Source organism: Rattus rattus, chromosome 4 (assembly GCF_011064425.1).
Source record: "Rattus rattus isolate New Zealand chromosome 4, Rrattus_CSIRO_v1, whole genome shotgun sequence".
NCBI lineage: Eukaryota > Metazoa > Chordata > Mammalia > Rodentia > Muridae > Rattus > Rattus rattus.
Window position 1 is genome coordinate 17,086,597 of NC_046157.1, and position 126,868 is coordinate 17,213,464.

The 126,868-nt window shown below is 41.9% G+C and overlaps 3 protein-coding genes across 3 annotated transcripts; all 3 read left to right on the forward strand.

Annotated features, from left to right (window-relative positions):
* The first annotated feature begins 4,155 nt into the window (after window positions 1-4,155).
* On the forward strand, window positions 4,156-6,762 carry Smco1 (single-pass membrane protein with coiled-coil domains 1). Its single transcript, XM_032899262.1, has 3 exons — window positions 4,156-4,205; window positions 5,773-5,922; window positions 6,318-6,762. Exons 1-3 carry the CDS (start codon window positions 4,156-4,158, stop codon window positions 6,760-6,762), a joined length of 645 nt encoding a protein of 214 aa, XP_032755153.1.
* Window positions 6,763-10,147: 3,385 nt separating this feature from the next.
* On the forward strand, window positions 10,148-29,331 carry Rnf168 (ring finger protein 168). Its single transcript, XM_032900107.1, has 6 exons — window positions 10,148-11,064; window positions 14,479-14,555; window positions 17,783-17,962; window positions 21,141-21,262; window positions 23,356-23,434; window positions 27,356-29,331. Exons 1-6 carry the CDS (start codon window positions 10,758-10,760, stop codon window positions 28,289-28,291), a joined length of 1,701 nt encoding a protein of 566 aa, XP_032755998.1. The 5' UTR covers window positions 10,148-10,757; the 3' UTR covers window positions 28,292-29,331.
* A 25,841-nt stretch (window positions 29,332-55,172) lies between these two features.
* Window positions 55,173-115,893, forward strand: Ubxn7 (UBX domain protein 7). Its single transcript, XM_032900108.1, has 11 exons — window positions 55,173-55,305; window positions 78,809-78,956; window positions 86,008-86,075; window positions 91,594-91,659; window positions 93,622-93,734; window positions 96,823-96,969; window positions 98,757-98,847; window positions 99,451-99,578; window positions 109,141-109,534; window positions 109,646-109,725; window positions 112,592-115,893. The coding sequence occupies exons 1-11, from the start codon at window positions 55,230-55,232 to the stop codon at window positions 112,751-112,753; spliced, it is 1,473 nt and encodes a 490-aa protein (XP_032755999.1). The 5' UTR covers window positions 55,173-55,229; the 3' UTR covers window positions 112,754-115,893.
* The last annotated feature ends 10,975 nt before the right edge of the window (window positions 115,894-126,868 follow it).

Genomic DNA, 126,868 nt, shown 5'->3' on the forward strand with positions numbered 1-126,868 from the left:
GATCTCCGGGCCGACACGTACCCCACGCAGGAGACAGAGGTGTCGACCCCGAAACTTAAAAGTCAGGGGTTTATATAGGGAAAGCTAGGGGGTTTGGCGCGGTTACACACAATTGGCTAATTTTTGGAGCGGCTATAAGTGATTGGCTCATTCAAACAGACAACACAGCAGAAGAGTACGTGCTGACTGGGGCGTACAGGATTTTAGAAGCTGGGGGCATATCAGGGTTTGAAAGACATCTGGTTAAAGTGTGACTCCGAGTAAGCTGGGGGAGGTGCCCTTCTGTATCTTAGTGGCCCGTCAGTCTTGGCTGTAGGGCGGGCCCCGCCCTCTCTGGATTTTGAAACTTATTCTTTTAATTTTATATTTTAAACCTTAAATCTGTATAATTTTCTTTTCACTGGCAGCATCTCCAATCTCCTCTGAAGAAGATGATGAGCATAAAAGAAACTCCACCTGGAACTTGCTTCAGATGTGGTAAAGCTGGGCACTGGCCTTTACCTCAACTGCTGACAGCATGCTCTCCAATCTGTGGATAAGCAGGACACTGGGAGGTCAATTGCCCAACTTTGTCTAGAAAAAGTAGAACAGTCCTCTTCACAAAAAAAGTCTGTCAGATCCTCTGTGCCTGGTGGCCATCCCCACCATCACAGAGGAGCCTTGGGTGACTGTCCAGGTAGCCAGTAAGTCTCTGTCATTTTTGCAGATGTGGAAGCTGTTTACTATGTACTTTCTGTTTAGTCCAGTAAGACAGCTGGAAAATACTGTTACTAGCTATTAAAACAGTGTGTCCCTGTGTTCTGAATTGTTAATGGGAGCCAAGGGCGCCCTGCTAGTAGGATGTTGTAAATGTAGCTCCCTCACCTGACATTTGGTAAGGTCATGTAGCCCCCAATGCAAAGAGAAAGGGTGTGGCTTTTTTCCATAATAAAGAACTGGCAGCCAGAGCCGAGAAAGGATGAACCAGCTGAATGTCCAGGCCTGTCTTTGGATGAGAAGGAAGGATGGGCAGTAGAAAAGTTTTACAGAGAAGAAGACTGGAACAGAAGGGAGAAGCAGCGGAGAAAACATGGAGGCGGATGTTAAGATTCCTCTCTGCACATTTACAGGTTGTTATGAATGTTCTTAATGGATGGATGTGTACAGGGCTTTTTATGTATAGATGAACAAATTATATCTTATCAATTGGATTGGAGGTTATTGTGTTGTGTGTTCTTTCATGTGGCGAGTTTAAGAGAGTGTGTGGTGGCTAGACATGCTAGCCTGCCACGAAATTGGTATATATCTGTTTGGCATGGCGGCAGCCTGCCTCGGGAACTAGATGGGTAGAGAGATTGTTACCAGGCTCAGAGGGAAGCCTTTGGCAGTGTGAGATGGGATGGAGCAATGTGGGTGAGACACTGACTGAGACGATATCTTGGGGCACTGCAGTGCCAGACCTAGTGAGGGTAAAAAGACTTTATATATATATAATTTTACAGCAACAGGTCTGTAAATTTCTTTGTTAGGTTTGTATGTGGTTTGGGTATCAGAGTACTCTAGCCTTGTAAAATTAATTGGGCAATGTCCCTTTTGTTTTTATTTTGTGCAATAATTTGAGGAGTATTGGCATTACATCTTTGAAAGCATGGTAGAACTCTGTGCTAAAACTTTGGTAAGTGGGGTTGGGGATTTAGCTCAGTGGTAGAGCACTTGCCTACAAGCACAAGGCTCTGGGTTGGTCCCCAGCTCAAAAAAAAAAAAAAAAAAAAAAAACGAAAGGAAAAAAAAAAAAACTTCAGTAAGTAGTATTGAGAAAATTACTCATTTCTGTTAGATTTTCCAATTTGGTGAAGTACAGATTTTTTTAAAGCTTGTCCTTATGATTCTCTAGATTTCCTTGGTGTCTGTCACTGTTGTTCCCCTTTTCATTTCTTGTTAATTTGGGTTTCTCCTCTCTGCCTTTTAGTTAATATGAATAAGAGTTTGTCAACTCTATTGATTTTCTCAAAGAACCAACTCTTTTTTAATTCTTTGCATTGTTTTGTTTGTCTTTTATTGATTTCAGCCCCAAGTTTGATTATTTCTTGGAGACTACTCCTTTTGGATGTGATTTCTTTTTGTTCAAGAACTTTCAGAGGGGTTGGGGATTTAGCTCAGTGGTAGAGCGCTTGTCTAGCAAGCGCAAGGCCCTGGGTTTGGTCCCCAGCTCCGGAAAAAAAAAACAAAAAACTTTCAGGTATGCTGTTAAGTTGCTCATATGAGGTCTCTTTACTTTTTTTTTTTTTTCGGGGCTGGGGATCGAACCCAGGACCTTGCGCTTCCTAGGCAAGCACTCTACCACTGAGCCAAATCCCCAACCCCCTTTTTTTTTTTTAATGTAGGCACTTTGTGCTATGAACTTGACTCTTAGAATCACCTTCTTTGTGTCCCATAAGTTTGGGTATGTTGTATATTCATTTTCATTCATTTCTAGAAAGTCTTTAATTTCTTTATTATGTCTCGATCCATTTTTCATTCATTAGTGGAGTTGTTCAGTTCCTGTGAGTTTGCAAGCTTTTTGTTGTTTCTGTTGTAGTTGATGTCTGGTTTTAATCTGTGGTGGTCTGATAAGATGCAGGGACTTATTTAATTTACTTGTATTTGTTGAGACTTGCTTTGTGCCCAAATATGTGGTGAGTTTTAGAGAAAGTTCCATCTGGTACAGAGAAGCAGCTCTATTCTTTTGTGTTTGGGTAAAATATCTTACACCAGAAGAGGGCATCAGATCTCTTTACAGATGGTTGTGAGCCACCATGTGGTTGCTGGGAATTGAACTCAGGACCTCTGGAAGAGCAGTCGGGTGCTCTTAACCGCTGAGCCATCTCTCCAGCCCCGACAGTGTTTCTTTTATGAACTTGGTTGCCCTGTGTTTGGTACATAGATGTTAAGAAGTCCTCTTGGATTTTTCCTTTGATGAGTATGTAGTGTCCTTCCTTCCCTCTTCTGATTAACTTTGGTTCGAAGTCTATTTCATCAGGCTTTTAAATGGCTACTTTAGTTTGTTTCTTAGGTTCTGCCTCAGTCACTGTTCAGGGCTGGGAAGAGACACCAGGCCAAAGGCAACTCTTATAAAAGAAAGCATTTAACTGGGGGCTTGCTGATAGTATCAGAGGTTTAGTCCATTATAATCGTGGTGGGATGCATGGCAGCAGGCATGGCAGGCATGCGGTGGGAGACACTGCTGAGAGCAATATCCTGATGGGCAGAGGGAGACACACTGGACTTGGTATGGGCTTTTGAAATCTCAAAGCCAATCCCCAGTGATAAACTTCCTCCAACAGGAGGATGGTTCACAGGTAAGTATTGTTACTTGGGCATAGTGGTCCATACCTTCAATCCCTGTACTAGGGAAGCAGAAGTAAGCAGGCAGATCTCTGAGTTCCAGGCCAGCTTGGTCTAAAGAGGGTTCCAATATAACCAAGGAAAACCCTGGGTTTTGTTTTGTTTTGTTTTGTTTTAAAGTGTCAGGGGATGGCAGCACATACTAGGGAGGCAGAAGCAGGTGGATCTCTGAGTTCAAGGGCAGCCTGATCTACAGAGCGAATTCCAGGACAGCCTGGGCTACAGAGATACCCTGTTTTGGGAAAACAAAAGCACTTGTTGCTCTTCCAGAGGACCCAGGTTGGATTCCCAGCCCTCACATTAAAGCTCACAATTACCTGTAACTCCGGTTCTCTTCTGGCACATGCTGCACACACTTATGTGCACACAGAACACTCACTCATACAGCGAATAAAAATTTTAAAATGAAAGCAGCATCTCTATCAAGTCTAACTGTAGAGTAACATATACATTGTGTGGCCTATATACCTTTTGCGGTATAAACAGAGTTGTTTCTGTGTGGTTGTGTGTTGCTCTATAATGGCACGGTCTGTTTAAAAAGGCAAATGTCACAGTGCACTGCAGGACACCTCTGTTCACACCGTCGGTTCTTTGAAACTGTATCTGGAAGCTATTAAAAGCTTCGTGCACTGGGTGACCTTCCAGGCAGTATTTAGACGGGATACCCCCCCCCTCCCCTTGCCACTGCCTGTTGCTGAGTGGAAAACAGCAGAAGATCTGGGATCTCAACCTCCACAGAGTATTCATCGGGCTGTTTCCTTTCCTTTGTTTCCTTTCCTTTTCCTAAAGAAGATGAACCATGAAACCACAACCCTGATATCCTTGAAGGAAGCAATGAAAAGGTGGCTCAGGGCTCCAGGGAGGGAACCAGCCCGGGTCTGCTGTTCTCAGAAGATGGGGACTGCAGAAGAAGAATAGGAATAAGCAGAGAGCAGCAGACACACTAACTAGAACCCTGTTTGCTGAAGTGCTCTGAGACGGGCAGGTTCAAAAGCTGAGACAGGAAAAACAAGCTGGGGCTTGGGGGTGAGCTCAGAAGTAGAATGCTTGTGTAGTTGAAAGGTCCTGGTTTGGGGTTGGGGATTTAGCTCAGTGGTAGAGCGCTTGACTAGCAAGCGCAAGGCCCTGGGTTCAGGCCCCAGCTCCGAAAAAAAAAAATTAAAAAAAAAAAAAAAAAAAAAAAGGTCCTGGTTTTTAAATCCCTGTACTCTACATGTGCATGTGTACGTGCACGCTCGCTCTCTCTCACTCTCTCTCTCTCTCTCTCTCTCTCTCTCTCTCTCTCTCTCTCACACACACACACACACACACACACACACACACACACACACATAGAATAAAGAAGAAAGTCTGCTTTGAGATGCTATAACTCTTGTTCAGTTTATGCTAGATTTACAAAAATAAAGGTGGCTTTTCCCCTCAAGGAGTTCATGGTCTTTAAGAATGGTGGAATTTGTTTTAAATACAGTTTAGAACAAGTGACCTTATACTGTGATGTTCCAAAAGGACTAGAGGAGCACAATGGAGGGATTGGTTTATTCTGCCTAAGAAACTCGGCTCTTTAGAAAGGGGCACTTTAGCTGGACTAAGCATCCCAGTGAGTTTATGAGGAAATAAATACGGGGAGGAATTTTAAAGTGAAAAAACCACGTTTTGGCTTCAAATGAGACTGAAGTTAAAGATTTGCAACTAGAACATGTGAGAAGACTCAGGAGGACACGCTTCTTGCAGAAGAGATCTGGTTTGGCCTAAAGTCAGATTGCAAAAAAGATTCATTTTTAGCCGAGTTAAATGATCACAATATTACTTTAGAGAAGTGTGGGGAGGGTGATTGGCGACTGGAGCAAGGGTCCAGTGAGACTACTGTAGTCCTAGGGCCAGGTAAAAGATGGCGGACTTATTTCGGATGGAAGCAGGAGATGGGTGAGATAAAGATCAGTTGGAGGGGTGTTGAGATTATTCTGAGATTTCTAGTTCAAACAACTGAATAAACTGTGAAGCTTTTAAATGGGCCAGGGTAGGAAACGTCACACTCAGAGTTATATTTTAAATTTAGGAATTCTTTTTAAGATGGGCAGAAACGGCCCTTGATCTCCGATCTAGAATTCACACTTTATGAAAAGTAAACTAAAACAAAAGAAGTGTGTGTGGTAGGAGCAGGCCCAGGGAGGGCAAGCACTTCCCAGAGACAGGGTTTAAGAAGGCAATGGAGAACTGGACACACTTCAGAGGTGAATCTCTTGTCCGGAAGGTATGAGGTCCTAGGTTCAATCTCCAGCACCACCATTAACACACACACACACACACACACACACACACACACACACACACACACACACACACACACACACTTATCACGGGGAGTCCTAGGCCGCTTGACCTGAACTTTGTTTTTTTTTAACCCTGTAGAGTAGACAACAAGCTCCAAGCTCTAGACACACAGTTCAAAGAACTAGACACCATCAAGGATAATCTGACACTTCGATTTGAACACCACAGCAAGACTTTGGCAAGCCAAGCAGCCCAAGACGAGATATGGACAGCAGCTCTGGCCCTGGGGTGAGCAATGGTTGAAAAATCCTGGCTTTTGGGGCTTTGTGAAAGCTTTTAGCGGGCCATTCCAAACCTGAGGTTGACACACTCCCCAAAGGTGTCGGTTGTGCTTGGTTCCTCCGTTCAGAAGACATTAATCCGGGCACCTGTTCATATGCCAGGCACCGCAGTACACCTTGTGGGTCTCTTACCTGCTGGTCTTACTGACAGGAAATGAGTAAAGGAGTTCCCTCTCCACGCAAAGCTCATCCCATGGGTGGCTGAGAACGAGGCTACGCAGTTTGGTGTAGGTCAGACTTCTGAAATACACGGCTGGTTTTTCTAGAGGGTTTACATTGAGCCAACCTAATCAGACACAGCTTTTGTTTATCCATTTAAGGAGTTTTGAACATTTGTTATAGGTTCACCTCAATGGAACTGAATATTTTATACAGCTATGTCATCGAGGTCCTCATTTGCTTGCACACTCGAATGCTTCAGAAGCTTCCAGACCTGGTGAGAAGTCTTCCGACTTTAGCCTCTGTTCTTAGAAGAAAGACCAAGAACAAGCACATTAGAATTGTGTGGGAGTCCGTCCTGGAGGAGTATGGGCTGCGAGAGAGAGACGTCACAGCACTCTGTACCTTCTTTGTTGTACATGGAAACAAAGGAGAACACTATACCGCTAATGTAAGACGGATGTACATCAAAGATGTGTCCTTCATGATCACCAACATGGTAACGAACCAGGCTCTACAGGAGGGTCTGCTTAGAGCTGTTCAGATCATCGAGAAGGGGAAAGCAGCAAAGACCCCTGAAACCTCAAGGGCTCCGCTGAAAGAGTTGATGCCCCCAGTTAAAGACTAACCTGTTACCTCTGACCCAGCAGTTCCCCTTTTAGTCATTTGTATTGTAAAAACAAAAAAATGCATACTTTAATTTTTTTATTTATATGAGTACACTATAGCTGCTGTCAGACACACCAGAAGAGGGCATTGGATCCCATTACAGTTGGTTGTGAGCCATCATGTGGTTGCTGGGAATTGAACTCAGGACCCCTGGAAGAGCATCTCTCCAACCCTACTTTAATTTTTATAGGCTTATTTTATAGCAAAAGTGGAAGGAACGTTAAATAAATTATGACAAATTGATACAATGAACAGTGTGTGTGTAACCATGTTTTAAAACTAAGCAAACTCTTTATAATGAAATAGAGTTTGGGGTGTAGCTCAGAGTACTTTTTTTTTTTTTTTTTTTTTTGTATTTATGAGGTCCTGGGTTCAATCCCTGATACCACCAAATACATAATAAAAGAAATTTATATGGAATCATTACTCAGATTTGGTGTTTTGTTTAAATATTTATAATGTTATATACAAAAGGGGGCAAAACCAATGTGTGTGTGTGTGTGTGTGTGTGTGTGTGTGTGTGTGTAATTTTTTGTTTCAGGACATAGTTTCTGTGTCCTGGAACTCATTATGTAGATGTGACTGGCTTCAAACTTGGAGATCACCTGTGCTGGGACTAAAGGTGTGCGTCATGCCCGCCCAGCTTATCTATAACAAGGATATTTTTTTTTTTCGGAGCTGAGGACCGAACCCAGGACCTTGTGCTTGCTAGGCAAGCGCTCTACCACTGAGCTAAATCCCCAACCCCAATAAGGATATTTTTAAAAGATTTTAAAGTGTATAAGTTTAGATATATCCACTTCTGCAGTGATACTTAAGTGATACGGTTTTAGGGAGGGGAAATTACGAATCTAAGACTCAAAGGGAAAGAAATTCTTTTCACCGGATAGTGGAACTTCTCCTCTAGGCCTGACATGACATGATTGCCTCGAATCAGAGAAGCTGTGATCAGCCACGGAGCAGGGTCATGGGATCAGGCCTACCGTCGCTTCCTCATTGATGGGAAGAGGAAATGTTACTTTCCCCCTGAGATTGCAACCCCAGACATCAGCTGTAAATAATCTTGCTCCAGCCGTACCTGATCCTGGGGGGATGCTGGACTCTACAGAAGGTGGACAGTTGATTGTGGTTTGGAACGGGATGATGCAGTTTTTGGGGGTCATCCCCACACTGAGGTGGGGATTTTAGATGGTTTGCCTTTGAGTCATCCGTGCTACTGAAGTAATCCCACACTCACGTTTCTGTAAGACCAGTGAGCTCACTGGTTCACCAAGCTGGACTTGGATGGAATCTCTTCTTTGGTCTGTCTTTGCCCTGTCTGGGGGAAACAAACATCTCTTTACATTTCCCTAGGAAGAGTCAGACTGCTTGCTCATTTTGAATGTTGAATGTCTTTTAAAGGGCAATTAATCAATTGAAAGCTTAACATATAGAGGTGGAGAGATGACTCCGGGATTGAGAGCAAGTAGTGTTTTTCCAGAGGACCAGAGTTCCATTCCCCGCACCTATGTCAGTGTCTCAGAGGCACAGCTCCAGGTCTTGCTAATTTCTGTCAAGCTCGTGGGACTTAAGTCTTTAGAAAGGAAGGCTGAAGACCTCAGAGGACTGTGCCATAGAAAGAAATGTAAATGTCAAGTTGTCACAGGTCTGAGGATTCTCTGGCCAAGCATTCAACTTTCTGGTGAGATCAGCCTTCTTACAGATTTACAAGGGAGTGAAACTAGAGTCTGTTATACTGGGAACTCACAATTACCCAAATTGAACTCTGTCTTAGAGTTTTACTGCTATGAACAGACACCATGACCAAATTAACTCTTATAAGGACAGCATTTAATTAGGGCTGGCTTACAGGTTCAGAGGTTCAGTCCATTATCATCAAGGTGGGAACTTGGCAGCATCCAGGCAGGCATGGTGCAGGAGGAGCTGAGAGTTCTACATCTTCATCTGAAGGCTCCTAGGAGGAGACTGGCTTCCAGGCAGCTAGGATGAAGGTGAGTAGGTGACACACCTACTCCAACAGGGTCACACCTTCTAATAGTGCCACTTCCTGGGCCAAGCATATACAAACCACAACGACTCCAACTCCAGATCCTACTGCTTCTGCCTCTGCCTTTGCTACCTAAATGCTGCGATTACAAGACACATGTGACCATGCCTAGTTCAGAGTTTCTTTCTGTCTTGTCTTTCTTTTTTCTTTTTCTTTTTGAAAGAGTTTCTTTAAATAGTACTAAACTCACTGTATAGTATAGACCAGGCCAACCTCTTACTCACAGAGATCCTCCTTCCTCTGCCTGCAATGTGCTGGCGTTAAAGGTGTGCACCAAGCCATAGGTACTTTTCTAATGTTAAGTAAAGTTAGGCAATTGATGAGAATCCATTGACTGACTGGCTGAGCGATTGCGGAAGGGTCTCAGATAGCCCGGGCTGGCCTGGAACCAGTTATGTAGCAAAGGCTGGTTTATAATAATCCTTTAGTGGCTACTTTCCCAAATGCTGAGATTACAGAAATGTATCTCTTTGTTGAGCTCTTCAGACTCAACATACCAAACCCAATAGGCATTTACTCATGTTAAAGTTTGGGGTATAGGACCAAAGCTAAACACCCCCAAAACCAGGAGGGAAGCAATAACAGCCAATCTCTAAACTGCTGAGCTTTAGCCAGTACCATAAAGATATTATCACGCCGACTTTAACCTTTAACAAGTACTCTTTTTTTTAAAGATTTATTTATTATATATAAGTACACTGTAGCTATCTTCAGACACACCAGAAGAGGACATTAGATCTCATTACAGATGGTTGTGAGCCACCATATGGTTGCTGGGATTTGAACTCAGGACCTCTGGAAGAACAGTAGGTGACCTTAACCATTGAGCCATTTCTCCAAAATTTCTCCAAAGCCCTCCCCCAACCCCCACCCTCCAAGATTCTTTGAAGCCTCCAGTGTAACTTTTTGTTGCTGTTTTCCTTGAACGTCACATGTCCAAGCCAATATTTGCTTGTCATAAAGCACATTCTATAAAATGCTAGTGTTGCAAATAAATGCTAACAAAAATCCTTACGGTAAATTTGTTGCAATTTCTTCTTTTAGCACTAAGAACTTTAGAAAGCTTGGTTGGGAGAAAAACAGAAGGGTAGCCCGAAAAATACTGAAAGAATAATTACAAAAATTATTGTTTGTATCTTGGTTTAGAGAGTTACTTTTTAGCCAGCGAATAACAAAATTTCTACAACCTACAGTGGCTGAACTACCAAAGACGGGAGGAGTTGCTACTGGCAGGCCAAGCGCAAGTGCACAGCAGCTCCCGGAAGTCCCGCCCAAATGGGCGGTTCCTTGGAGGAAGACGGTTTTGGCGGGAGTTGTGACATTTGTAGCGCCTGTGTACCTACTCAGGCCGCGCCTAATAGATCGACTGGCTAGACAGCGAGTCTGAGCCGCTGGGTCTCGGGACCCAGGGGAACCTCGAGGCGGCCAGAAGCTGGAGCGTGGGCACTGGAGGGCTGCCTCCACTGCAACTGCGACACGGGAAGTCCAGCGGCGGCCCGAGCCCGGTTTCCGGGTGATCTTGGAGCGGCGGTCTCCGGGCTTCCGGCGCTGGCCGGCTCGGCGGCCTCGCGCAAAGAGGCGGGTCCTCCACCAGGTAAGAAGGGGACCTGGATGTGACCTTCTGTGGCGCGGGGAGCTAGAACCCCCTCTCGGCCCCGAGGCCTCCGCGCTCCCGGAGGAACGTTCTTTCATCCCTTGCTGGACGCAGGGCATAACTGTTTACCTGACATCACAGCTCCTGTTCACCTCGGGCCTGTGGAAACTCAGGCCGTCTGGATTTCAGTACGCCGCTGTATGTGAGAATAAACGCCAGAAGGCTCGCTGATTTTCTTCGTACTTTATGTGCTTAGCCGAAAGACGACTTTTGTTCCTTTCCGCTGTTGACGTTGGGTAGGCCACATTAGCATATGAAGATGGCTGCACCTAAAAACTCCATCCCTTCCTTAGCGGAATGTCAGTGCGGGATCTGCATGGAAATCCTCGTAGAGCCTGTAACCCTACCTTGCAACCACACGCTCTGTAACCCATGCTTCCAATCGACTGTTGAAAAGGCCAATTTATGCTGTCCCTTCTGTCGCCGCCGGGTCTCTTCGTGGACTCGGTACCATACCCGAAGAAATTCTCTGGTCAATACAGACCTGTGGGAGATTATTCAAAAGCACTATGCAAAGGAATGCAAGCTTAGAATCTCTGGACAAGAATCAAAGGAAATCGGTAAGTAAGATTAAACATGTTTATTGGGTAAAAAGATCCAAAATCTTTTAGAAAGGGAACCATTTTTGTTTCTCGAGACAGGGTTCCTCAGTGTAGCCCTAGCTAGCCTCGAACTCAGAAATCTACCTATGTCTACCTCCTGCGTGCTGGGATTAAATGTGCTCGACCCCACCGCACTGCTAGAACCATCATCTTTTCTTTTTTTTCTTTCTTTCTTTTTTTTCGGAGCTGGGGACCGAACCCAGGGCCTTGCGCTTGCTAGGCAAGCACTCTACCACTGACCTAAATCCCCCCCACACCTTTTTTTTAATATTATTTATTTAATGTGTATGAGTATACCGTAGCTGTGAGCCACCGTGTGGTTGCTGGGAATTGAACTCAGGACCTCTGGAAGAGCAGTCAGTGCTCTTAACCACTGAGCCACCTCTCCAGCCCGAATCATCATTTTCTAATTAAAAAAAGAAAAGAAAAGAAAAAGAAGGCTAAGTAGTCTGAATCGTGAGGATTTGTGGTTTTGTAGGCCCTGCCCACACAGACGTTAAAGTCAAGGACAGACTTTATCACATGTAATAATGGTCAACTTGTGTTCATCTACTGTGAATTAAGGGCTTTTTTTTTTTTTTTTTTGTAACTTTTTTAGACATGTTTTGAGACAAGGTTTTATTACTATGTAGCTTGGGCTAGCCTTAGCCTCACACATAGTGGAGTTGTAGCTACTCGAGAACACACCTGCGCTTTATTCTGTAGTATTAGTGAGGATTGGCAACCTTTTCTGTAAAGGGCAGAATAGTATTTTGTGGACTGTATAGTCTACTGAGGACCGTGATATCTGCCACCGTAGACAGTACATTAATTTACATTGCCCTTTGTAATTGAAGGCAGAGCCTGTGCTTCCATAAAACTATGAAAAGGAAATGTAAGGGCAGATGTGGCCTGCCAATGAACCATGACTAAATAGCCCCCATCTTAGAATATCACTATTACCTTCCTAAGAATAACTATCTGTGGAGGTAGCAGAATTAAGTAACTGCAGATACTCATGAAGGAAGAACTTGAGATCTCTTTTAAGTATGTATTTAATTGAGTATGTGAGTGTATGTGCACCATGTGCATGCAGTGCAGAAGAGGCACGAGATCCCTAGAACTGAGGGGCAGACCGTTATAGGCTGCTATGGGAGTACTAGGAACCAACCAAACCTGCTTACCCTGAAAGAAGAGTAGGCATCCTTAACCACTGAGCCAACTCTCAGAAAATTCTTACCCTTAAAAGAAGTTCAAGGGTTGGGGATTTAGCTCAGTGGGCCCTGGGTTCGGTCCCCAGCTCCGAAAAAAAGAAAAGAAAAAAAAGAAGAAGTTCAATTGATAAATAAGATATCAAGAGGTCAAAAGAGCCTACAAAGTGGAAGAAAATATTTGTTAAGAAAATAATGCCTAAATAGAAGCAAGAGGATCACTAAATTCTAGGCCTGGCAGGGATAAGTTGTGAGACCCTCTTAAAAATAACTGACCAGGAAAAAAACCCACTTAAAAAAGCTCAGCAGGCATCTACATCAAGAGTTTAGCCAGGACTACACAATAAGATCCTGTCTCAAAAAAAGATTCCTGGGGGCTGGAGAAATGGCTCATTGGTTAAGAGCACTGACTGCTCTTCCAGAGGTCTTGAGTTCAATTCCCAGCAACCACATGGTGGCTCACAACCATCTGTAATACCCTATTCTGGTGTGTCTGGTGTACTCATATCCATTAAATAATATTTTTAAAAAATTGTAGTGTGGGATGAAGGCTTTGTTCAAGCTGTCATTACTTAGGAAAGCATTAAATCCACTGATAAGTTCATCCCAACTGGGCTGATAGGCGAGGTCTGTCTGGAGGAAACACTGGTCACTGAAAATGCCTTTGACAGGTATACGTTGTTCTGGTTCCTCTCTGTGTTTCTTTGCTTCTTGACTGCAGTTGAAGTGGGCAACTCTGCTCTACCAAGGCTTTTCACAATTGTATTTCTGCCTTGCATAAAACCATAAATGCAAATTTCCGAATGAGCCAAACTAAACCTTTCCCCTCTGGTGTTATTTATGTGAGGTGTTTTGTCATAGCAGTAGTGGCTAACAGGAAGAAAATTGACAGTCTAAATTGAAGAGATAAAGAGATGCAGGCCAGCCTATCCTGAACTCACAACAATCTGTCTGCTTCGTCCTCAAGCTAGGACTAGAAGCGAGTGCTACATGCCTGGCTCCGCCTCATGACTCTAAACTATTTCTTGGTACTGTTGAACTTTAAAATCTTCATTAAATTTCTAAATTGTAGGCCTGGGATACAGTTCAGTGGCAGAGTGCCTCGGATTCAGTCACACATACACACACATTAGCCTTTAAGATGGAGAGCCAGCCCTGGCGGTGGTGGTGCACACTTTTAATCGTAGCACTCAGGAGGAGCATCAGTTTCCTAAAGCCAAAATGACAGAGTACCACAAAGTATATGACCAAAAAAAAAAAAAAATGAAAATTTCATACTAGTTTTGGAGGCTAGAAATCAAACTAAGGTCAGGGCCTCTGACATTCCGCACTGCTTTGTAGCTTTTTGATCTCTTTTGTGTGATGGCGTTTTGCTTCATGTATGGTTGTATGCTATGTACATGCCTGGTGCCTGCCAAGGCTGGAAGAGGATATCCGCTCTCTTGGAGCTGGAGATAGAGGTGGTCGTGAGCCACCGTGTGGATGCTGAGAAACAAACTCAGGTCCTTTGCAAGAGCAGCCAGTGCTCTAACCACTGAACCCTCTCTCCAGTCCCGACCCCTTCTCTGCATGTCTTGATACCATCTCCCATTTGTGCGTGTTTGTCTTTATGTCCAAATTTGTCCCATAGTTAAAGATTACTAGTCATAATTACAAGATTCGCCTCAATGACCATAGTTAATTTGATTACCTCTAAATGATCCTGTCTCCAAATAAAGCCCTATTCTGAAGCACCAGAGGTTAGAATCTGAACACAGCTCAACAGGATAATCTAAGGATTCCTCTCAGAAAAACTTCAAAGCATTAGAGAAATGGGAAATTCGAAGACCCAGCTGGGCATGGTGGTTTGTGGCTTATATACTTCTAATTACAACAGAGGAATCTGAGGCAGGAGGATCACAAGTTGGAAGCTAGACGTTGTCTCAATTTTTAAAAATTAATTTATTCACACTTCATTAATCTCTTAGGACGCCTTTTCGTTTGTTTTCTTAAGTACTCTCTTGGTGGGTTTTTATGGCCCAGTGCATGCTAGATATGACCTCTACTATTGACCTTCACCACTAGCTTGACCTTTTGCTGTGTGGGGGTGTGTAGGGGGTGTATGGGGGGGTGTAGTTTTAGTGGGAGGCCTAAGTCATAAAGTTCTGTGTTGCCCTAATGCTGTTTTTTTCCATGAAAACAGTTGATGAGTACCAGCCAGTTCGTCTACTCAGTAAACCTGGGGAGTTGAGACGAGAATATGAAGAGGAGATAAGCAAGGTAGGTATGAAATAATAGTTCAGTTTTTCATTCTTTTATTTTGTTCAAAATGCCTTTTCAATCTCATAAATCCTAGATTTACATAAAAGCACATGTTTATATAACTATCATGTACTGAGAGGTTAGTTATTTTAATATACTTTATAGCTGCAACACCCTCTCCCCCTCCCCATTAAAAAGTGTTTGGTTGTGTTAGGACATGGCTTCACAGAGATTGTGTATGAGTTTTGCCCGCATGTATGTCTGTGCGTTACTTGTGTGATTAGTGTCTTTAGAGGCCAGAAGAGGAGGGCATAGGATTCCCAGGAGCTATAGTTACACCAAGCCACCATGTGGATCCTGGGAATCAAATCTAGACCCTCTGGAAGAGCAGGCAACTGGTGCTCTTCTTTGTTTATTTTTTAAAAAGACTTATTTATTATATATATGTGAGTACACTGTCATTCTCTTCAGACACACCAGAAGAGGGTGTTAGATCTCATTACAGATGTAATGTTGTGAGCCACCATGTGGTTGCTGGGATTTGAACTCAGGACCTCTGGAAGAGCAGTCAGCCCTCTCTAGCGTGCAGTTGGAGGTCTTAACTAATGAGCCATCTTTCTGGCCCAAGGTCTCTTTTTAAATATTCAACTAGTTTTTATTACTCGTATATAATTAATGGTGGGTGCTTTTTATTTTCAGATAGGGGCTTGCCGTGTGGGAGTGGCTGCTTTAACTGTATATAGTTAGTATACATATAGTTAGTATATATACTGTATATAGTTAGTGATCCTAAACGTTGAAGTATAAGTACTTCTTTGATTTCCCTAGGGTTTTCACCTTTAAAAAGGGTGATAAAGAAGTGGTAGATTGTGGGTTTGGTGAGGAAGGAATCCATCCGGGGGGACAGGAGTGCAGAGTGGGGAAAGGTTTAGCTTACAGTGAAGCTGTTGGACTTCACTAGGTACTATGGTGAAGGGCACTCACTGTGTTTGAGATGGGATCCTGCGCTACATCCCAGGCTGCGCTAGAACCCACTGTATGGAACCTACCTACACTGCCCTCACGCTGGTGGTCCTCTTGCCAGAAGCCTCCTCAGTGCTGCTGTTATAGGTGAATAGCTGCATGCCAATTAGTAAGTTTGCACTGTGGAGGAAGCAGGAAAGCAGAGAAGAAAGAGGAGCTTGTCCAGGGCTGAAGCCCTCATGGTCCAGTGTAAGGGAGCTGGGTGCTGAGGAGTGGCCATGGTAGACATTTTCTGCACAAGTGAAATAATTGATTCCTGTGTCTCAGAAGTTCCTATAGAAGTTTGAAGTTAGGGACTTTATGACAAACTGAGAAACAACAGGCAAAATGCTAGAAATTAAATACACCAGTTCGGGTTAGTACTTCTGAGACAGCATGCTGTTGTTAAAGCAAGCCTAGTGCTTTTTGTTAAAGGCCAGTTTCCTGAATTTGTTTCAAAGGAGTATCAGTAGGGGTTGCTTTTCTAACTGGAACTCTGTGTTGTGCAGCAAAATTTGAAACTGGGCCATGTATTAAGCTCAGCATCAGTATACTACAGAGGAGCTGCGACATCACAAAAGAAAGGGTTTGTCTTTTTTTTTGCCAGCAGGTGGGGGAGGGGAACTTCACAGGCTAAGGCTGGTCTAGCAAATAAAAGAACTGTTGACTTCCACGAAGCACAGTTGTATATTATTCATGGAGGCATCATCTAACTCATGGGTGAATGAAACATGGTGCGCTTCGGTCAAAAACTGCCACAGAATGAAGCAGAGTTCTCGAGTAAACTCTTGAGGAAAAGAAATGGGCCTTACTGAATCTTCACAACCACTGGGAGTCTGGTGTAGTAAGTATCCGTGTGGAACTGCCGCAGCAGCTGCTTCCTAAACGTTAATAGAATGGAAACATTGTACGCACCCAATAGAACTTCCAAAAAGAAGACCTGTTTGGGGCTGGAGAGATGGCTCAGCGGTTAAGAGCACTGACTGCTCTTCCAGAGGTCCTGAGTTCAATTCCCAGCAACCACAAGGTGCCTCACAACCATCTGAAATGAGATCTGAGAGCAACAATGTACTAATAAATTACAAACAAACAAACAAAAAACAACTTAAAGTCCAAAAAAAAAAAAAAGACCTGTTTGATTAGGGAGGGGGAGAGGTTGGAGATAGGGCTTTAAGATCTAACCCAGGTTAGCCTTGTCTGACAGGTTAGCAGCTGTCTGCCTGATTCAGTCTCTCAAGTGCGAAGTTTACAGGTGTGTATTACCACGCCCAGTTAAAGTCAAGTGTTTGGTTCTTGCTTTCTTATTGTGTGTGTACATTCAGTCTCATGGAACTTCAGCTCATCAATTCAGCTGGACAGGCTAACCTGTGACCACTTGGGATTTAGAGAATGGGGACACACCTCCTCTGTAGTTCTGGGGATCCAGACTCAGTTCCCAGTTCCTCAAGCTTGGATAGCATGCACTCTACCACACCGAGCCATCTCCCCAGCCACCTAAAGTCAAGGTTCTGTTTGTTGGTGATAAAGATAGTGTGTGTGCAGAGAGAGTTCCTGTCGTGTATAGTTAGTTCTCCACCTATTCCTTTTAGGCAAAATGTCTCCTGAACCTGGGACCTGCTGTTGCTGCTGCTTTCTCAATCTGGAAAGCCAACAAGCTTCAATGACCCTCCTGTTTCCACACATAAACAAGCAATATTTAAAAACAAACAACATGCCAGCATAGTGGTGCATGTCTTTAGTCCCCATACACTGGAAGCGGAGGCAGGTGGATCTTTTTGAGTTCCAGGACACCCAGGACTACATAGAGAAGAGACCCTGTCTTTAAAAAAAAAAAAACAAAAGTAGCAGCTAAGTCTAGGGTATTCCTGCCCCACTCCACCCCAGAAGTCTTTCTCTTTTCCTTAATAAATCTGTCTGCTCTGCTAAAAAGCAGCAGCAACTAGGTTGGTCTTAGGCAGCAGGTGGCTTTCTGTGAGCTGAGGAAAACACTTGCGTGTCTGCTACTGTGGTGGAAACCGGTAAGGACTGAGGGCAAGCGGTTTGAGTCTTCGACCAAAGCTCTGTTGGGCTGACCGGGGTGTTTTTCCTGAGGGTAGGATTTTGAACTGGCCGTACAGAAGTTTGTCCATGGAGACTTGCATTTCATTGGAGATACCTTCTTAGTGGTTTTCACTTGAATTTCCTGTTAAAATTATTGTGAAATACGAGTATTTTAGAAAAGGGTATCCTTGATTGTGTTTAAGGTGGAGGCTGAGCGACAAGCCAGCAAGGAAGAGGAGAACAAAGCCAGTGAGGAGTACATACAGAGACTGCTGGCCGAGGAGGAGGAGGAGGAGAAAAGGCGGACGGAGAGAAGACGAAGTGAGATGGAGGAGCAGCTGAGGGGCGATGAGGAGCTGGCGAGGAGGCTGAGCACCAGCATCGTAAGTCGGACCACGCGCTCCCACCTCCGGTGCCTGAAGAAGGCCCGCACAATTAGGAGTTTTTTAGGATATCTTTGTTGTTCTAAAGGAAAAGAGTTTTGTTTGTTTTAATTTGTGAGTATGTACCACATGTGTTTGTGTTCCCAGGGCCAGAGGGGCATCAGATGCTCCTGAATCATAGGCAGTTGTGAGCACCTGACATGGTTGCTAGGAACGAGTCTTCTGGAAGGGCAGTGAGGAATTTAAACCTGAGCCAGCTCTCCAACGCCAAGATAATAGAAATAATAACAACAGACTTCTCGTGTTTTGTTTGTTTGTTGTGGTCTGTTTGTCTGTTGTTTTGAGACAGGATCAGTCTGTAGTCCTGTGCAATCTAGGAACTCCCTGTGTAGATCTCACAGAGGTCCACTTGCCTCTGCCTCCCTCTTGAGTGCTAGTATTAAAGGTGTGTACACCACTCCCAGCTCAAAAAACTTTCTATGAATGCAACATTTCTGTATATTGTTGCATATTTACTGTGATCGGGTACATATTAATCAGGGTCAGGGTTATGGATTAAATCCCAGGATAGGCAAATAAGTTATACCCTCAGCCAGATCCTGTTTTATTTTAACATTTATTAGTGTGTAGGCACCACATAAGTGGCAGTCAGGGGACAGATTGCAGGAGTTGGTTCTCTCTCCTCATGTGTGGGTTCTGGGGTCAAACTCGGGTCTCCGGGAGTGCTGGCAAGTGTGTTTACCTCTTGAGCTGGCTCACTGCTCCTCCAAGCCTAGTCCTTAAATAATATATTCTTATCTTACTATTTAGTTACTGCTTATAAAGAAAAATGAAAGGCAAGGTGGTAAAACATGCTAAACCCTCAGGGTTTTAGGACCCAGTGGCTTAGATTTAAGAGGTGGAAGAGAAAGCTGTAGCACATGCTAGAGCAGTGAGCTGCAGACCTAGGTTTCTTTTTAAATAATATATGTGCAGGGAGCAGCTATGACGATGTTTAACTCCTCCCTACTTTGAAAAACACACCTGAGAATATATTTTATAAAAGTGAAGTATACCTCGAATTTTTTTACGACTCTTACCATTTATAATGTACTTTAGCTTTATGATCTTATCCCTCTTTTGTTGTATAGCCTTCTGTCAGTTTGAGTTAAAATTTAGAAAGATGCACCATCAGGAAATTAGATTGACCAGCTATGGGTTAATCCTAGCACTTTGGGAGGCTGAGGTAAAAGGATCACTGCAATTTCAAGGTCAGTGTGAGCTACTTAGCTAAAACCCTGTCTACAACAATCATAGAAACCAGAGAGTGGTGGGGGAAGAGAGGCAAGGAAGGAGAGAGGGATGGTCAGATGTGATAGTATGATGAGAAGGAGACACTGAGGATGATGATGGGTTGAGACACACTGAGGATGGTGAGTGGGTTGAGAAGGAGACACTGAGGATGATGAGTGGGTTGAGAAGAAGACACTGAAGAAGGGAATTTGGAGCCACTTGTACCTGCTAATTCTAGTTTTCACATGAGGTAGAGTAGATTTATTGAAGTTTTAGGATTATTGTTGGTTTATTGTAAAATTTTAGAGATAGGTAAACAATTAATGACTTATTTCTGTGTAATAACTTTTGCTCTAGATATATTCTTGGCTCTTTAAATAATATTTTCCACAACAGAGTAAGGTAGCTACAATTGCATGAGACTGTCAGGCTGACGAAGTGGCTCAGTGGTAAAGAGTGCTGCTTACACTCAAAGAACCCCAGTTTGATTTCCAGTACCCACATGTCAGTTTACAGCCGTCTCTAACTCTGGTTCCAGGGTATCCAACATCTTCTTCTGAACTCCCCAGCTATTCGGCATGCATATGGTGCAGACGTGAGCTGGTAAAATACCCATACACATAAGTAAATCTTTTTTAAAAAAAACAAAACAAAGCCATGAGATTATCAGCTAGAAGATTAATTAGTATCTTCATTTCTTTGAAAGAGTATTTTTGTGTGTGTGTTGTATTTTTATGTATATTATATGTGTGTGTATAAGGTACAGTTTACATATGTTACATATGTAACATGTCTAGATATATAGTAATAAATGCATTTAATTTAGCAAACTTGAATAGGCTTAATTTTGTTTATAGAGGTATACCTCTATATTTCAGTTAATTTTGTGATCTATCATACATACAAAACTCTAAAGATGATCAAATCTTCCATAAAGTGGCATAGCTTTGCATATAACCTAAACATGTCCTCCTGTATAATTATTTTCACTACATTTATGTGTTTGGCGAGTATGTATGCATGTGCACATGCGCTTACACGAGTAGACAACTTGTGAGAGTTGGTTCTCTGTTTCTATCTTCTTGATCTTAAGGTGGAACTCAGGCTGCCAGACTTAGTAATGAGCACCTCTAACTGATGAACCATCTTGCCTTCCATGGACTTTAAGTCGTTACTTATGATCATGTAAATGCTATATGGATGCCTGTTGCAAAATAAAGTCTTGGGAATGAAAATGATGTATATAGATACTTGGTGGTCTTTAAATAACTTTACAGAATCTAAGTTAGGGACTAGAGTGATGGCTCAGTGGTTAAGAGTATTGATTGTTCTTCCAGAGGACCTAAGGTACAATTTCCAGAACCCACATGTCAGCTTACAACTGTCTCTAACTCTAGTTCCAGGGGATCTGACACCTTCACACACACATACAAGCAGGCAGAAGACCAATGTACATAAAATAAAAACAAATTATTTGTCTTAGTTGGTGTTTTACTGCTGTGAAGAGATACCGTGACCAAGGTAACTCTTATAAGGACATTTAATTGGGGCTGGCTTATCGGTTCAGAGGTTCAGTCCATTATCATTGAGGCAGGAGCATGGCAGCATCCAGGCAGGCATGGTGCAGAAGCAGCTGAGAGTTCTACATCTTGTTCCAAAGGTAAACAGGAAAAGACAGGTTTCTAGGTAGCTAGAAGGAGGGTCTGAAAGCCAGTGACACACTTCCTCCCATGAGGCCACACCTTCAAAGAGTGCCACTCCCTGGGCCAAGCACATTCAAACTACCACATTATTTTTAATTTTTTTAAATTAAAAAGAATTTTGAGTTAATACAATTCAAAAATTTCTATTTTTCATCAAGTTCTCCTTAATAAAATGTCTTTGTATGTGTTTCTTGTTACTGAAGAACAGTAACTACGAGAGAAATATCTTGGCATCTCCTTTGAGTTCCAGAAAATCAGATCCAGTCACAAACAAGTCACAGAAGAAAAATACGAACAAACAAAAAAACTTTGGAGATATTCAAAGGTAAGTGAATATGACTGTCATTTATCCACTGATCGTCTATGTATGTAAGCCTTTGGGTGTGTTCATATTGACTACCAAGTCTTTAAGGTTTGTTAAGGAGCTTTGGTTTTGTCTTTTAAAGACTTACTTATTTACTTACTTTTATGTGTTTTAAGAGTTTTGCCTGCATGTATATGTATGGAATGTGTGTCTGGTGCCCTCAGATGCCAAAAGACAGCACTGGAATCCCTAGTACTAGAGTTATGGGTGTCTATGAGGCCGTGTAGGCACTGGGAACTGACCCGGCTCTGTATCAGGCATGGCAGCAAGCACCTACACCTGCTGGTCATCCTGCCAAAAAGCTGTTTCAATGGAAAGCTGAGCCAGTCAGTGAGTGGCGCACACCTTTAATCCCAGTACTCAGGAGGCAGAGGCAGGCAGAACTTTGTGAGTTGAAGGCCAACCTGGACTACAGAGCTGGGTCTAGGATTGTTCTAGTTCTGTGTAGCCTACAAACTAAACAAATTAAGAGCTGGAGAGATGGTTTAGTGGATAAGAGCACTTCTTGCTCTTTCAAAGAACCCAGGTTTAATTCTTGGATTTAAATCAGGTGTGGTGGCTCCTAAACCACTCAAGGAATACCATGCACTTTTCTGGCCTCTACAGACCATGAACACATATAGCATACAAACATACATAAAGTAAAAATTAAATGAATCTTTAAAATGTGGGCTGGATCTGGGCATAGTGGGGCATATACATGTGCACACCTTTAATCCAAGCATTTGGGAGGCAGAGGGAGGTGGATCTCTGGGTTCCAGGACAGCCAGGGCTACATAGAGAATCCAAGTCTTGAAAAAACAAAACAAAAGCTTCTGTTTTGTTTTTTTTTTGTTGTTGGCTCTGTTTGGTTTGGTTTTGCAGCCTTGGCTGTTCTGGAATTCACTCTGTCGATCAGGCTAGCTTTGAACTTATAGAAGTCCACCTGCCTCTGCCTCTCAAGTGCACTACCACTGCCCAGCTAAAGTCAATCAATCTCTTTTTCTTTTCTTTTTTTCGGAGCTGGGGACCGAACCCAGTGCCTTGCGCTTGCTAGGCAAGCGCTCTACCACTGGGCTAAATCCCAACCCTTTTTTTTTTTTTTTTTTTTTGAGGCTAGCCTGGTCTACAAAGCTAGTTCCAAGACAGCCAGTGCTGTTACACAGAGAAACTGTCTGATATAAAAAAAAAAAAAAAAAATGAAAAAAAAGAAACTTTTAAAGTAACAATGAGGACTGACAAGGTAGCTCCATGGTAATCTGTGTTAGTTCCCTAGAGCCCGAGAAAAAGAGGGGACAAAGAACTCCACAAAGTTGTCTTTGGCACACACACACACACACACACACACACACACACACACACACACTGTCACACTGTCACATGCACACACATATACACACACACACACACACACACACACGCACACACTGTGGCAGTCATGTGCTAATAAACATCAAACCCCTTATACACACACACAGTAATAAGTAGTAAGAGATGAGATGAATTAAAGCCATTTTCTCACGCTTTTATTGTAAGAAAAAATAATAGCCAAAAATTCTGGCAAGACATAATACCCTCCTCTTAAAATAATGATTTATTATTATTGTTGTTGTTATTTTGTTATTTTTTGATATAGAATTTCTCTGTGTAACCCTGGCTGTCCTGTATATTTTTGTGAATTTCGAGAAACTTTATGGTCTTCCACTGTTTGATCCTATCAGCCTTTTAAGCCTTTTTCAATAATTATGAGATATTTAATATGACCTTGTCTTTCTTTTTGTTTTTACACTAAAATACAGTACTGAACCCTTCCTCCATCCCTTGCTGTGTTATGCTGCAGGAAGCTTGGGCCTCCAGTGTGCTAGCCAGGCAGTCTCAATGTCCTGGAATACTCAGAGTTCAAATTTTATCTTACAGTTAACCTGAGACCTGGAGATGCTTCAGTAAGATAGCCAGCAAACATAACCTTTAGGCATAAGTGGTTCATCAGCCTTTTACCATATCGAATTTTTTCAAAACATTAAAGTTTTACTAAACTTTAAACATTTTTCTTTTTGTTTTGTTTTTATTTAAAGATATTTGTCACCTAAGTCGAAGCCTGGGACAACATGGGCATGTAAAACTGAGCATGGAGAAGACATGTACAAGTCTAAGGTAGGTGTGTCGGTGCTGGGGGGGTGGGGGCATTGACTCCTGCTGTGCAATACTGAGCCCGGTGCTATCTTGGCTCACTCTCCTCTAATGGACCCAGGCTGATAGACCCTTCCGTCTTTGTTATCAGAGGGGCTCTGTCCTGGCTACCAGTGGATGCCGCCAGTAAATACACAAACACGTGAGCTTTCTGTATCTTAGTAAAACTTTCTCTTTTCTTTTAAGACTTTATTGATTTAGTTTTAAAGAGATTTTGAATTTTTTCTTTCGAAAGAGACATGGTTTCTCTGTTGCTCTTGCTGCCCTGGAACTGGCCTTGCTGCCTTTGTCTCCTAAGGGCTGGAGTTAAATGCTCTGATTTGTTTTTATGTACATTGGTATTTCCCCTGTGTTTATGTATGTGTGAGGGTGTTGGATCCCTGGAACTGGAGTAAGAGACCTTTGTGAGCTGCCATGTCCTTTGGAAGAACAGCCAGTGCTTTTAGCTGCTGAACCATCTCCTTTTCCTACATGTGTGTTTGTACAACACATGTGGATGCCTGGGGTCCAAGAAGGTCATAAGAGGACATCACCTTAGTACTGGAGTTAAGGTTTTGAGCTGCCATGTGGGTGCTAGGAATCAAACCTGAGTCTTGCAAGAGCAGCAACAGGTACTCTTTTTTTTTTTTTTTTTTTTTTTTTTTTGGTTTTTTTTTGAGCTGGGGACCGAACCAGGGTCTTGCGCTTCCTAGGCAAGCGCTCTACCACTGAGCTAAATCCCCAACCCCAGCAACAGGTACTCTTAAGCCCGAAACTTTCTCTTCAAACATAGGCATTGGCCAGATTTGCCCTATGGGTCATGGTTTCTTTTTTATTTTGGTTGGGTTTTTTTGTTCTGGATGGGGTTTCTCTGTGTGTTCCTTTGGCTGTCCTGGAACTCACTCTGTGGACCAGGCTGGCCTCAAATCTGTAAAGATCTAACTGTCTCTGCCTCCTGATCACTGGGATAGAGGTGTGTACCACCACTGTTCAGCTAGGCCATAATATTTTTTTAAGGATTTATTTTTTATAGATATAAAATATATATATATATAAAAGCTGTCTTCAGACACACCAGAAGACAGCATCAGATCCCATTACAGATGCTTGTGAGCCACCATGTGGATGCTAGGAATTGAACTCAGGACCTCTGGAAGAACAGTTGGTGCTCTTAACCACTGGACCATCTCTGTACCCCCCTCCTTTTTTAAATAATTTTTACTTATAGGCCATAACTTTTCATCTCTGACTAACATTAAAATGTACACAACTGAGTAGGTTACGTGTGGCTCCTGTTTACCTGGACTTTCAAAGGCAAAGTAGTGCATTTTAGGAGGGCAGGCTGTTAGCATGTGTTAAGGAGGAGCCCTCACAGCTGAAGCTGTAAGCAGTGACCTAAGACACCAAGCATGGGTGTGGTGTCACTCAAACCCCGTCAGTGTCTTTGGGGCAGAGTGGTGTGGGCCTATAATCCTTTCACACAGGAGCTGTGGCCAGAGGATTATGACTTGAACTATATAGCAAGTTCCATGCTGGTCTACACTACATGGTAAGACTGTTTCAAAAATAAAGTCAATCAGAATCATTTCAAGCTTTGGCTTGTGAGTATTTTGCCTGTTAAGTGTGCATGTCTGTGTGCTGGTGCTGTGGAGACCAGAAGAAGGCCACAGTTCCCCTTGGAAGTGTAGCTACATGACAGTAGGTCCTCTGATGTGAAGCCTCTTTTCTTAGCCTCTGTCTCATCTCTTCAACCCTGCAAATTAAGTTCTTTATCCTAAGGGTTAGGTAAAAGAAAAGGTGTATTTTTTTTAAAGATTTAATTTGTTTTATGTATATGAGTACACTGTTGCTGTCTTCAGACACACCAGAAGAGGGCATCAGATCCCATTACAGATGGTTGTGAGCCACCATGTGGTTGCTGGGGATTGAACTCAGGACCTCTGGAAGAACAGTCAGAGCTCTTAACCGCTGAGCCATCCCTACAGCCTGAAAGGGTGTATTTTTGCTAATCTCTCATTAGTGTTTCTTTTATTGTTGAATGTAGACAACCCACCCCCACCTCCCCAAGTTACTAGTAATAGTACTTGTGACTCTGTCATTGAGAGAAAACACAGGTATTGTCTAGGAATGGTAGATACTCAGGGCTTGGGAGAGCCTGAGAAACAAAATGGGGCTGGAAGTGTAAATCAGTAATACATACAGTCAGTACATAGAAGAGCTTTGATCCTGAGCACCAAGGGAAGAAGGGAGAGGAAGGGAAACATATTTACTACAAATTTCTCTCTTCTTTAATATACAGATGATTTTATTTGCTACTGTATCTTTTATTTATCAATAAAAACCTTTTATGGGTTAAGAAATTAAACAAAAGGGGCTGGTGAGATAGTTCAGCAGTTAAGAGTAGTGGTTGTTCTTCCAAAGGTCCAGAGTTCAATTCCCAGCAACCACATGGTGGCTCACAACCATTTGTAACGGGTTCCGATGCCCTCTTCTGGCCTACGGATGTATATGCATCAGAGTGCTCATACTTTAGATAAATTTTTTAAAAAAAAGAAAAGAAATTAAACAAACAAAACAACAACAACAAAAAGCCAGGATCTCACATAGCCTAGACTGGCTTTCAACTTGGGTCTGTAGCCAAGGAGGGCCTTGAACTACTGACCTTTTCACTTTCACTTTCTGCATGCTGGAGTTCTGGGTGTATACCACCATGTCTGGTTTTATGTGGTGCTAGGGTTTGAATCCAGGATTTCTTACATGGTAGGCAAGGATTTTGCAATTGAGCTACATCACCAACTCTTCTTACACACTTACTTTTGGGTTTAGTTAGTTTGTTTTTGTTTTTTGTTTTTTGTTTTTTTTTTTTTTTCGGGCTGGGGGACGAACCCAGGGCCTTTTTTTACCACTGAATAAATCCCCAACCCCAGTTAGTTTGTTTTTGAGGCAGGGTCTTAATCAGTTGTCTGGGAACTCATTATGTAGAACAGATTGGTCTTGAAATCACAGAGATTCACCTGTTGGCCTCCCAAATGCTGTAATTAAAGGCATGCCCCACCACTCCCAACTCACATGTTTGTTTTTTAAATAATAACCTTGTTACCATTCCCCTCGTAAGGACATGTATTGCAGGTTTTTTTTCTGGGTATCAGAAGTAGAGCACTAACCTAGCTTGTGGCAAGGGTCCTAGTTTGATACCCATCAACACTAGAAACAGCAAAGCTTGAAGCACGGTGCCATATGCCTGTAGTCCTGTCCTTGGAAGGCTAAGGTGACAGGATCTCTTACCCAAGAGAGTCAGATCAGTTTGATAAGTTACCAGACCCTATCTCAAAAGAGTCGGTTCCTCTGAAGAGGTTTTTGTAGACACTTCATTAAAATACCAAAGAAAGGCTAGAGAGATGGCTTGGTTTTTAAAATCACTCACTGCTCTTCCAGAAGACCTAGTATGGTTTTCAGCATTTATATCAACTGTCACTCCAGCTCCAGGGACTCTGGGGACATTTGCACTTGTGTTCATACATCTCCCCCGCCGCACACTCTTGTACACATAGTTAAAAATAAAATCTTTAAAATGTCGGAGAAGGGGCTGGAGAGATGGCTCAGCGGTTAAGAGCACTGCTGCTCTTCCAGAGGTCCTGAGTTCAATTCCCAGCAACCACATGGTGGCTCACAACCATGTGTAATGAGATCTGATGCCCTCTTCTGGTGCATCTGAAGAGAGTGACAGTGTACTCACATCCATTAATCTAAAAAAGAAAGAAAGAGAAGAAAAGGTAAGGCGACAATGGTGATGAGAATCCATGATTAGTAATATGTGATTGTGTCCAGTGACCATTCATATAAGATACTGGTGTAGCTGGCTTATATGTCTTCCCTTTATATACTCAGGAATTTTGTTTTCTACAGGAAACAGACAGTAGTGACACGAAGAGCCCTGTGTTGCAAGACACAGACGTTGAAGAAAGCATGCCAACACTTTCTCCTCAGACCTGCCCAGAAACTCAAGGGCAAGGTCCGGAGCCTTTGACAGAGATGCCTATGCCATGGCTATGTGCAAGGAACGCTGAACAGTGCCTTGAGGGAAAAGCTGAAGCAGTGTCAACCAATCCTGATGATTCATGTATTGTAAGTGATGGTGGACCTAGAGCCATAGTGTCTAACTCTAAGGAAGCTGCAGTTAAGCCTTTTAGCAAGATAGAAAACGAAGAGTACTCTGTGTCAGGTGTGACCCAGTTAACTGGGGGCAACGGAGTTCCAACAGAGAGCAGAGTGTATGACTTACTAGTCGGAAAAGAGATTTCCGAAAGAGAAAACCAGGAATCTGTGTTTGAAGAAGTCATGGATCCATGCTTTTCTGCAAAAAGAAGGAAAATATTCATCACATCCTCCTCAGATCAAGAAGAAACAGAAGTGAATTTTACACAAAAACTGATAGATTTGGAACATATGCTTTTCGAGAGACATAAGCAAGAAGAACAGGACAGGTTGTTAGCATTACAACTTCAAAAAGAGGCAGATAAAGAAAAAAGGGTGCCAAACCGGCAGAAAGGATCCCCAGATCAGTACCAGCTGCGTACATCTTCACACCCAGACGGGTTGCTGAATGGACAGAGGAAGAATGTCAAAGATAGGAACTCCCCAAAGCAAACTGCAGATCGTTCAAAATCTCAGAGGAGCAGGAAAGGTGAATATTGGGAGAACTTCGAAAGCACATGGAAGGGTTCAGTTAATGGAACGAAGATGCCAACTCCTAGGAAAGATAGTTGTAATGTATCTAAACGTGCCTGTCCTCTACAGCACAGAAGTGCACAGAAAAGCATTCTTCAAATGTTTCAGAGGTAACCAAGCAAAGCACGGGGAGAGAGTTCTACAGTCCAGTAAAGCTATATTATAGCAAAGCTAGCTCTTCTCCTCTAAAATCCTGAGATGTGTCATTAGTTTCTGCTCAGCAAACACACTTCTTCTCTTTAAGCTGTGATTACAAAGGAAGAACTTACGAATGTGTTTCTGCAAAAGTCAGTGATGAGGAAACGTCCTTGAGAATTGTTTCCCTTGTCAGCAGCTGCTGTGTTCTAAGTGTGATACTTCTACAGGTGTAAAACTCCTCGGTCAGGACATCTTCAGGGCCACTCCCTTTTCCAAACTTATTTTTATTTTTAATGAATGGGTAAGGAGTCCACACAGGGATCTTCCGTAACACCAATAAGTCCCCATCCTAGTTTTAACTGTAAGCATTTTAGCATTTCCTTTGGTGGAAAGTGGATTGGTGTCAACAGCAGCTAGTTACAAAGCTGCTAGATTGTTAATGCAAGGGCTTTACAGTGGGCTGGGCTGAGTGCTGGAATGGGAGTGAGGGGAATCCCTGAACTGAATGGGTGATCAGAAACCGGGTCCAGCATGGGCACCAGATTTCCTGTGGCAGAACATTCTCCTTCGTTCCTTTGTTAAATGGCAGAAAATATTTGGAGTTTACAGCTTTTCACGCCATGGCATCTTGGTGTGAAAGGGCAAATTGCTATAGTTTTACTTATCTCTTCTAGAAAAGAAATAAATTATTGAAGGAAAATTATACTGTGCTCTGCTGGCATTATACTGAACACCCGGCATTACCGTCTTTATCGTACTGGCTCAGACTCATGCCTGTTTGTGCACACAGGGACGTGGTGTGTGGGGCTTGTCATGGATTGTCCTGGGTGTGTGGGGCTTGTCTTGGATTGTCCTGGGGTCCAGACTGAAGTCACCTCGTGAAGCTGGGCCTCTGCTGTCCACCTTCTGTTAAAACAGCTCAGCAGGCTGTAGTCTCAGTAGGATTTCTCTGGTGTCTTGGCTTCACTTATGTCCTGCAAACATAATAAACCGTCCTAATGCACTGTTTGCCTTTATCCACACTTTTGTCATTTGAATTTCTTCTTACAAGTTTTGAGACTTTTTTTTATGTTTATCTTGGCAGAATTTTTCTCTAAAATCAATTTAACTTGATGCTTTAAGGAGACAGTGTTGGAACTTCAAATTAGAAATTATCACATTGAGTCTTCGTGGAATAGTTCATAACCAAAAAGGGAATAAGAAAAACATTCTAGTATGATATAGTGGGAATTTATATATTCACCACTAGTTTGTCCATGGGAGTCATCCTGATTGAAGTTGTTTTCAGGTTTTTCGTTTCTCTGTTAGCCTTTCTGTTATTCTTATTGTTGGTGCCTTTGTGTTAGAAAACATTAGATTTTTTAAAATTGGTCATTAGTGAACTGCTTTTTCCTCATTTTTGTTGGAAAAATATTTAATATCTCAGTATTAAAGCTGTGCAGCTTTGAAAAATAAAAGACGCCTAACATGGTGGCACGGCCTAATTAATCCCAGTACTTCAGAGACAGGGAGATCTCTGTGAGTTCTTTTTAAAAAAAAAAATTAAAAGAATGGTTAATAAAAATTGACTCTCATGTTTATTTTACTACACTTTAATTAAAAAATGGCTACAAACCAGGCATGGTTATACACGTCAACCCTATCAAGGAAGGCTAAGGCAGATTTCGGTGGCCAAGCTGGGCTGCATATTAGACCCTGTTTATGGTGTTAGAGGGCACAGCCTCACACATGCTCTGTAAGCATTCTCTCTGAGCTGCATTCCCAGTCCAAGTGAGGGAAACGGTCTCAAAAACCAAAACAAAATCAGCTGCATAGAGATCAGACTTGTGTTAAAACAAAATTCCATAAAACTTGACATAGTTGCTAGGCACCGTGCCATATGCCGTTTATCTCCAGCAGCAGGCAGGTCTCCGAGGTAGAAGGCAGCCTGCCCGGTCTCCACAGTGAGACCCAGCCTGCCTGGTCTCCACAGTGAGACCCTGTCTTCTCATTCATTTATCGTGAGGGCTGGCAGCTGTGCTCAGGTGTTGGAAGAGCTGGTCCTTCCAACATGGAGGTTGTGGGGTTGTGGTGGAAGCCATCTGCTGTCCCTACAAGGCATTTTTAATGAGTTTTAAGCGGTAGGGTTAAGAGAGGGAAAGGCACACAAGAGTTTTTCAAAGAGTCATCTCTTTAATACTTGGGAATTCTGAATCATGCTAAAAATATCTAGTCAAAGTAGCCTTAAATGTTAAAATATTTTATTGTGTTCATAAAGCGCAGTCTGTACTACTACACGTGACTTTTTGGTCTTGTTTGGCCTTTTAAATTTTTTTTAGGGTATGTTATACATAATGGGTATTAAATTATGTCATTTTCATACATGTATGTAGTGTAGTTTGGTCTTACTCATACGTCCCAGCGCCCCTCTTAACTGTACAGCACAATCTGGCCCTGAACTTGCTTCTGCCTTTTCAGCATTTGTGTAACAGCATCAGCCACAACCAGGTAGTTCTTAGAATTTTAAATTAGAATTTTTCAGTATGGAAAAAATAGAGCATTGAATTTCTTTTGGATTATTTTGCTTTTATTTTATCATTTGAAATAAAATTTAGGCTTTCCAGGAAGGATTGTGGCAGACCTACAGTCATGCTGTAAACAAAGGGAAAAACTGGATTGAAAACAATGCAAGGCAGTGGTGGTACAGGCCTTTAATCCCAGAACTCAGAGGCAGCTGGAGGCCAGCCATACATAGTCCCAGGCCAGCACTACACAGAAACCCTGTCTTGGGAGGGGATAAAAAGAGACTAGAGATAGAGCACAATGGTTGAGTACTTGCCTGACAGTCCCAAGGTCTTACCTTCCATACTTATTATTAACCCACAGGGTTAGGGTTGGGACACCTGTTTCACAACTTAGACTGGGCAGGAAGATCAGGAGTTCTAACAGGAGGTGGAAGGCAGCCTGAGAGTTAGAGCTTCTCTGCCCTGGGTTCTCCTTAGGCCAGCGTCTCAAATACAAACTGAACAACCACCCTGTGGTTATATAGACAGACGGTAACAACTGCTGAAGAGAGAAGAACTTGGTGGAACTACCTGCAAGTCCTACAGGAAGTTCCTTGATGCAGCTTAGTAAGCCCATTCCGGAGTGAGCCTTTAAGTGAGAGTCAACAGCCGCCTTGAATCACCGTGTGCCTATAAGCAACCTCTCCTTACCCGTGCTCCTGAAGGTAGCCTCAAAAACCACTGGTTCACAAAACAAAAACCATTAAGAAAGCACAACCCAAAACTGGGTCTACACGAAAACACAAAGTTTTGATATAGCTGGATGTGGTAGCCCACACATTTAATTCCAGCATTCTGGAAGTAGAGGCAAGTCGATCTTGTAGAGTTCGAGCCATCCTTGTCTCTATAGAGGTTCTAAGCCAGCCAGGACTGGAGACAGTGCTATATAATGAGATCTTGGTTTTTGTTTTGTTTTTTAAAAGCAGGAGCTGGAGAGATGGGTCATCAATTAAGAACACCGGCTGCTCTTCAGAGGACCTGGATTTAATTTTCAGCACTTGAATGGCAGCTCACAACTGTAACACTTCTGGCCTTCCTGGGCACAGAAATACATGCGAGCAAAACACACTTGTAAAAGAAGCAAAAATAAAACCACAGCGAGTATCCAATCTCCTGGCTAACCAGGTGATGTTGGAGCCAAGGAGGTTGTTACAGCTCTAATTGATAGCGTCCAGAATGCTGGGATTATATGTGTGTGCTACCACACTTAGCTGTATTAAAATTTTGTGTTTCGTAGACCCAGTTTTAGGTTGTGCTTTGTTAATGGTTTTCATTTTCACACGTATTGAAGATCTGAGGGGAGAGGTATCCTGGCTGTTGGAGCCAAGGAGTAGCATGAAGTCACACCCCACAACAAACCTCACACAAGATACTTTATTGGGAGAGACACAAGAGGGTGGATGCCCATGCTTGGGCAAAAGGCAGCAGGGAATTAAGAAGACAGGCTTACATAGCTTAGTTTGTCGGTCTCTACACACAGAGAGGGAGAGGAGAGGGGAGTGGAGGGGGGGGGAAGAGGAGAGAAGAGTTGAGTTTTCCTGGGTGGCTATTGGTGGAATTTCAAGTCCTTAGCTTTTGGGATGCCCAGGGATTGATTTTTTTTTTTTTTCTTTTTTGAGCTCAATGATTGGTGGGTTTTCAAAACCAGGAAGTGAGCTTGGATTTTATACCCTATAGGAGAACACTGAAACTAACAGTAATTGAGGAAGTAATGTATTGCTTTCCTAAGCTATCAGGAGCTCGGTGTAGGAGAGGATGGACCCTGAAGACCTCTGAGGAGGAAATACTTCCACTGTTGCTTGTATCTTTGAGATAGTCCCATTAGTCCGCTGGAAGGCGTTGAAGGCTGGAGTCAGACTGGTGCTACTGTAACTGTAAGAAAGCTCAGAGCACACCACAGCTCACAACTGTTAACTCCAATGCCCAGTTCCAGGGAATCCACCACCCTCTGGTCTCTACAGGCTGTACACACACAGGGCACATACATACATGCAGGCAAAACACACACACACACGCACACACACACACACAGTATAAATAACATAAAACCTTTTTCTTTGGGTGGAAAGCAAAATAGGGTCTCATGTAGCCCAGGCTGGCCTGGGACTTGCTATGTAGCTGAAGATGACCTCAAACTATTGATTCTCCTATCAAATGTTGGGATTACAGCCGTGTGCGACCACACCTGGATGAATTTAATCCAGCAGCCATTTACTCCTATCCCCACTCAATTTTTTAATTTATTATTTTTGTTCTTCAAGACAGGGTTTCTCTGTGCAGCCCTGTCTGTCCTGATACTCTGTAGACCAGGCTGGTCTGGAACTCCAAGATCCATCTGCCTCTACCTCTCTTGTGCTGGAATTAAAGGCGTGTGCACCATACCCAGCTCAAAATCCTTTTCTTTATAGCAAAGGAGTCTGAGAATTTTTTTTTTTTTCCCGGAGAAAAATTTTTTTTTTTTAATCTTTATTTATTTATTATATTTATCTGAGTAACACTGTAGCGGTCTTCAGACACACCAGAAGAGGGCATTACAGATGGCTCCGTGGTTGCTGGGAATTGAACTCAGGACCTCGGGAAGAGCAGTCAGTGCTCTTAACCGCTGAGCCATCTCTCCAGCCTCTGAGAGTTGTTTTAAATCAGCAACTTAGAATTCCATCTTTGAGCTGAAAAAAAAGAAAAAGGAAAATGTCATAGATGTTAAGGGAACTGGAAACCTATTTCTACTTAGAAACAGTCTCCTGTATCCCAGGATGTTCTTGAACTCTAGGTCTCCGGTAGTTTAGGACGATCTTGAACTTCTGACCCTCCTGTAAAGCCCGACCAACTCCTTTTTGTTGTTGTCATTGTTTTTTAAAGAAACTCCCTTTTTATGAGACCAGGGGGCTAAACCCCAATTCTAGGAAGAAAATCAGAGCCCTCTTGAGCAAACATCCTATGGCAACTCCCACCCCCACCCCCCAGTCAGGCTACAATAGCAGGGTCAAGGTACATATAGATAATCTAAGACATCCTGCAGATAGAGAATAGATAACTTAGCCATCCTGTTTGTCAGGTGGTAATGCAGGTTTTAAAATTATTAACTTGCTGACCCATATGGAAATTCCCCAAGCCTGCTGTAACTACAATAAATACCCTGCACCCTTTGACTCAGGACTTTCACTCTGACCTATGGTAACAGGGACAGTGAGAGACCTTACTCGGGAGCTCGAAAGATCCTTATGTGTTTACATCGGAATTGGCTTTGGAGTGCCTGTAACTTGGGCATAACACTCCGATTCTATGGACTGAGCACAGGGCTTTGTACAAATGCAAGTACACTATCGATGAGCAACATTCTCAGCCCAGATACCTAGAAATACCTAAACCCTTGGGAGGCAGAGGCAGGCTGATCTCTGCATTTGAGCATATCTTGGCCTATACAGTTCAAGTCCCCCAAGAAACTCCTTTTCCCAAAGCCTGGCATTTAGACAAAAGTCAGCATTCCCTCAGTGGCTTGAAGATAGTTTCTACTTGCTAGAAGGAGTCATGCTGTCTGGCAAAAGGAACCTATGGCTGTTCCAAGAACATCTGACTGTGGTGATATTAGCATGTTAGCCTGTAGGCTCCTTCCGTCCCAAGTCACAGCCCCCACCCCCACCCCGCTCAGCTCTCGGGCTCCCTTTCCTCCTGGTACCCATTTCTATATAACCCCTACCTCCAACCCTGTTGCTCCTTCCTGCCTTCCCAAGGGACAGCCTTGGTGGATTGAAATGAACTTTTTCACCCATGGGGCAGCTGTTTTGGTTCCGTTTCATTCCGTTTGTTTTTTGAGACAGGGTCTCGTGTGACCACCTTGCTATGTTGTTCCTATAACCCCATCTATTTGCCTTCCAAATCTCCCACTTGAAACCCCCCCGGGGGGTTGGGATTTAGCTCAGTGGTTACCCCTGAGGCATAAGGCCCTGGTTGGTTCCCAGCTCTGAAAAAAAAAAAAAAAAAAAAAAAAAGAACCCTGGAGAGATGGCTCAGTGGTTAGAGCCCCCAATGCTCTTCCAGAGGTCCTGAGTTCAATCATGGTGGCTCAATCTGTAAAAAGAGATCATCTTTTCTTGAACCCTGCTATATAAAGAAAATCATCCCTGTGAACCCTCATCTTTACAAATTTTTTAAAAAAGTTTACAAATTTTTAAAAAAAAAAATTCTAAAATTGCTTCCTTGAATTAATTTGGCCATGATGATTTGGGTCTGCAGTCTTCCTCTTGGAATCTTTGGGATTAACGCAGGGTGAGAAGTGGTGGGAGGAGTCTCAGGTATCGAGTGAGACTTGTTCTGGGTTTTCTTGGGACCCGACACAAACAAGCAAACAAATCCTGTGTTCTGCTAGCCCAATAAGATGGGGTGATAATGTGTGGGGAAATGAGGCTCATCCACATATTTCCAGGAGAGAGAAAACTTCAGTATGGATCAGTTAAGGACAGGTATGTTAGTACACTCCTTTAACCCCAGCTAGGGAGGCAGAGGTCGGCATATTTCTATGAGTTTTGGGCCAGCCTGGTCTACATGAGTGAGAACTTGTCTCAAAAGCAAATAGAGCTGGAGAGATGAGATGGCTCAACTGTTAAGAGTACTTGTTCTTGGGCTGGAGAGATGGCTCAGCAGTTAAGAACATTGACTGTTCTTCCCGAGGTCCTGAGTTCAATTCCCAGCAACCACATGGCTCACAACCATTTGTGATGGGATCTGGTGCCCTCTTCTGGTGCGTCTGAAGAGACTGACAGTGTATTTATATACATTAAATCAATAAACAAATCTTTAAAAAAAAAAAGAGTACTTGTTCTTGCAGTTCACAGTTTCAGTTCACAGCACCCAAAGGGAGGCTCACAGCCATCCACAAATCTTCCATGGCTATCAAGCACACATGATGCACACACATACAGGAAGACAAAGTAATCGTACATAATTTTTTTTAAATCTTAAAAAAATATATATAACCAAAACACACACAAAGGATCAACTGGAGAAAAGAGAGAACCTGAAGGATCCATAAAGGCCTGGGTGTTCATGGTGACCGTGACTAAAGTTGTTGTTCCAAAGAATGAGGGCTGTGCCCACTCCATGCCCAGGCTGTCACCTAAAGCTACTGACAATCTCACTGGGTCCTTACAAGTCCCTCAAACCTGTGCAGTTCCTTACCCAGGAGGGTGCCACGAATTCCCCCTTCAAAATTGCCTCCTTATAAAATTAAGCCCTTAGACATAAGCATTAAATTCCCTGTGTTCTTTAAGATGAAGGCATTCCTCACAGATTCTTAAGAAAGCGGCGCTCTGAAACAATACTTTCTTGTTTTATTTGATGGTTGACGTAAATGCATACAATTTAGTCCAGGAATTAACAGTAGAATCTAAACCCACAAAATTTCAGTAGGAAAAACACGTGAGGACTGGAGAGATGGTTCAGTGGTTAAGAACACTGACTGCGGGGTTGGGGATTTAGCTCAGTGGTAGAGCACTTGCCTAGCAAGCGCAAGGCCCTGGGTTCAGTCCCCAGCTCCGAAAAAAAAAAGAAAAAAAACAAAACAAAACAAAAAAAAAAACCCAAAAAAACAAAAACACTGACTGTTCTTCCAGAGGTGCTGAGTTCAATTCACATCAATCACATGATGGCTCATGACCATTGGTAATGAGATCTGAAGCTCTCTTCTGGTGTGTCTGAAAACAGTGACAGTGTACTCGCATATATAAAATAAATTTAAAAAAAAAAAATCTTAAGAAAAAATAAAAACCCCACAACTCCCTAGGAGGGCCTTCTCTCTTCCAGCCCTTGCTTCCATTCAGACTGGTTTCTGCCTCCCCTCTCCACGTGGCAGATGCCCCAAGGGAAAGATAGACCCGAGGACTCTCAGTCCACAGGCGCCCAGAGAGGAGACCGGCAACCACAACATTTGTTCCAGACCGTGCTGTTTCGCCCGTGGGCCACCATTTTGGACTCTGTTCTGCTTGCCCTGAGCTGCATGCCAGCGGTGCCCAGACACCACCAGTGGAGAGGCAGTTTGCAAGACGACACTGGTGGTCTCTCTCTTCGCAACCCTGAACTTCTTTCTAAGACTTGGCACTCACCGTCCTGTTCACAGACGCAGGCATGGACTAGGATGCTTAGCAATAGTGGTACATATACAGTTCTGATATCTATTTTATTATTGGAGAGGGAGCACTCGTGCTATGGCAGACATGTCGAGATCACAGGACAACCCTGTGAGGTCCGTTCTTTCTTTCCATCTTTATGTGTGTTCTAGGAACCTAACGCAGGTAAATTGGCCTGTCAGGCTTTCTCAGCCAGAGCCTTTACCCGCAGGTTCCCACAGAGGTACTTCCTGTTTTGTTTGTTGAGCCGGGCTCTCGCTGTGTAATTCTAGTTGGCCAGGAGCTCCCTGTGTAGACCAGACAAGCCTCAGACTCAAGCGCTCCACTTCCTTCTGCTTCCAAGTGCTAGCACTGAAGGTGCGAGCGCCATGTCCTGTTCTGTATTTTTTTTTTTTTTTTTTTTTTTTTTTAAAGCTGGGGGTGGAACCCAGGGCCTTGGAGATGACTCAGCAGTCTAAGAGCACTGCCTGCCAGCTAGAGGACTAGGGTTTGATTCCCCCCTGTACAGGTGACATCATTTATTTTCTTGGTCTCGGGCACAAGACAGAGGCACACATGCAGGTTGAAACAAGTGCCTGCTCAGCATGAACTAAAGGGTTTTTTTGCTGTCTTTTTTCTGTTTTTTTCTGGTGTCTGGGACAACCAGGGCCTTGGCACCATGCAGCGCCTACCACTGAGCTAAACCCCAACATGAAATAAAAATGTTTTAAATTACTTTTTGATGGGCTGGAGAGATGGCTCAGCGGTTAAGAGCACTGACTGCTCTTCCAGAGGTCCTGAGTTCAATTCCTAGCAACCACATGGTGGCTCACAACCATCTGGGATCCAATGTCCTCTTCTGGTGTGTATGATGACAGCTACAGTGTACTCATATAAAAATAAATAAATATTTAAATTATTTTTTGAGATTAAAATGACATAGAATTACACCATTTGCCTCTTCCCTTCCAGCCCTGTAAATTATCCCAAATTCAAATTCATGGTCTCTTTTCTCATTGTTGTTACACGCATGCGCACGCATACACACACACACACACACACACACACACACACACACCACACACACACCACACAGAGTGAGAACCAAAGTTAAATGCTGCAGGCCATTACTATTTATGGGAGATAACAGCCACACGTTTCCATCCCTAAACAACTGATGTGCTTAATCACATGGAGGTGAAAGGTGCTCAGGACGTGTGCTTGCCCTTGATTGGATTCCTAAGTACAGCTGCTCAGCCTAGCTCGTGTTACTTGTGTGTGTTTCCGGGGCTGACCTTTTGGTATCAGATAACCTAACTGATATGCTCTTCCCTGAGGAGACTTTGTTCTCTGCATTCCTCCGTGGCCTGTGGTTCTTTGTAAAAGACAGACCTCCTGGGCGTAAATATTTTAAATTCTTTTAGTGACTAACCTGGACAGTGTTGGTCCAGGTCTTTAATCCCAGCACTTGAGAGGCAAGAGGCAGGCTGATCTCTGTGAGTTCAAGTCCAGCCTGGTCTGAAAAGTGAGTTCCAGAGCAGCCAGGGTTACAGAGAAAAAAAGTCTCGAAAAACCAAGAACCCAAAATAAAACAATGGTGGTGACTTACGCATTAACTGTCCTTTGCTTTTGTGCCTTAATTTCGTGGCTGTGGGTTGTGCTTTTCTGTAGGACCTTGCACGTGGTTATTAAACAAAGGGTTTATTGCAAAGTCTTTGGGCCGAGAGTCTTTGAGATGGCCCAGTGGGTAAAGGCACTTGCTGCCAAACCCGATGACCTGAATTTGACCTCTGGGACCCACACGATGGAAGGAGAGAGCGAGCTCCGCTCCTGAAAGTGGTCCTCTGACCTCCACACCTCCACACTTACACACAAGACACTCACACAAAGTCAATCAATTAATTTTAAAACAGCAATGGGGCTGGGGTGCTTTCTCGTCAGTGCTGGGGATGAAGCCAGGTCCTTATGCATGCCAGCTATCACTCAGCTCTCACTCTGCAGCACGGAACTGGTTTTCCTTCCGACATTCTGGGCTATTTATGTTCATTTTTCTCTTTCAGTCCTTTCGGTTGGGATGTTCATCTTTTTCTTCTCAATTTCCAGAGAAGTCTTTATACACTGGGAAAAAAATCGACTTTTTTTTCTGTAGTAAGTTACAAAAAAAAAAAATTTCCCCAGGAGAGTAAGACTCTCTACGTTCTCAGGAAAAGATTGATTTTTCAGTCTATATCCATGGTAACAAGTAATACCAGGACAGGGTATGAACCTAACTAATCCATCAATGACATCTGGGTTTATAGACTACACCTCTGGAAGCTGAAGGAAAATGAGGACACGACCGCCCCAAGGTGGGGTTGAGGAGGATTTTATGGTAGGTATGACAGAGTACAGCCACAGGCATCAGGAAGTGTCCAGACTGAAGCCGGCCAGGAAATGAGAGAGGGAGACAAGAGATGAGGGCACGAGAGAGCTCAAGGAGGAAGCATCAAGGTTAGAAGTTCTGGGAGGAGCCAGGTCCTGCGGAGCCTAGAGTTCCCAGTACTTTGATATGCTAATACATACCACAGTCTCCCGTCTGTCCTGGGTTTCTTTGGGTCCTGACAGAAAACCAATCCCTAACAGTTTCTTGCCTTTGGTGTTTCTTTGCCAGTATTCCGAGGCTGACTGCAACCCACTCCTACTTCACAGTCAGACAGACAGTACCATCTTATTGAACTGCCTATCACCAGTTTGCTTTGTACCGAGTGACGTCCAATCACAATCGTTATTATGTCTATCTTTTGCATAAGTGGTAAATTCAGATTTAGGGTCTTAATTTTGGCATTTTTTGGTCTCTCGTTTTTACACCAGTTTTTTCATTTCACCTTGCAGAGTGTTTGTATGTGTATAAGGCTGATTTTTAAAAATCCATGCGATTGATTCCTTTAATGTGATGCCCGCCTTTAATTCCAGCACCCAGAAGGCAGAGGCGGATCTCTTGAGTTCTAGGCGAGCCCCGACTTCATAGGGAATTCAAATCCAGCCAGGGCTATCTACTGAGATCCTGTCACAAACAAACAACAAAAATACTACAACAACAACAACAACCAAAAACCCTTTGAATTTGAATTATCATCTATCTAGAGTGTTTTGATTGCGTATACACATGCCTGGTGCCTGACGAGCCAGAGTAGGTCTCAGATCCCCTGGAGCTGGAGTTACAGATGATTGTGAGCTGCTGTGTGGGTGCCGTACCAGAACCTGGGACCTCTGGAAGAAGACGAAGTGATCTTAACCTCTGACCCATATAGCTCCAGACACCAGCCTTCGGGGTTTTATTGTTCCAGTTTTGTTGGGAACTGGGAGAAACTGAGGGCAGTCTGCTAGGTCAGAGTTTGAGATAAGCTTACTACATAGTTCAAACTGCTATTAAGAAATGGTCGTCTGGGCTGGAGAGATGGTTCAGTGGTTAGGAGCAGTGGCTGCACTTCCAGAGGTCCTGAGTTCAGTTCCCAGCAACCACAGGGTGGCTCACAACCATCTGTAATGTGTTCCAATGCCTTCTTCTGGTGTGTCTGAAGATAGTGACAGTGTACTCACATATGTAAAATAAATAAATAAATCTTTAAAAAAAAAAAAAGAAAGAAATGGTCGTCTGGTGTCCTGGTTGCTTGTTTTTGGTTTTTTGTTGTTGTTATTGTTGTTGTTGTTGTTTGTTTGTTTGTTTTTTCTACTTGGCACAAGCTAGAGTTACCTAAGAAGAGAGAACCACAATTGAGAAAATGTCCCCTAGGTTTGGCTTGTGGGACATTTACTTAGTGACTGATGTGGGAGGGCCCAGCCCTGTGTGGACAATGCTACCCTTAGGCAGGTGGTCCTAGATGGTATAAGAAAGCCTGTTGAGGGGCTGGAGAGATGGCTCAGTAGTTAAGAGCACTGACTGCTCTTCCAGAGGTCCTGAGCTCGATTCCCAGCCATCACAACCATGTGTAATGAGATCTGATGCCCTCTTCTGGTGTGTCTGAAGACAGCTACAGTGTACTTATATACAATAAATAAACAAATAAATAATTAAATTAGGCTGAGCAAGCACGAGGACCAAGCCAGTAAACAGAGTTCCTCTATGGCTTTTGCTTCACTTCCTGTCTCCAGGTTCCTGCCTGGACTTACCTAGATAATGGACTACAAGCTGTGAGATTAAATGAACCCTTCCCTCCACAAGTTGCTTCTGCTCTTGGTGTTTTATCGCAGCAATAGAAACCCAAACTAACCGAGCCTCTGGATCTGTGGGGAGAAGCTGGGCTCTGAAGAGCAAAGCTTCGCAGTTGTTATCAGCCCCAGGGCCTGAGAGAGGAATTAGCACCTTTAGATCTGATAGGATGGTTATGCCTATGGGATAGCACTTGGGAGACTGAGAACAGGGGATTGCAAGCCTGAGGCCAGTCTGGGTGATAACCATCTAAAGAAGCCAGCACACCGCCCAGCCTCATGGTGCAGGCCACTCTTTGGAAATCTACTTGGAAGGCTTAGGCAGAAGGAGCACAGAGTCCAAGGCCTCCTTGGGTGACAGAATGAGTTCAAGGCCAGTCCGGTCAAGTTAGTTTTGAAACCCTGTTTCAAAAGTAAAAGAAGGGCTACGAACACTTTTTTATTAGTATCTGTACAGCACTGAATTCCAAATCCACCTATATATAAATATGTAATCTTTAGTGGGCCAGCAAGGTGGCTCAGTGGGAAAAGGAGCTTGCCACCAAGCTTGACAGCCTGAGCATGATCTCATTCCCATGCACCACACGGCAGCAGGAGAGAACTGACTTGTCTCTAACCTCCAAATGTATGCTGTGGCACACATACATTTGCCCCTACACATAAACAAACAAACATAAAAACATTAAGGATAGGGGGATGGACCTTTGTGAGTTCAAGGCTAGCCTGGTCTACATAGAAAGTCCCAGGTCATCCAGGGCTACATAGTGAGACCCTAATCCCTTAATTAAAAATAATCTTTAGAATAAGGCAGAGGTATTTCTTATTAACATAGCAGTTTCCCTTAATCACAGGAAATATATTACAAGTCACCCATAGATGTTTAAAACTACAGATGCCTACTATTCAACCCTATACAGACTATATATTTTTCCTATACACACATAATTATAAAACTTAATACTGCTGACTTCCTGACAAGAAGGCAGAAGCATTGTCTGCTATGATGGTGCCTGGATGTGATGGTGTTGTCAATGGCTGGATGTCAGACTACTGCTGAATGCACGTGTGGTGGTTTGAATATGCTTGGCCCAGGGAGAGGCACTGTTAGGAGGTGTGGCCTTGTTGGTAGATTTTCAGAGGGCTTCCTCCTAGCTGCCCAAGGATACCAGTCTCTTCCCGGCTGCCTTCAGACAGAGATGTAGAACTCTTGGCTCCTTCTCCAGCACTGTGTCTGCTTGGATGTTGCCATGCTTCCTGCCATGGACTGGATCTCTGAAACTGTAAGCCAGCCCTAATTAAATGTTCCTTATAAGAGTTGCCTTGGTCATGGTGCCTGTTCATAGCAATGGAAACCCTACGACAGTAGGAAAGTACAGGTAAGCTGAGACTGCTGTGGGTTCTGCAAAAATGAACCATTCCTAAGTCAACAAAGACCCACAATTTTGTTGTTGTTGTTGTTGTTGTTGTTGTTGTTGTTGTTTTCTTTCTTCTGAGGCATGTTGACCAGGCTACTCTCAAAAGCCTGAGCTGCTGCCTCAGCCTCCCAAGTAGCTGGGACTGCAGGCATGCACCAGAACCTGCAGACATGAGCCAGGAACCCAGAGAGTCCCAAAAGATCCTGTTGGTTGGTTTCAGTTTCACCTCTGTGGTAAACAACTAAGGCCCTGAAATATGTCTGTTTTAAGAAGGAAGATGACCAATTACACGACTCTTTGTTTTAGATATATAGAGCTGTCAAAGGACTCCGAAAGGAACATATTAGTTACCCATTGCCATGTAGCAAGTTACACCAAGACACTGTGATGTAGCTGGGCCTGATATGAGTCATAAGCTGCACCAGAGACCCCAGGATGTTAGTGATATCAAGAGTGTGAAACATCTGTTTAGGAAAACCACAGGCAATGAGTGGAGACAGTGCTGGTGGCTGTTTAGGCCGCGAGAGCAGTGCTGACAAAGACCATTAGCGCTCACATCATGACTCTTGAGCTAAAGGGTTGATGTGCAGTCTGCTGGGCTCAGACTTGCTTTGGTCCAGTTCTGACTTCCTACTCTTCCACCCATTTTTGGAATGGTAATGTTTTTTCACACTGTAACTTTGTATATTGTGGTTGTGTGGACCTTTTTTTTTCCTTCCTCTTTTCTCCCCTACCTTTCTCCTCTCTCTCTCTCTCTCTCTCTCTCTCTCTCTCTCTCTCTCTCTCTGCTGGCCTATGCAGACAAGGCTAGCCTTGAACCCAAGGGCACTCTTCCTACAGCTCCCCTCCCACTGCTGGATTACAGATGTGTGTCACCTGAAACTTTCATCTTGGTATTTCAGGGGCTCTGGGCTAAGACTTTGCCTTGAGTCTCAGAAGAGTCTTTGAAGTTAAGACTTTTGGACTATGCTGAGGCTTCTGGATCTGATAGACTAAATGCATTTTACACTTTGTTTTATTTTATTTTATTTTATTTTTCGGAGCTGGGGACCGAACCCAGGGCCTTGCGCTTGCTAGGCAAGCGCTCTACCACTGAGCTAAATCCCCAACCCTGCATTTTACACTTTGAAATGGTGTGGTGATTTGAATAAGTATGCCCCCCATAGTCTTATGTTTTTTAAAGATTTATTTATTTTATTTATATGAGTACACTGTAGCTGTTTTCAGACACACCAGGAGAAGGCATCAGATCTCATTACAGATGGTTGTGAGCCACCATGTGGGTGCTGGGAATTGAACTCAGGAACTATGGAAGAGCAGCCAGTCTTCTGAGCCATCTCTCCAGCCCCAGTCTTATATGTTTTAATGCTTGCTTCCCAGTTAGTGGACTTATTTGGAAGGATTAAGAGGTGTGGCCTTGCTAGAGGAGGTATGTGTGGGTGGGGGTAGACTTTGAGGTCTCAAAATCCCATGACATGCCCAGTGTCTCTTTCTTTGCCTGCTGCTTTAAGGTCAGGATGTAAAGCTCTCAGCTTCTGCTCCAGTGCCACACCTGCTCGCTTCCTGCCATGATCATGGACTGACCCTCTAAACTAAGCAAGACCTCAATTAAATCCTTTGTACGAGTTGCCTAGGTCATGGTGTTTCTTTATGGCAATAGAACAGTGGCTAAGCCATGAACCTTTGGGGACTAGGGGAGCAGAGACAGACTAAGTCCTTTGAGACTGCGAGACAAACAATCCCCTTTTTAAGCTCTCAGATGTTTAGGTCACAGCACTGTAGAAGGGACTGACACACTCACCTTTATCCAGGTCTCAGGAGTAATTTGCATTGTAGTTATGTCCTCTAACACAATCACTGTTGATGATGTTAGGAAGGTAGGTTCTTACTCTGTAGCCCTGGCTGGTGATGAGGCTGGCTTTGAAATCACAGATCTGGGCCTGAGAGGTGGCTCAGAGGTTAAGAGCACTGACTGCTCTTCCAGAGGTCCTGAGTTCAAATCCCACCAGCCACATGGTGGCTCACAACCATCTGTATGTAATGGGATCTGATGCCCTCTTCTGGTGTGTCTGAAATAAATAGATAAGTGAAGTCATAGATCGATCTATACACTTCTGAATGGTAGGTGTGAGCTACCAAGTTAGGCAAGTACTTTTGTTTCTTTTAAAGACAAAGGTGCCACTAGATACCCTTTGCTGGCCTGGAACCAGACAGTATTAGACCACATTGTCCTGATGTACTCCTTTAATCTCTTGTCCTCTACATGCCAAGTGTCACCATCCTCCATGACTTCCAGCTCTTCTCTGGAAATGCTTAGGGAACCAGATCCTACTAGGTTATAAGTCCCGTGACAGGGGACAGATGATGGTTTTCAGGGAAGAGGCCGACAAACACATCTCCAGGGCATTTAGAGGAAGCCGGTGGTTACTCAGAGACAGTCTTTAGACACTCCTGTGTCTGTGTGCAGGTGTACACATGTTTAAGTCCTCAGGGGGAAATTAGTTACAAGTTCAGAATCTCCCTCAGGGGTTCTGGTTCCTGAGGAGATCCAAGTATGAAAACAACTATCGAATCGAGTGGCCCGCAGCCAACCTGCTCCCTTCCAGAGTCTGTGTATGCTAAGCTGTGCTGGCTCCATGGCCCAAGCTCAACAAACGTTTCCTGTTGTGACCTTAGACACAAGTAAGCCCCTAATTCAGAATCTACCCAGAAGAGATACTGACGTCATCAGTACCCTCACCTCTAAAAGCTGTAGTACTTAGGGTACCCACCCCTACCCCCCCCCCGTAAGGAAACTTGTTAGAACAAGAAACAGCCAGTTCTGGCAGAAGTGCGTGGGGTCTCATCTGTCCCCAGAGTCCCATGAAGCAATTCTATCTCCTCAGCTCCTCTGCTCTCTCCTTGGCCTTCTAGGGCTGCCAGCTGGCTTAGGAAAGGGGACATTGAACTCCGTTTATAAGGACCTTATAATAAATATCCCATTGTCATCTGTGAGAACAAATATGGTAAACATTTATTACATTTTACGGTGGTTTGCATGGGAATGGTCCCCACAGTCTCATTTGGTCCCCACTTGGTGTAACTGTTCGGGAAGTATTAGGAGGTGTGACCTTGAGCGATGGATGTCACTGGGGGTAGGCTTTCAGGTTTCAAATGCCCAAACCATTGCCAGCTGGCTCTCTCTGCCTGGTGGTTCCCTCTCAAGATCTAAGCTCTCAGCTACTGCTCCAGCACCATGCGTGCCTGCCTGCCTGCCATGCTCCCCATGATGATGGTCATCAACTCACCCTCTGAAACTGTAAGCCTCTGATAATCTCTTTATGAGTTACTTTGGTCATGGTGTCTCATCATGGCAACAGAAAAGTAACGAAGACACTTTATTTTGTGTGTGTGTGTGTGTGTGTGTGTGTGTGTGTGTGTGTATATACTCACACATATCACACCAGGTGTCTGGTGGTCAGGAGACTTGTGGGAATTCATTCTCTCCTTCTCCCATGTCTTAGAGTTTTACTGCTGTGAGCAGACACCTTGACCAAAGCAATTCTTATAAAGGACAACATTTAATCGAGGCTGGCTTACAGGTTCAGAGGTTCAGTCCATTATCATCAAGGCAGGAGCTTGGCAGCCTCCAGGCAGGCACGGTGCTGGAGGAGCTGTGAGTTCTATATCTTCATCTGAGTAGATGAAGATATAGTAGATGAGTAGCCATGAGTAGACTGGCTTCCAGACAGCTAGGATGAGGGCGTTAAGCCTATGCCCACAGTGACACATCTATTCCAACAAGGCTACACCTCCTAATAGTGCCATTCCCTGGGCCAAGCATATACAAACCATCGCATCCCATATAGGTCCTGGGGATCAAACTGTGCTGTCAGGTTTGACAGCAATTACTGCTACCCATCCTGTTATCTTGCTAGCCTGAGAATAAAATATTTTAGTGGTAAAACTGATAATAATAGATGATTATTCACCAACTTAATAGAGTCATAGTTTCATAACGACATCCTGGCCTGGAGGTAGTAAGTTTAAATTGAATTATAGAAAGGTAAAGTTATTAGTATATGACTTTGCAGAATAAGTTATACTTAATTTGAACTCACCTGTCTTAGGTTTCTGTTGCTGCTATGAAAAACATCATATCCAAAAAGTTTACACATCCACGTTGCTGTCCATCATTGAAGGAAGTCAGGAGAGGAACTGGAGGCAGGAGCTGATGCAGAGGCCATGGAGGGGTGCAGCTTAATGGCTTGTACCACAAGGATTGCTTAGTCTGCTTTCTTACAGAAGCCAGGTCCACCATCCCAGGGACAGACTCACCCACATTGAGCTGGGCCCTTCCCCATTAATAACTGGTTAAAAGTTGGATGGTGCTGGTACACACCTTTAATCCCAGCATTTGGGAGGCAGAGGCAAGCAGATCTCTGTGAGTTCGTGGCCAGCCAGATCTACAGAGATAGTTCTAGGACAGCCGAGGCTATTCAGAGAAACCCTGTCTTGAAAAACAATAACAACAACAACAATAAAACTAATTAAGGAAATACCTTATAGTGGATCTTACAGAGGCATTTCTCAACTGAGGTTTCCTTCTTTCAGATAATTGCAGTTTGTGAGTCAAGTTGACATAAGACGAGCCAAGATATCCCCTTTCCCCCTTTGCAGGCGTGAAGCCCTTAGCTTGCCCATGCTTTGCCCTCTTCTTAAGCGCCCCTGTTTTCTGCCTTCTTTTTTTTTTTTTTTTTTTTTTCTTTTTTTCGGAGCTGGGGACCGAACCCAGGGCCTTGTGCTTGCTAGGCAAGCGCTCTACCACTGAGCCAAATCCCCAACCCCTGTTTTCTGCCTTCTTAAAAACATATCAAGCACAAACACAATATGAACCAGTAATTCTTCATCTCACTGTTTTCTTTCAGAGCAATAAGACTTGTGTTCGTACAGACACTTGTGACGTTCTAGTAGATTTAATTGTAATTTTTTGTTGTTGTTGTTGTTGTTGTTTTTTTTTTTTTTTTTTTTCCGGAGCTGAGGACCGAACCCAGGGCCTTGAGCTTGCTAGGCAAGTGCTCTACCACTGAGCTAAATCCCCAACCCTTGTAATTCTTTTTTAAAAGTATTTATCCATCTATTTATTTATTTTATGTAAGTGAGTACACTGTCCCTGTCTTCAGACACACCAGAAGAGGGCATCAGATCCCATTACAGATGGTGGTGAGCCACCATGTGGTTGCTGGGCATTGAACTCAGGACCTCTGGAAGAGCAGTCAGTGCTCTTAACTGCTGAGCCATCTCTCCTGCCCCAACTGTAATTCTTGAAATGATGATGATATTTATTTTGGGCTAGAAGAACACTGTAATGTACAAATGGCACAGTAAACTGCAGGTGTATTCAAAAAGGGTGAGGCAAGGAGAATTTTGGTTTTAAACAAGGGTCTTGGTATATAATTGCAGATTGACTGGAACTAGAAGTCCTCCTGCCTTAACTTCCTGGAATTTCACCTCACCTCCCCCTAATCCCCCAGCTGAGTACCGAACCCAGGGCCTTGAGCTTGCTAGGCAAGCGCTCTACCACTGAGCTAAATCCCCAACCCCTGGAATTTCACTTTTGCCACCACGCTTCCAACAAAGGGAAAATATAAATGTGAATTGCAAAGGATTACCTAAACTATCTTGAGACTGACATCGTTGGCTGCCAGTGTCTATAGCTTCTACTGAAGCTAGTGAGGGTTCAGTCAGGGATTAGACAGGTACTGAGCAACCGTCGAAAGGGATGATGGCCTCTGTGCAAAGCTGAGCTCCCAGAAGTCTTCTGTGAACAGCTCTTGCTAGCCAGCCAGTGTGAGTGGGATTTCCACCCTCATAACCTCTCACCTTTGTTTGTTCTTCAGGAGGACTTGACAAGAATGACTCTATTTTAATTCTGACAACTTTCACAATACAATACCATGTTAAATATTTTCACATGGCTTTGTTTTGAGACAGGGTTTCTCAGGTAGCCCTGGCTGTCCTGGAACTCACTCTGTAGACCAGGCTGGCCTGGAACTCAGAGATCTGCCTGCCTCTGCCCTGTAAGTGCTGGGATAAAAAGTGTGCATCACCACTCTGCCTGGCCCAACCTTTACTTGTATTTTTCATGTGTCTAAGTGTTTTTTCGCCTCTACCCATTTCTGTATACCACCTGTAGGCAGTGTCTAATGAGGCCAGGCATTGGTGTCATAGACCGCCGTGAGCTGGCTGCTACATGGATGCTGGGAATTGAACCTGGGTCCTCTAGAAAAGCAAAGAGTGCTTTTTTTTTTTTTGGTTCTTTTTTTCGGAGCTGGGGACCGAACCCAGGGCCTTGCGCTTCCTAGGCAAGCGCTCTACCACTGAGCTAAATCCCCAACCCCGCAAGGAGTGCTCTTAACCATGCCATATTAACTTTTAACTTTCCTGTGGAGAGGTAGAAGTTTCCAGTGATTGCTTTCATGGTATTAAGGAACCTGAGAAACCGTTGCTCAGAAGGATTCTACGTAAAAGGAGAAGCAGAATAAAGAGAGGTGGAGGAGCATTTCCTCATGTTCAGAGGGAAGTTTTATGAATGGAGGAGACTCTGTTTGTTGCCCAGTTAACACCAATCCCTCCTCCTCCTCTCTCCTTTTCAAACCCCACAGTATGGTGCTTTAAAGCACTTCCTCCACAAAGCCATATGCTATACTAACTGGTTATGTTTCCCTTCCACCCGCGGCATAGGGACTGGTTTAATAAAAGAACTGTAACTCAATTCAAACCAATGAATTCAAGCCTCCGAAGCCTTCTAGGAAACGGTCCCTTCCGTAGCAGGAGAGATGGTGCTTCTTCCTCTGCCTGATGTACCTCAGTGTGGTGTTTGAAAATGCTGTAGCTCCCTTGCCATTAGTCAGGGACAACACTCACACAGCAAAGGGAGTGTCTGAAGAGCCTGAGAGAAGTGCTGAAGCCCTGCAGCCCTGTCCAGACCCCGCCCCCCCTTCCTGTGGTTCCTGCCAGCAGAACTGCCTTTTCCTGATACAACACACAATACCCTAAACTGCCCCGAGTGCCCTAACTGAATGTTTACTCCACCTTTGTTTTTTGTTTGTTTTGTTTTGAGACAGGGTTATTCTGTGTAGCGCTTTTTTCTTTAATGACAATGCCAGGATCTAATTAAAGTCACAAGAGCCTTGTGAATGCTTCCGGGCCTTCTCGTAGACTATCAAAGGACTAAACCCAGGTTGGTAGGCTTGGCCACATTCCTTTATAATGAGCCATCCCTCTACTCACACCCCATCCACCCCTACCCCTAAGCCCTCAGCCCCAAGCCCCCACCCCCTAACCCCCCAGGCACATATAACAGAAATCATTTCTGTTTCTCATTTCTGGACTTTTTACTTTTGCTGTATTCTATCCCCCAATCTTGTCAGCTTTTTTCAGTCTGAGTTCAAAGCCCACTTCTGTTTTCTTTTTCCCTTCTTCACTTCCTGCTTTGTCCTTTTTCTTTTGAGACAGTCTTCACTATGTAGCCTTGGCTGGCCTGGAACTCTGCAGACCAGGCTGACCTTATAGTCACAGAGACCTGCCTGCCTCTGCCAGATTTTAAAGAGATTTTTTTTTCTTTCTCTCTTCCTTCCTTCTTTATTTTCTGCTCTTCCTGTCTCCTCATTCCCTCTAATTTTTTATTTATTTATTTATTTATTTATTTATTTATTTATTTTTGAGGCCGGGTTTCCCTGTTTAGTCCTGGCTGTCCTGGAATTTGTTCTGTAGACCAGGCAGGCCTCAAACTCAGAGATCCCCCTCCCCTCCCCACCAGGTGCTCATGTGTGCCTATGTGTGTATGCAGGCACTCATGTATATGGACATCAGAGGACAACTTAATTTTTTTTTTACTTATTTTATGCGCATGACTGTTTTGTCTGCATGTACATATGCATGGGTGCTGTGGAGATCAGAAAGTAGTGGATCCCCTAGAACTAGAATTACCATGTAGTGACCCACTACGTGAGTCCTGGGGACCGAACCCCGTGTTGGAGGCTAACTTTGGGAGTTGATTATCTCTCACTTTATTGTGTCTTGGGCTCTCTCTAATTTCTGCTGTGCTATCATCTCAGACTTCAGAGTCTGTCGTTTTCTCTCTCTGCTTCCTATCCTGCTGTAGGAATGCTGACTACAGGTGTGTGAATCTGGCTTGAATTTTTTTTTTTTTTCTTTTCTATTTTTCAGAGCTGGGGACCGAACCCAGGGCCTTGCGCTTGCTAGGCAAGCGCTCTACCATTGAGCTAAATCCCCAACCCCGAATTTTTTTTTTTTTACATTTAACTCTTCGTGTATGTTTGAGAGCCAGTGCATTCATGAGTGTGGGCACACATGTGTGCCTGCATGAGTACGTAGCATGTAGGTGGAAGTCAAGAGACAATATGTGGAGCTGGGTGGTGGTAGCACACTGGAGAGGCAGAAGCAGGCGGATCTCTGAGTTCGAGACCAGTCTGATCTACAGAGTGAGTTCCAATACAGCCAAGGCTACATAGAGAAGACCTGTCACAAACAAAGCAATGAACCAGAGGTGGGGAGTGGGGGGAGGAGACAGAGATATTTGTGGGAGCTGGTTCTCTCTTTCTGTCATGTGGGCATGGGTTCTGGGGATTTAACTCAGGTCGTTATGCTTGGCAGCAAGTGCCTTTATCATCTGAGCCACCTCACTGAACCCCACACAGTGGCTTGGTTCTCTCATCCCACTGTGGGGACTGGGGATTGAACTCAGATCATCAGGCTTGTAGAGCAAGTACTTTTACCTGTGCACCGTCTTGCTGGCCCTTCTCTTGTTTATGTTCTGAGTAAAACAGTAAAACAGTCTTTTGCTTACATTCTTTAAATGTAACTAACAATAACTGCGTGATGTGGATGGCTGGGTTTTGGTGGAGTTTAGGATTTTGGGTTCAGAACCTTCAATGAGGCTGTGGCCTCATTTGCTGTCTTGTTTGGTGTGGGTACCAAGGCAATGCTAACTTCATAGAATGCTAACACCATTATAATGAGATGTGTTTTGTCTTTGTCTGGAAGACTCTCTATAAACTTGGCATGTCTGTTTCTTTTAGGATTTCTTCAATTTACTTTACATGTATAAGTGATTTCCTTGCATGTATGTCTTTACACCAGATGTATATCTGGTGGAGGTCAGAAGAGGTTATCATCTCCCTTATAACTGGGGATTGTGATTGGGAGCTGTCTATCTTCCATACCTGTTTCTTAATTTTAGGGGTCTTTTTATTTTACTGTCAGTCACAAGTCTACTTACAGTTGAGTCAGTTTTGGTAAACTATTTTTTTTTCTTCAGGAAACTTTTGTATCTATAAATTTGTATCTTTGTATTTTATAATCCATTGGCATAAAATTGTTTAAAATATTACTTGTAAGTATCCTTTTTTTTACATACATTGCTGTATTTTTTCTACTTTTTTCTCAACCAAAGTAAAGATATTAAAAAAAACTTATAGAAACTTAGGACTTTATAATTTTGAAATAAAAAAGGAGTTTGGACACAGGTACCTTGCAGGGATGACAATACTGTCCTCAGAAGACATGAGTTGAAAATCTCAGTGCCTGGCATGGGGTACCATTCTACCAGTTATCAGAGATGCCTCATTACTGTTAGCTGCCCACTATAACTAGACAGGAAGAATCTATAGCATGGCTGGTAAGACTGCTCCACAGTTAAGAGCACTAACTGCTTTTGCAGAGAACCTGAATTCAGTTCTCAGTACCCACACTGAACAGTTCACAACTGCCTGTAACTCTAATTCCGGGGCATCTGACACTTTCTTTTGGCCTCTGCACACAACGTACTCATGGGAACAGACCCACACTAGCATACACACATTAAAATTTTTTTCTTGGGGTTGGGGATTTAGCTCAGTGGTAGAGCACTTGCCTAGGAAGCGCAAGGCCCTGGGTTCGGTCCCCAGCTCCGAAAAAAAGAACCAAAAAAAAAAAATTTTTTTTTCTTTTCTTTTTTTTTTTTTAATTTTTTTCTTTTAAAAGATTGTATTGCTTAAGACAAAACACACTTTGTTTTCAGGACACAGAAAACAAGCTGGAACTTACCTGAAAAGTTTTTCCCTGATGGCTTTCATAGGGTGGAAAGGTGCTATGTAAGCCACAGGTGTAGGGAGGGTGGGTACAGGACCCACACACGGTTAGTGGGTGCTCAGTCAGGGTTTGAATTCCTTCACAAAACATAATGATCCAGAAGCAAGTTGTGGAGGAAAGGGTTTATTCAGCTTACACTTCCACATTGTTGTTCATCACCAAAGGAAGTCAGGACAGGAACTCACATAGGGCAGAAAGCAGGTGCTGATGCAGAGGCCATGGAGAGATGTTGCTTACTGGTTTGCTTCCCCTGGCTTGCTCAGCTTGCTTTCTTATAGAACCCAAGACCACCAGTCCAGGGATGGCATCACCCACAGTGGGCTGGGCCCTCCCATCCTTGATCACTAATTGAGAAAATACTTTACAGCTTGATTTCATGGAGGCATTTCCTCAGGGGAGGCTCCTTTCTCTGCGATAACTCCAGCTTGTGTCAAGTTGACACACAAAACCAGCCAGTACAGTGGTATTCCAGCAAGGAACCCTGAGTCCTATAAAACCAATCTCCCAGGCATTACTGGTATGAAGGTCATGGGGGAAACCACTTGATTTCTGATTACAGTCTTGCTCCATGGGAGGGAATGTGTGCCTGGTACTGTAAACTTGGACAAAAACTTAGGAAGTCATAGGGCTTAGTGTGGAATCGACTACTGTTGTTTTACTAAACGAACAAATTTCCTTTCTTTTCCCTCCAGACAGGGTTTCTCTGGGTAGCCGTGGCTGTCCCGGAACTCTCTGTGAAGAGCAGGCTGACTTCAAACTCATAGAGATCCATCTGCTCCTGACTCCTGAGTGCCACAGCCCAGCTTGAACATATTTTCCAACTACCTTCTAAATATTATGTTTACATGCATTGATAAGTTTGTTCTCACCCTTGGCCAGCGGAATTCTTATTCTGGAGTGGTCGATGCAAAAACTTGAAACCAGTGGAGTGCTGAAAGTGACTATTGAGGCTCAGCCCTAACTGGGACATTTATGTCAGCCTCATCAAGGCTCAGGGACAATCGAGGAGAGAGCAGAGAACATAAGAGTCGGAGGATGGAAGGGGAGCTGTCTCTAGGACATAGCAAGGCTGCTACACTCAGGAACTCACTGCAGCTACGGTTACCCACACAAGATCAAGCCAATAAGAGCAGTTCAAGAGGTAGCATTAACTGGACTCAATGGATTTAGGGGGAGGGCATGTGAAAGTGGGAGGGGACATGTAAGAGAGTGTCCAGGGGAAAAGGAGTAAGGAGTTGGAGGTGGATATGATCAAGATACCTGGTAAACATATATGAAACCATTGAAGCATAAATAAAAGCTATCTTAAATAACTGAAAACAGTGGGTTTCTATTGCTGTGATGAAACACCTGGATCAAAAAGCGAGTTGGGGAAGAAAGGGTTTATTTGGTGAATACTTCTACGTTGCTGTTAACCACTGAAAGAAGACGGATCCTGGAGATGATGTAGAGGCCATGGAGGGGGACTGTTAAGTGGTTTGCTTCACATGGTGTGTTCAGCCTGCTTTCTTATAGAACCCAGGACCACCAGCCCAGGGATGGCACCACCCAAAGGCTGGGCCCACCTTTACTGATCACTCATTGAGAAAATACAGCTGGATCTCCACTGAGACTTCTTTTTCTCTGAGGACTCTAGCTTGTGCCAAGTTGACACACACAACCAGCTAGTACAATAAGTATTTAGAATTGTGCAAGCTACATACTATTACTTTATTTAAAAATAAAGTATAAAAACCAAGCTAAATGTCCCTTTCATCATGTTCTTTCTTTTTTAGTTGTAACTATTATCAATGATTTCAGGACCACTTTCTTTTCTTTTCTTTTCTTTTCTTTTTTTTTTCTTTTTTTTCGGAGCTTGGGAACCGAACCCAGGGCTTTGGGCTCGCTAGGCAACACTCTACCGCTGAGCTAAATCCCCAACCCCTCAGGACCACTTTCTAGTGTTTCTCTTTATTTTATTTACTATATCTATATATATATATCTTTGTTTAAAAAAAACCCAAAATACCTGAAGAAAGTAAGATTGACCCTGGGGGAAGATATACTGAGACATTTGTTGAAGAAAAACAGAGTGAACAATCATTTACTAAAGTCTACTATAGATTGGTTCATGTTTTACTAAGCTATTAACTTACACTTTAGAATTTAAGAAACACACTAATGTCACATAAAACCAAACCAAATACCTATTTTATGTGAAACCCTGAGCGTTTCATGAAGGGCTTGGTATTTCAGTTCTGAAGATTCTTTTGGGTACTGAGAGTCAATGCAGTATTTAGGAGGATATCTTCGGAATTCAGAGAAGGCACCAAATGTTTTAAAGAATAGCTACCAGATAGCAGTAGACTTCAAACCACAGCCCCGCGCGCGGCGGCTCGCGGGAAGTACGCCTGCGCAAAACCTGCACAGAAAGGGAGGGGGCGGAGCTGCGGGCCTGCCAGTGCGCCTGCGCGCAGCACGCAACGGCGTGGGGGGAGGGAGCCCCGTGTGTGTGTCTGTGTTGTTGTTCCGCGGCGGCGGCGGCGGCGGTAAGATGGCTGCCCACGGGGGCTCCGCGGCGGCGTCGTCGGCGCTGAAGGGGTTAATTCAGCAGTTCACCGCCATCACCGGTAAGAGACGCGGTTACGGGAAGGTGAAGAGTGGGGTACGGGGAGGCTGTCGGGGCTGCCCCGGGCTTCACCTCACCTTCCTGCATTCCTCCCTCGGGCTCTCCCCTCAGCTCCTGCCCTCTCCTGAGGAACAGACGACGACGGCGTCCGGGGTCTGCGGTTCAGGCGGGAGGCAGGCTTCTCCTACCCCCACTCGCTAGTGCCCCCGAGTCCCTCATTCGGTCTCTCTCTCATTCCCAGACAGGCCCCCACGCCCCCAGCCAGTCCAGAGCAGGGGATGGGCCGAGCCCGTGGTGCCCAGGGCCGGGGACCTGCGGGCCGGAGGAGTAGGGGGCCGCACCCGGGCCACCGCCCTCTTCCTCCTTCATCACCTTCTCTTGCTATCGTGCCCCCCGCCGACAAGGCGGTGCAGTGCGTCCCCTCATGCCATCCTCTCTTCCCGGCCAGGTCATCGTCCCTCCGCCCCTGGCCTACTCTTCCCCTCGCTGGGCCCCCCGGAACCTTGGCGGTGGCCCTGGCGTGTGAGGGCCGTCTTGCTTTAACGGTGAGGCCGGTGGGTTCTGCCGCGCCTTTACACATCCCGGGGGACTTGCCGCCCGGAACAAGGGGTGCGGAGGGGTACCTTAGGGACGGAGGGTTTCAGATAAGAATGAGGGGGATCCCTGAGCTTAATGGGGGGAAGGCCTAGAGTAATCCTGGGTGGCCTTTCCCACCTCCTCATGATAAAATCAAACATCGAGACGATGGCGCCCGAGCCTTTGCTGATAAAATAGAGGTGGTGGCAGAAACTTCTTGCACAGAAATCTGTTTGTAGGTGTCAGTATCCGTGAAACGTTAGGCCTAGGTTTCTGTCCCTTCGGTCCCCGGCAAAGGGCAAACGCAGGTTCTCTTACCACCGGGAAGAAAGGCTCTAAGCCATTCTGTGAATGCGCTATGTCTTGTTTCTCTCTGATGGTGCTGAACTTTTTTTGCATGAGTTATTAGAGGGCGGAGCAAATGATGAAGTTCTCTGTGGAGTGATTTGAGAGAACAGTACTCCATGTGCCTGAGTGTGATTTTGCTGTTCTAGTTTGTCATTTTGAAAAGAGGTCAGAAAGTTAGTTCCCGCTCTCAACAGGGCTATCCTTTCTTTGATAATAATTTGTTAGATGTGGAGAATATTTCCAGTTTGTGTTCTTGAGTCTGATGTGTAAGATCATTAAGACATGGTAGTTTAACCAATGCATGCTATTTGCAGTTTTATAATTGAAGCTAGTTTTATTTTTTGCTCTGCAACGATAATTAGATGGCTGATGCATTGTTTTCTGCCTTGTCACATAAAATATATCAAAGCTGGTAAAACAAGATTTGTAATAAAACTGAGGTGAAAAGTAAGATATATTTCATATCATTTTAATCTCACAACTAATTTTCACATTATATATTATTAATTTCGAGTAATCTCAATAATAATAAAAATTCCAGCAAACAGAGAATTGTTAAGCTTTGTGGTGGATTTCCCAGTGCCATACCAAACCAACATTATGGGAAGAAATTAGGCTTGCATTAAAAAAAGAAAAATGTAGTGAGTCACACAAATATTAATCTTTCTTTGGATTTCATAAAGATAGTTTAAGGTCTCACTATTTAAGGAATTTTGTGCAAGTTACTATCGCTTTATTTTCATCTGTGAATTGCTATCATATAGAAATTCAATTGTTTTAACCTCACATTTCTTATGCAACATCTTCAAAATATATATGCAGAACCCAAAATGCCCTGAAATAAATTTAATACCAATTTGTTTGCCAGTTTAGTTCATACAGTTTGTTTCTGGCCTAGACCTCTGTGTTGCTGGATCAGCTTGAAGACCCCTGTAGATAGTGATTTCTGCAAATGTTCAGAAGGAAAAAATCCTTCACAGTGATTTGTGGGGTAGGGTTTGACTTTATAGTTCAAGCTGGTTTCAAACTGAATTCTCTTGCCTTATCTGCTGCATTTATAGGTACTAACTGCAATACCTGGCTCCTTAAACAATTGTTTGTTTTTTCATTTATTTATTTAGTGCTGGGGATTAAAATCAAGGCCTTGAATATGTTAAGCATCCACTGTGCCACTGAGCTGTACTCAAAGCCCCCCATAAGTTGCAAGTATTTTGGGGGGAAATGATTAGTGAGTGAATGAATGCTGAATATCATTCTGCTTCTGAGCTACACTGTCAACCAGGCTATAAATTAAATCTCCCTCTCTGCCTGCCTCCCTCCCTCCCTCCCTCCCTTCCTTCCTTCTTTCCTTCCTTTTGAGACATGGTCTCACTATGTGACTCTTGTCCTAAAACTCATTTTGTAGATCAGACTGGCCTTGAACAGAAAGATCTGCATGCTTTTGCCTCTGTTTCCCCAGTGTTGGAGTTAAAGGTATAATGCATACCACTGCCTGGCTAAGCTCTGAGTTTCTATTGATAAGTATTAGGACTCTTTAGAAGATTGTGATGACCTATTTGAAACTTGATTAAACCTGATATGGTGGTATCTAATTAGTTCTTCTTAGGTTGAGTTGAGAAATCTTTGATGGTTTTTGTTTTGTTTTTGAGACAGGGTCTCTCTGAGAAGTCCTAGCTATCCTGGAACTCACTATGTAGACCAGGATGGCATCAAACTCACAGAGATCCTCTTGTCTCTTCCAAGTGCTGGGATCAAAGATGTGTGCTACCATGTCCAACTTCGGGAAGATATTTTAATCCCTGTATGACATAGTGAGACCCTTAAGAAAAAAGAAGGCAGGGCTGGAGAGATGGCTCAGCAGTTAAGAGCACCCTACTGCTCTTCCAGAGGTCCTGAGTTCAATTCCCAGCAACCACATGGTGGCTTTCAACCATCTGTAATGGGATCTGATGCCCTCTTCTGGTGTGTCTGGAGACAGTGACAGTGTACTCATAAATAAATCTTAAAAAAAAAAAAAGTCTAAAAGAAATAGTCGGGTTGGGGATTTAGCTCAGTGGTAAGGCCCTGGGTTCGGTCCCCAGCTCTGAAAAAAAAAAAAGAAATAGTCATCTAGGTCATTAATCCCAGTACACAAAGATACCCATTCTCTAAAAACAAAAAACAGAAAATCAGTTAAAAGATGTATGACACTAACTAGTGGCCGAAACTAATTCTTCACTATTACCACAGCAGTATTGTCTCATCTGTTTTATATATTCCTTCTCATTTGTGTATCCAGACTGTCCTCCTACCTCTTCTCCCAAGTCCGGGACAAATATTTTATATACTTGTCTCTGTATGAATGGTATACATGATAAAGAATTCAAACAACATCACTTATGATTACATCTTAAATAGTTGGTGGTCTTTGATGTGAGCTCATGAAGAGCTTACCTTTGATATATCTAAGTCTAGGTAAAAACAACTAGGGTGAGGGCCATTGGCTCAACAGATAAAGATACCTGCTGACCTTTCCATTCTCCAAAATGAATGAGAGGAGCTGTCCTCTGTGTATACCTCAGTATGTACACACACACACGCACGCACGCACAGAGTGATTAAAAACATTAACAAAAGAGAGAAGTAAGAAAATGAGTCCTACTAAATACTGTTTTTTGCTTTGAGACATGGTCTTGCACAGGGTAGGCTATTCTTGAATTCACTATATAGTGGGGTGGGGGTGGGGTTAGCTTGAACTAACTGCTGGTCTCCCTGTTTTTACTTCCCAGGATTATGGTTGTCTTACTACCACATACAATTTATAACATGATGGCACTTGAGCCCTGTGCTTTGTACCTGCTAGGCAAGCACTACCAATTGAGTTACATCCTTTATTCTTCATATTTTATAATTACATCACATTTAACTATTTGTACTCAGGGCTGGAGAAATGGCTCAGTGGTTAAGAAGACTGGTTTCTTTTCCAGAGGACAGGTTTCAATCTCAGCATACACATGGCAGCTTACAACTGTCTGCCATGAGGGCATCTGACACCCTCATGTATACAGGCAAAACACCAATGTACATAAAATAAAAATAATTTTTTAAAAATCTTTTAAAAAGTAGACATACCAGTTTTTCAACTACTATCTAGGCCCAACCCTAGCTTCAGAGATCAGGCATAATTCTCAAAACATTAAAAAAAAAAATGTAGTATTGGATCAATTCTGGGAGAGCAAGTTTTTTTAAAAACTGTTTTGCCTTGACATTATTCCATAAAAAACAACCTTGGGCTAGTGTCTAGTTACACATATACAAAATTTACATGTATAATCAGAGTAATTCAAGAGGTAAAAAGACATTATAGAACCAGTAAAAAAAAATAAAGCCAGGCACAGTGGCACATACTTCTAATCTCAGCACTTGTTCATGGCTCCATTTTGTAATGGGTTCAAGGTCAGACTGGGCTTCATCAGACCCTTAAGAAAACCAACCAACCAAAAACCAAAAATTAGATAAAAATAAACTAGCAACCAAAAAATAAGGATAAATGTAGATTAGAAAGTGAGGACTCTTGCAGGGTGTGATGGCACAGGCCTTTAAGAAAGTTCAAGTCGTGCTGGAGAGATGGCTCAGTGGTTAAGAGCACTGACTGCTCTTCCAGAGATCAATTCCCAGCAACCACATGGTGGCTCACAACCATCTGTAATGAGATCTGGTGCCCTCTTCTGGCCTGCAGTCACATATGCAGGTAGAATGCTGTACATAAAATAAATAAATAAATCTTTTTTTTTTTTTTTTAAAAAAAAAGAAAGTTCAAGTCACGGGCTGGAGAGATGGTTCAGAGGTTAAGAGCACTGCTCTTCCAGAGGTCCTGAGTTCAATTCCCAGCAACCACATGGTGGCTCACAACCATCTATAATCAGGTCTGGTGCCCTCCTCTGGAGGCAGAAAGCTGTATGATGTACACATAATAAATAAATAAATGTTAAAAAAAAAAAAGTTCAAGTCAGTTGGTGATAGTGCATGCCATTAACCCAGCACTCAGAAAGTAGAGGTAAACAGATCTCTTGAGTTTGAGGCTACCCTGGTCTACAAAGAGAGTTTCAGAACATCCAGGGCTGCATAGTGAAAAGGAGAAGAGGCTTAGTACACTGACTGCTGTTCCAGGACAGGGGCTTTATTTCTTTTCTTTCTTTCTTTTTTTTTTTTTTTAAAGATTTATTTATTTATTTTATGCATATAAGTAACTGTAGCTGTCTTCAGACGCACCAGAAGAGGGCATCAGATCTCATTACAGATGGTTGTGAGCCACCATGTGGTTGCTGGGAATTGAACTCAGGTCCTCTGGAAGAGCAGTCAGTGCTCTTAACCACTGAGCCATCTCTCCAGCCCAGGGGCTTTATTTCTAGCATCCATCTGGTCACTTACGGCTATCTGTAACTCTAGTCCCAGGGTGCCTGACACCTTTTCCTGACCTCTGAGGATGCTAAGCATGCACATGACATATGGCATACATGTAGGCAAAACCAAAACACCCATACATACAGCTTTGCTGTCCTGAAACAGGACAGTATGTAGACTAGGTTGTTCTTGAATATTACAAAGATCTACTTGCCTCTACTGTACTTCTATAGTGCTAGGATTAAAGCCATACCCAGGCCTGAAATAAACTAAAACAAAAAAACAAAGACAAAAATCCTGGAGGCTGAGAAGTATTAAGACCTAGGTAGCGTTGCCTTCTGATCTTTTGCTTCTTTTTTTTTTTTTTCTTCGGAGCTGGGGACCGAACCCAGGGCCTTGCGCTTGCTAGGCAAGCACTCTACCACTGAGCTAAATCCCCAACCCCGCCTTCTGATCTTATTGTAGCCATTTGCTTATTTGTTTATTCCCAGATGCATGCTGATGTGAAGTTGTCTTGCCAAGGTTTTGCCTTCTGCCTTTGGTAGAATCTTCCATTTGTTGTGTGCTGCTATCCATCCTTGGTATAGGTTTTAGATTAGCATGCCTGATCGTTCTCTTTGGAGTACATTGGTTGCTCAGGCAGGACTTGGGAAGTTGGGTCACTAGCAAGTGTGGGAGAGGCTGCTTGGCTGCCCCTCGAGCTACCAGGTCTCTTTGACTCCTCTGGGGTCTGTCCTTGATGTCTAGGACAATGTATGATGACCAATTCTTTGGTAGCCAGGGCGAGGCCAGGAAGCATTAGATTTCTTGTTTATTTTTAATTGTTTTTCCTTGAGCAGTTAACAATCCCCTTTCATGATATATTACTCTGTGAACATATGCACTAGCAAATGCATATTCAACTGTCAGTGTAGATATTAGCCACTTTGCCATTGCCCAATTTGAGCACCTTAAATATGGGCAAACAGTTCTGCCTTTTGGGCCGAGGTCCCACTCAGGATAGGAGACACCCATAATGTGGGGTCTGGGCACATAACTGCTGTCCTGCATACTTGATGCCATCCTCCATGTCGTTGTTCTTGTGTACTGGGAGATTTGCCTTGGGCAAGGGTTGATCAGCAGTATCTGGTTAGGGTCCATGCACATATTGCAAGGTTTCCAGAGTCATGTGGTGGTGGGTTTATCAGGTTTGGGTTAGGCAGGAGAATGTCAGGGTTCAGAGAGGCACTAGGAGCAAAGGACATTCGGGGATGGTTTAACAGCAAGGACTGATAGTCAGCCTAGCACTTGAAATATCTTGATTAAGGGGCCTTTTAAGGACTCCCTCTATGGTATGAGGGGTAGTTATGATCAGAGGCTGCCTTAGGGTCAGTTTATCAGCATCCTTGGTCAGCAAGGCAGTGGCCTCTGAGTCTCAAGCAGTTAAGCCATCTTGCTGCCACAGAATCCAGCTGTTTAGACAGGCAGGCCACTGGTCATTACCAGGGGCCCAGGTTTTAGGTCAGCATTCCCTTGGCAATGCCCTGACTCTTTTCCTCAAATAATCTTTTGCTTGGTCAGATCAGGCAAGACCAGGGCAGGGGGAGACATTAGTGCTGATTTTAAGTCATTGAAAGCTCTCTCACTTTCCTCTCCATACAGTGGTACCTCTGTTGACATTATAGAGCAGCCTGGCCATTTTGGCAAAGCCAGATATCCAGAGTCTGTAGAAGCCAGTTGTTCCTAAGAGTTCTCACTTGCACTTGGTACTGGGTTTTTTTTTTTTTTTTTTTTTTTTTTGGAGCTGGGGACCGAACCCAGGGCCTTGCGCTTCCTAGGCAAGCGCTCTACCGCTGAGCTAAATCCCCAACCCGGTACTGGGTTTTAAGTGGTAGGACACTCAAGATGGTTTCTTTATGGACCTAAGAGAGACTTCGATAACCCTTCTTGAGTTGGAAGCCCAAGTGGGTCACTTCAGGGACACTTCAAGGTCTCTTGGCTGAGACCACATATTCTACTTCCTGCAAGGTACGTAGGAGGGCCTTGGTTGCTTCCATACAGTGGCAGCCAAGAGTAGTTCATCTATATTTTGAAGTAATGAGATATGTGGCATTGTTAGCCAGTATGGTGGCTAAATTCTATTTTCTGTATTTTTTTAGATTGATATTAAACTATATTTGAGAGCATTGTATAAGAAAAAGTTGCTATGATCTAGATATTAAATGAAAACCCCTGGAATTTCAGTAACTAGTTCAAAAAATGGTAATGAAGTTTGAGGGAAAAAAAAATCAGGTGTTAAGTGTGATGTTCCAGGCTATTAATTCTGGCACTTGGGAGGCTGAAGCACCAGATCTGAGTTCCAGGCCAGCTAGGGTTACAGGATGACACTTTTTTCCACAAACAAAAAGGAAACCAACCAAGAAACAAAAAGACTAATGTGAAAACACAAGAGATATAGAGACTTCACACAAGAATTTCCTATTTGAAACCTGGAAAAGACATTTCTGACAGGAAGAACATGTGTAGAGGCTTGGAGGTGAGAGGGTAAGCTGTACAATGAGAGAAGAGACAGTAGGTTTAGGGAAGTGGTAAGAATTCCAAATGAGGGCTGGAGAGATGGCTCAGCAGTTAAGAGCACTGACTGCTCTTCCAGAGGTCCTGAGTTCAATTCCCAGCAACCACATGGAGGCTCACAACCATCTGTAATGGGATCTGATGTCCTCTTCTGGTGTGTCTGAGGACAATAACAGTGTGTGTGTGTGTGTGTGTGTGTGTGTGTGTGTGTGTGTGTAATAAATAAATAAATATAGAAAAAGAAAGAATTCCAAATGAATAAGGCAGTAAAGTGCAGCTAAAAGAGCCTTGAGCCCCCTTAGGGAATCTTGGCTTTATTATGTGTTTGAGCTTTTAAAAGAAAAAGCTTCTTAAGCTATAGTGAAGAAAAGATATACCATACACCTGCTGCTTTAATACAAGAAATGTTCTACAGAAAGGAAGCAGAGAAAAGTAAACTTTAAAAGATATAGGAAAGACAGCTAGCTGGTAATGTATGCCGTTAATCCTAGAACTCAGGAGTCAGAAGCAGGTGGATCTATCTCTAAGTTTGAGGACAGCCTGGTCTACAGAACAAGTTCCAGGACAGCCAGGGCTACACAGAGAAACCCTGTTTAGAAAAAAAATACAGGAAGAAATCTGGGGGTTGGGGATTTAGCTCAGTGGTAGAACGCTTGCCTAGGAAGCGCAAGGCCCTGGGTTCGGTCCCCAGCTTGGAAAAAAAAAACCAAAAAAAAAAAAAAAAAAGAAAAGAAAAGAAAAGAAATCTGATGAGTCACAATGCAGTTTAGGATCTGATTTGAACATCTAGATGTATAACTACTGTGTGTGAAGATACAGGATTGAAGAAGAGGTTTGGGAAGAGGATTAGCTTCAGTTTTTGGGTAAGTAGGGGCTGCTAGTTGGTGTTTACTAATAGGTCTGTTTAGTAAGTCAGTGAATATTTGGGCCTATAAAGAAGACAGATCTGGGGGTTGGGGATTTGGCTCAGTGGTAGAGCGCTTGCCTAGGAAGTGCAAGGTCCTTGGTTGGTCACTAGCCCGAGGGGGGGTTCAACTACCCAGTCATTTTGGGGTTGGGGATTTAGCTCAGTGGTAGAGCGCTTGTCTAGCAAGCGCAAGGCCCTGGGTTCGATCCCCTGCTCCAAAAAAAAAAAAAAAAAGACAGATCTGTCATATTAGTGACTGATAAGGGAATGAATGAATGAATAAATGAATGAATGTGACATTTTAAAGGATAGAACAGTGTGTGGAAATGTAGGTTCTAGGTTATAAAGCTGAAGCAAAAACATCTGGGGAAAGTACAAAGTAAGTGCAGAGAAGACTCTAAACCAGAGATGTAGGAATAAAGTCGGGAGTAATGACACTAGACATTGTAAATATGGTGGTATCTCAGACATCAGTAAGCACTGCAGGAAGTCAAAACTCAGAGTTGTGCTTGAAATGGGCTGCATGCCTGTAATCCCAGCATTCAGGAGGGCTGAAGTAGGAGAATTGCTGCTAGTTTGTAGCTACTTTGGGTTCAGGACCTAGTACCGGGCCAGCCAAGATTAAGTAGTGAAACTGGCTCCAGTCTCAGAAACAAAAAAACAAGTGAAAACCTACTGAAGAACAAAGCCTAAAGCTGACCTCTGGTCTCTACACACACAAATGAGTACACACATTCATAACCCTCTCTTTTTCTCTCACTAGAAAAGAAGGAAAATTTTAGGAGGAAGAGGAGGAGTTGGAGGAGAAGAAGGTGGAGGTGGTGGAGGTGGAGGTGGTGGAGGTGGTGGAGGTTGTAAGAGTCTGGAAGATCTTAGAAAATCTTGACCCATTTTCTAGGTTATATAACCAAGAATCTGATTCAGAGAAGTAAATTGACTTGGGTTATATATGTCTAGAACAGTTTTAAGACAATTTTATTACTTTGCACAGACTGACCTTGAACTTTTTTATATAGTTGAGGCTGGCTTCAAACTTAGAATCTTCTTGCCTTAGCCTCTTAGCCTGAGGGATGGCGTGGTGGTAGGAGTCTACATCAGAGACAAATCCAGGGTACTTTAGCTTTTTAAATTTAGTCTAGGACCCCAGCCTATGACATGGCACTAGGGCATGTCTTCTGTCCACAGATTAACCTCTCTGGAAATGCTGTCAGATACCTAGGGTGTATCTCCTAGGTGATTCTGAATCAGCCAAATCAGCAATGGAGGTCAGCCATCACAACCTTATACAAATCCCTACAGGCTTACTTATTGGATCATATACATGAATAAACAGAAGATGCTGCCACATTGTTTCCCAAAATCTGATGTGCCATTTTGCATTCCCCTGAACAGTTCAGGAGAGTTCCAGTTCTCTGCATTTTTTTGAGTGCCATGTGGGTGCTTGGAATTGAACCTGGATCCTCTGGAAGAACAGCTAGTGCTCTTAATCTCTGAGCCATCTCTCTAGCCCCTTCTCTTCATTCTTGTGAGCACTTGGTATTTTAGACTGTCTTTAAAGCCCTTTCTTAAGTATGTAATAAAGTGTGATATAGTTGTGGATTTAATTTACATTTCCTTAGTGATTACTGTTATAGGCATTTTTATATATAATAATATTTACCATTTATATAACTCATACCTCAACTTTTGTTAGATTCAAACGACAGTGTTACTTTGTTAGGCAGCAAAGGCTCTCTCAGCAAGTTTGTACTTTGGGTAGCTGTGATCAAGGTAATGGGAGACCTGGGAACAGAGCTTGTGCTCTGTTCTTACTCTGTTAAGTTTCTGTGGTGTTTACCATCTAGTTACTAGAGTGTTGCTCCCTGGTGCAGTGAAGGATTGGCTTTTTCTAGCTTGACTTAATCATCTCCTTCCCTATACTTACTAAATGTAGTTTTGATGTATACTTAAAAAAAAAAAAACAACACAAATCCACTTTTGTTTATTTGCATTTTATTAGTTTAAATCTGGGAGGGCTACAGCATCACACAAATTCTTTGTCCAGTGGCCTTTGCAAGAATATTACTTCAGAATTTGGCAGGAACCTACCACTGTTTCATGGGCTTGAGTTATCTTTCCTCCAGATTACTCTGGTTTTGTTTGGTTTGCCTCCAGAATTCACTGTTGTTTTTGCTTTATACATATGAGCATATCTCTTGTCCACGTAGAACTCAGTTTCATTCGGACAGAAATGCCTTCAATTTAAGAAAAATTCTGTGTCCTGTTTGTCTCCCAAGCCTTCACTTTTTTAGACAAATTTTCCATTTAGAAACCCTGTTCCTAGCAGGCATCCACAGGCAGCAAGATGGGGAAAGAGCTGGTATATATATTGTTAAAAATGTTTTAGCTGGCATAGGTGATGTCATCTATAATCCAGAGCTCAGGAGTCTGTGTTAAAAGCTAGCCTGGACTAAATAATGGGACCTTGTCTTAAAATAAAACAAAAAAATGAACAAGAACTTTGTACTGAAGTTGAAAAGCTCCAGAATTGAAGACTGGTGAGGTTAAGGTTTTAATTGTTAAGATTTCAATCTTTCACAACCATTACCCACTCCCATTTTCACTGGTAAATAGTCTGGCTTACCTTACTTTTTTATTTTTTTTTTTTTTTATTTTTAACCTTTACTGTGGTGGGAGCGGAGAACTGAACTCAGGTCTTCTACAAGAGCAACAAGTGCTCTTAGTCATTGAGCCATCTCTCCAGCCTCTCGTAATAGATTTTTAGAAATTCACGTAGCACTTTGTAAAGTTGATAGGTAGTATTTCCATCTTAAAACTAAGAGAACTAAAGCTTAGAAAAATTAGTAAGCTACCTGATCATACAACCAGTGAAGGGCATGACTATGATTTAGAGCCAAGTTCATCTGAGTAGATTTCAGGCTCTTTTTGTGTGTTATATACATCCCTTTGCCTATGTACAGAAAGCAATTATTATTGGGTATAGAAGATAGACATGAAATTTTTAGAGGTCATAACTTTGTTTTGTTTTGCAAGATGGGGTTTCTCTATATAGCCCTAGCTGTCTTGGAACTTGTTCTATAGAGCAGAGGGGCCTCAAATTCACAGAGATCCTCCTGCCACTGCCTCCAAGTGCTGGAATTAAAGGCATGCACCACCACTACTCATTCAGTTTGATTCTAGCTTTTATACCTCTTCATCCCCAGGTACTTCAGTTTCTTTTTGGTTTGCTGCCAGGGCTTAAACTTTTTCTAAAAACTTTTTGTGTTAGATTTATTTTATGTTCACGAGTGTTTTGCCTTCTTACATGTATGTTTGTGTATGTGGTCTGCATGTGTGTCTTGTGCTTTCAGAAGTCAGATGGCATCTGATCCTCGGAACTGGAGTTCCACAGATGGTTGGGAGCTGACACTCAGGCCCTCTGTAAATGTTCATTGCTAGACACCTTTCTAGCCCTGGTGAATTCTTTTAGTTTGACAATTTTTTGTTGTTTTATTTTTGGTATTTCTTTTTTTTTTTGGAGCTGGGGACCGAACCCAAGGCCTTGCGCTTGCTAGGCAAGTGCTCTACCACTGAGCTAAATCCCCAACCCCGTTTTTGGTATTTCAAGACAGAGTATCTCTATGTAGCAGAGCCCTGGCTGTCCTGGACTTGCTTTGTAGACCAGGCTGGCCTTGAATTCACAGAAATCCATCTGCCTCTGCCTCCCAAGTTCTGGGATTAAAGGCGTGCACCACCATGCTGAGCTTGACAAAATTTTTTTACAAGACCCTAAGCACATAGGTACATAAATAGTATACAATGAAATATTTAACTAATAAATCAAATTTAATTATTGAGACAAATATCTATATAATTCCAGGCTGACCTTGGATCTGCTATATAACAGAATATGACCTTGAATTTCTGATCCTCCTGCCTCTACCAGTACTGGGATTACAGATTTGTGTCCCTGTCTTACTTCCTTTTCTATTGCTATAATGAGATACCATGACCTGCTAAGGACCAGCCTCAGCTTGGAGGGGGCTTCTGAGGAAAGGGTGTCTGGGAGTGTCAAAACAAATGACTTGAAGTCAAATCGTGGGTCCAAGCTATGTTCTACTTGAGATAGCTTTCTCTTGCTGTTCTAAAAACTCGCTGGATAGCTCATCTCTTGCAAATCAAAAATCTGTCTTTTATTTATATATAAATTCAGTCATTACCCCAGGTTCCCTCTTGAGCATCCCATTAGTCAGCATCCCATGACCATAGCCCTTTGATTCTTAAAAAGAGATGCCAAGCTCAAGCATAAGCACTGGGTGGAATCCCTCCCTGAAATAAACCATTCCTATGACACCTGGACCTGAACCTAAACTCCCTCTATCCCAGGATGACCTTGAACTCAGGAATCGGCCCATCTTTGTAAGCATAAATAAAAAAACTTAGCTGGGTGAGACCTTGCCTTTAAATCACCATTCCCTAAATCTCTTTATCTCCTCCCTTAGTATCTATCTATCTTCCTTCCTTTCTTTCTTTCTTTCTTTCTTTCTTTCTTTCTTTCTTTCTTTCTTTCTCTCTTTCTTTCTTTCTTTATTAACTTTAGTATTTCTTATTTACATTTCGATTATTATTCCCCTACCCGGTTTCCGTGCCAACATCCCCCTAACCCTCCCCCTCCCCTTCTTTATGGGTGTTCCCCTCCCCATCCTCCCCTCTTACCACCCTCCCCCTTAGTATCTTTCTGACAAGCTGCTTCATAGTGCAGCTGCCTCTGTTCCTTTACATCTGTGAAGCTCCTTATACAAGTCATATTGAGGGGTTGGGGATTTAGCTCAGTGGTAGAGCACTTGCCTAGCAAGCGCAAGGCCCTGGGTTCGGTCCCCAGCTCCGAAAGAAAAAAAAAGAAAACAAGTCATATTGAGTCCTTATATTTTGCATAGTTGAGGAATTATATATTTTTGAATTCATGTTTTCAGCATTCTTTCTCACAGCCTAAAGGGCTGTCCTGAAGGTCACAGCATTCTACCATTTTTTTTTTAAAAGATTTATTCATTTATTATATATAAGTACACTGTAGCGGTCTTCAGATACACCAGAAGAGGGCATTGGATCTCTTTACAGATGGTTGTGAGCCACCATGTGGTTGCTGGGAATTGAACTCAGGACCTCTGGAAGAGCAGTCAGTGCTCTTAACCACTGAGCCATCTCTCCAGCCCGCATTCTACCATTTTGCTGAGATATTAAGACACATCCTCCCAGGCTCATGCTGTCTCTGATTATCATGGATAATGAGAGGGCTTTTGAAAATCATTTGAAATTCATTTCCAGTGATGTACCTCCTAATCCTTCCCAAAAAGTTCTACCAACTGGAGTTCAGGCATTCAAATGTATGATCCAGTGCCGAGTATTCTCATTCAAACCATCACAGTCATCATGTCCAGGTTTATGTGGTGCCAGGTATCAAACTCAGGGCTTAGTGCCTACTGGGAAAGCACCCCAATGTCCTCAGCACAAGAATTTTAACTATTATATATTATATATTATATATTATGTATTATATTACTGTTGAGACTGCACAGTCTTGGCTAGCCTAGAACTCACTATGTAGACCAGCCTGGTCTGTAACTCAGTGCTGAGGTTAAAGGTATGTGACAACTACCTGATTTGTGTGTCTCTGTTGAGGCAGAGGTTGAGGTTGGAGGTAGGGGGGATTGGTGGTACATGGAGTGTATTTGTAGAGGTCAGGTGATAATTTTCAAGAATAGGTTTTATCCTTCCACTCTGGGTTCTAGGAATCTAGCTCAGGTTATCAGGCTGACTTGACAAGTACTTTTACCCACTGAGACATCTTACTGTGCCAAGACATTTAAAATAATTCTTTGGCATACATATAATTTTTTCCATTTATTAAATACAAAAGCAAATTTTCATAATGATATGCTTACTTTTTTTTACATAAATTAGTCTTGGATGGATACTTAACACTATAGGATGTAAACCATCTTTAGTGCTTTTTGGAATTGGTTAGTGTTTTTATTTTGTAATCAATTCTGACAGTGCTGCCTCCCGATATATGTCATGATGGCAGAAGTATGTATAGTGCCACTTTAGAAATTGTTAGAAATTTTATCCTAATCTCAGGCCAGGTTTTTGGGGGATAGGCAGACCACAGTGTTGACAGCATGCTTTAGGGTTGACCCGTTTTGTTTTTATCTGTTTATTATCCGAGATAAGGTATCACTTCTAGCTCAGGCTTCCTTCAACATTTATAGTCCCTAATCTGGCTCCCAATGTTGGGATTACAGGTACATGCCACCATGCCTTGTTCACACTGTCTTATTTTATCCAGAATTCACAATTAAAGTGTTGTTGGTGTTCTGGCGGGAGGAAATGGTGGGAAGGTGGCAGTAAAATTTTGTATGCAGTGGTCATTTGTCACTTGAACTTCTTCCCCATTTCCTTCATATCTGAATGGAATTGGATTCTGTGGTTTAGTTTAGTGTTGTTCCTGCCTTAGCATCCTGGCTAAGGTCGATCTCATATATGTATATCAGGAGAGATTATGATTCTTTTTGAAAAGGAAATAGAAAAGAATTACATGTTAATTATTTTGCTGTATAAAAATATATCTCAAGGGTACTGGTAAGATTTGTTGTATCTGTTTTGTGAACCCCAAAGACCACCAAAGAGCCAAGTCCGATGCAGTCACACTAAGGTCTTTATTCAAGCTCAAGCTTTGACTACACCATCGTCATTGACAGAGGAGGGTGAAGCCCAGACCCCAGTTTGAAGCAAGCATTTATAGAGGCAAGCAAACAAGCAAGGGGGTTTCCAGCTTGCCACACATCTGATGGGGGTGGGACTATTATGGAATTTGTTGTCCTTTAAAATGATTGGCTGGTGCTGGGATCCAAACCATAAACTTTCATAAGTAGATATCTTTAGGTACAACTGTAACTTCTTGTTTTCCTCCTGATTGGTGGTTGTTGGGAAGACCTGGAGACTAGTGCTAGGTGCAGGCTTGTTAACTCCAATTCAACTTTAGGTCAGGTTCACTAAGGTGGGTCTGATCTTGGTTTAGTGGGTCTCTCTTACCCCTAAGCAGGATGACCTGTGTGTTCAGTGTGACTCACTTAGTAGAAGGAGAGAACTGACTCCTTCAAGGTGTCCTTGAATCATACTGTGATATGCACACACCTCATACACACAAAAGATGTGAAAAAAAGAATAAAGCTAGGCATTAATACAATATAAAAACTGTGTGGGGATAGAGAGATGGCTCAGCAGTTAAGAGCACCGACTGCTCTTCCAAAGGTCCTGAGTTCAAATCCCAGCAACCACATAGTGGCTCACAACCATCTGTAATGACAACCTTCTGGTGTGTCTGAAGATAGCTACAGTATACTTATGTATATAATAAATAAATAAATCTTTTAAAAAATTGCGTGACTAAGAAAAAGATAGCAACCCCACTATCAGATGCTTTTTCTCACTTTTCATTAATACAGCTATATTCACACTGGTTTAAATGTTTTTCAGTAAGGAGCATGACCAAGAGCAGGGGTCTTGAAGCAAGTTTGTAGTAGGGCTTTAGCAATGGACAAAGAAAGAGTTGGTAGGACTTGGCTGCTTGATAGTGTGTGCATAGTTGAGGAGGGTGAAGAGTCTCAGAAAGCTGCTTAAGTTTAGCAACCTGCTATTTCTTTGATTTGATTCATTTCCTGAGTAATTCTTGATCTTGAAGATAGATTTTTCACCTTATTATGAAGGCTCTTACAAAGGGACAGGCAAATGTATAGGGTGAGCTATGGGAGGACACTGAACTTCTGTATTCCCTTTGGGAACATGTCTCCCTCCAAGAACTTCACATTTGATACTTGAGGTCTCTCAAGCCTGTCGTTTCTGGTGTTTATGGAGATTTCATTACTTACATGTAACTGGTTAACCTTTAGTATTACTACCCATCCCTAATCTGCCTTGCTCTATCAGATGATGACATTCCATCCTGAAAACTTCTGTGGGCTTCTGGCTATTAGTCAATTCCCAACTGCACATCTAACACCATTTGGAGGATTCCAAGGATTTTTAGAATTCTATGCTAAGAAATGAACTGAAGACCCATGTATTTCATGGTCCACATGAAAGATAATTCTTCCAATTTTCTCCTCTCTCACAAAAGATGTTTATTTTTGAACTAAAAAGTAATTGGGATTTTGTTTTTGTTTTGAAACAGGGTTTCTTTGTGTAGTCCTAGCTGCCCTGGAACTCAATCTGTAGACCAGGGTAGCCTTGAACTCAAAGATCTGCTTGCCTCTGACTCCAGAGTGTTGGGATTAAAGAGGCATGCACCACCCCCAGGCAGAATTAATTTTTTAACTTTGAGGGGGGCAGTGTGCATACAGCTTTCATAGGACAACTTGAGGGAGTAGTTTTCTTTTCCTACCATGTGGGTCCCAGGCATCAATATCAGGCCATCACACCTGGCACAAATGTCTTTACCCACTGAGCAGTCTCGTTGGTCCATCCAGTCTCATTATTTATTTATAGCTTAGATATATATCGTGATAAGCTAGCAGAAACAGCTATAGATACTTTTTGACATCTAAAAGTCTGTTGGATAATGATCTTTGCCATTTTAAATTCTCTTTATATTGAGTTACAACTCTTTAAAATTTGTGTGATTTTTCTTTTGGAAAATTTCTGTCAGAAACACTAAAAGGGTTTTTGTTTTTTTTTTTTTCTCGGAGCTGGGGACCGAACCCAGGGCCTTGCGCTTGCTAGGCAAGTGCTCTACCACTGAGCTAAATCCCCAACCCCCACTAAAAGGGTTTTTAGTGGTTTTTGGTTCCTTTTCCTTTGGTGTATTATCTATTGAGCTAAAGTGCTATGAAATATGATTTTAAGAGAGGGTCTCTATGTAGTGCTGACTGTCCTGGAACTTTCTAGGTCTTGAACTCAAGAGATTAACTTGCCTTTATCTCCCAAGTGCTACCACGCCTGGCCTTTTTGGGGGCGGGGGGGGGTAAGATTTTGTTTTTATTTATATTTGTGTCAGCTACACGTTTGGGTTCCCTTGGAGGCCAGGAGAGGGCATCAGAGTCTCCGAAGCTGGGGTACAGTTGTTATAAGGTTCAGAACTTAGGTCCTCTAGAAGAGTAGTAGCAAGTGATCTTGATGGCTGAGCTCTTTCTCTAGACCTCGCTATGAAGCAGTTCTAAGTGAGCTCATTGGTAACATGCAAGTACAAATGTGAAGCTACAAGTCTTCCAAGAAAGTTTTAGTGAATGTGGTGGCACACATCTTTAATTCTAGCACTGGGGAGGCAAAAACAAGCAGAACTCTAGAGTTCAAGGCTAGCCTGGTCTACAGAGTGAATTCTAGATAATCAGGGCTATGCAAGGTGCACATATGTACAATACATATATGGAAGTCTCTCCTTTTATACAAGACACACACACGGTGTACAGACATACATGCAAGCAAAACATTCATACACATAAAAACAAATACAAATATAGTATTTTAAGTATCTTTTTATAATTCATCATTATGCTGGCAAAAAGACTAAAAAGTGAAATTAAGTTGGGAATGAATGCCTGTCTCAAGAAACAAACAAAGAACAAGTAAACAAAAAGATTTTTTTATTGTGTTTGAACTAGAAAGTAAACCAGCATGTACTCCTTAGTGATAAGTTTGTGACTGTAATAGAAAAGTACCACTGGTTGTGACCCAAGAGGTTAGGCAGGTCAGTGGTCAAGCTGACAAGTGAGCACTTTTGGTGATTCAGCATTTCTGAACTAGATGGGGGAGGTGGATATAATGGCATCCCAAGCATTTTGTTTGTTTTGAGTTTAGTAAATTTTATAGAATGGAGAGGAGGGTTGGCAAAGCAAGAGAAACAAGCTAGGACCTTGTCATGAACAACTGTCTGTAGTTCTGGTATTTATCTAGCTGCAAGAGAGAAGCATTAAGGAAGTCTGGGTGGGTGGTACAATTAGCTGTGCGTTTTGGAGCACACTCTACTATTGAAAGGGAACAATGATCTTTCTAGGGGTTTGTTGTAATTAAGTAAAAGGTGTGAAGTACTTGAACTAAAACCTTTGAGTTAATAGTAACTGAAGTTATATAGGAAAGCCAGGAGTAGCACATACATCAATCAATGATAGTACTTAGGAGGCAGAGGCAGAGGGGCAGAGGGGCAGAGAGGCAGAGGAGAGGCAGAGAGGCAGAGGAGAGGCAGAGAGGCAGAGGAGAGGCAGAGAGGCAGAGAGGCAGAGGCAGGAGGTTCTCTGTAAACTAAAGATACTTAGCCTGTTTTACATACTGGGTTCCAGATCCACTAGAGCTATAAAGTTGAGGCCCTGTCTTTAAAAAATCCTCTCTCTCTCTCGCGCACTCACTCTCTCACTCTCTCTCTCTCTCTCTCTCTCTCTCTCTCTCTCTCTCTCTCTCTCTCTCTCTTGTATAGGCTAAGACACTTTGGTCTACACAGTCTTCCAAGCTTTCCAAGGCTACATAATAAGAGACTGTTTCAAAAATGTATGTGTGTATGTGTGTGTGTACTTGTAGTAGTGGAAAATGAGAGATGTTAGGAGTAGAGCTAGTACTTCGATTTTTCATAAAATGGTTAAAATAGAATATCATAAGTAATTCCTCTTCATATAAAAATTGAATAAAATGTGTGGATTGAGGACTGGAGCAATGCATTTGCAGAGTACTGGGCTAAGTTCCCAGCATCCACATAGTAGCTCACTACTAACTCCAGTTCCAGAGGATGTGAAGCCCTCTGCTGACGTTTTTGTGCACCACACACACATTTGATGGATATACATATGTGCAATCAAAACATTCATACACAGAAAATACATAATAGTGCAGTATCTTAAAAAGCTTTTATAGTCCATTATTGTGCTGGCGAAAGGCTAAAAATGAAATGAAATTGGAATGCAGATGTTAGCTAGCTTTACTGTGTATCCTTTCATCCTGTGCAATCTGCCCAAATTAGTTTTGATTTTTTCCCCAGCTTTTTTATTAATTGGATTTTTTTATTTACATTTCTTTTTTTTTTTTTTTAACATTTTTTTTTTATTAACTTGAGTATTTCTTATTTACATTTCGAGTGTTATTCCCTTTCCCGGTTTCCGGGCAAACATCCCCCTAATCCCTCCCCCTCCCCTTCTTTATGGGTGTTCCCCTCCCCCCCTCCCCCCATTGCTGCCCTCCCCCCAACAGTCACGTTCACTGGGGGTTCAGTCTTAGCAGGACCCAGGCTTCCCCTTCCACTGGTGATCTTACTAGGATATTCATTGCTACCTATGAGGTCAGAGTCCAGGGTCAGTCCATGTATAGTCTTTAGGTAGTGGCTTAGTCCCTGGAAGCTCTGTTGATTTTTTTTAATATAGTTATTTAATATATATATATTTACTCTGTAGCTGTCCTCAGACACACCAGAAGAGGGCATCAGATCCCATTACAGATGGTTGTGAGCCACCATGTGGTTGCTGGGATTTGAACTGAGGACCTCTGGAAGAACAGTCAGTGAGTGCTCTTAACCACTGAGCCATCTCTAGCCTTGACATCTTTATATCAGTCTTAGCAGTATGTCTCATGTATGGAGAAGGATATCTAACAAGGCTTGTTGCAGAGTTATATTTCCCAAGTGGTCTTGGAAAACTTTGCAGCCAACTATCAACTCTTGTTTGCTCATACCTGTTACTGTGCAGAATCCATCAAGATTTTAAGGGGATGCCAAACTTAAAACAATCTTTAGGTAAAAGTTCCAGGGCACACTACACTAGATCTTAATAAGCAAATAAATCTCAGATGAGTCCTAAACAAAGTGGTACATACTGTATATGTGTATCCACTGAGGCAACCTTCTGGTCCCTGGTTTCAGCACTTGAGATACCAAGGCAGAAGAACTTGAGTTTGAGGCCAGCCTGGGCTACAGTGAGATTGTGTTGCAAAAAAAGCAACAGGGGAGGGGAGGAGGATTGGGGAAAGATGGCTTAGTAGTTAAAAGCTCTTGCCATGTAATCAAAAGACATGAATTTTTGTTGTTGTTGTTCCTTTTTTCCCTTTTTTTATTATTTTAAATTTTTTAATATTATGTACATTGGTGTTTTGCCTTTATGTATACCTATGTGAGGGTGTTGGATCCCCTGAAACTGGAGTTACAGATGGTTGTGATCTGACATGTCGATACTGGGAATTGAACTTGGGTTCTACTGAACCCATCTTTTAGGTTTTTTGAGACAGGGTTTCTACATAGTTCTGGCTATCCTGGAACTTTCTCTGTAAACGAGGCTGGCCTAAAACTCAGAGACCTGCCTGCCTCTGCTTCTCTAACTGAATTTAAAAGCAACTGCCACCACTGCTTGGCTAGGACCAGAGCTGGGGACCGAACCCAGGGCCTTGCGGTTGCTAGGCAAGCGCTCTACCACTGAGCTAAATCCCCAACCCCAGGACCAGAGTTTTAATCCCACTACCATGTGACAAGCTGGTCTTCCGGCAAATGTCTAGGACTCCAGATCCATGAGGTCTGATTATACTGTATAATGGTCTCTGTGCTCTTAAATGTGTGTAACTGCACATACATGCACGCATATTCATGCAGATACACACATACAAATAAATGATGGGGAAAAAATTTACAGGGATGGAGAGATGGCTCAACAGTTAGAGAGAGCACAAACTGCTTTTGCAGAGGACCCAACCACATGCACTGACTCAAAATCACCAGGTTGAGGGGATTCAGCACCCTCTCTGGATCCATGTGTACATACACACACACACACACACACACACACACACATACACAATGAAAGAGTAATAATAACACAAACCTATTGTATGAGTGAGCTCACAAGAGATAGTGATCTATAGAGATTATAGAAAGTTTATATTTTATTATTATAGTATATGTTTCTATATTATATAGGTAACTGAAATAAAAGATTGAAGTAGGAATGTGAATTAAAATTCAAAACATGACCAAATGAGAACTAAGCAAAACTAGAACCTTAGAAAGGATCGAATGGTTGGAAGTCAGTTGACACACTGAAGGAGAAGGTATGTAAACAGGAAGATAGCAGTGAAGATTCTACCAAGTCAGGCGAGCTGCTTACATGCCTGCAATTTCAGGACTGGGAAGCTGAGGCAGGAGGAGGCCAGTCTGTGTTACAGAGCCAAACCCTGTCTCAGAATGAACTAAGGAACAAGATACAGCGGAGAGTGCAGCATGGAGATAGAAAAGACAACATTTAAAAGATTGAGATAAAAGTCATTGTGAAAGGTAGGCATGGTGGTACACGCATTTAATCCCAGCACTTGGGAGACAGAGGCAGGTGGATCTTTGTGAGCTAGAGACTAGCCAGGTCTGCAAACCAAGTTCCAGGATAGCCAGGACAGCCCGAGCTATTACACAGAGAAACCATGTCTTGGAAAACAAAAAAGTCATTGTGAATAATTGTAGCATATCTGATTGGATTCCTGAAAAGAAATAATTTTGAAAGGAAAAATGAAGGAAAGTTCAAATTTTCAAATTATATGGCTAAGTTTTTTTCCAGAATTGAGAACAGAAAATACCAAATGTTACAAATCATTTCCCTTTAATCCCAACACTGAGGAGGCAGAGGTAGATCTCTATGAATTTGAGGCTAACCTGGTCTTCGAAGTGAGTAATGGGACAACCAGGGCTGTTACACCAAACTGTCTTGAAAAACAAAAGAACAAAAAGAAGTCCAGTGAATCCCAAGGAATAAATAAGATTAACTATAAATCACAGTGGAACTGCAGGCCAGTGACAGAAACCTTAAAAACAGTTAGAACCAACAGACTGCTATAAAAATTATTTTCTTGGGGTTGGGGATTTAGTTCAGTGGTAGAGCGCTTGCCTAGAAAGCGAAAGGCCCGGGGTTCGGGCCCCCGCTCCGAAAAAAAAAAAAAAAAAGAAAAGAAAAAAAAAAAAAATTATTTTTCTTTAATCTGAGAACTGATTTCCCAGCTATAGCAACAGAAGCCAGAGAACATTGGGAAGTGTCTTACGTACTGAGACAAAACAGGTGTTAGCCTTGAAATGGCATACTCACTAAAATGCTTTCACAATAGAATATTGAGACAAAAATCTTAGAAGAGCTACCAACAGAACAAGATTCCAAGGTATCGAATTCAGATAAAGAAAACTCATCTCAAATAGAAATCTCAAGATGCTTTGCAGTAGCCCTATAATATTTAAATCAAATATATACTGTGGTTCTCATTGTACTATTACAGGATGCTTTATGCTTCAAATTTTGCATCATTAACTGCATTACTCTAGACATGTATCTGGGCACATTTCTGCATGTAGTATTTCATACTGAGTTGATTCTAGAAGTCTGTACTAATGAAAAGGCATACTGTGGCAGAGGCAAGAGGATTTCTGAGTTGAATGCTAGTCTGAGGTACAGTGTGAGACGTCTCAAAAGCAAAAAAGAAACAACAAAATCTGCATATCCATTAAAAAGAAAGAAAAAGAGAAATGGCAACTGTTTGCTTTCTTGTGATTGTGGAAGGGTGTACTATTGCCATGCTGCTGCCTTCTTTCTAGTTCTCTATATTTTTACCAGGCAGCAGGACAGCAGGAAACAAATGTGTTAACATATGAGCCATTTTTAGGGTGGGGGGAGGACTGTTAATTTGTTTTGGAATTCTGTTTTAATGTGAGCTTGAATATGAGATGTCATTTTAAGCTTTATTTTCTGTTCCTTTGCTGTTCCAGGTGCAAGCGAAAGTGTAGGAAAACATATGCTTGAAGCTTGTAACAACAACCTGGAGATGGCTGTCACCATGTTTTTGGATGGAGGAGGAATTGCTGAGGAGCCCAGTACCAGTTCAGCAAGTGTCTCTGCTGTCAGACCACACACAGAGTATGAATTTATTTATTGTAGTGGTTACTCTTTTGCCTAAACTAACTAGCTGCATTTTTATCAGGGTGAGGTCAATTTTCTAGTCTTGAAAATTTTGAAGGTTGAAAGCCTCTGAAAATAGCACATGGAAGTTTTTGTATTTAATATAACCTTAAATTCTCTAGAGCGCTGTCCTTGTCTGCCTGATCTTCTTTTCTGTTCAGTTCTCAAAAGAACTGTGTGGGTTAGAGGCAGGCGGCAGAGTGCATGGTACAACTGCTTGATTGTAATTGGCTTGAGATCAGGGTTTATGTGTTCCACAGCCAGCAGCTATACAAGAAAAATAATTTTGTTGGTTTGGGATTTAGCTCATTTGTAGAGTGTTTGCTTGGCATTCAAGAATTTCTCTGCTAAATCCCCAACACTGAATAAACCAGACTAGGTGACACATGCTTTGTAACCATAGCTTAGGACAGGGAGATGTGAGGATTTGAAGTTTGTGATAAACTGAAGCCATACTGGGATACACCAGAATATTTTTTTTTTAATTTATTTATTTAATGTATATGAGTACTCTGTTCAGACACACCAGAAGAGGGCATCGGATCTCATTACAGATGGTTGTGAGCCACCATGTGGTTGCTGGGAATTGAACTCAGGACCTCTGGAAGAGCAGTCAGTGCTCTTAACCACTGAGCCATCTCTCCAGCCCGGGAATATTTTTTTAAAAACCTTTGTAGATTGGCATTATTATTTTTCCTATGAGGAAACCAGAGCATGGCCATTTTTTCCCTAAGCTATATAGCAGTTAAAAAGCAGATATAGTTTAATAAAGTGGGTATTTCCAAATATAGATTTTCCTATATTTTCTCAGGAAAGTGAATTACCTTGAAATGTTTGCAAGAGCTAAGGCTGAAGGTATGTATAGCTTAGTGGTCAGGTGTGTGAGCATAGCACTTAAACATGCTTTAAGATGTAGCACTTAAAGGTATAAACCAAAGTGTGTGTAAACAAAACCCTTTAAAAAGTTACCTGCCTTAGCATTAAAGGCATCTCCACTACACTCAGATGGCCATTGGTTTTTTTTGTTTTTGAGATACCATTGCTATGTAGCCTAGGCTGGCCCTGAACTCATGGTCTTCCTGTGAATTTGAAAGATCCCACGCAGAGAGACCCTTACTCAAGTCTTGGGAAATCTCGGACCCCAGACACAGAGAGACCATTTTGGATGTAATAAGCAAAGGCGAGGTTTATTACGGAGACCTATTACAGAGATCTCCAGGCCGACACGTTTCTCGTGCAGAGGTGTCGACCCCGAGAGGCTGGGAGAAAGAGTATTTAAAGGCAGAGGCTGTGAGCACCAGGGGATGGGGGGATGTCAAAGGGGAATGTACCACAAGTTACAGGATTGTTTTATGGCTCCAGGAGATAAGGGGACGCCAAAAGGTTTTATGGCCCCCTGGTTCCTGGAACAGAGCTACTAAATCAGGAGAACGGTTGGGTCTTTAGGTCCTCATTATTTTTAAAAGTTTGTCAAAATTGATGAAGCATCTGTATTTGAAACACCTCTGGTTAGGCTTGGGCTGCCCGGTTTCCTGGAGTGCTCTCTGCAGGACACAATGGCTAAAAAGCACAAGTAGGGGCTTATCAGGGTCTGGAGAACAGCTGGTTAAAGTATGACTCTGAGTAAGCTGGGGGGATGTCTTTGGATGGTTTATGGGTCAGTCCTTGATAGCCTGAGCTGGTTTTTGTATTCCTTTTCTTTATCTTGGCCTGCTATTCCTGGCGGCAGGGCTTAGCCCTGAGTTTGTGGCTTTGGGGGCTTACTCTTTTAATTTTATATTTGTAGATCTTAAGCTTCTATGATTTTCCTTTAAGGGGGGTCTCTCAAATTGGGATTCCAGGTGTGCCCACAATTCTTGGCTAAGCCATTGGTTTTTAACAACAACAACAACAACAACAACAACACATAAACAAACAACCTTTTAAAGAGGCCAGGGCTTTATGGCTCATGAAAAGACCAGAAAGGTCTATATGAGTTCTAGGCTAGCCTGGTCTACAAAGTGTGACCCTGTCTGTAAAAAGCAAACCAAACCAAAAAAAAAAAATACTTAATTTTAAAAGTCCTTAAGTCAGACTCTAATATGCTTAGTCATTTGTAATTCTCATATTTTATGAGATACTAAACCAGAGGAATCACAGGCAAAGGGCCAGGGGTTTACTTTATTTTATTAAATCATTCATTTATTTTAATGTGCATTGGAGTTTTGTCAGCACGTATGCTTATATGAATGAGGGTGTCAGATCCCCTAAAATAGGAGAGGAGTTACAGACAGCTGTGAGCCACCATGTGGTTGCCGGGAATTGAACCCAGTTCCTCTGGAAGAGCAGCAAGTGATCTTAACCGCTGAAACAGTTATCAGCCTCTAGAGTTTTATTTTTATTAAATTAGATGTACTTTAAGAACCGGGTCACATACAAGTATAACTGTTGAATTAGTTTCAGATTAGAGTTAACTTTGGAGATCATATTAATACCTTACAAAGTTTTTGCTTGTTTTTTGTTTCTATTAACCATTTATCTCAAGTGTAATCCCATTCCTCATCATGGCTCACCAGTTAATGGAAATCGCTATTTTTTTTTTTTTCCTTTTTTTTTTTTTGGAGCTGGGGACCGAACCCAGGGCCTTGCGTTTGCTAGGCAAGCGCTCTACCACTGAGCTAAATCCCCAACCCCGGAAATCGCTATTGAGCCAGATGAGATGTTAAACACCTTTACTTAGAGTATCCTGGAGGCAGAGAAGAGGATCTCTGAATTCGTTGGTCTTTTTGTTGTTGTTGTTTTTAAGATAGGGTTTTTCTGTATAGCTTTGGTTGTCCTGGAACTTGCTCTGTAGATCAGGCTGGCTTTGAACTCATGGTGCTCTGTCTGCCTCTCTGCCTCTCAGGTACTAGGATTAAAGGCTTTGTGCCACCACTGCCCAGCTTTCCTAGGTCATTCTTGTCTACATGGCACATTCCAGGCTAACCCGTCCCAATAAATCAATAATACTGAAGAGTTATATAGTTGGTAGAAACTTCAATAGTAGATAATCACTTTTGATTTAAGGGAGCATATATATATTTTCAAAACATACATTTATCTGTGTGTATGTGGTACACACACACACACACACACACACACACACACACGCACACACAATTATATCTAAAAGAGTAGTTGTTTTTGCTTTGATGCAGGGTCTTACTGTATATTCCTGGCTGGGCTGGAACTCACTGTATAGACCAGGTTGGCCTCAAATTCAGACCTGCCTATGTCTGCCTCCCAGTGCTAGAATTAAAGGTGTGTGCCACCATGACTAGCATTTTGACTTTTTTTTATATGTCTTACAGCTGTGTGTGTACCTATGTGACTCTGTGTGTGTGTGTGTGTGTGGGGAACCCAGGGTGTCACCATTGCTGGGTATTCTGTCATCCAGTTAAATGGCAGCCCTGCAGCATTTATTTTTTAGCTTATTTTTACTAGTCTCAAACTCATAAGCCCCAGACATGGTTTTGACTCAGCTTGTAAGTAGCAAATTGTTCCCACAAATGAGTACCTTCTAGTTAGTTACATCATGATTTGGTTAGATTGTTTATATGCTAACTGAGGAACATTTAATAGTAGCCCCTAATTCCTTAACTAGAATTTCCCTTCCAATTCACCTTCTTCTGTTATCTTTTCACTCGTTGTATTTAACATTGCCAAATATCTTCAGATATACAGTAATTAAGTCTTACCTTATAGGAGCTTCTTTTTTTTTTTTTTTTAAGATGTGTGCATGTGTGCTTGTCCTCATTCTTGTTCGTGAGTACCCATGGAAGCCTGGAGAGATCATCAGATCCCTTGGAGCTAGAGTTACAGGTGTTTGTGAGCCATCTGATATTTATGGTTATAATTCTTTTTTTATATCACTGTTATGTATTATGTATTTGGGCATATGGGTGCCATATCACTTATGGGAAGGTCAGAGAAGAACTTGAGGGAGTCAGTTCTTCCCTTCTAAAAGTTGGTTCTAGGGATCCAGTAAGTTGGTCAGGCCTTGGTGGCAAGTGTCTTCCCCACAGAGTCATTTTGCTGATCTATATGCTTAGAAATCTTACAAGTTACAGTTTTTCTATGACAGTTTAGCCCAAGACTACTAAGTACTTTTTAATATTTGGTTACAACTGTAAATAAACTGATTTTAAGATAACATACCATTTATTTTTTATTTTTTAGTTTTTCAAGATAGGTTTTTCAAGCAGATTCCTCACTGTCCTGGAACTCAATACATAGACCAAGCTGGCCTCAAACTTACAGAGATCCACCTGTCTCTGCCTGCCAATAAAGGCATGTGCCACCATGCCCAGATCCATTTATTTGTGTTTTTAATTTTCTTAAATGTGTACGGATATTTCCCCCTTGCATATATATCTGTGCACCATGTGTATTCCTGATGCCATGGAGGCCAGAATAGGCTGTTGGATTCCCTGGGAATGGTTTTGAGCCACCACCATATCAGTGCTGAAAATCAAACCTGGAGTCCTCTGGAAGAATAGTCAATGTTCTTAACCACTGAGTCATCCGCTCTAATACAAGCCACTTTAAAGTTTATCTAATGCTTTAGGTTTCACCTTCCTAGGTTAAAAAAAAGGAAAAAGTTTATAAAATAAAATTTTTACTGAGTAATTATATTGTCTCTATGTTGAAAACTTTGAAAAGAAATTTATTTTAAATGTATTTCCAGTGCTGGGGATCATAGGCAGGACCCTGCAGATATTAGGCTTTTATTCTACTGCTGAACTCTATCCCTCACTGAGAATAGGGTTTAATTTATTTGTTTAAAATTATTAATGACGTTTATCACTGTGTATGTACAGATGTGCTCATGTCTTGGCACATATGTAGAAGTTAGAGGACAGATTTTGGAAGTCAGTTTCCTCCTTTCACCGTGTATATACTGGGAATCAAATTCAGGTCATCAGACTTGGCAGCAGGCATCTTTACCCACTGAGCCATCTTCTTAGGCCTAAAATTTCTATGAGTAGGGAGATGGCTCAATATTCGGAGCACTGGCTGCTTTTCTAGTACACTAAATTTTTACCAGCTCCAGGGCATCCTAGGGTACTGCATGCACATGGTCTGAAGAAATACACTGAGGCAAGCATTCACATACATAGAAAATAACGTCAAGAAAATAAGAGTTTATATTTTAGTATATATATATTTATTTATATATTTTATACAGAAAATTCCTTTTCTGTATACTAAGATCTGTTGAGTAAATACCTTCAAGATTACACCTATGTGGGCTGGAGAGATGGCTCAGTGGTTAAGAGCATTGACTGCTCTTCTAGAGGTCCCGAGTTCAATTCCCAGCAACCACATGGTGGCTCACAACCATCTGTAATGGGATCCGATGCCCTCTTCTGGTGTGTCTGAAGACAGTTACAATGTACTTATATATAATAAATAAATCTTTAAAAAAAGATTATACCTATGGTAGCTTCTTCCTTTATAGAATAGAATTTATTACCTATTTGTTGAAGCTTCTTCTTCTTCTTTTTTCTTCCTTCCTTCCTTCCTTCCTTCCTTCCTTCCTTCCTTCCTTCCTTCCTTTCTTTCTTTCTTTCTTTCTTTCTTTCTTTTTTTTGGAGCTGGGGACCGAACCCAGGGCCTTGGGCTTGCTAGGCAAGCGCTCTACCACTGAGCTAAATCCCCAACTTGTTGAAGCTTCTTTACTATATCCTTGTGTTTTAATGTGTCATACAGCAGTAATTCTATCAATTCTAGTAAAGCCTATATTTCTGTTTTGTTTTGTGTTTTGTTTTTTGAGGCAGGGTTTCTCTGTGTAGCCCTGGCTGTCCTTGTTCTGTAGACCAGACTGGCCTTGAACTCAGAGACCTGCCTGTATTTGCTTTCTGTGTGCTGGGATTAAAACTGACCATGCCAGTCTTATTCCTTATCTTTAGGAATTCAGGGAGGCTAGGCACTGGAGAGATAGCTCCACTTTTAAGAGCCTGTAACTCCAGTTCTAGGGATGTTTGTCACTTATGGCCTCTGAGGGCCCTGCACTCATATACACATACTCCCACACTCATAATTAAACTAAAAATAAAATTTAGGGAGGGTTAAAGATTTGGCTCAGTGGTAGACAAATTGCCACCTAAATGAAAGGCCTGGGGTTCAGTTCTTAGTTAGGTCCAGGGAAGGAGGAGCAAAAATTGAATTTAAAAAAAAAAAAAAAAAAAAGGGCCAAGGGACTGGAGAGATGGCTCAGCAGTCAAGAGCACTGATTGCTCTTCCAGAGGTCCTGAGTTCAATTCCCAGCAACCACATGGTGGCTCACAACCATCTGTAGTGAGATCTGACGCCCTCTTCTGGTGTGTCTGAAGTGTACTTAAAATAAATAAACAAATCTTAAAAACAACAACAACAACAACAAAAGGCCAAAACAACTACTGCAGCTTGGATGTAGTGTGGAACAAGCTTTAATCCCAGCACATGAAGGCAGAGGCAGGTCTCTGTGATGCCAGGTCAGACAGGGCTACAGAGTGGGACTTGTCCCAGAGAGAGCCGGGGAGGGAAGGAGGAGAGGGAGAGAAAAAGAGTCGGGTTGGTTTGAGCCTGGAGAGATGGCTCAGTGGTTATGAACATGGACTGTTCTTGAAGAGGGCTCAAGTTCCACTTCCTGCAACTACGCTGGGCAGTCACAGTGACCCGTAATTCCCTCTGCAGGGGATCTGACGTTGCAGCTATGCACGTATCTCTCTTACACCCCATCACTTTAAAACATATTTAAGGCCCTGAGATGGAAAGAGATCATTTTTTTTACTTTTCTCTTTGTTCTTTCTTTTAAACCATTTAAGCTTTCTGTGCTATTTTATTCCAGTTAATCTCTGTAGAAATCATTTACAACTTTATCTTGATTATTGTAGTTCCTAAAAACTATGTGTTTTACTTGATAATTTGACTACATTCCTAATTAAGAAGGGAAACAGGTGTCATAAATGGTTTTTCATTTTGATATCGTCTCACTTTCTTTTAATAGAGAAGAAGTTCGTGCTCCAATTCCTCAAAAGCAAGAAATATTGGTGGAGCCAGAGCCTTTGTTTGGCGGTGAGTTCTCTTTGCTTACCCTTCTCTGACTTCTTCGTTATCAGGATTTTAATAAAGTTAACTGGAGATAACAAGGGCTTGCTCAGAGATTGTTTCTTTATTTATAGAATCAGTGTTTATCTTACATTTCTGTATTCCCTCTTTGGAATCTACATTCCTTAGTGGAGAATAATGTTATACATTAACAATTGACAGTATGTTGTAGAAGGCCAAAAAGTAGGAAACTTACCAAAATGAATTGCTGTCTTTTTTAAGGATGGGCGTCACTGTGTAGTCCTAGCTGGCCTGGAACTCAGAGGCTGCCTGCTCTACATTCTTAGGTTCTAGGATTGAAGACATGCACTACTGTACCTAAGTCCCCACCTCCCCACTCCCTTTGGAATTGCTGCCTCTTATGGAAATCAGTTTTATTATATTAAAAAGAACTGTTAATTTTATGTTACATCTTTTCCTCAATATACACTTGACTGATAACTCTATCGTTTTGTATACTTTATCTTCTCTTGTTTTAATTTCTCCAAGTTCTGTTCCTATTTTGGACAGAGGGGGGAAAATAGTTCTTATTGCATGAAAAAAAAATTGTTAGTAGTCTTGGCATATCCAGAGTATGCTGACATATGGGGCATTTAATCACCTTCAGAGAACAGTGATACGAGGCAAACATTTTTAGGTATTGTTTTAAAAATAGAGGATTGACTCTTACTGTAGTAGGGCAAACAGATGGTGAAATGTATATTGTATTGAGAACACTAGGACAGGAAAATGGTTTGAAACACGAAAATAAGAGACCCATTTTAAGTTTTATAGAAAAGTTAGCATAGGGAAAAAATTTAAAATTTATTTACCTATTTGAGATAGGATCTCACTGTGTGCCTTTGACTAGTCTGGAGCTTGATATGTAGACCGGGCTGCTCTTAAACTTGGAGATCTGCCTGCCTCTGTCTCCTTAGTTCTGGAATTAAAGGTGTATACCAGACAAGAAGGGGAAATAATTCTTTTAAAAGATGAGAAAATTATCCATGAGATGTCAGTACTTCCTCCCTAAGTAGAGCACTTACCTAACATGTAAGACACGAGGCTTCATCCCTAGCATTGCAGAAATTCCATCTGTATTGAACATATATGGACATTTTTCTTGTCAGTATTACAAAACAACAGAACAATCATTTAGAAAGCATTTACATTGAATTAGATCTTTCAAATCTAGAGATAGTGTAAACCATAAAGTGCATGCCCGTGTGTGCATGTGCGTGCCCGTGTGTGCATGTGCATGCATGGGAAGGCCAGGGCTTGAGCTCCGCCTTTAGTTGCTCCTCTGCCTTACTCATCGAGGCAGGATCTCTAAGTCAAACACAGAACTCTCTGCTACAGTTGCTTTCCCTGGCCAGCTTACTCTGGGGAACCCCCTGTTTTTGCAGTGTTGTGTGACAGAACTTTCTGGGGATGCACAACATATGTCTATTCACCTCAGATATGGGGCCTACTACAGGTACAGATTCCATCGGGTTCAACTTGATGAACTAATGGGTTTTACTGGGATTATTTAAAGGAGCAGAATATCTATCTCAAAGACAGCTGCGTCACCAAAGCCCATTTAGCATGGTGACAGCTCAGAAAGCTGGGAACCTGGAACACACTGCACAGCCTTCAGGCAGCTCAGTAGGTTGGACAGCGTCCTTTCCACGTGCCTCAGCTGTTTAAACCTCTTCCAGGCAGCCCACCTGGGTTTTGTTTTTTCCAGGCAGCTGGTCTGGTCTGGGAGACTTCTTTGTGGGCCAGCTTTTATTGCTGACTTTGGCAGGAAAGAGCCTAATGAATCTGGTCAGTCTCAGGAATTTCCTGAAGATGTTTTGAGTTACTTTCCTGCTTAAGTCTTTTCCTGCAGGGTCGAATGTTTTAATCTCTGAGGAAATTTATATACCACCTTCCAAGGCTGGGATTACAGATGGGTTGCCATGCCAACTAGATATTTTACCTTGGTTTGAGGATTCAGACTTAACTTCTCAGGTCTGCATAGCAAATACTTTTACTACTAAGTCCCATCCTGCCCTGGATATTCACCTACATGTTATAGGTAATGAGAGACAGGAAGTAGTAGAGCTTCACGTCACAGTTATAAGGTAATCAAGTTAGTCCTCTTAAACAGAGGACACTGTTTTGGTTCCCTCTTGGAGGTCTTAGTGGGCCCTTTGCTGTTTTGTGGTAAGGAAGTATACATCATAGGGAGCAAACGGTATAAGAAGTTGCTTAGTTCTTGGCAGCCAAGAAACAGAAAAGGAAATAAAGGAGACCAGGGTCTCACACTCCCTTCAGGGATGTAAGCCCAAGTGACCAAAGCCCCTCTGCTAGGTCCCAGTTCTTAAAATCTCCCAATAGAACCAAGCCGTTAACATAAAGGCCTTTGGGATGACACCCAAAATCATAAGAAGCAACATTTCTGTCAAAGCTATTGGATAGAGATGCTGTATCATCAATACAAAGAACCAATGTCTGTGACTATGACTTAGAACAATGGATTTTATCAAGAAAGAGTATAAAAAGCTACCTGACTATAGATTTTGGCTTGCACAAATCATTTTTAAAAGGTTTTTCTTTTATTGTTTCTTTGGTTGTTTGGTTTTTTCCTAGACAAGGTTTCTCTCTTTCGCCCTGGCTGTCCTGGAGCTCAGAGATCTGCTTGCCTCTGCCTCCAAAGTTCTGGGATTGAAGAAAGGTGTGCACCACCAATACCTAGCTCAAGGTTTTATTAAACAATGTTAGGTGTGCGTGTGTGTGTGTGATCCTGAAGCTGGCATGGGCATTATAGGTAATCATGTGTGTGCACAAAGTAGTGCATTATTAACTGTTGAACCAACTCTTCCAACCAAGATTTAGCCAAATCTTTAAAGAACCATAACTAGTTGAATTTTGGTGTGGTATCAAAGAATATTCATGTTTATCTAAAATGATATTGTTTCTCTCTTTACTACTATATTTCTATGTGGGGCTGGAATTTAATATTCTCCCTATACTTTAAATAAAGCAGTAGATTTTAAATTATGCCGGTGATATGAAAATCCCAGGTGTTTTTCTCTTAAGCTAAGTACTAATAGAAATTTATAAAAATATGGAACCATATTGGTCTTCTCATTAAATTGTTTTTCTCTGCTAATCCTTGTATTCTGTGTTACCTAGTGCTTTCCTTATGCATCTGGACTTCTTTTAGCTTTTTATATAGCTTAGTTTTTTTTTGACCTTAAAGAGTATCATGCCTATTGACTGGGCAGAAAGAAGACTGATTCCAGAGGAAAGGTGTTTGCTTATGGTAAATGGTTTGCAAGAGCCAGGAGTACTTGGAGTAAAAGACATGGGTTAAAAGGCTTGTCTTGGTAGAGGTATGATGGCAGCAAATAGTAGATGATGAGCCCAAGAAATCAGAGGAGCTGGCTAGAAGGCTGTCAATATGAAGTGACAGTAAGAGCACCAAAGCTCTCGGATCGGGGGTCTCCCAAAGGGCCAGATGAGTCATGAGAGGAGTGCAGGGAACTATTAGCTGGGCAGTTTAGGAGTAGAATATTTCCCTATTATACTGCTCTTCTATGTCTAGTCATGTGACATGCTTGCTCTGGCGCTGGTAGGGTTAAAATCTGTCAGAGTAGACAAGTGACTCAGCATAGAAAAGTTGGTGCCTGATGACCTGAATTTGATCCTTGGAGCCCATGACTGAAGGAGAGGATCAACCACTGATAGTTGTCCTCTGACTCACATGTGGACTGTGGCAAGCACACACAGTAGGATAACCCTACATATAACCAGTTTTCAAGGCATTATTTGGGAGCTAGAGATGGAAGTACACAGCTGTAATCCTAGCACTTAGAGGGCTGAGGTTTTCACCTGGCTTTAAAAAAACAAAGGAACAACAAAGGCATTGAGCTAAAATATTCTGCTACAAACATACATTTTAAATAGGAAATCTGGATTAAAAATAGTTCAAAGAGTGAAAAGAATTACATTCTCCAATTCTTATTTTTTTAAAATAACTTAACTTTTATTTTATGTGCATTAGTGGTTTGCCTGCATGTGTACCTGTCTGAAGGTGTCAGATCTTGCAGTTAGTTTTGAGCTCCCATTAGTTTGAGCTGGAAATTGAACCCAGGTCCTCTGAAAGAGCACCCATCTCTTCAGCCTCTCCACCCTGTTTTTGTTGTTGTTGTTTGTTTGTTTGTTTGTTTGTTTTGAAACAGGAAAGAGAAGCAGAACATAAAGGATTTTATGGATATAGGATGTAGGTTTAATTTGTTTTGTTTTGTTGAGACAGGGTCTCAATCTCTTATAGTTGTGAGCTGACCCCTGTGGGTGCTGAGTTTTTTTCATGCATACCAGAAGAGGCCATCAGATTCCATTACATGGAATCTGTAGTCTAGCTCCTGAGTTTGTATTTTTAATTGTTTTGCTTTTAACTTAGTGATTCTAAGAGAGAAGTAATTATCCTAAGTAATGAAACACACAGTTTGTAGAAAAAGATGCTTTGATATGGGGTAAGAGACTTTTGGACTCTGCCTTCTAATCATTATTTGTTACCATTATTTATTACCATTGTTTTGATTGAATCCTGGCCAGACTTAACATATATAAGTCAATTTAAACTGTTACAGTGAAAGAATTATTTAAAATCTCCATTTTTCAGTTGGCCATGGTGGTGCAAAGCCTTTAAATCCCAACACTCAAGACAGACTGATCTGGTGGTGACCAGCCTAGCCTGTCTACATAGTGAGTTACAGGGCAGCCAGAGCTATGTAAAGGGAACAGATCCTGTCTCAAAATGCAAAAGAACAGCAGCCAAATCTCCATTTTTCTATGATGTACATAAATAATTTGTTACTTCTTTTTTTTTAAGTTTGAGAACATTTTTCTAAATGAAGATAACATTTTAATTAAGGCATTTTAAGTCTTATGTTAAAAAGTATGATTAACCCCTAGGACTAAACTGAGTTAATTTTTCTTTTTATTTTGGTCTGGTCTCTTCTTATTAGTATGATAAGATGATTGAGTCATTATGTGTTCATAACTTGACTTTTTGTTTTGTTTATTTTGAGAACAGCATGTGCTTTACCCACTGAGCTTTGCTTTTTTGGGGGGTGGGGTGAGGTGGGGTTTAGGCTTTTTGGTTTTTTTTTTTTTTTGAAACAGGGTTTCCTGGAAATTTCAGTTTTTGTTTGTTTTAAGGGGCAGGCACTATTAAGAATATAGAGTTTTTAAAATACATTGAGGACTGGCTCAGTAGCTAAGAGTACTGACTACTCTTTGAAAGACACGGGTTCAATTCCCAGGACTCCTGTGGTAGCTCATAGCTGTCTGTAACTCCAGTTTCAGGGCATCTGACACCTCTTCTGGTCACATAGTTCACAAACTTACATGTAGGGAAAGTACTCAGACACATAAAATAGAACAGTAAAGAGAAATGCTTATATAAGGAATATCTTTAGAATTTTCAAAATTAATGTTTTAATTTTTAATTAGTTCTGTTTTTCTCCTACAGCTCCTAAAAGGCGAAGGCCAGCACGTTCAATATTTGATGGTTTCCGAGATTTTCAAACTGAAACGAGTAGGTATTTGTGGACCAGTCTCTTAGCTCCCTCTTCCCCTTCCTTTGTATATTAAAAAGAAAAAAAAAAAAGATTAGTATTATTCCTAAATACTTTGTAGTTCACCATGTTTAAAAAGTGAAACTAAAGACATCAAGATTTTGGGTAAAGATTACTGGCTACCAAGCCTAAGTTTTGGACCCACATGGTGAAAAGAGAGAATTGACTCCTGCAAATTTTACTTGACTCCACATGTATACCCCGACATCCACGAAATTACACACACTGTCCTAGTTAAGAATATTATTGCTGTGATGAAACATCATGATGAACAGCAAGTTGGAGAGGAAGAGTTTATTTGCTTATACTTCCAGGTCATAGTCCACAGTCCATAGTCCATTGAACGAATTCAGGAAAGGAACTCAAACAGGGCAGGAACCTGGAGGAGCTGATGCAGAGACAGGCCATAGTGGGATGGGAGGGATACTGCTTCACCATCAGCACAGAGTGGTACCACCCACAGTGGGCTGGACTCTCCCCCTCAGCCACCAACTAAGAAAATATCCTACAGCTGTGGTTCAGCCTATGGGTTGCAACCTCCTTTCATGAGAGTATCATATCAGATAATCCTGCATATCAGATATTTGTGTTGTGATTATAACAGTAGCAAAATTGCCGTTATGAAGTAGCAGTGAAAACAGTTTTTATGATTTGGGGTCACTGCAAAGTGAGGATCTATATTGAAAGGTCACAGCATTAGGAAGGTTGAGAGCCACTGGTCTACATTTTCTCATTTAAGGTTCCTCTTTGATGACTAGTTTGTCAGGTCGACATAAAACTACTTAGCACAGTGTATACCTTTCTATGGAATAGGTCAGAAGTATCTTGACTCATGCTTGTTTAAAAAATTCTAAGGAAAGCTCAATATGTGTTTGTTTATTTATTCAGGATGGTGGACAGGCCATGATGTACACTTGTCCTCTAACTGGAGGACAGCTTATTGGAGTTTGTCTTTTCCTGCTGTATGGGCCCTGGGGATCAAATTGGGGCCACCAGTCTTGGTAGCAAGAGCCCCGACTTACTGAGCCATGTAGTGGCCCAGGACAGTTATTTTAAATACTATACGAGAAATGTTTGGACTGTGTCTGGTTTTGTAAATTCAGTGAACTGTTCAGGGCACAGATAGGTCCTGTAACTCTAGGAATGGTTGAGAGGGAAGGCTTAAGTTATCCAAGGAGCCTGTGCTCTTCTAGTAGATGGCGACAGCAGTGTCCATAACCTCAAGAGGAGCTAGACACATGGATGAGTTAGGATCACTTTGAGAGCTAGAGAAATAGTTCTGAAATCTTTCTTCTGTTGCTTATGAGTATGTGAAAAAATTTGAGTTGATAAGGTTATTGTGTGTGTGTGCTGATAGGAACCAAATCTAGGCAAGCACTCTACTACTCGGGTAAATCCTCATCTCATAGTGAATTCAATTTATTTGTTTTTGGTTTTGTTTTTTTAATGATACTGGGGACTAAACATCCCCTGTGTATACTAGGGTCCTGTGTATACTAGATAGGTACTAGTAAGCTAGAACCCAACTACTTTTCTTATTGTGAGATAGTCTCTTGGTAGATTGTCCAGATTCACTTGAACTCACTCTGTGGCAGAGGTTAGTCTTGAACCTTTGATTTTCTTGTGTGAGGCTACTCCAGGTAGCTTTGATTCTAAGTCTGCACCATTAGGCTTGGCTCAACATGGCTATTTGTAACTAATTTAATTTTCTACTTTTATCCTTTGGCCTAGAGAACAACCTTTAAATCCTAAGATTTTCTTAACTTCTCTTTGTATTTTTTTCAGTCATCATTAGCTTTTGTATTTGAGGCCAATCATGCTGTTCAGTATTCTTCAGTCAATACAAGGTCTTTTGTTTATTATGTAATTTAATACTTTTATTTTATGGCTAATTAAAACTTTTTCATCTTTCTGTGTTGCAGTTAGGCAGGAACAGGAATTAAGAAATGGAGGAGCAATAGATAAGAAACTAACCACCCTTGCAGATCTATTCCGGCCCCCAATCGACTTGATGCACAAGGGCAGCTTTGAAACAGTAAGTTGTTGGAGACTCTGTGCTATAATTATGAATCGTTTTTACCATTCCAGTGTCTTGTCTGTGTGTCTGTCTGTCTGTCTATTTTATTTTTGAGACAGCGTCTTATGGGGCCTGGACATACTGTGCAGACTAGGCTGGTCAAAAAAATCAAAGATTGGCCTGCCTCTCCATCCTCTGTGTGCCATGTGCCTTTTATTTTCTAAGAGGAAAAAAATCATTTCTATAAAGAATTGATATCTTAACTATTTCTATTTTTGCATAATATACTTAAGGGTTACACTGACTTCTATTTATTTATTTATTTTGAGACAGAGTTTCTTTGTGTAGCCTTGTCTGTCCTAGAACTCACTCTAGACCAAGTTCACCTTGAACTCACAGAGATTCACCTGCCTCTGCCTCCCTGGTGCTGGGATTAAAGCGTGTGCCACCACTGCCCAGCTCAATTTGTAATGTCTTAAACAAGCATTGTTTAAGTAACTCATTTTCCTTAATTGTCCCAAAGCTTAACTAATGATATTAGTAATTTGGTATGTCAAAGGCAAACTATAAAGTGTTTCTTTTAAGTGAAAAGGTGAAAGTTCTTGGTCTATAGTAAGAATGGATTATGTGTGAAGTTATGAAAAAGGTAAAAGAATTTGTGCTGGTTTTGCTGTCACGCCTGACATTTTACAAGTTTGGTCTCAGTGTGGCAGTGCATTAAATTCGTGTATATTTGCTATTTGTAGTTGCAGGCCTGTACCGGGGATGTTGGAAGTACATCTTTTTCTAATTGCAAAATATGTTCTCCCTGTTCTTCCTAGCTTTATCTTTCCTAAAGGCAAGGAAAACTTCCTGGGACTTGCAACTGTTATGGACTTTTTGTGCCTTCTACCTCTTAATAAAGACAGGGAGGTTTATATTTATAATTAATACTTAAGGTTTTATTTAGGCTTGTTTCAAACTAGCTCTTATAACTTAAATTAACCCATATATATTTATCTGTGTCCTGCCACATGGCTCGTTAGTTACCTCTCTTTCAGTCTCTGTGTGCTTCTTTCTCCCAGAGTTCCTATCTCTGATGGAAGTCTTCTTCTTTACTCTAGGCTATCAGCTTTTTTTTTTTTTTTTAAACCAATCAGAGGGTGAGAGAGGGAGTGCTTACAAAATATGTTGTAGCCAGAAATTAGCATTTGTATAATACAAAAACAGACTTTACACAGCACTTAAAAAGATAACCCCAACAGAGGCAGGTTTACTTGATTGTCTTACCACAATGTCTGTCATCTAGAAAACAACAGGGGCTAGAGAGATGGCTTAGCAGTCAAGAATATTTGTTGCTCTGAGGACCCAGGTTCAGTTTCCAGCACCCATATGGTGGCTTATAGCTGCAGTCCAGGGGGATCTGATGCCCACTTCTGGCCTCCAGAGCCAACAGGCATGCACTCAAACATATAAATCTTTAAATACAAACTTGATAAAAATTAAAACCATCACATCTTCAAGATACCTGACATTTTAGAGAAGATTTGTTGAGGGGTAAGACTATTGTGAATGTGGGCAGCACAGTTTCAGAGGTGGGGCACCAGCAGCTAGCTAGAAGCCAAGATTCTCCTCTCTGCTTTGTGTACTAATTGGAGTTTTCTAAAGGGGCAGCAGAATCACTAAACTATTGTGTGTGTTGGGGCGGGGAGGGGATGACTGACTGACTAGCTTAGCTTAATGGTATCTGTGTGCTTGAGAGACCGAGCACAGCAGCTGCTCAATCCAAGAAGCTATGCCTCAGCTACTCCAGTCGGGTGCTGAAGGCTTAGTAGCTCCCGGGGAGCTGGAGCCTAAGGATCCAAATAAGCACATCAAGGAAGAGTTGGCCTTACAGCCAGGCACACACTTCTTCCTCCCATTCCCATCTGTCTAGTGGCTGTGCCACAGCTCTGTGCTTTCTAAAGTGCGCCAGAGACACAGGCACAGTTCCCAGTCCTGTATTTCCTAATCCAGTCAAGTTGACAGCTAACACAAGGATTCTGTATGTACAAAATAATACTGTATAATACAAAAATTGTAGATGTCATTTTAAAAGATTTATTATTTATGTATTACGTGTGCATATACATGCTATAGAAGTTGCTGCTGGGGCCAGCAGAGGGCATCAGATCCTTTGGAGCTGTGAGCCAGTGAACAGACATAGGTGCTAGGAACCGAACTCCATTTCTCTAGAGCATCAACTGCTTTTTAACTTGTAGACTACAGCCCAGCCTCTAGACACCATTTTAAACTATGCTTACTAATCACTGATATTTCTTTTGGGGGAGACAGCAGAATATGAGACAGGGTCTCTATGTAGCCCTGGTTGTCCTAGAACTCAGTATGTATTTTATGCTGGCCTTGTACTCAAGAGTTCTACCAGTCTCTGCCTATCCAGTGCTGGGGTTTAAGGTGTGCACCTCCTACACCTGATAGAATTTGTTACAATTCATTTTAATCATGTTTATCCTCTATTTTCCTAACTCCCAGATTTACACCTCCAACCTGGGCAATTCTCTGAACATTTGTAGCCTCTGTCTCTGCCTTGTCTAAAACCATCGAGTCCAATTTGTGCTACTCTTACCCTGATGGTCCAGGGGATATCCGCTGGAGCATGGCCACTCTACCAGGGATGATATTCTTAAAGAAAATTGATTCTCTGCCCCACAAACCATCCTCTGTCAGTAGCTCCTCAGTTGGGAGTTCATGTCTTTTCCTTCATACCCTGTGCTAGGATGTTGACTGTCTTGATTTTGTATAGGTCTTGTATGGATTACTCAGAGCTGCAATAAATTTTAGAGTCCTGTCATGGTCTCAGAAGATAACTGTTGCAGTCTGGTCCTCTCCAATTTCTGGCTTTTAAAATGTTGACCCTCTCTTTCTTGATGGTCCCTGAGCCTAGGGCTGGGAGGGACAGTAATATAGATGTCCCATGTGTGACTGAGAACTCCACTTATACTTTTCTCTGCACTTGGACCAATTGTGAATGTATGTAACCGCTGTCCTCTGTACAAAGAAGTGATGAGTCCTCAATGTCATTTTTAAAAGAATGCTGAGTGTCTCTATGGAAATTTTACTCTTACAGGCCAAAGAGTGTGGCCAGATGCAGAATAAGTGGCTGATGATAAACATTCAAAATGTACAAGACTTTGCATGCCAGTGCCTCAATCGTGATGTGTGGAGCAATGAAGCTGTGAAGAATATCATCCGAGAACATTTCATTTTCTGGCAGGTGAGAACGACAATTACTTAAAAATTTGTAGTATTTGTTTTTATAATACAGGATGTTGTGGAGACAGAATGGGCTGTGAACTGGAAAAAGTGAGCTCAGCTAGCTCACTATGTACTTCAGTAGCATCTTGACAAGTCTGTCTACAGTTCCACCACTCAGGAGAAACATAGTATAAGCCACACCGTTTACATGTCTCTAGACGTACCCTCTGAAAAACTTCAAGGGAAATGGGAAATTAGCTTTAATCATATGTTTTAAGTCATAGATGATATACATTAACATTTTAATGGCGTGATCTGTTTCTGTTTGAGTGTGTGTCTGTTCGAGTGTGTGTGTTAAGTTCTCAAGATAAGGTCTGTATTTCATGCTTATAGCTCATACCACCTTAAATTCATCTACTTAATAAGTATACAAGGCCAATTGCCGTCTGTAAAAGATCTGAGTACATTGGAGAAACATTAAGACATGTTCTATCTTGTGTTTGTTACTCTTTTACTGTTTGTTCTTCTTTTAGTGTTCCTTAGTATTCCAACTCTGATAGCGTTTTGTATAAATTGTCTAGTTAAAACAGATAGTCTACCTGTCATTGTTTGGGTTTTATTGCTGTGATGAGACCATGTCCAAGGCAACTCTTATAAAGGCAAACACTTGGGGCTGACTTACAGTTTCAGAGGTTCAGTCCACTATCATCATGGTAAGAGCACGGCAGTGAGAAGGCATCCATCCTCCTTAGTTTATTTTATTATTAAGTTTTTGAGACAGTGTTCCTCTGCCCCTGGCTGTCCTGGAACTCACTCTGTAAACTAAGTTGGCCTCAAACTCACAGAGACTCACCTGTCTCTCCCTCCTGTGTGTTGGAATTAAAGGCGTGAGCCACCTGGTCCAGCTCCTTTTTCACTGTTTGAAACCACCTCAAGTTAGGCCTTGGACTCCTAATCTCTGACCTCAGCCATCTGAGTATAGGCAGGCCCAGTTTTTTAAAACATTACAGAAAACAACAAAGTAAACTTATCTAAGATGTACTAGTGCTATTCATTTACCTGTTTGTGTTTCACATATGATAAATTCAGAGGGATTTTTTTATTGTAAATTTGTGTGTTTGTTCTATATGTATCCATGTGTGATATGGAGGTTTGAGGACAACTTTTGGAAATTGGTTTTCGGCTTCCACTGTAGGTTGTCAGGCTTGTGCTGCAAGCACTTTTATCTGATGAGTCAGTCCTTTGCCAGCTTCCAAAATTGTTTTTAATGGCACAGTTCCTTTTATTTTAGTCAAATATTGACTGAACATCTCTGCCTAATAATATGTTGGGTTTTTAAGCTTATAATCTTAATTTATGTGACTTACTAGAATACAAATACAGTGCTAAACATTGTGGCACATTTGGGAGGCAAAGGCAGGCAGATCTCTGTGAGTTCAAGAATATCTTGGTTACATAGTGAATTCAGGACTGCCAGGGCTATATAGGGAGACCCTGTCTCAGAAAAAAAAAACAAAAACAAAAACAAAAAATTGATAGATGGACAAACACTTGGAAAGGAAGTTAGTACTAGTACTTCTTCTGAACTGAGAAAGGAGGCGGGATGTTTTGGTATATTTATGATGCTTTCAGAAGGGGCTAAGAATAGGATGTTAAATCTATGTATCATTGTTTCTGCTTTAATACGGGGGGGAAGAACTTACCATGTTTGCCAAGGCTTATTTGGAAAATTCATTGCCTTTAATAGATAACAAGATCGCAATTAACTTTTTTAAGTGGCTTTTTTAAATTTTATTGGCTTAACAGGTTTATCACGACAGCGAGGAAGGTCAGAGATACATACAGTTTTATAAGCTAGGGGATTTCCCCTATGTTTCCATCTTAGATCCACGGACAGGTAAGTTATATCAAATTATAGGCTTGCTTTTTCACAGATCATTAGTTTTTGACTGGATCTGGTTTCAGCAATGTGATGGTTAAGGGAAGTTTTCTTGCTCGTGTAAACAACTTTGGGTGGATATATTTAGGGATTCTATTTCTTGAGAGAAATACACCATTTTATATTTGTACAGTTTATTCTTTCAAAGAAAAACTGATACAGTCATCTTTTTATAGGTTCTCCTTAGGGTTTCTGTTATTAAATTAATGAGATTATTTTAGGCACTTGTTGTATTCCTCTAGAGAACTAGAGGTGAGTTGTCCTTATTACTAGTTACATTGTATTTAGATTCTGCTTTGTTTGAGATTTTTCTTCCTAATTGGCTATAATGCAAACACATACTTTTCCTTTCATGATGGGTGAGAAGCTTATCTGAGTTTTAATTGATGTTGTCAATAGGTTATGAAGATACTGGGTAACTTCAGTAAGTGAGAGATGGGGATAGGAGTTTGTAGCAAACTTTAATTATGTATATGTCGATTATTTAATGACTGGTTAGAAAAATTATTGATTTTATGTTTATATGTCTCGATTTTTATTTATTTATCTTTTAATCTTTAGGTCAGAAGCTAGTAGAGTGGCACCAATTGGATGTATCTTCTTTCTTGGACCAAGTAACAGGGTTTCTAGGTGAACATGGGCAACTGGATGGACTTTCTAGCAGCCCTCCCAAAAAATGTGCCCGATCAGTAAGTATAAGTGATAGACAACTGAGTATACCTGTATGTTGGCATTTTTTTTTTGTAAAATGTTTGATGTTAAAATGGTATTTATAATAAGAAGTGGAGCTGGCCTCTGGTAGCACACATCTGTAATCCCAGCACTTTGGAGGCAGAGACAAGCACAGGGAATCTCTGTGAGTTTGAGGCTAGCCTGGTCTACAAAGTGAGTTCCAGGACAGAGAAAGCCTATCTTGAAAAAAAAAAAAAATAGTAGTAATAATAGTAGTGTAAGTAGGGCAGGAGAGATGGCTCAGTGGTTAAGAGCACTGACTGCTCTTCCAGAGGTCCTGAGTTCAAATCCCAGCAACCACAGGGTGGCTCACAACCATCTGTAATGGGATCTGATGCCTTCTTCTGTGTGTCTGAAGACAGCTACAGTGTACTTATATACAAGACAAATAAATCTTTTTTTAAAAAATGTAAGTAATGAACAGTTATGTTTTCTGGATGTACTATTCTTAGCTATCTTATTTTTTGATAGTTTTCTCAAGAATTTCATCTTAATGAAGTCATAATATGTGTGTGTCTGTGTGTGTGTCCACATAATTGTACATATATACATACACACATATACTTATTTTTGTGACCTAAGCTTACTTATAGAAGAGTAGTTGAGAAATTATTTATAGGAGCATTGGCACCTTTCCAGTGGTTACACCACTAAAGAAAATGTCTTTCCTGTTCCCAGCAACCATTAATTGCTTGTATTCAGGGAGGGTTTGAGCTCTTGTGAGTCCCTTCTATGGCAGGAGGTTGATGGGTCCAATGTTGTGTAGAACTTCGGCAGGTGACATAGCCACTGGTAAGAGCTCCAAATTTTGTCATACCCAGAAGACACTGTTCCACATCCCTCCACCCCACCCCTCACATCTTACATTCTTTGTGCCCTCTCTTCCACAGTGTTCCCTGAACCCTGGAGAGAATGTTATGGATGCTGTAGTCCCATTTATGGCTGAACATTCAGCATGTATTTTCTGCATTTTAACACTTAAGAGTCTTTGCAGTAAACCATTGTCCACTGCAAAAGAAAGCTTCTATAACTATAGCTGACAGCAGCACTAATCTGACTGCTGGAGGCTGTTTCCTACCCCAGGTCCTGGAGACTTGTCTCACCACTAGAAGTTTCTCTGTCTAGTTATATATTTCCTTTTTAACTCGCGTCTGTGTGGTATGTTTATATGTATGTATGCCCCTCCCTCTCCTGATGTGTGTGTGTGTGTGTGTGTGTGTGTGTGTGTGTGTGTGTGTGTGTGTGTGTGTGTGTGTAAGCTCAAGGTTGACATTTGCCTTCCTTGCCCTCCTTCTTATTCACTGAGGCAGGGTCTCAGTTGAGCTCAAGGCTCATCAATATGGCTGGTCTGGTTAGACCTTTTGTTATAGGGAACCCCCGTTTTGCTTACTGAATGCTGGAGTCATGGGTACTTCATCTACTGAGCATTTATAAGGGTTCTGGGGATCTGGGGATCTGGGCAATGGTCCTCAAGCTGTTGAAGTAATTGCTTTAACTACTGAATATCTCTTTAGTCCATATGTTTCTTTTAGATGTACTTTATCAGGCCAATGAGATTTTCTCCTTTTTGGAAGACAGGGAGCCAAGGTAGGCTCAGACTCACTTTATAGCCAATGATATCCTTGAATTCCTGATACGGCTGCCTCTGTCTCCTACCACCATTCCTGTATTCCTTTTTTTCTTAGTTTGCAGGGTATCACATGCCTATGATCTCAGCACTCAGGTGTCTGAGTCAAGAGAATTACTGCCAGGTTGAAGACAAAGCTATATAATGAATTCTGCACTAGTTCAGGCTATGGAGTGAAACCTGTCTAAAAAGAAGTCATAGACAAAATAAGTAAATAAAAACTATAGGGCAAGTAGTACACGAACTTTTTAAATTAGTAATTTTTTAGGTGGGTTTTTGCACATGCGTGTGTGTGTATGAGTATGTGTGTGTGTGTGAGCGTTTTGTTTGTATGTGTACTACATGTGTATACTGCCTTCAGAGACCACAAGAAAGTGTTAGATCCTCTGCTACTGGAGTTATGGATGGTCATGAGCTGCTATATGAGTCCTAGGAACTGAGTTCAGCTCTAAGCACCCACAGGTAGCTCATAACCAGCTCCAGGGGAATCTTGACATCTCTGGTATCTGTGGACACTTGCACTTATGTGTGCATATCCACAGACAGAAACACATACAGATTATTAAAATGATAAAAGTAAAATTTTAAAAAAGTAGCAGGTTCTATTAATCTGAACCAACTCTCTAGCCCTAGATGGACTAGAAAGAAACTGGAAAGATTGCTCAGTGGTTAAGAGCACTGCCTGCTCTTTCAGAGGTCCTGAGTTCAATTCCCAGTAACTGCATGGTGACTCACAACCATCTGTAATGGTATCTGATGCCCTCTTCTGGTGTGTCTGAAGACAGCAACACTATACTCACACATTAAAAAAAAAAAAAAAACAGAGAAGAGAGTGAGTATTGGATAGTAACTTGTTTCTGTAGACAACTAACACTTATATTTTAATATGCCTTAAACAGCTCAATGGTTGGGCCACTTTGTAACTTCCATGTGGCTAACACACTCTCCTTTCCAATATTTCTAACTCATCTTTACTAAAGCCTACATTCGATCTTGGCTGCCCCAGAGTCAGACCTGCAGCCCTCCTGGACCATGATCCCAGACTCTTTTTTTTTTTTTTTTTTTTTTTTTTTTTGGAGCTGGGGACCGAACCCAGGGCCTGGCGCTTCCCTAGGCAAGCGCTCTACCACTGAGCTAAATCCTCAACCCCGATCCCAGACTCTTTAACATGCTAGCAATGCTCTCTCTTCTGCACTTCTTAGGCCTGGTCTTACTCCTTTCCTGGCATGGCGACTCTCTCCCCTCCTGCTGCTTCCTCAGTGTTTTGCCCAGAGATCCTAAAGTCCTGGCTCTGTCTCCCTGCCACTGGTCACTGGCAACTCTATTTACCAATCAAAATCAACTGGGGACAGGGTTCCTCAGTGTCTTATGTGCAATTGTGTGGATTCCTTTGCGATTTTGGGGACAAAATTAACATAAATAGCGTTATGCCAAATTCACAACATTTCCCCCTTTTTGTCCATTAAAAAGGCCTTTTCTCATATATTGAACATAGTTATAACAGTTATGTAAACTATAAGGTATGATATATGCTAATAATGTCCAGTCTATGAATTTTGCCAACTTAGGAATATTACTCTAACATCTATCCTAACTTAATGAGTTTACAATTCTTTATCTGAATTATGTTTTGACTTTAACTTGCATTACCATCTGAAAACCATCCTTTCAAATCTATATCATCTTTCTTAATGCTAAACAACATAAGTTTGATTATGAGACTATCATTAGTCTTCAACCCTGTCAGAGAAATATTCCTTGAATATAGAGGAAGCACCAAAACATCCTTCCAAAACTGAAACAGTTTCCAGAGACAGCTGACTGCTTGGACAGTCCCCCATTCCTCATATGCCTTGTAGCTTCTGTCTTCAGCCTTCTGGCCCCGAACTGACAGACCGTAAGTGAAGCAGGAACTGTGAAGGACCAGCGTATGCTGTCTTGGCAGAGCTAAGCTACTGACTGTCCTGATGACATGGGCGATGGAGATGTATGTATACACACACACACACACACACACACACACACACACACACACACACACACACACACACACACACACACACCCTAATTTGGTTCCCTGCACCCACATCAGACAGCTCACAACCACCTACAGCCCACTTCCCAGGGGATTCAATGCCTTCTTCTAGACTCTGGTACCAGGTGTGCACATTGTATAATACACAGATGTTATAGTCTGACCCTTCTCCTCCCAGAAGAAGTGTAGCCATCTTGTTCCGTGCCTGCCAGCTCTTTCATATTGTTGCTGTAACATGTCTGCCAGTCATTGACACAGAGAAGTGACTTGGCTTAAGACGTGCTGACCATGCACCCTGTTTTATTCTGTATGTTCTGAATGTTCTGTATGATATTTGCTAATCTTAAATTCTACAGAGCTTTATGTAGGACCCATCAAATCAAAAGTCAACATGAACTGCTATGCCTAAAATATCTTGAGTCAGAGCTGACCACTGGGCAGCCCTTCCTGTACCTACATATGAGCTCACTATGGTTTTCGTGACTGACTCTGAAGAATGTTACTAATAAGCCAAAAGTTATGGTTATAATACTCACGCTTTGTTATCTCAATGTTCTGAAATTCCCCTGTTCACCACCCATCCACCACCCTGCTTACCTTATTCAGGACCAATCAGCTTAAAGCTTAGCTGGTGATATTTTGCCTAGTAAGCCAAGAGCTCACCTCCTTGTCCTTTACACTTTTGAACCTGGTTGTTCCTATAAAAAGCCTGCCCCAAGAGCAGACTAGTGCCACAGTTAGGATTTTCCTTCTTGTGGAACTGGATGTCCAGTATGACGGTGTGTTCAGTGAACTATTCTTGCTTCTCTGAGAATGGTGTCTGTTAGGATCGTGTGACAGTTTCCTGAATACCAATGCTAAATAAAGAAGTTCCATTCAGATGGTCCCTAGTTTGTGATTTTTAAAAACGAAATCTGTGATATTCAAAACTTGACCAAGAAAATACAGAAATTTGCATTTCTCTGGCTGTTAAGATTGCTCAATGGTGGGGGCTGGAGAGATGGTTCAGCAGTTAAGAGCACCAGTTGTTCTTCCAGAGGTCCTAAGTTCAATTCCCAGCAACCACATCGTGGCTCACAACCATCTGTAATGCAATCCTCTTCTGACGTGTCTGAAGACAGCGTACTTATATACATAAAATAAATAAATTGATCTTTTTTTTAAAAAAAAAAAAGAAGAAGAAGAAGAAGATGGCTCTGCGGGTAAAAGCACTTCCTACCAAACAGGATGACCTGAGTCTAATCTCTTTACAACCAGTAGAGAGGAAAGAGTGGACTCCTGATTGGTGTCCTTTGATTTACATGTGTACACACTGACTGAACAACCTTAAACCCACCAAATTTAAAGAATTTGCACTTCTCATCATTATGAAGTTTTTATTATAATTATTAAGCTTTTGGGAATTTAGTTCGTTCACTCCTATACATCATCCAAATGTATTTCTTTTCTTTTTTGAGACAAGATCTTACTGTATAGTGCATGCTAGGATTCAAACTTAAAAGCTTCCTCCCTCAGCCTCTCCCAAAGTGTTAAATCCTGAGATATAGCATGCATCATCATGCCATATTTTGGTAATGTTATTTTCTTGTGTGTGTTTTTTTTTCCTTCCCCACCCACTATCTTCTTGTTTTGAATGTTAAGAATCATTGCATTTAGTGAAAAGCAAGGGAGACCTGTTTTTCTGATATTTAATCATTTTAAAGAATTGTAGTTTGGCTTTATTTAACTTTTTTTTTTATTTTGACCCAATTGATAAGATATAATTGCCCACTTAAACATACAAAGCCCGGTACCATCCATCCCTAAGAACATTGATAACAACCTGTAAATACACAGAGCAGAATCTTAACATCACCTGCCTTGGCTTCTCCCCTCTCTCCGTCTCCTTTCTCTCCCCCTCTGTCCTAGTCTCCTCCTCTTCCTTCAAACTTCTCTCCCGCCCATCCTTCCTTCTCCAATGACAGGCCTCCTTCTATCCTGTACCTGCCCCTCACCTGTACTTTACAAATTCAATGGGGAGGTGGTTCTGGTGAAGTCACCTGAGTTCTGAGTACATGACTAGGCTGCTGTCCTTGGGGCAGTGGAATTAGTATCAAAATACAGGTAACTTCAGGACAAACCACATTTCCCCCCCTTTTGTCCAGGTAAAAAGCCATTTCCCTTATATATAAATTGGGTACAATTATTACCATTCTACAATTTATAAAGCATATGATATACTCAACACCCAGTCCATCACTATATGAGTTAGATAGAACATTTAGTTCTTCATTCCAGCTTAAGAAAGGCTTAAAATCTATATTATATCTTGGCTAGCTTGTATACTATCTGATAACTATCCAATAAAATATGTATATTCAGAGTTATACAGCCTGATAAGCTATGAGACTATAATCAGTCTTCAACTCCGTCAGAAATCTGGGAATGACCAAATCTCTATACACATAGGAAGCCTAACACGGCTTCCAGAACTGAGAGGTTGTAGAGACAAATCTCCACTAGCTCAGTCCCCTATTAGCAACATGTGAGCGCAAGTCTTCAGCCTTTTGACCCAAAATCAACTGACAGACTCTTGAAATGCAGATTTTGAAGGGCTGATCACCCTGTCTTGGCAGAGTTTATCAGTCAACTATTCTGGATAATGTGTCCTTTTCTGGACAGTATTAGTCTGCAGATGAAACAGGCAGTTTTGTCCAGTGGCTGCCTAGCCACAAAGTATTGCCTCACCTGGAGGTAGAGATGTTTAACTTCTTCATTAAATCCACCAAAGGGTAACTGTTAGGAGCTCAACAAAAGATAAATAACTTTAAATCTCAAATTTTGTGGATTTCTGACGTTTTTGAAAACCATCTACCTATATAAGACAATCTGAACTGTTGTCTTTATATCTTAATAATATCTTGAAAGTTCTCTCACAAAGTCAGCAATATGTTTGCTATTTGGCCCTTAACACATGTGTAATCAACTCAGAAGTTTGTAATGACATCAATAGAAGGACTGGCTCTAAACCTTGTACTTTTAATCTCTTTTAACAAATAAATTCTATATCAAAACAAAGATATGATTTTAGCTTAGTTAACAAATAAGATTATGACTGTATAACTCAATCTACCTAATTCCTCCCTGTTAAATTACAACCAATTTTAAGTACCTCATAAAAACAACTTTAGAATAACCACTTTCAGCCCCCCCAAAGTCCAGGGAATTGGGGCGACGACTCCTCCATAACTTCTTTAAGCTATACATGGGCGTTGAATATCCTTAAGGGTAGGGGGTAGGAAGAATGAAACAAATGCTGTAGCTGATGTATCCTGACTGGTCCCAGCTGAAAGTCCTGATTCGGTCCTTGGTTAGCCCTGGGTTCGGTCCCCAGCTCCGAAAAAAAGAAAAAGAAAAAAAAAAAAGAAAGTCCTTGAGACCAGAAATCCAAGTAGGCACACTCTGTAAAATACAACTCTCAAGACACTCAAGACAAAAGTTTAGAATCGAGATTCTCCTGAATCTAATTTTCAGGTGGTCTACCTCTATCAAATCTGATCAATATGACTCTGTGATGTTTCCAGAGCCTAATCACACTTTTTAAAAACACAAAGACAAAATCTTTATCCCAAAATACTGTGTTCCTTAGTCTGAAACCAGAAAAGCTTGTATCTTGCACTCTCTCCCAGAGTAATAATAGAACCATAAAACTCAAAGTCACACCCATTATGAAGATTAAACAATTTTTAAAAAAGGAAGTAAGCTAAACAATGAGCCTGATAGGCTTTTGTACTCTGTGATATCAGGAAATGAACCCAAAATTTCTGTGGAGCCCATGTTAAGAGACTTCGAGCTTCCTGTTGTTGTAAATATCAAGAGTAACCACAAACCCTCGCTAACCGGCATCAACGAGCCATATGGTCTTTAGCAGGGTAATTCATAAGACAAACCAAATACTTTCCATCAATTCCAATATCAATAAGCAACATATCAAACCAGGACTTTAGCCCAAAATATCTCAAATCTGTCAAACTCTCTACCCGGAGCCACAGATTTTTATTTAACCTTAATAACTTCTATAATATATGCCTGCATTCACTCTCCCTGGTGTTACAGACATTTCATCACAACTCTCTACTTGGAGTTAGTGACTAATTTTTCCCCTAAGTTCTGAACTATGGATGAAAATCCCCACCTGATTCAGGTAATCTCTTTACTCTCTTCTTTCTAAAAACAAACTCAATCACCTTTTAATAATACCTATAATTAAGAAATAGCTTGTCTAACTAGGATTTCAACCCAAAATTCCTGTGGAGCCCACGTTAAAAAGAATATGAGTATCCTGAAAGACTTTCTAAACAACTTTCTTTAAAAAGCAGCTTTTAATCTCCAACTCTCTGATCTGTCAATACTTCTCACACAGCAGGGGACCTACAGCCTGCCAGCCCAGGTGGCTTCCCCATTTCTTTGTTTGAATTCCTGCATTTAAGATACCACATGACTTAACATGGCGCCTGCCTCCTCTTTCTTTTTTTTTTTTTTTTTTAGAGATTTATTCATTTATTATATATAAGTACACTGTAGCGGTCTTCAGATACACCAGAAGAGGGCATCAGATCTCTTTACAGATGGTTGTGAGCCACCATGTGGTTGCTGGGAATTGAACTCAGGACCTCTGGAAGAGCAGTCGGTGCTCTTAACCGCTGAGCCATCTCTCCAGCTTGCCGGCCTCCTCTTACTTAGAAAATAAAAACTTTCTCTCAACTCTCAGGATTACTAGTGGATTCTTGCCCATCACCTTGGCTTGCCATCAGTTGTAAAAATATAAAAATAAAAAAGTAAAGCTGTTTACCCCGCTAGGTCCGCACCGCGGTGCCCCAAGATATCTACTAGATATCTTGGCGGAAACACATCCCAGCTGCACACTTTCCTACACTCAAACCCTCACATGAAAGAACATACAACGGGGTTGGGGATCTAGCTCAGTGGTAGAGCGCTTGCCTAGCAAGCACAAGGCCCTGGGTTCGGTCCCCAGCTTCGAAAAAAAGAATAAAGAAAAAAAAAAAACCACACACACAACACAATAATCTTTGACCCAATTGATAAGATATAATTGCCCACTTAAACATACAAAGCCTGGTACCATCCATCCCTTAAGAACATTGATAACAACCTGTAAATACACAGAGCAGAATCTTAACATCACCTGCCATGGCTTCTCCCCTTTATTTAATTTTATTGAATTATTTTTTCAACCTTTATTTCTATTTATTTATTTATTTATTTATTCATTTATTTATTTATTTATTAGACGAGGCTATTTAACTTTTTTTTTTTTCTTTTTTCTTTTTTTCGGAGCTGGGGACCGAACCCAGGGCTTTGCGCTTGCTAGGCAAGCGCTCTACCACTGAGCTAAATCCCCAACCCTTAACTTTTTTTTTTTAAAGCAAAAAATAATGAACTCTTTTCTTGGCTTTGTTCATTTGATGCCAAAAATTCTGGGCTTAAAATACCAGTGTGCTAAGTTCTATGAGATCTTTGTGTTGTTTTTGTTTTAGACATGGTCTCACTGTGTCTCACAGGCTAGCCTAGGACTTCAAGCAATCTCACACCTCTGCTTCATGAATGCTGGCATGATGTTACACCATATCCAGCTTAATGATAGTCTTTTATTTTTGCTTTTAAAATATTCGTTCCAATTTGTCTTTCTGATACTGAGTTCTTGCCTTCACATGGTATAAGAGACAGATTCCACTTTGGCAGAAAATCATAATGGCAAGTTGACTGGTTTGTTAGACCCCGTTTGGGTGGGTTTGTTTGTTTGTTTGTTTTTTGGTTTAACTGTTCTTTCAACCTTTGTTTTGACTGCACCTCACAGGAGAGCCTCATAGACGCCAGTGAAGACAGCCAACTGGAAGCTGCCATCAGAGCCTCCTTGCAAGAGACACATTTCGACTCAGCACAGGCAAAACAGGATAGCCGCTCAGATGAAGAGTCTGAATCGGAACTTTTTTCTGGCAGTGAGGAATTCATATCGGTTTGTGGCTCTGATGAAGAAGAGGAGGTAGAGAATCTTGCTAAGTCCAGAAAGTCTCCTCATAAAGATTTGGGGCATAGAAAAGAGGAGAACAGAAGGCCACTGACAGAGCCCCCAGCCAGAACTGAGCCTGGCACAGCCACAAACCATCAAGGATTGCCAGCCATGGATTCTGAGGTCTTGGAGATGTCACCTGAAAAGTCAGATGGAATAGTGGAGGGGATAGATGTAAATGGTGGGTTATGGTATAGACCTGCTTTACCTACTAAACTCGAATGTACTGAATGACTTGCTTTAGCTAATCTCCCATATTAAACACCTATGTATGTATATAACTCTTCCTTAGGACCAAAAGCACAGCTGATGCTGCGGTACCCAGATGGAAAAAGGGAACAGATTACTCTTCCAGAGCAAGCTAAATTACTGGTGAGTTTACCCCACTGAAACATTTGTTTAAAGCAATGAAACTAATTGTTTATGCTGGTAGGGGTCAAACCCATAAGCTAATGCATGCTACGTAAACCCCTACTTATACTATACCTTACCTCAGAGAAAGGAGGAAACTTAAGTAAGTCAGATTCTTGACTCGAGAGTTTATCTGATACCTAACTGGAAACTCATCTGACAAGGGTCTTAGTTTTTTGGGTTTTGTTGTTTTGGTTTGTTCTTTTTTTTTTTCCCCCCGGGAGCTGGGGACCGAATCCAGGGCCTTGGCTTGCTAGGCAAGCGCTCTACCACTGAGCTAAATCCCCAACCCCTGTTCATTGTTTTTTGCTTGTTTGTTTGGTTTGGTTTTGAAGCAGGATGTTACTATGTAGCCCTAGCTAGCCTGTAATTCACAGCGATTTGCTGCCTACCTCAGCTTGCTTAATTCTGTGATTAAGAGTGTGAAGGTTTTGAGGTGAGGTCTCACTTCCTAGTCTGGGCAGCCTGAACCTAAAGCAATCTTTCTGCTTAGCCTGCTGAGTGCTGCAGTTACAATCATGAGTTGTCATGCCTGTCTTTTTTAATTATTTTCTTTCCTTCTCATTATTTAGGCAAGCTACAGGTCAGCCAAGGCTTTTCAGTTTTGTGTTTGTGTGGAAACATACTTACTTCTGAAGGTCCACTGTCATTTTTTTGGTTTATTTGTTTTCAATTTTTTTTTTCCGCGTGCGTGCGTGCGTGCGTGCGTGTGTTGTTTTCAAGACAGGGTTTCTATGACTAACATAGCTTAACCTTTGGATGGTCCTCATTCCTAGCCCCTCTTTGGTCAAGTACCTATACCTGGCTTGTTATTGTGCCTGGGATTAGTCCCTCTCCTCATTTCTACAACAGAATACCTGCTAGAAACAACTTAAGGGAAGAAAGGTTTCTTTTGGTTCATTGTTTCAAAAAGATTTCAGCCCTCCAGAGCAGGATAGGTGTGGCTCTGTGAGAGGGTGGCAGAAGCCCTCTGTCTTGACTGGGAACTAGAAACTCGTTTGTGTGGCTTTGAGCCAGGAGCAGAGCTAGAAGGCTGGATAGGCCCTTTAGAGTCTTGCCTGTGGTGACCTACTTCTGCCAGCCGGGCCTAGCCCCTAAAAGCTCATAATGTGAGCCTTAGGGGGAGAAGCCATTTAAATTGAAACCATATAGCTGAAGATACTTAGGCTAATTGTTGAAGACTGACAAGTAGTAGTTTCTGGCTAGTGCCCAACACCAAAGACCACTGTTTGAAATGGGACAAAGGCAAGAGAAAGAGCAAATCTACTAAGTGCCTGTCTCAGTCAGGGTTTACTGCTGTGAGCAGACACCATGACCAAGGCAACGCTTACAAGGACAACTTGGGGCTAGCTTACGGTTTCAGAGGTTCAGTCTATTATCATCAAGGCAGGAGCATGGCAGCATCCAGGCAGGCATGGTGCAGGAGCTGAGAGTTCTACATCTTCATCTGAAGGCCACTAGAAGACTGGCTTCCAGGCAACGAGGACAAGGCTTAAAGCCCATGTCCACAGTGACATACTTCCTCCAACAGGGACACACCTCCAAATAGTGCCACTCCTGGGCCGAGTATGTTCAAACCACCACAGTGCCCTTCTCAGTCTTCTTGTTTTGCTACCAGACTTTAGTATAGAAATGTTAAGTGGAATATTCCAGAATCCATTCATAAGTTTTAAGTTACATACTGTTCTGAATAGTACAATGAAAAATCCTACCATCACATTCTATCACCTAGGATGTGAACCATTCCCATTATAACTAGGCTGTACACCTGAGAGTCAGTAGCCATCTTAGTTTATCAAATGAATGTTATAGTTCCAGGTTTCTGGTCAAGAAACTTTTTTTTTTTTCTTTTCTTTTTTTTCGGAGCTGGGGACCGAACCCAGGGCCTTGCGCTTCCTAGGCAAGCACTCTACCACTGAGCTAAATTCCCAACCCCCAAGAAACTTTTAAAACTTATATATTTAGGAAAAAATATACTTTCAGGGCTAGAGATGGCTCAGCGGTTAAGAGTACCAACTGCTCTTCCAGAGGTCCTCAGTTCAAATCCCAGCAACCACATGATGGCTCACAGCCATCTGTAATGGGATCCAATGCCCTCTTCTGGTGTGTCTGAAGTGAACAATATACTTACATACATAAAATTAATAAGTCAGTGTGAGTGTATGTATTTTTGCAAGCTGTTTAGTAACTTTTATTATAGTGATGTTCCCGAAGCTTAAGAAAAGTAATGCTGACATTTTATTACAATATGGCATTTTATTTCTAGTTGTTTATATAGAGGTCTGTACTATTATTAGACAAGTCCAGTGATCATGGTGTATATTTCCTAGGGACAAGGGTTACTATTGAGTAGACCATTCTTTTGAGAAGTTTAGTTGGAAAACTGAGTAGAAAACTAGAGAACAGGTAGGTAGGTAGATGGCAGGTAGGTAGATGGCAGGTAGGTAGACGGCAGGTAGACATCAGATGACTGATTATCTGACAAGAAAGCATTTGCGGAGAGGGAAGTTCTGAAGAAATTGTAACAGACAGTTGTGTGGTCATAGTTGACAGAATGAAAGGACATACTCTCTGATGAGGGAAAAAAAACTGGGTGCTATATTTTATAAATATTGCCTGGATTTATGTATGGAGGGGATAACAATGACTTTTTCGGTATTGATCACATAGTAATCCTAAATTACTGGATATAGGTTTATCTTACTATCCAAAGGGTTATGTTGACCTTCTGTTGGCTTTGATTATTTGAATTAGAGTACTCTTGTAAATTAGTCATCATGGTATTCATCTCCAGCTAATGGTTTTGTCTTACTCTGGTTTTTTGTAGGCTCTGGTGAAGCATGTCCAGTCTAAAGGATATCCAAATGAACGTTTTGAACTTCTCACCAACTTCCCTCGGAGGAAGCTCTCTCATCTGGACTATGACATTACCTTACAAGAGGCTGGCCTCTGTCCTCAAGAGACTGTCTTTGTACAGGAAAGAAATTAACACCATGGCCTGACCTCTCTCAGCTTACCCCCTTTTCTCTCTTCCTGTGAGATACCATGTCACTTAAGTATGCATTTTGGCTCATAGGACTATAGAGCCAAAGCTGGGCGAGCAAGTCACCTGCCTTTTCTTTATCTCTTTCTGTCACTTGTAAATCATTCTCCTTCCCCTTATCTCTGTCTTCTTTCTTCCTTTTTCACTTTGTTCTTTCTTACCAAATGTGGTGACCAAATGGAAGTGTAAGAATAAGGATAGCATCTCTCCTAGTCCTGGCAGCACCAAATGTGGCTCTAATCAGTGGTCTCTTGCATGACACCTTTTGGGGACCTAGTGTTATTACTTCTAGACTCTGTTGACAAAGAATGGCTAGAATCAGAATTAAAACGGCCCCCATTTTTGGTAGGAAAAGGAAATTCTTTTAACATGAAGTTTGTTCATCATGTAGGAAGATGGCATGATGAAATACCCAGGCTTTTGTTCATGTGGGAAAAGCATCCTTTATACTGTTGGTCATCATACTTAAAATTTCTCTGAAGGTTTCCCATCTTCTAGTTATAAGCTGTTTCCATGATGTGTGTTTTTGGCAGAATCAGTGCTCAGTGTATTGTGTGTAGCACAGGGTGGTTTTCAATGTCCTAGCCTGCAACAGTTTCCTTTATTAATACTCTATCACTTATCTTCCTCTTTTCACTCCTAGGATGAAACTTTAGTAAGCATCTTGTGTCTGGGCTAGGAAGGTGCTTGCTGGTTTTGCCTGCACAGCAAATTAGTTCCTTTGCTCCATTGTCAAGTCTGATGTATTCTGTAGGAAGGCAGGTGTTCAATAATCATGTAGTACGATGGCTTTGTAATTGTAACCACTGTGGTTATTGATCGTCCTATGTGCTTAAGGCATACTTGGGTGTGTCCCAGCGTTCAGTGGGGTGGGAGGTGGGGACAAAAGCCTGCAGCTGAGAGTTGCTAACGATGTTCTTTTGGTTAGAAATAGTGATTTGTTTTTACCCCCAATTGGAATAATATCTAAAATGTTTAATAACTAATTGGCTTTAATTCCTCATGCAGTTTTATTTTAGAAAATATCAAAACTCAGTCTCTGAGAGGAAGACCTTCAAACTTGGTCCATACGACAGCAGTTAGTAAGAGAGAGATTACTGGTAATCGTCAGATGTGAGTTTTTTTTTCTGCCAACAGAAGTCACATTCAAATTGTATTTGGTGAAAGCTTTTCAGCGTTACTTAGAAGAGGCCACCTGAGCCTACGTAGTACTATTACTCAGCTTCACTCCATGCTCGGTTCTTTCCTTGAGCTTTAAGTAGAGTTCTCTAGCAGGGCGGGCAGAGTGATTTGGTGGGAAAATCAGAACCATGTCTGTAGAATGACCTGTCTCATCAGTTGAAGATCTGGAGGATTCTTGAACCTGTACACAATCCAAATTGTGATTACTCAGGAATCTTTAGATTCCTGTGTACCTGCACACCTCTCTCTTGGCAACTAGGGATTAAAAAGATAAGCTAAAAGATGTGGTGTGTTGCTAGTATGCAATTATAGAATGTGGTTGTTAATGGTTGGATTTTGAGGGACCTCCCTAAAGAATGGGTTATGTATCTCCAAAGGAAATCATGGAAAATTCTGTTATTTTTCAGTGAGTCCTTTTGAATTAATGTTCTTACTTTTTTTTCTAAGTCTGTGTAAGTGCTTATGTATAAGTATATAATTGTATAAATATTTATAAATATATTTATATAATTACAATTTCATTTATACCTTGAGTCAAAGTTCTCTCTTTGGATTGGTGACTGAATAACACCACTTTGGTGTTTTCATAGTGCTGAGGCTCAACCAGCAGTTTGGATTTATTTAGCAAGCATGTTAATTCCTCAGTTGTATCTCTCAACTTGAATAAAACTGGCTGTCTGAGGAATAGACTCTCAGAGGCTTAAAATTAAAACTAGTCAAGGTCAGCAGTCTGATGCTTCGGGAGCCACAGGGTAAAGAGTGAGAGAGTACCCAGCTACGCTACACTGGCACCGTCTCCTCTGCTGGTGCAGGCCCAGCTAACGCCCAAGTTAGTCAGAAACGTGAAGTCAAGAATTTCCCCCTTAGAAGACTCTGCTGCACTTTCTTGTCCTTGTGGGTTAGGTTCTCTTTATACAGCAAAACCTATCTTGAGAACCTGAGGCAGGATGTTCAGAAGTGAGAGGGTGTATACAGTTCTTTTTTATATGCTTAGCACTGGCAAATCCATTGATGAGAAACCAAAGTAAGATGACCAAGTATATATGTGAGCTAAGAGAACAGGGCGTTATATAGTCAAGATATTCAGCTATAGAGGACGTTCATTTAAGGTTGACAAGGAGTATGATTATCAGGGTTGGCCATGGGTGGAAGGGTTATGGATTATACATGAGAGAAATAAGTGGGGATGTTGCCTTTCTTAAGAATTTAATCTGCATAAGGAGTTTGCCTTAGTTCTGCAAGTTATTTTTCTTTCAAGGGACAGTCAGATAAGGTCTGTGTGGTTAGTTAGGTATAGTGATTCCCTGTATGTAGTAGAAATAGCTCAAACGTTGTTTTTAAGAAAGGAGGAAAGGGACAAGATAGACTTGAGTGACATATAGAGGGAATGGAAATGTGTAGGAAACGTGAAAGGGGTGCTGTGTGGACTTGACTAGAACAGTGCCAGGGGAAGGGAGCAGCTAGCTTGTGCGGTGTGTACTCTGTGTGCATTTCCTCCTTCAGTCTTCATGCAGTCCCTACACAGTCTGTTTGCCTTCTACTCATCTGTAAGTGTGGAAGAAAACTGGAATTCATACAGCTTGTTCAGTACATTGTTACTAGTAAGGGCCCAATTAGAATTAGAGCCCGAGTCTGTTCTTTACCTTGTGTGCTGTGTCGTCCTATGTCAATTGGGGTCCATTTACTCTAAAGGTCACCTTATTATCATTACTCTAAGACCATCTTAATATTATTTGGATTTATAAACTAAAGATCTTTGTTTTTTTGAAGATGGAAGACATAGTTGGGGGTCAAGATTATGGGACTTGCACTACCCTATAAAAATCTTAATTATGCCATTTTAAAGAGAATATTTTTTCTGATAGATTATCCATGATAGATTATTAAACAACGCTTTGTTTTTATACCATGTTCTATCTTGTATTCAAATCTACTGTATTAGTGCTCTATTTAGTCTTTAATCAAAAGTTGGAAATATTTGGAAAGCTAAAATTTGGTTTGACTGTTTTATCTAGTTAGGGAGTCTTTTATACATGGATAACAGCCAAAGGTGAATTTTATCTTTTTCAGGATTAAACTGTTATTACAGTAGGAACTTAGGAGATAAGGGTAGTGTAAGTTTAGTTAGGGCTGTCTTGCAGAGAAGACAGACAGTGGCAAGCACGGTAACTCATTCTTTGACTCCCCCTCTTGTAAATACTAGATTTGAAGCATGAAGTTTATCAGTAAGGCAAGACAAAGGTACTAAAGGATTTTGAGCTCCAGTACTAAAAACCCCTTAAATTAGCAAGGATCTCACTTGAACACTTAAGAAAAATGTCAGAGGGCTCCTGAAAACTGAAGGCAAGATTTCCCTCACTGGGTACAATAATGGTGTTTGGCACTGAGGAGGAGCCTGCCTGGTGGGGTCAGTGCAGCACTGTCAGGAACAGCTTTTCTTCCTCAGTCTTGAATTTCTTTTTTGAAAAACAGAATTGGACTAGATTAGTAGTTAACTCAGAAGACTCTACAGTTAAGTCTCGACATGGGTGGGGAATGGTGGGGTCAACTAGTAACAGAGGTCAGCTCGTGGAGGAAGTGTAACGTGCGCCTGGAGTCGCCGGCCCTACTGAAGAGCTTAGGTCCACCCCGAAGTTTAAAGTACGAAAAATGCACTTGCTAATCAGTTCATTTGGGGCTTTTCCCCGTATTCAAGTATCTTTTGCCCAGTCTTTTTACAGACCTCATTGTGATGACTGAAATCCCTCAGTACTATAGTTACAGATCTAGTGATCTTTAAACAGCCAAGTATTTGTTTTTAACAATGACATAACTGTAATGAATGCAGAACAGATAATGTCTCTAGTATGGGAGCTGTGTTTGTGTGCTTTAAGCTAAGGACTGGCAATCACAAAGCTGAATGGTGTGAGTTGTGAAGTTCATACTTGTTTGTTTTGGACAGATGTGACCTTTTCAAGATTTCCATCAAGTTGATGTTTAAAAATAGTTCTTGTCCCATAGAATGGATTTTTGTCTCACCTTTTAGAGATCTTTCATTTATGTACTTGACAATAAGTTACAGAGTACAAAATTGTGAGTAATGTCATGTGTAAAACTAAAACTTGAAAAGTAATGAGGGTAGGAAGAGCCGGCCCTGCGAGGGCTCACACTTCTCCAGCAGCGTAAGCCTTAATGAATAGGCTGCTTCTAGGCAGTCACTCTGCCACCCAAGTTACTCCCCAGTAACTCCCTGAACGGACACCTGAAGGTCCTGTGAGCGAGCAGTGAACAAATTCCAGTGTTACTGGTTTGCCTTACTTAACGTTCCAGTTCTTTACTGTGAAACTTAGAATACCCAGTCCACATTTGAGAGTGGGGCAAGTATATTCTTCAGAACTCAAAATAACCAAAGAGAACCATTCTAATATATTGATTTCTGGTATAATACAGAGATTTAAATACTTCAGTGATGGTTATTTGGATTTTAGACTCACCTTTGTGTCAGTTCTGGTAATGAGAGAGCTTGGAAGTAAAGGTATTGGGCTTGTACAGTTAAGAACAGAGATTAGCATAGCTTTGGTCAGTTTTTTTGTTTGTTTTTAGAGACAGGGTTTCTTTATGTAATAGCCCTGGCTGTCCTGGGCTATACATTAATAGCCCTGTCCACACTCTTTGTGGACCAGGGAGGCTAGCCTTGAACTCATAGAGATCTGCCTGCCAAGTGCTGTGACTAAAGGTGTGTGCCGCCACACGTCTCTTTATTAATAATCAGATGGCCAGATTATCAAATATGATGAAACCCTGAAGTAGAACATCAGTTTAATCCTTCTTGTCCATTGGGGGTTGGGGGGGTGTCTTTTAGTTTGTTTTCAAATGTTCTTACACAGTCCAGGCTAACCTCTCCTCTTCTCCTCCTCTTTTTCCCCCTTGGGACAAGTTTTCTTTATGTATTCCTGGTTGTCCTGGATCAGGCTGTTCTCGTAAGTGACCGTGTAGTTAGTTGAACATGACCTTGGACCTCTGGGTCCTCCTTGGGTTAAAGTGAGCCACATGCCTGTCTCTTCTTCATTCTTTTCCTAGTTTCTCCAAAATTCAATTCACTTAGCTATGTTTTTAAAATTATATTTCTAAGCCTGTATAATATTTCTTGTTTTTATAAATTAATATAGAAGAGAGTATTTTCAGGCAAACATCATTTTTACAACTCATTTCTTGCCTAAGGATAATTCTTCCAACTAAGAGGATGGCTGGCTCTGTGATAAACCTCCAAAGTAGTTGGTTTGTTTGGTTGGTTAAAGATTTTTAATTGTCCTGACTAAATCTCACCATTTTCATAAACATTTTGTTTTTTTAACAACACAGCTCCTGAACCAGTACTTAGTTTAAAGCACACTCAGTAGCCCGGACTGGCTTGGAACTCCAACCCAGGTTGGCCTTGAGCTCTTCTGGGATTAGAGGAGCAAGCCACTAGACCTGGCTTAGCCTGATTAACTTTGCCTACTTTATTAAGCATAGTGAAGAAGTTAGAAAAACTTGTTTGTGGGGCTGAGAGATAGCTTTTAGCTTAGTAGTTAAGAGCACTCGTTCTTGCAGAAGTCCTAGGTTTGAGTACCAGCAACCACACAGCAGCCCACAACTGTCTATAACTCCAGTTCTAGGCATTGCAACTCTTCTGAGGCTGAGACCACCAGACATAACACACACACACACACACACACACACACACACACACACACGAAGCTGAGGCAGGAGGATTGCTAGTTCCATGTCAACCTGGAGTTACATACCAAGACCTTAACTCAAAATTCTCTTTGCCTCTCCTGTTTTGAATTCTCTGTGGTTTGCTGTCCCAATTAAATATCATTACTTTTTGAAGAATTACAATGAAAGCCACATATAAGTGTCTACAAGAACACATGTTTCATTGCTCTGAAAGAAAATAGTGAGATATGGAAGTTTGGTTTATATGTTGTTTATGTTTTATAAGAAGTCAGAAGACATGGGGGCTGGAGAGATGGCTCAGCAGTTAAGAGTACTTCTGTTCTTGCAGAGGGCCTGTGTGGGTTTACTTCTCAGTCCCCACACAGTGGGCCTCCACCATCCCTAACTTCAGCTCCAGGGAATCCGGTGCTGTCTTCTGACCTCTGAAGATTTTGACTTCTATACCACTAGACATGCATGTGGCACACATATATACATATAGGCAGAGCAGCCATACACACAAAATCAGTAAAAATAAAAATTTGTTTTAAAGATTTGCTCTCACGTATTAGAGCTGTGAATACCAATGCTAGTATTTTACCTAAGAACTATCACAGTATGGGAAGTCACATTTCTGCACTTAATTCTTTGGCAGTGAACAGTAAGTAGACTTACACTGTCTAATGGTACTTCTAGCAACTAAGATTTTTTTTTTTTTTTTGGTTCTTTTTTTCGGAGCTGGGGACCGAACCCAGGGCCTTGCGCTTCCTAGGTAAGCGCTCTACCACTGAGCTAAGTCCCCAGCCCCAGCAACTAAGATTTTTATATGCCTTTAAGGTCACTTGGGTTTTCAAATGAGAAAGAGAAGAGTCAAGCAAAACTGGAATAATAGGTCTTACCTAATGAACTGTCTTCACCAAAGAAGCAGCTATGGGCTGGCTGGTGTATTGCTCAGATCCCCAGGGTATCTAAGAGGTTTTTTAATCTAACTGGGATAGTCAGAGTCCTTTATTGGTCATCAAAAATTGGGAACTGTTTTAAATAAGTTCTGACCTGAAATCAAATTTTCCCTTTCTTAAAATCCTTTATATTTACTCATACTCATAGTCTCGTCTGGGAATCTTAACTAACAGGGAACCATTCGCTACCTCCCTGTTTCTTTCCTGCATCAAGGTAACTAATGGTACAGTGTGTGTCACCGGGATAAGGTTATGGAATGCTTTTCTCAAAGCTGCTGTGTATTCTCAATGAAAACTATCAATAAATACAAAATGATATGACTCAAAATACAAATAGGCTCATGAAACGAATCATGTGCTCTAAGCTGTGCTGACACCCTGCCTGCCTCTCGAGTCCCCATGTGACCAGCTAATTAGAGAAAGTAGCTGGGACCTCCACTTCTCACTACTGCGTAACAAGCCTGTAGTAGGAGCTGTTTGTCTTGCCTTTGGCAGACTTGCGCCATATTTTCTAGGTTTACCCCTCCGGTTCATAAAGACTATTTACAGTACCTGGGAAACAGGCAGGCTGTACAGCAGCCTAGCTTCAGACGCCAGAAGTGAGTGCTGTCCGATGTGACGCAATGTGTAGACTTGGGAGGCTTCTGTCCAAGTTTTGGCATGAATGTTTTACCCACAAGTTTTTTACTCCTAGGAATTCTTTTTTCCAGACAATTTTTCTGTTGGTTATTAAGAAATTCTAAGCGTCTAGATGTCTTGTGGGTTTTTTTTTTCTTCTCTTTAACTGTTAAGAAAGTTGTCTTCCCAGTAAGTGTTGTTCTGTGTAAACTTAAGGAGTATTTGTCATTTTTGCATGTTTTATGAGTTCAGTTTGAACAATGCATTTAAAATCATCTGGGATGTCCAATTTTGGCACTTTTTGTGTTTTAAACATGTCTCGTGTGTTTCCAAACCTCATTTTGTATCTTACTTGAGATAATTGAAGTTGATTGGGGGTATTTGCTTTACAAGTGTTTTTTCAAGCAGTTCTTAACACACACAGTGTTTAGATATTTCCTGGGCTGTTTATATGCTCAGTTTGCCCTGGACAAAGTGGTGGTCTTACTAAGATTTGAATTCTAAATACAAAACGGGTTCTCGTTTTTTTTTTTTTTTTTTTTTTTTTTTTTTTTTTGGGCTGGGGACCGAACCCAGGGCCTTGCACTCCCTAGGCAAGCGCCCTAACCACTGAGCCAAATCCCCAACCCCGGGTTCTACGTTTAATCTATAGTTCAGCTTGTTGCTGAATCCCAGACAGTGGTAGACAGCTAATTCTTGTGGTGTGTTCCTAACCAGTGCCCTCTAGTATGCATGTGAGTTTCCAGGTTTCTGGGCATCAATCCCATAGTGCAAGGAGATCATTTACTGTTACAACACTTTTCCAAATTGGAATGAAGGCTTTGAGACAAAGAAGCAAGGTGGGGAGATCATGCCATCCACTGCAGTTTTTGTTCAAGATGCACGAAAGACCCTCCTGTATCTAGTGATTGTAAAGGTGCTAGGAACACACAGAGACAGGAGAGCTCCGACTCCTGGCTGAGACTCCCTGGAGTCCACTGCTCTGAACCTAGGGCGTGTTAGACACCTCCCCATGCTGTTTCCATGGATACACATAGGCTATAGGCACGTGGTTTGGGCTGTACCAAATTGTGAATCCTCTCTGTGTTGTGCCCAGTTGTTTTATATTAATACTGCAACTGGAATTGGGGTGGGTGGGTGGGTCAGCAGGGCGGGGGAGGGAGGGGAGTGTCTTTTGAAGACGTCAGCTCACTGTGCTGAGAGAGGGACCAAACTCAAGGAAACCTCTGATCTATAAATTCAACTGCTGCATTTTTTTTATAAATACATGTAAATGTCCTGTTGTAATATTTGATCTTGGAAATAAAAACAAAAACTTTTCAGTATTATTTTTTGAGCCATTGTTTTTGTCACCAGTGGGTATTTAATTTCGTGTAATTCGAATTCCAAAAGTAAGAGGTTTTTTTTATTTCTTTGAAACATGTTTCCCAGCACTTTAAGGCAGGAGGATCAGTTATTGAAGGCCAATCTTGGCTACATTGCAAGTTCAGGGTTAACCAGGGCTACATGAAACCTTCTCCAAAAACAGCTAGACATGGTTGGTAGTTCCAACACTAGGGAGGCAGAGGCAGGCAGAACTCTTGTGAATTCAGAGCTGACCTGATCCTTAGATCAAGTTCCAGCACTACCAGAGCTACATAGACCCTGTCTCAAAAAGAAAAACCAGGGCTGGGGAGATGGCTCAGCGGTTAAGAGCACTGACTGCCCTTTCAGAGGTCCTGAGTTCAATTCCCAGCAACCACATGGTGGCTCACAACCAACTATAGTAGAATCTGGTGCCCTCTTGTGTGTCTGAAGACAGTTACAGTGTGCTCATATAAATAAATAATTAATTAAAAAATTAAAAGAAAAACCAATAAACAAGACACTTGGTTTTATTGACAAAGGTTAGTTTGTGTTTGCCAGATGTTGTATATTAGTTGTATGCTAGTATATTTTCCCTAAGTAACAATTGAACATTTTGACTAAAATGTTATGAAAGCGTTGGGTTAGCTGTAAGCCTTGAAAGCATAACTATATATTTATTTATTTATTTATTTTTTGGTTCTTTTTTTCGGAGCTGGGGACCAAACCCAGGGCCTTGCGCTTCCTAGGCAAGTGCTCTACCACTGAGCTAAATCCCCAACCCAACTATATATTTATAAGCTTAGCAATGAAGTATTTATCTTTGAGACCACTAATAGCAGGACCAGAAGTCTACTAGATGGGCATAGAGATGTCTCCTTGTGATCCTATCACTTGGAAAGAGAACAGGCCAAGGTCATCCTTAGCTACATGGCAAGTAGATCTGCCTGGGCTATGTAAAAAAAAAATTATATATATATATATATATATATATATATATATATATATATATATATGGGGTTGGGGATTTGGCTCAGTGGTAGAGGCCCTGGGTTCAGTCCCCAGCTCCGGAAAAAAAAAAACAAAAACCAAAAGTCTCCACTTAAACAAATGAGGGGAAATACTGCTAAGTGGGCAAAAAGTCCAAGAGATATGGTCAAGTTGTATCAATAGGCATTGGATTATTGTATCAATAATTGGATGCTGCCTAACTCACCAAGGGTCAGTTTGTGCTTTTCCTTTATTTGAACTGTTAGTGTCCCTTGTCTTGTTCCAAAACACCTATAACCCCTGCATTCAGAAGGCTGAAACAGAAGGATTGCTTTGAGTTGGAGGCCACCCTAGGCTACAGAGTAAGACCTTGTCTCTCAAAAAGTAAAAAAAAAAAAAAAAAGTAAGAAGATGGTAAAGTAACACAGTCCCTGTCCTCAACAAACGGGTAAAACCACAGATTTGACTACAGTATGAAAATGAGCTTGTGAGGGCTTAGTTTTAACTAGAATATTGATGGGATAGAGATAATAAAAACTGGTGGGGTGCTGTCTGCCTTTTTTAAGGCTCAGTCCTTAGTGTTGGGTTTTATTAAAAAAGGAGCCAAGGGGGTTGGGGATTTAGCTCAGTGGTAAGGCCCTGGGTTCGGTCCCCAGCTCCGGAAAAAAAAAAAAAAAAAAAAAGGAGCCAAGGATATGTTTTGTAGATCGAGGTATGGTGAGGTGGAAGGGGGTGTCTCTGGAGGCCCATGCTGAGGCATCCCTTCCCCCTGAGGTATCAGCCACAGGACAGATACAGAGTTTAGGGCATGGGAGGGGGCGTTGAGAAGGGAGACAGAAGGAAAAAGAAAGAAGAGGCTCACTAGGAACACGGAGAGAGAAGGAAGGAGAGAAGAAAAAAGGGATCATAGAAGAGTAGTCAGATTGAGAAGAGGACAAATGGCCCCTTTTCTAGCAAGCCAGGCCCAGCCTGGTTGTTGCCAGGTATCTGCATAGACAGGAATGCTAATACCCAGTACAGGAAAGGCAGGGCAGGGCTTGGGGAGCCATAAATAGGATGTTGGGGAATTCATTTTATTACTGAGGCCTGATCTGAAGGCTGGCCAAGTAATCTAAGAGCAAGAGAATAAATGCAAAAGTATTTATTATGCAAAAAAAAAAGGAGAGAGAAGTTGAGGTTCTGAAGGGGTTGTGTGGCATGTGGCGAGTGAGGGGGTGGCTTGGAGAATAAGTATCCTGTGGTTTAGAAGCACTGGGAGGTTGAAACTGGAGCTTTCAGTTTCATCTGGGATGATGGGAAAACATGAATGACTCAAGTTTCTGGCATGTGGGCACATTGTTGAGTGCATCAGACATGATTGACAAAGCGATTTCTCTGTGTATGAACTTTTTTGTTCTTGTTGTTTTATTTATTTATATGAGTACATTGTAACTGTTTTCAGACACACCACAAGAGGACATCGGATCCCATTAAAGATGACCACCATGCAGTTGCTGGGAATTGAACTCAGGATCTCTGGAACCCTAGTACAGGAAACTGACACCAGAAAGGCTACGAGGAGAGGGGAACTGGAATCAGATCTGAGAAATAGTGGCAAAGGTGGAGCTCAGTGCTGAGAGGGATCCGGTCCCCTAGGGGGCGCCAAAGTCTAGGATCACCCTGTAGAGAGGGTCCGCTAGTGAGAGAGGAGACCCCAGGGAGGTGCCAGGGAACCAGCGGACAATGTACAGGAATCAAGATCTAACTACCTCTCAGGCTGCAGGAGTCAAGTAAAAAGGGCCAATCAAGTGTTTACTGGAGTCAGTCACTAAAAACCAAAAGCATTTTCAGGGCACTGGGATTGAACCTTAGCCTGAATAGGCTCAAGTTTGTAATATTTTTATACTAAGGAAGTAAAATAAAACACCCACACTTCCTCCCAGGTGACTGATAGTGTCTCAACTTCTTGAAACTTCCTTTTTGTTCCTATTAAGGGAATGTGCTCTATTCTGTCAGCTATCAGTAGAGGAAGATTAGTCATTCTGAAGAAGACTAGAAAACAGCTGGCCTGCTGGGCCTGTTGTTTCCCCTTTCCCTTCCTCCACATTCTTAACTTCCTCTTCTCCTGGCTCAGAGCCTAACTCTGAGTAGCCCTGAGAATGGAACATCTGTCTTTTTTTTCCTAGGCCTCTCCACCCAGAAGAAGCCTTCTGTGGCATTAACTTTCCCACCCCAGCCCTATTCACAATCCAACCTCCAATAGTCCTTTGATCCTGCCTGCAAATGCACTGTGAGGGCTGGACGAGCCAAATTCTGAGGCCAGCAAGTTTGTGAAAGGATGCATCCCAGTGCTCTGTTGCTTTCAAATGCTGAGCAGGATGAGGAAACCAACCAGATGCTGGTCTTTGTAAACCTGTTTATTACAAGTATATATGGAGATTGTTTTTAAAAACTTAAAAGTTGGGCTGGAGAGATGGCTCAGCAGTTAAGAGCACTGACTGCTCTTCCAGAGGTCCTGAGTTCAATTCCCAGCAACCACATGGTGGCTCACGACCATGTGTAATGAGATCTGATGCCCTCTTCTGGTGTGTCTGAAGACAGCTACAGTGTACTCATATACATAAAATAAATAAATCTTTTTTAAAAAATTTAAAAGGGTTGGGGATTTGGCTCAGTGGTAGAGCGCTTGCCAGGCAAGACCCTGGGTTCAGTCCCCAGCTCTGAAAAAAAGAAAAGAAAAAAAATTTTAAAGTTACATTTACGTGTGTGTGTGTGTGTGTGTGTGTGTGTTTAAGTCAGAGGTCAGAGGACAACTAGCACCATTTGGGTCCCAGAGAACTTCACTCTTGAAGGTAAGTGCCTTTGCCCACTGAGCCATCTCGACAGCCTGCATGTATATAGTTTATTTATTGTGTTGTTCATAAGATTAATCATTGAGTTGTCACAAATTGACCCTAGAGCAGTGACCCAGCTGCCATTACTAGTTCCCCCACTAAGCTCTGCTCTTAATGTTTTAAAGCAATTAAAGCCCTTTCCCTTATTCCACAGGTAATGTCCTCATAATATTCATACAAGCTGAGCAGGGGCGCAACCTTTAATCCCAGCACTCTGGAGGCAGAAGCAACTGGATCTCTGTGGATTCGAGGCCAGTCTGGTCTACAGAGCAGTGTTCTAGGACAGCCAAGGCCACTCAGAGAAACCCAGTCTCGTAAAACCAAAGAAAAATAAATAATACCCAGGGCTGGAGAGGTGGCTCAGCAGTTAAGAGCATCGACTGCTCTTCCAGAGGTCCTGAGTTCAATTCCCAGCAACCACATCTGTAATGGCAATAGATGCCCTCTTCTGGTGTGTCTGAAGACAGCTACACTGTATTCGTGTCCATAAAATAAGTAAATAATTCTTAAAAATAAATAAATAATAGCTATACGAGATTGTCAGCCATTAAGTAAGCCTGTGGGGTGGAAACAGATACTAATAGCTGACTTGATAACCTGTGACTAGCATTCCAATTATACTAGTTGTATAGATATAAGATGTGACAGAAACCACATATAAGATTCCTGTTGTTAGGCTGAAATCCAAGAATAGAAGGGAAAAAAACTAAAAAGGTGCATTTTACGTCTTATTTAAACCTCAAAATTTGTGAGGGGCTTATTATTTTTAACAGAAAAATGGGTTCTGAAGCCCTTTCTGGCCTCCAAAGGTACTGCATGCCTGCAATCCACATACTCAAGATACACGAGGGTTTTCCCAAGTCTTTTTGGTTCATTTTGTTTGGTTAACAGGGGTAAACTCTGCATTATTTTATCTGGGAGAATTGGAGATGGCTCCAATTAAGAGCACCGACTGCTTTTATCTGGTTCAATTCCCAGCAACCACAGTGGAACAACCATCTAGTCTAATAGTTCTAATAAAATTCTTAAAAAAAAAAAAAAAAAAACTACTACTAGTCTAATAGTTCTTGAATTTTTTTTTTTTTTTTTTCGGAGCTGAGGACCTAACCCAGGGCCTTGTGCTTGCTGGGCAGCTTCTACCACTGAGCTAAATCCCCAACCCTAGTTCTTGAATTCTTAGCATGCTGGGTTCAGGGTATTCAGATCAGGAACAGATCGGATGCAGATACAGCCTTCCCTCCCTAGGACAGTGGTTCTCAACCTTCCTAACGCTGCAGTCCTTTAATACAGTTCCTCGTGTGGTAATGACCCCAACCATAACATTATTTTCATGGCTACTTCATAACTGTAGTTTTGCAGCTGTTATGAATCATAGTGCAAATATCTGTTTTCTCATAATCTTAGGCGACGACCCC

Coding starts and splice junctions, on each gene's coding strand:
- Ubxn7 (XM_032900108.1), top strand. CDS start 55,230: ATGGCTGCCCACGGGGGCTCCGCGGCGGCGTCGTCGGCGCTGAAGGGG. Junction 55,306..78,808: donor GCAGTTCACCGCCATCACCG/GTAAGAGACGCG, acceptor TTGCTGTTCCAG/GTGCAAGCGAAAGTGTAGGA. Junction 93,735..96,822: donor ACAAGGGCAGCTTTGAAACA/GTAAGTTGTTGG, acceptor TTACTCTTACAG/GCCAAAGAGTGTGGCCAGAT.
- Rnf168 (XM_032900107.1), top strand. CDS start 10,758: ATGAAGATGGCTGCACCTAAAAACTCCATCCCTTCCTTAGCGGAATGT. Junction 21,263..23,355: donor AACTTTGGAGATATTCAAAG/GTAAGTGAATAT, acceptor TTTTATTTAAAG/ATATTTGTCACCTAAGTCGA. Junction 23,435..27,355: donor AAGACATGTACAAGTCTAAG/GTAGGTGTGTCG, acceptor TGTTTTCTACAG/GAAACAGACAGTAGTGACAC.
- Smco1 (XM_032899262.1), top strand. CDS start 4,156: ATGAACCATGAAACCACAACCCTGATATCCTTGAAGGAAGCAATGAAA. Junction 4,206..5,772: donor TTGAAGGAAGCAATGAAAAG/GTGGCTCAGGGC, acceptor TTAACCCTGTAG/AGTAGACAACAAGCTCCAAG. Junction 5,923..6,317: donor ACAGCAGCTCTGGCCCTGGG/GTGAGCAATGGT, acceptor CATTTGTTATAG/GTTCACCTCAATGGAACTGA.